The following is a 111,581-nucleotide window of genomic DNA, read 5'->3' as shown; positions in this document are numbered from 1 at the left end:
CCTGGGGGCCAGGCACGGCCCCTCTGCAGCCCCGGCCCCCGGTACAGACCCCGGAAGGCCCAGTGGGAGGCGCCTGGGGGGCAGGCGAGCGCGGGCGGAGCCAGGGAACAGGCAGACCCCAGAGCTCGGCCCAGGGCGATCTCGGGGCTGAGACGGGGTTCCCACTCTGCCGGCACCAGATCCGCAGCCACAGGCCCTGCGGGGCCCCAGTCGCCCGGATGCTAGCAGAGGTGGGAGCACCGGGTGTGCGGGCGCCTTGCAGGCTGTCAGAGGGAGGAGGCAGCGGGCAAATCCGCATTGAAACCTCTCCCCAGGTGCCTACAGAACAGCCGGGAGGGGCCGGCGCTGGGCGTAGCAGGGAAAGCCGCCACCTGCAGTGCTGGCATCCCATGGGGGCGCCGGTTTGAGTCCCGGCTGCCCCACTTCTGATCCAGCTCCCTGCTATGGTCTGGGGAAGTAGTGGAGGACGGCCCAAGTCCTTGGGCCCCTGCACCCGCGTGGGAGACCCCGAGGGAGCCCCTGGCCCAGCTCTGGCTGTTGCAGCCATTTGGGGAGTAGAGCAGCGGGTGCAAGACCTCTCGCTTGACGTCTGCCTCCAGGAGTTTGGAGGTGGACCTTGGTTCTCCCGGCGAGCACTCAGGGAGGAAGCGGCTCCGAGCCACACCCACTCGCCCTGTGGGAGCTCTGCCACTCGCGTGGGTCTGGCCGGGCTGTTTACAGTCAGCAGAGCTGTGCTCCTTCCTGGAGCTCGGGGCAAATCCGAGCCTTTGCCTTTTCCGGCTTTTAGGAGCTGCCTGCATCCTGGGGTCGTGGCCTGGGCGCCACCTCCAGTGCCTGCCAGAAAGGGGTGGGGGGGCTCTGGTGCCTCTGTGGGGGGATCGCTGTCTTCCTCTGCTGGCAACACCGGGACACCATCACCGAGCCGGCCCAGCTGGGGGGGCAGGCTGGTCTGCCCAGCTGGGAGAGCTTGGCCGGTGTGCAGTAACGAGACAACCAGGGCACACCCACGGCGCCGAGTCTCACAAGTCCAAGGGGCGAGGTCCCAGCGCCCCCCCAACAATGCCAGGAGCCAATCCCGCTCCCACCCCACACAGGGTCCCCACACAGGGTCCCCACTGCCACCACCAGGGGGCAGCAGAGGCACTGCCCGGCTTGTGTCCAGGACGGTCACTCAGATTCGACGTCCCAGCCCCCGCCGCCTGTGCCCCCGACCTTGCTCAGAGCAGGTCCCTGCAGCTCTGATCGGTTAAGGTGCAGCCCAGGGTGGCAGACAAGCAGCCGGGGCACCCATGCACCTCGGCAGCCAGCAGGCCACGGGCGCCGGGCAGGGGCTGGGACAGGGTCTCCCCCAGGGCCTCCGGAAGGAGCTGACCCCGCCACCACCCTGAGCGTGGGCTCGCGGGACATCGTGGCCGCCGGGGGGCGGCTCTGCACCCGGAGTTCACAGCTGGAAGCCTCCTGCCTCCACCCCTGCTGTGCCCGAAGTGGGCGCCTAAAGCAGGAGTCCGGGCTGTTGCCGCTCCCATGTTCCCTGGAGTAGGAAAGACACACGGCCCGGAGGCTCCGCCCGCACCCTCGGCCCCGGAGGGGGTCCCAGTCGCCACGCGGGAACCTCGGGCGCCCAGGAGAGCCCGGCGTGCTGATCGGCCGGGGAGCACCTGCAGGGGCCGTGGGGCTGCCCGCGCCGTCCGCCACCTCCACGCTGTGCGAGCAGCAGGGGCCAGCCCTGGCCCAGGAGCACAGGCCCGGGGTCCAGCAGCTTCCAGGAGTTGCCTGGGAACCGGCTGCCCAGACCCCGGGGCTTGGAGTGCGGGGGGAGTGCTGGCCCCTCTGCCGACACCCGGGATTCTTGGTTGGAATTCGGAAGCGGGGCCGGCAGTGCAGCCGGCAGACACAGCTGCAGGAAGAATCGGGGGCTCGGAGCGGCTCTGACGGCGTCACCAGCAACCGGAGAGGACCCAGCTCCCCGCTGTGGCCTGGGAAGGTGGAGGATGGCCCAGGCCTTTGGGCCCCCGCACCCGTGTGTGGGACCTGGAAGAAGCTCCTGGCTCCTGGCTCCGGGCTCCTGGCTCCGGGCTCCCGCTCTGGCCTCTGCGGCCATCTGGGGAGTGAACCAGCAGATGGAAGACCTCTCTCTCTCTCTCTCTCTCTCTCTCTGAAACTCTGACTCTCAAAAAAATAAATAAAATCTAAAAATAAATAAATAAATAAAAATAAAAGAAACAAGCTAAGGAAAAAAATTTTTTAAAAAATTCTCAGCCCAAGAAAGAGATGGCTTTGCTAAGTGATAAGTATGCTAATTGGCTTGATTGTGGTAGTTAGCGTGTGTACACGGATCAGACATGTATACATGATCAGACACGTGTACATAGATCAGACACATGCACGCGGATCAGACACAATGCACATGGATCAGACGTGTGTACATGGATCAGACACGTGTACATGATCAGACACGTGCACACGGATCAGACACGTGTACACAGATCAGACACGTGTACACAGATCAGACACGTGTATACAGATCAGATACGTGCACGCAGATCAGACACATGTACACGGATCAGACACCTGTACACAGATCAGACACGTGCACACGGATCAGACACGTGCACATGGATTAGACACGTGCACACGGATCAGACACGTGTACACAGATCAGACATGTGCACACGGATCAGACACGTGCACATGAATCAGACATGTGTACATGATCAGACACATGCACGCGGATCAGACATGTGTACATGATCAGACATGTGTACCTGGATCGGACATGTGTACACGGATCAGAAAGCTACGCCGTGCACAGGCAGCACCATATGTTCGTGCGTGTGATGTGTTTCTGTCAGCGGGAGGGCAGTCAGTGGCTGCCGTGGCATTGCGTGTGGGCGAGCTCACATCCTGCGTGGTCCACACCTCTCCGGTGCGGACGGCTCCTGCCGGCCTGGGCTGCACCCCCGTGTCTGGAGTTACTCTGTCATGACCTCGCTTCTCTCCTCACCATCGACTCACTTGGAAATCACAGCGAAGACACGGGGGCCTCCCCACGGCTGCAAACTGAGACGCAGCCGCCAAGTAGGACTGTCACGGACTGTCACGGGACTGTCACGGGACTGTCACAGGACTGTCACAGATTGTCATGGGACTGTCAGGGGACTGTCAGGACTGTCACGGGACTGTCACAGATTGTCATGGGACTGTCACAGGACTGTCACGGGACTGTCACAGATTGTCACGGGGCTGTCATGGGACTGTCACAGATTGTCATGGGACTGTCACAGGACTGTCACGGGACTGTCACAGGATTGTCACGGGACTTTCACAGGATTGTCACGGGACTGTCACGGGGTCAGAGCTGCCTGATTTCAGGCGCGAGGCCGCCCTGGCCGCCCCGGCCGCCCCGGCTGCCCCGGCACGGGGACCCCGGCACAGTCTCCTCTCTGACTTTGGCCGGGACAAAGTTGTTCCTCTGCTTTTCCAGGCAGTGTTGTCCGGAGCCCCTGTAAAAGGCGATTTTCCCCGGGCAGGAATCGCACGCGGCACCGCCTGGGGCGCCCGTCCATGCCAGGGCTCCTGGTTCGAGTCCTGGCTCCACCTCCCGTCCAGCTCCCTGCAGATGCACACCCTGGGCCTGGTGCCTGGGCCCCTGCCACCCGCATGGGAGACCCAGATGGAGCTCTGGGCTCCCAGCCCTGGCTGCCGTGAGCGTCTGGGTAGTGAACCGACACATAGATCTCTCCCTCTCTACCTTTCAAATAAAATGAAAATAACTATTTTTAAGAAAAAGATTTAGTTATTTATTTGAAAGAGTTACAGAGAGACAGGGAGACACACAGACACACACACTCACACGGGGCGGGGGGGAGAGAGAGAGGAGAGAGAGAGAGGAGAGAGACATCTTCCGTCCGCTGGTTCACTCCCCAGATGGCTGAAACGGTCAGAGCTGGGCCAGGCCAAAGCAGGAGCCTGGAGCGTCACCCAGGTCTCCCACATGGCCCTGGCCTCTCCCCCCTCCCCCTTTTTAATTGTTTTACATAAAAAGTCAGCTTCTCTTTTAATTCTACTTTTCACTGACTTTTTGAAGGTCCCTTGTGGGTGAGGCTCAAGGCCGGCTCCCTCGGAAGGCCGGGCCCACAAACCAGCTCCGGACAGCGCCGACTGCTCGCACAGCTGCTGGCCTTGGGCTGTAGCGCGCCAGCTATTGGCTGTTGGGGCAAGGAATGGCCAGCGCCCGGAGAGGGCCCCAGGACTGAGCAGGTCTGGATGTAGTACCCAGGAGTGACCACCAGGGGCAGCATTTCCTGCCAACCCTCCCTCTTCCAGGGTGGACCCACCACCTGCCAGAGGTGACCAGCGACCCTCACCTGAGCCCCCGGAGGGCACCAGATCCTACGCCCCAAAGACAGCACTGCCCGACCCCCTGCCCTCCGTGTGGCACTAGGCCACGGCTCCCTGGCTTCCCAGCTCGAGGCACTTGTCCCCCGGGGTGTGGTGTCCTGGTCAGCCGCACGCCGGCCCAGCTCCCAGAGGCCAGTAGGGGGTGTAAACGGGCGGGGTGGAGACCATGACCCACCGGACGCAGCCCCACTTTTCCAGGGAAGCTGGGAAGTCCCGTGGCTACAGACCGTCTGTGCCTGGCTGGGGCAGGGCTTCAGCCGGTCAGCGCTGACAGTGCCGGCGTCCACCTGCCTCTGTGCGTTGGCATCAGGCCAGGCGACGCCCACTGCTGCTCAGGAGGAACCAGTGCTGACCCAGCGGGCAGCTGGGGACGTGCACGTCCCATCTCCACCCAGCCAGGGAGCTACTGATGGCAGTGGGCCGACTTTTTAAAGTTCTTGTCCGGAGGGCTGGCGCTGTGGCGTGTGGGGTCAATCACCATGTGGGTCATGGTTCGAGTCCCGGCTGCTCCACCTCCCACCCAGCTCTCTGCTGTGGCCTGAGAAGGCAGTGGAAGATGCCCAAGTCCTTGGGCCCCTGCACCTGCGTGGGAGACCTGGAAGAAGCTCCTGGCTCCTGGCTTCAGATCGGCGCAGCTCCGGCCGTTGCAGCCATCTGGGGAGCGAACCAGCGGATGGAAGACCTCTCTCTCTGTCTTTTCCTCTGTGCAACTGTGCCTTTCAAATAAATAAAATAATTATTTTCTTAAAAGATTGACTTCTTATTGGGATGTAGAATCTTGGCAGTGTAAATTCAGCACCGGAGAATTTTCTGGAACTTCCCTGGCCTGCGAGTTGCTGGGGTCTGTGTCCTACCTCAGTTTTCTCATCTCTGCAATGGGCAGTAAGCGGTGTCCCCCGGCTCACCTGAGTGGACGCGTTATGTACAGAGCACAGTGCCTGCCCCCTGGTGCTCCCGCCCACTGCTCCCAGGACACCGGGGTCACTGGCCGGGTCACTGCAGTGCTGGGACTTGGTGTCCCCAGCACCTCTCTCTGCACGGCTGCCCGGGCAGAGGCCACCTGGGGACCCTCCATCCGCCCTGGACGCCTGGCCACTGGGTGGGTGTGGGTGCCTGGCCAGGCCTGCAGTAGGAGCCAGTCTGGGGCAGGGGCAGTGCCAGGCAGCCTCGGCGTGTCCTGGCCGTGAGCGCACAATGGCGGGTCCATCCCAGACCCTACTCGGCCGCAGGGGCCGGGGCTGGGGAGGGCTGGGGGCCTGCGGGCGGCCCCTCCCCCCAGAGCCTGGAGTGCCCGTGATTGCCACCTGCACCACGGGTTTCTTTCAAAGGCGAGCGCAGTGACACCCGAGGAATCTGCAGAGTTTCCGTGAAGCTGCCAGCCCCCACCACGCAGGTGGAGGAACTGATCCTTGCTGAGGGGGCGGCGCCGAGACCGGCCCGAGGCACTGCAGGTCGGCAGCTGCACTCCGCCCTGGCCTCCGTGGCCAGAGCCTGGCCGCCTCCTGGGCTGTGCCCCCCAGCACCCAGGGGGAGACAGCGCCCCACCTCTCGCAGGCCTGAGCAGGCGAACGCTAAGCCGCAGCCAGGCCGGCCCTGCAGCACCGCCCCCTGTCCAGAGTCCAGCGCCTGTGTGGAGCACGTGGCCGCAGCTGCTGCCTGTCCTGTCGCTCCAGCCCAGGAGAGGTTCGGGCTGCCCGGCCGCTGCCCAGGGGTTGCTGTGACCCCTGCGGCCCTCATCCATGCACCCCAGGGCTCGGGGGGGGGGGGAGAGGCCACGCCCCTTCCTGGACCTTTGTAACCCACTCCTCCTGCGCCAGCGGGTGCAGCCCAGTCTCAGGAGGCTGGACCAGGCCGCGTGGACCCCGTCTCTGCCCCTTCAGACCCCTGGAAGGCTGCAGTGGGTGGGGCCGGCCCAGCTCGGTGTGCGTGGCTGTCTCCCGGCTCCCCGGCCGGCAGGAGGGCGGCTCAGGGTTAGAGCCGGTGCCGACTCTGCAGATGGCCACAGGCACCAGTTGGCACCGTGTTCACTCCCTCTAGTTTCCTCCGGGCGTCTACTTCTTCCTGGGCTGGGCAAAGTGCCCTGGTGGGGGCCGGCAAAGCACACACCTGGTCTGACTGCTCCCTGCGCGCTGGGTGGCCCGAGGGGGGGCGGGTTCCCGCCGTGGACCTTGGTGTCCCCAGCAGTCCCTCCGGGAGAGGAATCCCTGTCCCTGGGGGTCGGGCGCTCACCTGGCTCGGAGGGCGGACAGCAGCCCAGCCCAGCGGCTGACAACAGGGGTGACTGCCAACAGGCCCTCATAGGGGCCAAGGTGCCGCGGCGGGGCTCTGGCCCAGGCTGCTGCCTCCCGGGCAGCTTCCGCCCACAGGGCCTGTGCTAAGCTTGTGGGGAGTCCCAGGCAGGTGTGGGCACGCGGGGGTGCACGGGTTCACCCCGGCAATCCTGGGACCCCTGTTTTAGAGATGAGGATGTGAGTTCAGAGCTGGGGGTGTCCCCTACCAGGTCCCCCGGGGGGGGGGGGCTCAGAGTTCACAGCCTGGCCCTGCCGCCCTGGGAGCTGCCCACTTGGCGGCTGGCGGGCTGGCCCTGAGCCTGTGGTGGTGGGCGGTGCCTCTCCGCCCTCACTCTGGGCGGAGATTCTGGCAGGGGCCTGGGCGGGGGCGGGGCGGGGTGGGGGCGGGGCAGGGCCGCCTGGTTCTGGTCCAGCGGCTGTTGCAGACCAACAGTGGGGGTGACTGCACCGTCCGACCGTCTGTCCGTCTGTCGGAGGGCCGCTGTTGCCGCAGGAGGTACGCACCCCCCCCTCCCAGAGAGGCAGGCCCGGGGCCTCCCCGGTGGGCGGGGTTGGGGCCTCCACTCTGCCCGTGGCTGCAGGAGCCATCTGGCTGGGTGGGCTGCACGGAGCGCCTTCCTGGCGCACCCCCCACATTTTCCCGCAGCCTGCAGAGGGGGCGCCCCTGCCCCCCCCCCCGCCCTGGAGGTGAGGTGGTTGCTCAAGGCCTGTCCTTGACCCAGCCCTGCCCCCCGCCCTCTGACCCTGCCCCCGGCCCCTGGGAGGCTGACGCAGAGCAGGCGGAGCTGCCGGCCAGGCCAGCAGGTAAATGTTGAGGCAGCTGCTTCTGGGTGCGGGGTGGCACCAGCTGCCCGTGGGCCCGGGCGGCGAAGGGGTGCGTGGCAGCTTCCGAGGCCGGCAGCACGGCCAGCGGCAGGCTGGGCCCTGGGCAGCTCCACGCGGTGGGGCGGGGGCAGGTCTGGGAGGACCTCCCTTGGTGACGTCGGGCCCACTCTCCTCCAACAGGACCCCATCTCTGCGGCTCCGGGGAGACTGAGGCCCTCAAGGACCCGCGGTACGCCCCTGGGGGTGGCGGGGGGCTCCTGCTGCCCCCTCCTGCCCCCTCCTCAGCGCCCCCCCGCCTCCCTAGCCAGCCTGAGAGCTGGGGCGCCCCCCATAGCCTCGGCGCCCAGGACAGACGTCTGTGCCCAGCAAGGGCTCGGCCGTGTCCACAGGTGCGGGTGGGGGGTTCAGCTGTGGGTCCCCATCTCCCCGCCCCCCAACACCAGCCCCGTGCTGTCTGCAGGCCGGGTGGCCGGGAGTCCTGTGACCCTGGCCGGCTCGAGGGACCTGTCCGTGTCTTGGTCCCCGCACCCCGAGTATAACCTGGAGACAATGGTCAGGCCTGCCCCCATGCAGCTGCGGGTGCTTAGCACACGGCGCTCACTGGGCCAGGCGGGGCACCTGGACTCCTTGCTAACCCCGAGCAGGCATCAGCATCTGGCCCCTGACAACCCCCAGGATCAGCTGCTGACCCCAGGATGCCTGAGAGGCGCCCTTCCCTCTCGTGGGGGGCGGAGGGCGCAGGAGGAGGTGGGCTCCTTGTCCGAGCCCCACCCCCGCCACAGGGCTCCTCTGCCCTGGATCCCAGGGGACCTTGGGGCCGCTGAGGGAGAGGGGTGGAGGGGGCAGCTCCCCGGAGGGCAGCCAGAGCCAGGCTTGAGGGTCGGGGGCACTGACCCAGGGCTGCCGCCCCCACCCTGGGGCTGTCACCCCTGTGCTCACTCCGCCACCCCCCGGCTCTCCTGTGTTCGCCCGTGAGTCCCCCCCTGGGCACGGCTCCTGTGCTGTGGCCGCTGCCCCCTGTCTTTCACCACCCAGCAACGCCAGGGCTCTCCCCTGCCCTGACCCCGCGTCACAGCTGCCTGGCCCCCACCCCGCCCAGGAAGCAGCCTGGACCCTGACGGGGTTGCCCCCGACACAGCCTGACTCCCTGCGAGACCCTTGGTCCTCTGTCCTCCCCGCTCTCCCTCCCCAGGTAACCCATGTCCTGGGCCTCCCTCCAGGCATCAGCCAGCCCTGCCATGTCCTCTTCTCCCCTGGCCCCTGGCCCCTGGCCCCAAGCCCCCTCCCGATGTGTGCGGGCAGTGGGCAGCAGCAGGGGAGGCCCGTTTTCTCCCTAACACCCACCCCAGCCCTGCTGTGCCCCCAGCTGCCCGTGGTGCTGAGGCCCGGAGCCCCCATGGCCACCCTGAGCAGAGCCTTGCGCGTGGCTGCCACGTGCCCTCGCCGGACCCTGACCGGTGCAGCCGGCCCCACGGCCGAGAAGAACGTGCCGTACCAGCGGACCCTGAAGGAGGCTCCCAGCCCCTCGGGGGAGGCGCGAGGCCCTAGCCGGCCCCTGCCCAGCACAGCCAATGTCGTGGTCATTGGCGGGGGCAGCCTGGGCTGCCAGACCCTGTACCACCTGGCCAAGCTGGGCGTGGGCGGGGCTGTGCTGTTGGAGCGAGACCGGCTGACGTCGGGGACCACCTGGCACACGGCAGGTAGGGGCCGGAGGCAGGCGGCGACTCGGGGGCTGGGAGCCCAGCCAGCTGTCGGCTCGGGGGCGGGCAGCCCTCCCCTGGCCAGAGCTGCCAGGGTCGGGGGCGTCCAAGGGGAGTGGAAGGAGGGGCTGTCCCGGGTGCTGCAGAGCTGTGGCCCCCGCTGGGGTGGGGGGCTGGCCTCCTGACCTCCTGTCCAGCTCAACCACAGCTGTGGTGCAAACCCTCCCCCAGCCTGGCGGCTCCCTAGCGAGCAGGGGGCTGTCCCTGGGTGTGGAGCTGGCTCCTGAGAGCTGGACGGAGCCGGCGCCTGCACACACGGCCTCTGCCTCCTCTGGCTCCCATGGCCTCTCGCTCAGTGTCACGCTGGCCACATCCCCACCCCCGGTCCCCAGTCTCTGCTGCCGACCAGGGAAGCATTTGAGAGCAGGAACGTGGACTAGGCTCCAGGCAGCCCTGGGTGGTGTCTAGCCCCAAGGTTCTGCCCTGTGGCCTTGACCACCGACTGTTTGGGGCACCCGTGCTCCGCCTGCAAACAACCCCGCCTGCCTCTCGGGGTTGGTCTGGGGGCCGGGCACCCACCGGGCTTGGCTCACAGCAGGGGGTGCTCCTAAGCCGTGGCTTTGGCACCGTTGCCCAAGCCGGGTCCACCCCGGGGTTTTCTGGCCGGGCGGGCTGACGGCGGGCGCCCCCTCGTGGCCAGGCCTGTTGTGGCAGCTGCGGCCCAGCGACGTGGAGGTGGAGCTGCTGGCGCACACGCGGCGAGTGGTCAGCCTAGAACTGCCCGAGGAGACCGGGCTGCACACGGGCTGGATCCAGAACGGGGGCCTCTTCATCGCGTCCAGCCGGCAGCGCCTGGACGAGTACAAGCGGCTCATGTCGGTGGGTGCGCCCCCTGCGATGGGTCTCACGGCGCTGGGGCGCCCCTGGCGGCGAGAGGGGAGAACAGCAAGGGCAGGGGAGGAGTCTGGCAGCCTGCCCCTTGTTGGCTGAGCAGCTCTTCACTCAGAGCCGCCGGAGAATCTGATTGGCTCTGCTCCTGGGTTAGCAGGCGGAGCCTGTCCTGGTGGGCCACGCCCAGGGGCACTTGATTGGCTGGCTGTGAGCCGATGACCGTGGAGGGGCGTGGCCTATCTGAGAGTTTGGCGGGTCACTCCCGGGGAGCAGGCCTGACAGCTGACCAGGGACCTGCGGGAACCAATTTTCGTTTCTCTGGGGCAGTGGGCACTGCTGGCCACTGGCCCTAGTCTTCACAGCTTCTGGCCCCGTGCTAGGCGAATCCCGGGGCTCCCCAGCCTGGAGGCTGCCGGGAGCAGGCAGGGGGTCAGTGTGTCCCCTCCCCCCCAGCTGGGCAAGGCCTACGGCGTGGAGTCCCACGTGCTGAGCCCCGCGGAGACCAAGGCCCTGTACCCACTCATGAACGTGGATGACATCTGCGGAACCCTGTACGTGCCCCATGACGGCACCATGGACCCAGCGGGCACCTGCACCACCCTCACCAGGGCGGCCACTGCCCGGGGAGCACAGGTACCTCCAGGGCTGGCCCCAGGGCGAGGCCGGTGAGCAGGTGCCACCCGTACCCCTCCCCTGCCGTGGGGCCTCTGGAGCCGCCCCACGCACTCCTGTCCGGCTACCTTCCCCCGTGTCTCACACCTAACTGTGACAGACAAGACCCAAATAAGCCAGAGTCGGGCGTCTCGCCGCGGTCTCCAGCGTCCGCCGCACGCCTGGCCCATCTGTCACCTGGCGTGCCCTGCTGGGCCCCTGCCCGCGGGCGGGACTCCAAGGTGGAGGGGCTGACGGCGGCAGGTGGCCCCCGGCTCGAGAAGCAGCTGCTGTTCTGCCCCAGGTCATCGAGAACTGCCCCGTGACGGGCATCCGTGTGCGGACGGATGACTTCGGGGTGCGGCGGGTTGCGGCCGTAGAGACGGAGCACGGTTCCATCCAGACGCCGTGCGTGGTCAACTGTGCAGGTGGGATGGTGGGGGGTCCTTGTGCTGCATGGTGGGGGGAGGACGGTGGGTGGGGTCCCTGTGCTGGGCAGTGGTGGGTGGGTAGGGGTCCCCATGGTGGACTGTGGGGGGCAGGGGTCCCCGTGGTGGACTGTGGGGGCAGTGGTGGGCGGGGGTCCCCGTGGTGGACTGTGGGGGCAGTGGTGGGTGGGGGTCCCCATGGTGGATTGTGGTAGGTGGGGGTCTTAATGGTGGACTGTGGTGGGTGGGGGTCCCCATGGTGGACTGTGGTGGGTGGGGTTCCCCATGGTGGACTGTGGGGGGCAGGGGTCCCCGTGGTGGACTGTGGGGGCAGTGGTGGGCGGGGGTCCCCGTGGTGGACTGTGGGGGCAGTGGTGGGTGGGGGTCCCCATGGTGGATTGTGGTAGGTGGGGGTCCCCATGGTGGACTGTGGTGGGTGGGGTTCCCCATGGTGGACTGTGGGGGCAGTGGTGGGCAGGGGTCCCCGTGGTGGACTGTGGTGGGCAGGGGTCCCCATGGTGGACTGTGGGGGGCAGGGGTCCCCGTGGTGGACTGTGGGGGCAGTGGTGGGCGGGGGTCCCCGTAGTGGACTGTGGGGGCAGTGGTGGGTGGGGGTCCCCATGGTGGATTGTGGTGGGTGGGGGTCCCCATGGTGGACTGTGGTGGGTGGGGTTCCCCATGGTGGACTGTGGGGGCAGTGGTGGGCAGGGGTCCCCGTGGTGGACTGTGGTGGGCAGGGGTCCCCATGGTGGACTGTGGGGGCAGTGGTGGGCGGGGGTCCCCGTGGTGGACTGTGGGGGCAGTGGTGGGCGGGGCTCCCCATAGTGGACTGTGGTGGGCGGGGGTCCCTGTGGTGGACTGTGGGGGCAGTGGTGGGTGGGGTTCCCCATGGTGGACTGTGGGGGCAGTGGTGGGCGGGGGTCCCAGTGGTGGACTGTGGTCGGTGGGGGTCCCCGTGGTGGACTGTGGGGGCAGTGGGGGGTGGGGGTCCCCGTGGTGGACTGTGGGGGCAGTGGTGGGCGGGGGTCCCAGTGGTGGACTGTGGTGGGCGGGGGTCCCCGTGGTGGACTGTGGTGGGCGGGGGTCCCAGTGGTGGACTGTGGTGGGTGGGGGTCCCCGTGGTGGACTGTGGTGGGCGGGGGTCCCCGTGGTGGACTGTGGTGGGCGGGGGTCCCCGCGGTGGACTCTGCAGAGGCACCGAGGCCCACCGGAGGTAGCTCCCAGGTGTGGCAGAGCTGAGCGGCCTGTGCTGTGCCCGCAGGGGTGTGGGCCAGCACCGTGGGCCGCATGGCGGGGGTCAAGGTCCCGCTGGTGGCCATGCAGCACGCCTATGTCGTCACGGAGCGCATCGAGGGCATCCAGGTGGGTGGGCAGCCTGGGTGGGCGGGGGAGGGCACAGCCTGGGCACGAGCAGGTGGGTTCCTGGGCTCCCCCGGTGCCCGAGCCTGTCACTGTGAGATGGGGACTAGGACACGCGGGGTTTGGTGGGCAGCCCGGGTGGGCGGGGGAGGGCAAGCCTGGGCACGAGCAGGTGGGTTCCTGGGCTCCCCCGGTGCCCGAGCCTGTCACTGTGAGATGGGGACCGGGACACGCGGGGTTTCTGGGTGCTGTGGGGACTCAGTGAGGTGGCTCAGGTTTCACCCCGCCCTGCGGTGCTGGCTGCCTTGGCTTCCGGGGCGTGGCTTCTCACCGATGCCCGGGCATGCAGATTCCGGGGGCTCTGCCAGGGGAGGCTGAGGGCCTGGTGCACCTGCTGGCGCCTGGGGGCCGGGCCTCCTGCCCCGCCCTACTCTGTTCCCCCATGTGGTGACTGGCAGCTCCATGATGCTCCCGTCCACCGTCCAGCTGTCCCCTGCTCACCCCTGCCCCCGGCTGGCCGCCCACCCACACATCTGTGCCCTGCCCTTCCACTCCTTCTCCATGCCCCCACCCCAGCCCTTCCCGTCTCTCCTGGGCATGGACCCCCCACACACTCACTTCCTCCACCCTCCCATCTTGCCCACTTCCTTCACCCTCCCTGCACCTGTGCCCGTCCTCACCTGTTTCTCCCCCTCCTGCCACCCACACACCCCTCTGCCCCCCCATCCAGTCCCCCTCCTCCGTCGGATGTGGAACCCGTTCTGGGGACCGGGGTGCAGTGGAGGAGACGTGGTGCTCGCCCACGTGGGCGTGGAGCTGGTGGGAGCATGGACGGCGGGCAGGCTGTCCCCCACAGGTGACGGCAGCACCGTTGGCTGCAGGGACCCCCAGCACAGGCATCTGGATCATGGTGGGGAGGGGCTTGCCCAGGGCACGGCGGGTCAGAGAGCCGAGTGCGAGACTCCCCTGACCGCCTTTGTTTAGGGTCCGGTCTCAGCAGAGAGGGTCTGGCGGCTTCTCTCCACCCCGCATGCACGTGGCTTCCCTTGGCCACTGCATGGGCCAGCGTGGCGGGAGCGGGGCAGGACTGGGCCTCTTCTGTGGACGCACGGTCTCCATCAGAGGAGAGTGCCGAGACTCACTCCCCCAGGTGGCCACCAGGGGTCGCCCTCCGGCCATAGTGGGCCCTAGGAGGCCGGGCAGGAGGGGCCAGTGGAACCGCTGGGAGGAGGGCGGCCTCTCTCTGCCAGGGCCCCCCACGCCTCCTGACCCTGAGGGGCCCTTCCAGGAAAGGGCAGTCGGCCCTGGCCCCTGCAGCTGGCCCTTGTGAATGTCCCCGTCAGACTGGGGGTGCTGTTTACAAAGCCAGTGGGGTCCCTGTGTGCCCCAGGTCCTGGAGCAGCAGGAAACAGCCACCAGCCCCAGGAACTGGGAGACAGGGTCTGGGGGCTGAGGACCAGGTCCCGGCAGCTCCCGGCCACCTGCTGGCCACGTGGGGCTCCAGGAAGCCGGCCCTTCCCGAGACAGAGGTCTGAGTGTGGGGGAGAGGCTCTGGCCCTGACCCACCCCTCCCCTGGCCGGACCCCTTGGCAGGCCAGCGAAGGAGCTACCCTGTGCCGGGGTGGGTCCCGAAGCCAGGGGGCCTGTCCCCAACACTCAGGAAGCTCCCTGCCTCAGGCTCGCCTTCGTGGGGGGCCCCGGGCTCCCCCCTCCCCCCCGGGGGCCTCAGTATCCGTGGAAGTGGTGGGTGGGGCGCTGCCCCATGCCTCACGTCCCGTGGCCTGCCCACCATTGCAGAGCTGGCCCCAAACCCGCTTTATTTTCCTGCACGACGGGCCATCACTGTCCACCACCCAGCGCTGGCCGAGAGGACAGCGTGAAGGCATTGGCACGCGTGGGTGCTGGGGACTCGATGGGCCAGCAGGCAGGAGACGCCCACGGCAGGCGTGGGCTGAGGTCAGGGGCAGAGACCTGGGCAGCCGGGCCCGCGTGCAGAGGGCAGCGAAGCTGGGCCTGGCCACCAGGGGTCCCCGCTGCCCCGCTCTGGGAGCCCTGCGTGGTCTTGGCTCAGGGCTCAGGAGAGGTGCCCTGGGCCCCGGCCGGACAAGCCCCCGGCGTCCACGCCAGGTCTGCAGACGGGGGCGCGGGGTCTCCTGCTCCCCGTGTGCTTCTCCCAGGGCAGGCGGGGGCACAGGGCCTGCCTCCCGCTCCAGTGCCTCCCTCTGTTCACCCACGGTAAATCCGGAGTCAGTGTTTGCCCTGCGGTGGCCGTGGCAACATTGTAACCTGAGCAGGGCCAGGACCGCTTCCGGCTTCCCGGAGTTGGTAACGGGTTCTCCCTCCTCCTTTCCGTTTCCTATGAAACTGCTGTGTGTGCACGTGTGTGCACGTGCGTGTGCGTGTGTGCACCCCATCACCTAATCCAGCCATCAGCTACGTGCCATCTACCGTCACCCATCGGCTGTCACATCCACCATGGCTACCCCTACAGCTGCCTGTAACTATCCATCTACCTACCCACCCGCCGCACAGCTACCCACTGCCCCGTCTACACCGCCATCTGTGTACGCTGCCCCGTCTACACAAGGCCACAGCAGTTCTGAAGGCCCCGGCCAGCCACCGCCCTCTCCCTGCACCCCCAGCCCCAGGCCCTCGGGGCTCTGTGCGCTGTGGACGCCTCCCGGGGCCAGGGGCCTCCCCGCCAGGCAGACTCCACGGCCCCGGGTCCATCTTCCACCCACGTCCCCTGAGCCGCTCCCTCTCCTTCGGGCGTCGCCAGCGCTGCCCCGGGCCCCTAGCACACGCCCCTGTGTGGACGCGTGTTACACGGCTGGCGGCGCACCTGCTGCGTCCAGCCCCCAGCCGCCCCGGTCCTCGGCCCCCAGCCGCCCCGGTCCTCGGCCCCAGCCGTCCCGGGGCCGGGGCGCGTTCCCCTGCCGACCGGCCGTGCCCAGCGTCTCTGCCCGAGCTCGGTGGCCGTGGGTCCGGCCGCTGTGGAGAAACGTCTGGCAGAGCCCGGCCTCTGCGGGTCCCCGGGGGTCTCACGCTCTGGACCGGGTCCTGGCCCCGGACACCCGCCGGTCAGCGTCTCCTCCCAGCCGCGGGCTCTGGGCTCACGTGGTCTGGGAACGGGGGCGGCTTGCGCCGAGAGAGAGAGAGAGAGAGAGAGAGAGAGAGAGAGAGAGAGAGAGAGGAGAGAGGCAAAGAGAGAGGGAGGGGGAGAGAGAGGAAGGGGGGCAGAGGGAGGGGGAGGGGGAGAGAGGCCTCGCGCCCCCTCCACCTGTCGCTGGGTCCGGCCTGCCACTTCCCTCCCAGAACATTCTTTCTCGGCTCCACCCCATTCTTCCGCCAGCGGACAGCCCCCCGCCACGCGCGGGATCGTCTCCGGGTCCAGAGGCGCCCGGGGGCTCCCTGGGCCCGGGGGCTCCTCGGCTGTGGCCCCCTGGCCGCCTCCTCCAGGCGGGCCCCGCTCTCCCGGGTCCCCTCGCATCCTCACGCCGACGGCCTGCCCAGCGCGACCTTCGGCCCAGGGACTCTAAATGGGCGACCCCTGGGGGTCGCGCTGGGCCTGACCCGCCCCTCTGTGGAGCGGCAGTTGCGGCAGCCACGCCACGCCACGCCACGCCACGCCACGCCACGCCACTTCCCAGTCCTCTCCGGGGCCGCGCGCCAGCCGTTTTCTGAGTGGGCTGCGGGGACCCCTGCGTCTGACCCGATGGGGCCCCCTCAGCTGTCCCCTCCGCAGAACGCGGTGCAGGGGACCGGAGAGCGCATGCGCGACAGCCCTCTCCGCGGCAAGGGGCCCAGGCTTCCCACGGAGCCCAGGCAACTTCCGGGGCGGGGCTGGGGGCGGGGCCCCGCACGACTCCGCCCCCGGCCGCTCCCCCACTGCGCGCCCTTCTTTCTCCCTGGCTCCTCTCTTTGTGGGGCGCCCCGGTTCTTCCTCCATCGCCCCGTTGCTGTTGTCTTAGGGGCCTCGGGGCCGGAGCCAGCTGTCCGCGTGCCGCCGAGGCCCAGGGCCCGCGATGAAGCGAGGGCGCCCTGGGGAGGGGGCTGCACCCTGGGGAGGGGGCCGCACCCTGGGGAGGGGGCACCCTGGGCAGAGGCCGCACCCTGGGCAGGGGGCCGCAGCCCTGGGCAGGGGGCCGCACCCTGGGGAGGGGGCCGCACCCTGGGGAGGGGGCCGCACCCTGGGCAGGGGGCCGCAGCCCTGGGGAGGGGGCCGCAGCCCTGGGCAGGGGCCGCACCCTGGGCAGGGGGCCGCACCCTGGGCAGGGGCCGCACCCTGGGGAGGGGGCCGCAGCCCTGGGGAGGGGGCCGCACCCTGGGCAGGGGCCGCACCCTGGGGAGGGGGCCGCACCCTGGGGAGGGGGCCGCAGCCCTGGGCAGGGGCCGCACCCTGGGCAGGGGGCCGCACCCTGGGCAGGGGCCGCACCCTGGGGAGGGGGCCGCAGCCCTGGGGAGGGGGCCGCACCCTGGGCAGGGGCCGCAGCCCTGGGGAGGGGGCCGCACCCTGGGCAGGGGCCGCAGCCCTGGCCGACCCCCAGGCCGCTCCGCCCTTTCTTGCAGAACATGCCCAACGTGCGTGACCACGACGCCTCCGTCTACCTCCGGCTCCAGGGCGATGCGCTGTCCGTGGGCGGCTACGAGACCAACCCCATCTTCTGCGAGCCGGTGCGACCGTGGGGCGGGGCTCGGGGGCTGGGCGCGGGGCCTCCCTCTCGAGCCCGCACTGGGGGGCCTCTGCCTGTGCAGGCGTGGACAGGGAGGCCGCGAGGGGCGGCTGTGGGGTCCCGCTGTGCCCAGTCTGCTGCTGGGAAGGTTCCAGAACGTTCGAGGAAAATGGAGCTAAAGCCAAGTTTGTTGTGGTGCTGGGGCTGTTCTGAAACGCACACGTACAGGGCGTCCTCAACAAGCCGTGGAAATGTGAAAGTTCTGCGGTTTCCCATGAGCCTTTGCAGGCCGGGCACTGGGTCCGCGGGTTGGGTGACCGGCTGGCTACCTTGGGCTTTGCTTTGGGGAGGCCGAGAATAGCAGGAGAGCCCCTGCCTGGTGCGGGTGTTTTTGTGGGGAGGTGAGGGACCCGGGGCTGTGACCAGGCTGGGAATCAGGCCAGGGTCTGGAGCCGGAGGGTGGACAGCATGGGCTGCGGCCCAGCGGGGTGGGCCTGGTGCACTCAGGCCGGAGGGCACGGGCAGCGGAACAGCAGGCGGGGGCGAGCCTGGGGCCGGGGAGGGCAGTAGGTGGGGCTGGGCCCGGCTCGGGGGGAGCAAAGAGGGTCTTCCGCTGGGCTGCACGGAGCCCCCCATGGCCACCCTGCACTCCGGCTCCTGTGACCTGGTCAGGGCCCCCACCACCTTGGGGTGGCTGGAGGACACACCCCGCCCCTCCCTGCTCTGCAGGTGTCGGACAAGTTTGCCTTCGGCCTCTTCGACCTGGACTGGGACGTGTTTGCCCAGCACATCGACGGCGCCGTGCGCCGGGTGCCCGTGCTGGAGAAGACGGGCATCAAGTCCACCGTGTGCGGCCCTGGTGAGTGCAGGGGCCGGAGGCTGCCCTGGGCGCCCCCGGCTCCTCGGCGGTGGGGCTGGCCTGTGCCGGCCCAGCCCGGGGCCCGGCCCTCAGCTCCCAGACACCTGGATGTACAACCCTGGGCGCTGGCAGTGGCCTCTCCCCCTCCCTGCAGTTTAGCTGGGGCGGGGCTGGCCCCAGGCCTGGGCTCCTCGCCGCCAGCTAGAGCCGTCCTCACGGCCCGGCCTGCACTCTTCACCCCTGCCCTGGCCCAGCCCTGCCAAGCCTTTCCCGATGCCGCCCTCGGGCGGGTGGAGCCCCCACTTCTGCCTGAGCCCCCACCCGCCGAGAGCCCTGCCTTAGCCAGGACCCCAGCCGCTGGCCTCGCCTGGCCTGTGGCCGTGGCACCCAGCACCCAGCACCCAGCCCTGGGCCACCTTGCTGGACTCCAGGAAAGATGAGCTGAGGGTGGGCTGCCCCCCGGGCCGCGCTGGCCGTGTCCCAGCGACGGTGCAGGGGCTGTCGGTGCAGCCGGGCGTTCCGCGCTGCCGGCTCAGCCTGAAGCCGCCTGCGTTGGCTCCCGCGTTAGCGGCTATCCACGCTGCTGCTTGGGGGCCAGCAGCTGCCCGCAGCCCCATGAGGAGGTGCTCAGGGAGGCCCGTGGCGGGCGGGCCCCCAGGACGCAGGGTCGAGCGGTGCTAGGCGGCGGGGCTGGGTGCGCGTGGTCGCGGGGGCCGGGGGCCACGCCTGTGGCATTTCCAGTAGAACCACGCGGGTCCCCTCACGTTAAGGCTCTCAAGTCCGGCTGCTGGTGGTCATGCCCGGGGCCCTCTCCCATGGAGCTCTGGCCGCCGTCTGAGGCGCACGGGCCGCCGAAGGAAGTGGAGGCCTCGTCCCCTCTGTGGAGGCTTCTGGTCATTCAGTCATTCGACAAACACTCGCCAGTAACTTACTTGTTTGTTAAGATTTCGTTATTTGAAAGGTAGAGTTACAGAGAGAGAGGGAGGGAAGAGACAGAGAGAGACAGAGAGAGAGGATGAATCTCTGACCTGATGGTTTGCTCCCCAAATGGCTGCAACAGCCAGAGCTGGGCCAGACGAAGCCAGGAGCTTCCTCCGGGTCTCCCACGTGGGTGCAGGGCCCCGGCACTTGGGCCGTCCTCCACTTTCCCAGGCACATTACAGGGAGCCGGGTCGGAAGTGGAGCAGCTGGGACTTGCGCCGGCGCCCACCCAGGACGCTGGCGCTGCAGGTGGCGGTTTAACCGGCTGCGCCGCAGCACCGGCCCCAGAACCTGTGTTTGCTGGGCTGTGTGCCGGGCCTGGGGGAGCGGGGGTGATCAAAACCCAGTGCCTGCCCTCTCCTGGCCCAGAGGGGACACAGCAGGTACTGTGGGGTCACGGACAGGCCCCTTGCTGCTGGGAAGACCGTGTGACCACGAAGGCAGACCTGGTTGGGCCATGCCGGGGTGGTTCTGGGAGTTCAGGGAGACGTGGGCAGGAGCAATCAGGGAGGGCTCCTTGGAGGAGGCGGCGTGGTGCTGGGACCTAGGATGGGCAGGGTCTGGGAGGCACGGACAGAGCCCACCCAGCACTGCTCCCCTGCCCTCAGAGTCCTTCACGCCAGACCACAAGCCCCTGATGGGGGAGGCCCCTGAGCTCCGCGGCTTCTTCCTGGGCTGCGGCTTCAACAGCGCAGGTGAGCACAGCTGTCGCCGGCAGCACCTCACGCCAGGCGCTCGGCCTCAGAGGTCTCGGGGTGGGGGCACGAGCCCGGGGGGCAGGGACGGGAGAGTCTGGGTGGGTGGGGAGGGCGCAGGTGACCTGCGGTTCCGCTCCTGCCAGGAATGATGCTGGGTGGCGGCTGTGGGCAGGAGCTGGCTCACTGGGTCGTCCACGGGCGCCCCGAGAAGGACATGTACGGCTACGACATCAGGCGAGTGCGCGCCGGCGCGGGCACGGGCGGGCAGGGGGCGGTCACGTAGGAAACAGCTTTCCCTGCCGCGGGGCAGGTCCCCGGCTGTGTCTGGGTTCCGGGGTCTCACGTCCCAGGGGGCCGCCCTCACCGTCCTGGGGGCAGTGATGAGGCTGTGTGCAGTGGCTCGGAGCCCGGCAGCCCTGGAATCTGTCCGGCCCGCTGCCCGGTGGTCTCCTGTCGCTCGGGGTCACGGTGGCCGTGCCCTGGAGCTCTGGGAGCAGTGAGTGGGCTTGTGGGTGACGCACTGGTGTAGAAACGCGGGCCACAGTGCCGGCAGCAGGGGCGGGGCGGGGGCGGGGCGGGGGCGCCCCGGTGCCCCCGTGGCCCTGGCACGCGCAGGCCAGGAGGGCGGCTCCCACCGGGCCCTAACCCAGGCGGATTCCGCAGGGTGAGTGGCTCTGGCCTCCGTGGACCTGAGCCAGGGGCAGAGACGTGACGGAGACCCCGCAGGAAGTAGCGGGCAGATGAGGGAGGGGCTCAGGGAGTCCCCGGAATACTGGGGGGCACCCGCGATGCGGCTCCCCTGAGCCGGTTTCCCTGGGTCTCTTGCCCTGTTAACTCCCAGAGCACCCGGTTAGACACGGGATGAGCTCGGGGCATGGCAGCTGCCTCCCCCGGCAGGGGTGGTGGGCTTGTCACCCCGCCCCCCGCTGTCAGCCGCGTGGCTCAGCCTCCGTTTATCCACTGTGCGCTGGGAGAGGTGACCCCCCCCCCCCCCCGCAGCGTGCACCTGAGGCCTCTGTGTGAGGACGCCTCCCCCAGCACCTGCAGGTCCCTGGGATCCAGATGAGCAGGGTGGCCCCAGCCCAGCCCTGGCTGCAGGCCCCTCGTCCGGGGGTCGCGGGCCAAACGGGCCTGCCCAGCCATGCACTGGAGCTGGGCGGGCCACCGTGTCCCCTTGGCTCCCGTGCTGAGGGGGGAGTCTGGCCTGGAAGTGGACCCACAGCCGGGGGCACCTCCCAGCCCCTTCCCTGCGCGGCTCGAGCCCTCCCTAGCTGGCCCTGCTTCCCACACTCCGCACCGGCACACACCGCTCCTGGCTCCTCCACGGCGGGCGCAGGGCTGCTCAGCCACACGGGACACCTGGCTCTGCCGTGGCCTCGCCGTGGGGCCCCGCCACGCCTGGGTTCCTTGCTGGGAGGTGGGCCCTGGGCACGAGGCGGCTCGGGGACTAACGGAGAGGGACTCTGCGGCCCCCGTGGCCCCTGGCCAGGACGGCTGCTGATCCCATGGCCATTAGGAGCCGCCTGGCGGCCAGATTCTCACCGGGCGCTCTGTGCCCCACCTGCCTGGAATTGAAGCCACGGTTGTGTGCTGACTGGGAACCAGCTAGAGCCGGTGACAGGTGTCACCGTGGCCACAGCCCGGGAGGAAGGAAGGGCGGGTGGGAGGTGGGCTTTGCGGGTGAGTGACACCCTGCAGGTGGAGGGGCGGGAGGGGCATACGGGGAGGCTGAGGCGGGGAGAGCCCAGGGCAGTGAGACCCCAGCCGGCATCTGCACGGCCCGGGTGCTGAGGCTGCTCTGAGGATAGATGGGCCGGGGAGGGGTGAGGGCAGGGGAGACGCTGGGCCGCTGGTGAGGCTGGGGGCCTCTTGTCCCGGCAGGGAATGGGGGGCCCCTGGGTTGGGGCTGTACCCACAGTGCACTGCAGTGGCTGCTTGACTGTATCCAGCCGGGCGTCCAGCCGGGCAGGAGCCCTGGGAGACCCTGTCCCTGATCGGCTGACGCCGCCCCTTCCCCCAGCCACGCCCTTTCTGGCCTGGGGGCTGGCTGGCAGCTGACCCACAGAGGCACACGCGGTGGGGGTCTGTCCCAGGGCCTTGGCTCAGCCCAGGCGGCAGCGCGACGGGAGGGAGCCCGAGCCCTGGGCTCGACCTGTGCCAGCGCTGCCCGCTCACGGCCCCTGACGGCCCCGGGGTGGGGGTGGCAAACGGGGAGAGCTGAGCTCCCCCAGGGTTGTGGTCCCAATCCGCTGACCCCGCCCCTCCGCCGCAGGCGCTTCCATCAAACGCTCACGGACCACGGCCGCTGGGTGCGCGAACGCAGCCACGAGTCCTACGCCAAGAACTACTCGGTCGTCTTCCCCCACGACGAGCCGCTGGCCGGCCGCAACATGAGGAGAGGCCCCCTGCACGAGGTGCAGCCCCGATGGCGCCTGCCCAGGGCCTCTGGGGCGGAGGGGCGGACGTGCAGGGAGCGTCCTGGGGGGGCGGACAAGGTGGAAACGGCTGGACATTCGCTCGCTCGGGGGGGCGGAGCCAGCCCTGCCCAGGCACACCTGCCGCTGAGGCCGGGTCCTGGGCGGTGGGTGCGCCGTGGAGGGGAGCGAGAGCTGCAGCAGAGCCTGTCTGGACCGGGGCCCTGGGACGTTGCTCTCTGGCCCTCATTTGCTCTCCCCTCTCCTTGGGTGTTCACCCAAGGGTGGCGTCGCCAGGGCTCCTGGGCTGCAGGGCCAGGGGACCACAGACTGGGCAGCTTCCTGGGGCTCTGGACACTGTGCCGGGCAAGTCGGGCCCTCCCGGCTTGTGGATGGCCGCCTTCGCGCCGTCCTCGCTCCGCGGGGGTGGCATCGCTGTCCCCTCTGCGTCCACGGGGAGGACAGCAGCCCTGGGTGAGCAGGAGCCCGCCCCTGTGGCTTTGCTGAACCCCTGTGTCCGATGTCCTCCCCGGGACATCACCCTGTGCACGGGGGGGGGGGGGGGGGCACGACGGAGCTCATAGCGGGGGGCCGATCTGCAGATGGGGAGCTGGGCAGCCTGGGTGAGCCGTCTGCCCTCTCGCCCCGTGTTGGGCTCCGGCTGCCTGTGAATTGTGCCCACTGTCCCTCCGCCCAGGAGCTCCTCGCCCAGGGCTGCGTGTTCCAGGAGCGGCATGGCTGGGAGCGGCCGGGATGGTTCAGCCCCCGAGGGGCAGCTCCAGTGAGTGGTCCCGCCCACGCTGCTCATGGGCCCAGCCCCCTGGCCACCCCAACATGCCCCCCCCCCAGCAGCCTCACCCCTGCGGTCCGCTCCCGCCCCCAGGTGCAGGCCAGATCTGGAGCCGATCTCGTGTCCTCTGCCTGTGTTTTCGGCAGCCCCGCCTGTCAGTTTGTCCGTGGGAGGTTGGTTTGTAGGAGGGTGTGTGTTTATTCAGCGAGATTCGCGGGACGCTCCCAGCGCTCCCTGCCCCTCCCAGGACCAGGGTTCCACCGTGCAGGCCGCAGCGGCCCTGGGGGCAGCAGGAGGCTTCGGGCCAAGCCAGGGTCACCTCTCCCAGCTTGCACAGAGGCTGTGCGCCCCAGTCTCCTCCAGTGCAGCCCTCTTCCGTCTCCATGGCAACCCGTATCCCGTGATGTGGTCCAGGGCCTCAGTACGGGAGCGGGGAGCCAGCGCGAGGAAACGGGGCCTCGGCTCTGGGCACAGCATCCCCAGAGCCGTGTCGGTCACCACCCCTCCTGCTGGCCCCTGTGGTCACAGCCTGTCGCGGCCGTCTGGGTCTGGCCCTAGAGCCCCTTCCCCCTGGAGGCCAGGGAGGAGACGACAGAGGGGCTCAGGAACACACCGTTGGTCCCAAGATGGACAGGCTTGGCCGCAAACCCCACCTGGGAGCCATCGGGGGCTCCAGGAGACTGGGAGACACGCGCCCCGGTCTGTGACACCACAGCTGGGCTGTGTGCTGTGCCTGGGGATCTCAGGGCCGGGGGAGCTGTGCCTGGCCCGGGCGGGGAGGAGGCTCCAGGCAGAGATGCTGGGAAGGCCCCTGGACCCCGGGCCGTGGGCTGTGGCCTCGGCTCTTACCTGTGAGAAGGCGGTGGGGTTCTGGTGGGTGGGGCTGGGGGCTCTGGGAGGTGACAGGTTTCTGTGCCCTGCTCAGACCTGCACTGCAGTTAGGAAAGTGGGGGCAGGGGTGTCAACAGGCGGAGAGGCCAGCCCTGGGAGCCACGCTGACGCTCACCGGGCTCTGTCCACTGTGGCCCGGGCAAGGTTTAAGCGCCTGTGCCCCAGTCTCTCTCTGAGGGAGGGGCACCCTCATTGGGAGTGTAGGTACTCCCAGCGGGGCTCCACTGGAGCAGGCACCGGGTCCCCGGTGGCCCCTCCTCGGGCCTTCATAGTGAGCCCCGTCCCGGGCTTCCTCCCCTGCCCTGGCTTTGAGCCTTGGCTCTGCCCCAGGCCCTCCGCAGCCCCACGTCACCCATTGGTCCTGGCGCTCGGCCCCAGCCGCGCTGTGAGGGAGGCGTCCGTGGTGCGTTACCTGCACCGCACCTGCTGGAGGCGGGGAGGGGGCAGCCCTGGCCTGGCCCGTTCCGCGTTGTCCCTGCCGGACCTGGCGTGGCACCTGCCATGAGCTCTCGTCGTCCCAGGTCCTCGACTATGACTACTATGGGGCCTACGGACACCAGGCGCACGGGGACCACGCCTACGGCAGGCTGCTGGCGCAAGAGTACACATTCGACTTCCCGCCCCACCATGACGTGGTAAGAGGCCCACCCGCCTTCCTCCGTCCACGGCCGTCCACGGGCACCGGCCCGGTGTGAGGAGGCACCGCCTTCTGCCAGGGCACTGCCTGCAGCTGGACCCCAGGGCCAGCGTGATGGCTTTAGGCTGCTGGGGAGGGGGCCGTGCAGGTGAGGCAGGTGGGCCTGGGTCTGCACCGCCCCGAGCCGCCCTCCTTTCTGCTCTCGGGTGCTTGTGGGAGCCCGTGTGGGGCTCGGCCGGGCACTGGGGGCTGCGGCCTGCAGTTCCAGGGGTCCAGGACGAGGTGAGCCCCGAAGCTGACCGCAGGGCCCAGGGAGTCAGGGGACTGCCCACTGCCCCTCTGCCTCCAACATGGGCCGGGGAGGCTGCTCCGGGCACAGTGCAGATGGCCCCCGGCGGGGTGTCGGCCTCGGAGGGGCTGAGGCCTCGGCATGCCCTGAGCAGGGCCAGGCCTGGCTGAGCCCAGGGTGGCATCGCGAGGGGCACCCGGTGCCCTGGGGTGGGCATCAAGGCTGACCTGGTGCTCCAGTGACGCTGGGGGAGTTTGTGTCTGGCAGTGGCGGCCACGATGTCTGTCTCCTTGCAAACCCGGCCACCGGCCCTGGGGAAGTTGCCGCCTCGTGCCCCTAAGCTCGCCCTGAGGCAAAGGGTCTGTCCCGGGCGATGGCCGAGGGGCTTCCAGGGCCCGCCTCGTGCCCCTGAGCTCACCCTGTGGCAAAGGGTCTGTCCCGGGCGATGGCCGAGGGGCTTCCAGGGCCCGCCTCGTGCCCCTAAGCTCGCCCTGTGGCAAAGGGTCTGTCCTGGGCGATGGCCGAGGGGCTTCCAGGGCCCACCTCGTGCCCCTAAGCTCGCCCTGAGGCAAAGGGTCTGTCCCCGGCGATGGCCGAGGGGCTTCCAGGGCCCACCTCGTGCCCCTGAGCTCGCCCTGTGGCAAAGGGTCTGTCCCGGGCGATGGCCGAGGGGCTTCCAGGGCCCGCCTCGTGCCCAAGTCCCCGGCGCTGCGCCCGGGCGTGCAGGGGCCCCGTCTGGCGCCTCCACCCCCACAGCTGCCGACGCCACGGCGCTCCTGGCCCTCGAGTGTGTGGCTGCTTGGGGGGAGATGCCAACTTGGCTTGAGCTTCCCGCTGCCCCCACAGCGCGCCGGAGACAGCCCTAAGGCGAGAACACGCTCGTGTTCCTGGTGTTGGCCACGTCCCAGCCGGGGAGGTGTGCGCCAGCCCAGGCTGTTTCGGGGTTGTCCGCGCGTGCAGTCATCAGCAAAGGTGCCCGGCGCCATGGGAGCGCCAGGGGGGAGGCGGTGTCTGGGGAGCGGCTGGAGGCTGCCCCGGGGTGAGGCAGGGTCACAGCTGGGGCCAGCGTCCCCGGTTAGGTGCTGTCACCATGGCTGACCGCACGTACCCCACCAGCCAGCAGTGCCGTGTGGGGCTGGGGCTCTGCACTATGGGCTGTCCTGACGGGCGCCCTGCTGGACGGCTGGGCGGAGCCCCCACCCAGCTGCTGCCCCCATGGCGTCTGCCCACCGTGTCCCCACTGAGCTGCCCCCTCGCTTCTGCCCAGGGCTGCCGTGGGTCTCCACGCAGGCAGGACAGGTTGGGAGGGAGGACAGGTCAGGAGGGGGGACAGGTCAGGAGGGGAGGGGGACAGGTCAGGAGGGGAGGGGAGGAGAGGTCAGGAAGTGAGGGGAAGGGGAGGTCAGGAGGGGAGGGGAGCGGAGGGGAGGACGGGGGAGGGGAGGAGGCTACAGCACACAGCAGCCGTTCCTTGGTGGTGGCGCCGCGTCGCGCTCTGTTGTCCGTGACGCCGTCGGGAGCTCCCTGCTCCGCAGCAGCTGCCCCACGTGAGCCTGCGTGGGAGTGGCCAGCAGGAGGCCCTGGGCACCCACGGGGAGGAGCCGAGAGGGGACAGGCGAGGCCGGCAGTCCCCGGTCGAGAGGCCTCAGGGCGGCCGTGGGGTGCGGGGCCCGTCCTCGGGCGAGGCCGTCCCCCTCCTGGCCTGGGCGTCTCTCCGACAGCTGGGTTTTAGTGACCGCTTGGCTCCATCTGTTTCACTCTTGTTTCTCCTCTCTTTTTGTGAGATCTGTTTGTTTATTTTAAAGGCGGGGGGGGGTGGTCTTCCATCCGCTGGTTCACTCCCTAAATGGCCACAACGGCCAGAGCTGCGCCGATCTGAAGCCAAGAGCCAGGTGCTTCTTCCGGGTCTCCCACGTGGGTGCAGGGGCCCAAGGACTTGGGCCATCTTCTACTGCTTTCCCAGGCCACAGCAGAGAGCTGGGGTGGAAGTGGAGCAGCCGGGACTCGAACTGGCGACCGTATGGGATGTCGGCACTGCAGGCGGTGGCTTTGCCCGCTGCGCTACAGCGCCGGCCCTTATTTCTCTTCTAACCATTGTTATTTCTTCTGCTCTTCTGTTGGGGTTTCACACGCTCCCCTGCGGTTGTCTCTGTGTGGAGTCCCAGGGCGTTGCTTGGTGGTGCTGGTGGCGCGGGCAGCTCGGGGTGGACCCCCAGGCGCTGCGCCTGCGGCCCCGTCCTGGTTTTGTCTTCAGGCCTTGGTCAGTGCCGTGCTGCTTCATTTCCCCTCCTGTCAGCTTCTCAATTTTTTTTTAAAGATTATTTATTTGAGAGTGTTACAGAACGGGGGTGGGGGGGGTCTTCTATCCGCTCGTTCATTCCCAGATGGCCCCAACGGCCAAGGCTGGACCAGGCTGAAGCCAGGAGCCAGGAGCTCCATCCGGGTCTCCCACGTGGGTGCAGGGGCCCAAGCACTTGGGCCGTCCTCTGCTGCTTTCCCAGGCCATTTGCAGGGAGCTGGGTTGGAAACAGAGCAGCTGGGGCTTGAACCTGCATCCATGTGGGATGCCGGCACCACGGGTGGTGGCTTTACCCGCTGTGCCACAGTGCCGGCCCCAAGTTTCCCTTTGCCACTGATCTCTGGTTGAGCCCCGCTGCGACTGGAGAGGGTCCTGGGTTTGACCTGTGCCCCTTGGGCCTCCCCGGGCCTCACTCATGAGAGCGCGGGGGCCGCCCTGGACAGCAGAGGCCTGTGCGTGCGCCTGGGCCGGGCAGGGTGTGGGGCAGGCGCAGGTGCGTGGGGCAGAGGGGGAGAGCCTCCCAGCCCCGCACGCCGGGACGTTTCAGATCAAGGAGGAGTGCCTGGCCTGCCGGGGCGCCGCCGCCGTGTTCGACATGTCCTACTTCGGCAAGTTCTTCCTGCTGGGGCCGGACGCCGCCAAGGCTGCCGACTGGCTCTTCTCTGCCGACGTCCGCCGGCCGCCAGGTACGGCCCGGGAAGTCTGGCCTGGCTCTGCTCGTGCTTCTGTGCCAGACGGGGCCCCAGCACGGCGCAGCCTGCGATGCGGGGAGGCCGGCCCTGACCCCGTGGGGGACGCGAGTGCCGCCCGCCCTCCCCAGCCCCCGGCCCCAGGGCCTTTCTCCTCCTCCTCCCTTCCCGCTGGCCTGTTGCAGGAGGGCTGTGTGGCGTGGCCTCCCTCCCGTCTCCTGGTGCCCGGCCCCGTGCTCTCCCCAGGTGGGGTTGCTGGGGTCAGTTAGAGGCAGGACTCGGGCTAAACAGGACGTGGCTTTCCCGTATCAGTTTGTCCCGAGCACCAGCTGGGACCTTTGTCTCCTGTTTGCCCCCCGCCCGCCTCCTGCTCACCCATCAGCCAGCCCTGCGCTGGGCGCCACACCCCACCCCCACCCCCACCCCCAGGGACCGGGTGGCTCAGAACAGCAGCGATGCACTGTCTTACAGTCCAGGGGCCAAGGTCCCAGCTCCCCCAGCCTTGGTCAGGGCTCTCCCTGCCTCGGGGGGCTCCTGGTGTCCCACGCTCCGGCCCCAGTCCCTGCCTCGGGCACCTGGCTGCTTCTGTTTCTCCTTCCCCGAGGATGGGGCCATACTGGGTGGGTGCCAGCCTAATGTCCTCATCCTGACCGGGTGACACACAGGGTCCCCAGGGAGGGCCGGGCACCAGGTCCCGGTGTCACACGGGGTCCCCAGGGAGGGCCGGGCACCAGGTCCCGGGCGTCACACGGGGTCCCCAGGGAGGGCCGGGCACCAGGTCCCGGGCGTCACACAGGGTCCCCAGGGAGGGCCGGGCACCAGGTCCCGGTGTCACACGGGGTCCCCAGGGAGGGCCGGGCACCAGGTCCCGGGTGTCACACGGGGTCCCCAGGGAGGGCCGGGCACCAGGTCCCGGTGTCACACGGGGTCCCCAGGGAGGGCCGGGCACCAGGTCCCGGGCGTCACACGGGGTCCCCAGGGAGGGCCGGGCACCAGGTCCCGGTGTCACACAGGGTCCCCAGGGAGGGCTGGGCACCGGGTCCATGGTTGGGGCCTCATGTGTCCTTTGGGGAGACCCCCGTGGCACTGTCCACCCTGCCAGGCAGCCTGTGAGCCCCCACCTTGCTCAGGTGCCCGCCAGTCCCCTCCAGCCAATGAGGTCATCTGCCCCTCCCACGCCTGGGGAGCCTCCTGCCTGACCCGCGCGGTGCTGCGGGCCCCAGAGGGAGCAAGGACGAAGCTCTGGACCCTTCCCAGGGTGGGGGGGGCCCGAGCAAGGCATTGCAGTGTCCCTCCCCCCGTGACCACCGAGGGACGACCTGCCCATCACTGCCTGCGCTGGGCCCCTGGCCAAGGTCACCTCCCGCTGGGGCTGCCCCGGACCCCGGGGCCAGCACAGACGGAGCCACCCCCCCCCCCCCCCCAGGCTCCACTGTGTACACCTGCATGCTGAACGCCCGCGGTGGCACCGAGAGCGACCTGACTGTCAGCTGCCTGGCCCCCGGCTCCGAGGCCTCCCCGCTGGCCCCGGCCTTTGAAGGTAAGAGGTGCTGTTGCGGGCGGGGGCCCTGGCCTGGGGCTGATGGCGGCTGGGCCCGGCGGAGTGCCACGGCGGCCCTGTCACTGCCTGCCCTGCTCAGTGGCTGGGAGGCCGGGGCTCGTCCGGCTACGCGCAGGCTTTGTGTATGCTGCGGCACCGGCTCGCCAAGCACGCGGGGATTGTGTCTGTGTACCGTGGGCGTGCGCGGGCCAGGGAGAGCCAGGAGTCAGGCCGAGCCTCCCACCCGGGAGTCCTCGCCTCCCGTGGGACGCCGGTGTCAGCTGGACCCCTGCCGGCCCTCTGCGCCCTTCCCTCCTGTTCGCATTCCGCCGGTGCCGGGGAGTTCAGCACCGCCGCCGCTGGCACAGGAGCCAGGCCTCCCTGGTCCCATTCCTCCGCTCATGCAGGAGCCATCCCATCCCTGCTGCTGTGGCCCGCCTCCCCCGGGGGTGGGGGGAGAGGTGGCGAGTGCCGGGCAGGTCTCCAGGAAGGGGCCGATCGCCACCTCTGAGGGCTGGGTCCTCAGGTTCGCTCCCTGTGCCGCCGGGGGCAGGGCTCTCCGCAGGAGGAGGGTGCGGGCCGTTCAGGAACCCGGTGGGCCTCAGTGGGCTCGGGCAGGACGAGGCTTGGGAGTGGGTTCTTGTGCACCTGCTGTGTGCCGGCCCGGTGTGAGGCACTGGGGTGCGGGGAGGAGCCCCGCAGGGCAGGCCCTGGCCCGTGGGGACCGTGTTCTTGGTGTGAGGGAGCAAACCAGCCGCGGGGCTGAGGGGGTGAGGGGTGCATAGGAGGGGTGGCGGAGGCCGGCGGGCGGTGTCGGGTCACAGCAGCGGGGCCACGGGCTTGCCCGGTGCTCCCGGGTCCTGTGGGCACAAGGCGGTCAGTGTGGCTGAGGGCTCTCCCGTGCGTGCTGGGGCCCCTTCCCTCCTGCCCTGTGACCTGGAGGCTGAGGAAGGCGGGGCTAGCGGAGCACGGACTGCACTCATTGGTGCTTTGTTCCTTCCTTCATCCCACAATGGTTTCCTGGGCCTTCCCCCAGCAGGCAGACCTGGGCGGGGACCGAGGCGGGCTGGCGGGCTGGCGGGCTGGGACACGGGGCTGGCGGGTGCGGCAGGAGACCCTTCACCCGGGCTGAACGGGGCAGGTGACGGTGAACAGGGCATTGTGGGAGGCCGTAGGAAGCCGCTGACCCGGGATGAGGAAGGCTTCCTGGAGGAGGCGCTGTCTCAGCCTTGGGGGCTGAGTGGACACCACCAGCGTGTGGGGTCGGCGTCCATAAGGGCCTGGGAGGCCGGGGACAGTGGGAGAAGGGCTGCTCCAGCCTTCAGCCCCCAGGGTTGGGGGGAGCAGGTGCAGGCCCAGCCCACAGCCGCAGGCCTGGAGAGCAAGTCCGGCTGGGGGCACAGAACGAGGGGCCCCAGTGGGGACGCCGGCCCCTGAGCCCTGACCCAGGGCGGGTCACTGCCAGGCGTGGTGACCTGTGGGTGCTGCAGGGAACGGGTGCCGGGGGGCCCTGCCGTGTGCTGCGCCCCTCTTGGTCACGCCGGGGAATCCTGGAGCCGAGGTCTGGGGAGCAGCTGAGCGCGTGGTGGGGGTGGGCTCTGGGGGTCCTGGGACGCCCTCGGCGAGGGGAGGCAGCGGCCGGCTGCTTCCTCTCCAAGCCGTGTCGTTCCTGTGACAAGTCTGCTTTCCATGAAGTGTGCGCGTGCAGGCGGCACACGCATGTCACGTGTTCGTTACCTGTGCTGCACGCGTGACACTGGGCACGCGCCTGTGTTGCCACTCGTGTCCATCACACCTGTCACACGCACTGCCCCAGGTCGTCGGTGGGTGCACATCTGTAGTTACTACACACATGTATGTTACGTGTCTGTTACACACGTGCCCATTACACATGTGTTGCACTGCACTCTGTTTGCTACATGTGTGTGTGCTACGCATGTTATCCAGTTGCCGTTGGGTCGAGACCGTGTGGCGACCTGTGGTCAAGGTCATGCACACGGCAGTGTCAGTGTTGTTGTTTTAAGTGGTCCTCGTTTTGCATACAAGGGACATACGTGTTCCTAGGAGACATTGGACGCACTGGACATTCAGCACACGGTCCCCAGCCCGCAGCTCCCACTCCACGCTGGGCAGCGAGGGAGCTGGGTCCTAGGGCCCCTCCCCTGACCGCGCTCTGCGGGCCGGACCAGGGCTGACCTCCGGCCTCGGGCCCTGGGGCTTTGCTTTCAGGGAGCTGACCAGAGGCGGCCGCGTGGAGGCCGCAGGTCAGGGACTCAGCCCCACCCGCCAGGCGCTGAGGGCCGGGCTGCACGAGCCGTGTGTGTGTGTGTGGGGGGGCGTGCATACGTGGTGTAAGTGCACATGTGTGCAGTATACGTGGGTGTGGGCACACTGGTGTGTGTTCACACGTGTATACGTGATGTGTGTGCACACACGTGTGCATGGGTGTGTGTGTGTGCCTGTGTAGTGTGCTATGTTGTGCATGTCGTGGTTCTGCCCATTTTACGGATGGAAAGACAGCTGCAGAGAAGTAAGGCCCAGCTGGCCAGGGCCCGCGTGGACGGGGCATCAGGCCCTCCTGCCGACCCCCGGGGTCCAGAGCAGGCCCATGCCGGGGGCCACCCTGGCCGCAGGGAGACTGGAGGGGGAACAGATGCGGTTCCCGGGCACCGTCGAGGGCACGGGCCTCTGAGCTGCTGTGTGGAGTTGGGGTGGGGCGGGAGGACTTCCTGGAGGAGGTGGTGTTCGTGCTGGGTCGTGGGGGGTCAGCTCAGGTTCTGCAGAGGCAGCCGTGAGGGTGAGGGTCCCCAGGGGCCGAGCTAAGAGGGCAGGGCCCTTGGGCAGCTGCGAGGGGCGGCAGGGCCGATGGGGATGGTCTTGACGGGCAGTTGAGGGCCGGGCGGAGGGGTTGGGGCGTGACGGGGGAGGCTGGGGCAGCAAGGGCACAGGCGGAACTTCCCAGCCTGGGAGGCTGTGGCTGGGCTGGGGCCACAGTGGGAGGGGGAGGCGGGGCGCAGCCTGAGTGACCAGGGCTGGGAGCTGTGGACTTCGGGCTGTGTGTGCAGGGATGGGCCTGGGGGAGCAGAGAGCACACGGGACGTGTGACAAGGGCAGGAGGCCCCAGGGCCCGTCTGGACAGGGGGTGTAAGGTGGTGAAGACGGAGACCCACTGCGGGGGTGAGGCAGAGTGAGGCAGGGCCCAGCCCCGTCTGCCCCCACCCGCCCGGCCTCCTGGTGTGTGTGGGGGGTGCCCAGGCAGGTGTCCGGCTGCCCCTCCTGCAGCCCCCGTCTGGGGCGGGGGAGGGTCCGAGTGTTGAGGGTCCCGACTGCGGTCCCATTGCACAGATGGAGAAGCTGAGGCCCAGGGACTTGCCCAGGGATCGGAGCTGCCAGGTGGGAGCCCTGTGGGAATTCACGAGAGAGGGCGGCGGTCGGGGAGAGGAGGTCTAAGCAGCCCCACCCCCGCCCCCCACTCCCCGGAGGGATTCAGTGGGTTCCCGGCCCACCCCAGGCACGGGTCAGTGACAGTCACCGCGCCTCCATGGGTTCATTGAGCCCTGAAGGACTCACAGCAGTGGGAAGGTAGACGGCCGGGGCCTGTGTGCAGGGCAGAGGCGGGCTTCAGGCGCGGGTCCTGGGCAGGCGGTGTGGCCCACTGGGCACCTCACAGCCCTGGAGCCAGCGGATGGGGTCCCTCTCCCAACCCGTGGCACCGCCTGCACCTCGGTCCCCATTTCTGAGCCCCGCGGTGAGGATGGGTCAGCATCCAGGGAGGGGTTGCAGGGCTGTTGCCCGAGACCGGACACAGAGCCTGGCCCGGCCGGTCCTGTGTGGCCAGGGAAGGACGCATGGACAGCTGTGGCTGGGGACACATGGGGCCAGGTGAGGGCCGGTGGGGCCATCAAGGTTGTCGGCGAAGAGCGGTCGTCCAGGGCCACCCCCTCGGGCTGTGGAGGCAGTGCCCGCTCCTCCCGGGACACCCATCTCCGGCACGGGCAGCCCTCGGGGACCCCCAGCTGTCCCCCGGTGCCTGGATGGGAGTCCAGCGCTCACTTCCAAAGAGAGGTCCTTCCTTTTCTCAGCCGGAGGCCCCTGGGGTTCTGGGCTGAGGCCGGGTGCGTGTCTTCCAGGGCATGGCTACTACCTGGCCGTGGGCGGGGCCGTGGCCCAGCACAACTGGTCCCACATCACCACGGTGCTGCAGGACCAGAAGCTCCGCTGCCAGCTCGTCGACAGCTCCGCGGACCTGGGCCTGCTCAGCATCCAGGGCCCAGCCAGGTGAGGAGAGGGGGCCCCGGCACCTGGGCGCACCTGGGCACACCTGGACCCCAGCGGGAGCCCGGGGCAGAGCCACTTCCTGACCTGGGTAGGACATCCCACATCAGTGGCTGTTGAGAACCCCGAGATGCCGCACAGGGAAACACGGGCGCCCTCTGCACCCGCGGGGAATGGGCTCCAGGCCCCCTCCCCAGGTGCTCGGGTCCCCTGGGGGGAGGGGCAGTGTCTGCCCGGAGCCCTCACCCCTGCACCGGGCACGGGGGTCGTCTCTGGGTTTGCGGCTGCTTCGGGAGCGGCGTCGGGAAGGGACGCCCGCCCGTGCTCCTTACAGACTGGTGTCTTCCGTCTGCGATGCTGAGCCCTGGTGTGGACCCCGTGGGTGGGGGCGCCTGTGGACCAGACGGAGCGTCACGGGGAAGCCCCGGCAGGACTCCCGGGTCAGGGGAGAGGCCCTGGGGTCTCCGGGTCATCTCTGGGCCGGGGTCTCTCAGTGGTCACTGGCTCCTCCTGCAGTGATGGGTGTGTGGGCGTGGCAGCCACCCATCATCCCACCCCTAAGTAGCTGCTGAGCCCTGCTCCCCACCCCTGAGGCATCGGGGCCCTGCGAACACCCTCGGGAGCTCAGAAGCGAGTGAGGCTCCGGGCCCCCGGGCAGGTGTGCACTTCGGAAGGTCCCGCTGGCCATGCTTTGGGGCGTGGGCGGCGACGGGAGGCCCAGCCCTGGCCGGGGCCTCCCGTCCTGGGGATGCCCTCTGGGCTGCTCTTGGCTGTTGGTTGTCCATGAAGAAATGGAGGCCCAGAGAGGCAGAGGCCGTTGCCCAAGGTCTCACAGCCAGCAGGTGCCGGAGCCGAAGGGGACATGGCCCAGCCTTGCCTCCGCCCCGGAACCCCCACGGAAACTCCATCTGGTCCTGGTTTTCACACCTGACCATGGCCCTGGGCCCTGCAGCTCATCTCAGGGTGCCCCGGGTAGGGACTGTAGGATGGGGGGGGGGGTTGGGGAGAAGGCGCTGCTCTCAGGGCAAGGGGGCGCCGCAGTCCTGGGAGGCGGCAGCTGGGCGCCAGGGGAGGCCTGGGAGCGGGTCGGGCTCTGCTCCTGGAACCGCCTGTAGCACGCGCTCCATCCGGGTGCAGCGTGTCTGGTGGCGGCCCGGCAGCCGGGGGGCCTGCCGAGACCCCTAGCCCCTGTGCGCTGACCCTGCTGTGGGCCCGTTCTCCTGGGCGCCTCGCAGCTGGCCAAAGCAATGGCTTCCAGCTGAGCCCCGGACCCGAGGGCGCCGGCCCAGGCTGAGTGACATGGCTCTGTCTTTGCGCATCACTTGATCCTGATCGCCGAGGACCACCTGCTGGCTGTGTGGTGACCAGGGCGGGCGCGGCTCGAGAGCTCTGACATTGGGGGCTTCTGCCGAAGGCTTGGCTTGGGGCTGCCCACGGGTGCCGACTGCTGAGGAGCCAATGAGGGGTGGAGCCTGGGGCTCTCTGGGGGCACAGGGATGCCGCCAGAGGAGGCAGCAGGTGCAGAGGCCCCAGGGCAGGCGTGAGCCTGGCGTGTCCAAGGCAAAGCTTTGAGGCCAGTATGGAGCAGGGCAGAGCTGCGTGCTCGGAGCTCCTGTGGGCCCAAAGGCCACTCCCTCAGGGGACAGGCCGGGGTCGGGAGGCGGCTCCGAGGCCAGGTACAGCAGGGGTTCCCTAGGGGAGCCACGGCTGCGTCCCTGTGGTCTGGGGGTTGTATGGCTGCGGCAGCTTGGAGTGGTTCTGGGGAAGAGGGGTGCGTGTGTGTGGGAAGGGGCAGGGAGAGAGGAGCTGCAGTGCGGGGGGCGGGGAGCCGGCACTCGGGGCCCTCATGCGGGGACCCTGCCCGGTCTCGGTTCCCACTTTTCCCCTGGGGCAACAGAAAGGGGGCTCGGGCCCGGGGACCCGGCCGGGACTGGGGCTGTTGAGTGGGGGTGGGAGGGTGCTGGGCAGAGGACGGCACTGCCCGGGAACAGCGGCCTCCCCGGCCTGGTTAGGTGACAGCTGCCAGGCCCAGGGCCGGGGGGCAGCTCAGCGCTCCTGCTGATCCTCAGTGCCGCCCCGGTGTGGGTGCCCAGGTTGGGTCCGGGGCTCGTGTGGGAAGTGCTGGCAGCCCCGGCACGAGCCGCTGTCTGATAGCAGTTTCTGGCACTGTTCCCAGCCAGGACCGGGGGTGGGGTGTGTGTGTGTGTGTGTGTGTGTGTCCCGTACGGCAGCCGCTAAGCTGAGCGTGGCTTTCGGGCCTCTGAAAGGTGGCTCGTGTGGCTGCGTTTTTAATTGAAAAAGTTGTTTTAAAATTTGTTCACTTATTTGAAAGGCAGAGTGAGAGAGAGAGAGTTGAGGGAGGAGTGAGAGAGAGAGCTCCCACCGGCTGGTTCACTTGGCATACGGCTGCAGCAGCCAGGGTCTGGCAAAGCCAGGAGCCAGGAGCCCCCTCTGGGTCTCCCTCGGGGGTGGCAGGGACCCAGGTTCTTGGGCGTCGCCTGCTGCCTCCCAGGAGCATTTGCAGGAAGCTGGACCCGAGGGGGAGGCAGGACTTGAACCCAGACGTGGGCATCGCATGCGGCTCAACTGCTGCCCGTGTTTCACTGTATGAACTTGGGGTTGCACTGCCTGGCATGGCAGACGGAGACCGGGTGGGTGCACGGCACAGGGCAGACGGAGACCTGGTGGGTGCACGGCACAGAGCAGGCGGAGCCCGGGTGGGTGCACGGCACAGGGCAGGCGGAGCCCGGGTGGGTGCACGGCACAGGGCAGGCGGAGACCTGGTGGGTGCACGGCACAGAGCAGGCGGAGCCCGGGTGGGTGCACGGCACAGGGCAGGCGGAGCCTGGGTGGGTGCACGGCACAGGGCAGGCGGAGACCTGGTGGGTGCACGGCACAGAGCAGGCGGAGCCCGGGTGGGTGCACGGCACAGAGCTGGCGGCCGCGGTCCAGCGACTACCAGTGGGTGTTCTGTGTTCTCCGGCACACACAGCCCGGTGAGCCTGGACCCTGGGTGGCTCAGCAGAAGGAAGCTGAGGGGACAGAGGCCTGGGGCCCCGACCCTCCGGCTGCCCGCTCTTCCCGTGGGCAGGGGCGGCCTCTCGCAGCCCCAGCCAGGCCCTGTAAACCGGGCGCCTGGGTCTAGGGTCAGCCTGGGTCAGAGCCCCTCAAAGGCTTGGCCCCGGGCGGCGGCCCCAGGCTCGTCCCACCGTGGGGAGGCCTGGGGCTCCCTTCCCGGGCCGCCCCCCTCCCCGGCTGCAGAGAGCAGGTGTGGAAACCACGCGTGCTCTCCAGGGGCTGCGTGCGTGGGCACGGGGGGTTATGTAAGGCGCCTGGCAGGCTGCCCAGCGCCGAGCACCACAGGCTGGCGTGGGTGGCAGCTCCCAGCACGGTGGGGGTGGGGACGGGGTTGGCAGCCCTTGTGAGCCAAGGCCACCCTGCAGCCCTGGAGCCACCGGGGCCCCAAGCTGCGGAAGGGGGTGCTGGCTCCCGCTGCTGCGCCAAGTCCTTCTTACCGAGTGTCCCTCTGTGCCAGGCGTGCGGGGTGGGGGCAGGGTGCCCACCAGCCGGACAGCTGCCCTGGCCAGACGCGCTGCAGCCCTAACCAGGGTGCCTGGTCCGGAATCGGGGAGTCTGGGAGGGCTTCCTGGAGGAATGACTGCTGAGCCAAGGGCTTAGGGGTGACGAAGGCTCAGGTGCGGGCAGACGGTGTGAGAGTGGAGGGAGGGCAGCAGGCACACAGCCAGGTCTCCGGTAACTCAGCAGGGCCAGAGGCTGCCGGGCGCCGCGGACAGGGCTCAGAGTGCGTCCTGTGCTGGAGCAGCCGGGCCCTGGGCTGGCCCTGCCCTCGGGCGTCTGGCATCCACTGGGAGGGGAGCATGTGGGGGCGGGAGCAGAGCCAGCATCAGCCCCCAGCCCCACTGGGAGGGGGATGCGAGGCCGGGGAGGGGGGCAGAGAGGGGCGAGGTCAGAGCAGGAGGAGCTGCTTGCGCTGGGGGCTGGGGGCGGCCAGGATCTGCCCCGACCCAGCGACCCAGCGTCACCCTCACAAGTCACTTTGTGGCCCTGGGCCCGGCTGCTCTCGCTGGCTGGTGGTGACCCCGTTGGAGGCCAGAGCTCCATGTGGGTTGTGAGCGTCTCTGGGTAGTGGGAATCAGGGGTGTCCAATGGCTGGTTAGCTGCCCTGCCTCAGTTTACCCATCAGAGGCGGGACCCTGGCCGAGCCTGTGCCGGCTCTGCTGGTCCCCGGCGTGGCCCTGTGGACAGGCGCTGCCTCACCTGGCAGCACCGGGCACGGGCTCCCCGTGGTGTGGACACCGAGTTTATCAGGAGCCGCCCCGCCCTGCAGGCGTGCCGGGAGTGCCACCGGCCACCCCTGACCCGGTGCTCTTTCCCACAGCCGGGCCATTCTTCAGGAGGTGCTGGACACGGACCTGAGCAACGAGGCCTTCCCCTTCTCCACCCACAAGCTGGTGAGAGCTGCCGGGCACCTGGTAGGTACCACAGCCGCTGCCCTCTGGGCCCGACGCCGCGTGGCCTTGGGAAAGTCCCTTTGCCTCCCTGGGCCTTGTCCCCAGCTATGAGGTGCAGACAGGGGAGGCCAGAGAGCCCTGCCCACAGACTGCTGGGGGCTGGGAGGGGACCTTGAAGCGTTTCAGCCCTCCCCATGCAGGGCGCGTGCTGGAGACCCCGCCCCTCGCATGGCATGCCCCTCCTCCCAGGAGCAGTGTGCCCGCCCAGTGTGTGTGGGTGTGGTCATCTTTCCCTCTGCCTCCCTGCTGCTTTGGGCAGCTGAGCTGGCCCCCCCCCCCCGCCCACCCACAGGCGGAGCCCGGCCAGTCCCTGCAGTGCACCTGCGCACCAGGGTCAGATCCCCTTGTGAGGCTGTGGGCGGGGCTGGCCCCAGGCCGGGGGGTAGGGTCCTGGGCCAACTCCAGTCCCTCTTCCAGCCTCAGTTTCCCTGTTGGGAAAGAGGCTGCGATGTCAAGTGACGCCCAGCCCTGCCTCTCCATCGAGGGCTTCCCCGGGGTCTCCGGCACGTCTCAGCCCCGGGCTCGTCCGCGTCGCCCCACAGTGGTGGTGGTGGGGTCTCCTGTTGGGGGTCTCAGCCCCAGCTCAGTGGACACGGGTTGAGCAGGTCGAGGGCCCGCGTTTGGCATCCTGGGGTCAGCAGCTCCCTGGCCTCTGCCCACCACGCACAGGCTGCGCCCGCTCTTGGCACAGAGGACCAGTGTCCAGACAGGTCCCCGCGGGGCAGTGATGGCAGCAGCTGGGCCAGGCTGAGTTCAGAGGCGCAGGCCACTGGCTGAGGTGACAAGTCCGGTCAGGAAGCCGAGGGGGCTGTAAGGAGGGCTGGGGGGCGCTGGGGGTTGGCCAGGAATGCGGGGAGGAATGTCAGGAGCGGGTCCTGGCGCCCTGGGGCCTGGGGAGGAATCTGTGGCTGTTGGTAAATAATAAACCAAGTGGTGATGCTGGGGCGGCCTCTGCAGGAGGGAGATAAAGGCGGCCCAGGCCCAGGCCCAGGCCCAGGCCCAGCGCTCCGCCCTCCGCGGCTGCGCTGTCTAGCTTGCTTCCTGCCGCCTGCAGGGACCAGAGAGGGCTGGCGCGCTGAGCGTTGCACAGCCAGAGCTGGGGTGGCCGCACCCCATTCCGTGGGGGCTGGGTTCTGAGTTGTGGAAGGTGGGGCTTCAAGGAGGCCGGGGGGGGCCCAGCAGCTGCCCTGCACCAGCTGCCTCCCCCACCCTGGGCCAGCCCACTCAGCCCTGGCTGCTTCCTGAGCCGGGCTGGTGCCTTCCGGGCAGCCCCTTCACCTGTGCAGGGGCCAGGCCGGGCTCCGAGGAGCTGACATGGGGGCGCACTTGCAGGCTGCGTGTCCCCAGGGTCCCCGAGAGGGCCGCACTGGGGACGGGGGGGGGGGGGGGGCGCTGCTTCTGCCTGGCTTGCCGGCCTGGACAGAGTTCTGTCGCTGCAGTCAGTCCCAGCGCGAGGCCCGGCTCCGGCCTGCCATGGTCTTTTGCGGGTGTTCCTGTCCCTCCTCTGGAGAGCTCTCTGTGTGCCTGGTGCTGACCCAGCTCTCCGGGGGGGCAGAGCTGACCAGGGCCTGCAGGTGGGAGGTCACTCTCAGACACGGGGAGGACTTCCGGCGTCCACATCAGCCATGCTGTCCTGGTGAGGCTGTCGGGGGGTCTGCACCGGAGGCCAGCCCACCGGGAGAGCAGCGGCGCCCGATCAGGGCTGCCGACCGGCCACCTCCCCCGCCCACAGCTCCCCCAGCCATTCTGGACCTGGGGGTGGGCAGTGCTCACACCTTCTCCTCTGAACGTCAGGGTCGGCCCCCAGCGCGGGGCGTCCTTGCCCGGCTCTAGAACTGGTTCTGGACCCGCTGGCTGGGGGCCCGTGGGTGCCAGGCTCGGGCTGGGTTTGGACGACGCAGCCTCGTCCCTGCAGACGCTTACCTGCTGGGGTTGGAGCCCAGGAAGGGGCCAGAGCAGCCCAGCCTGCAGGGGCGGGGGCCCTGCTCGCCGGCTCAGGAGCCTGCACGGATGTGAGGCCCGCGGGGGTGTCCCGGGAGGGAGACGGAGCCCTGGCCAGAGACAGATGTGCTTAGGCCGCTCGAACAGGAGCAGCGTGGCCCCTGTCGGGGGCGGGACTGGGCGGCTGGCCCCACGCTTGCCCGGGGGGGCCCCTGTGTGCGTCTCCTGGCCCCTCGGCAGGACACGAGGGACACACGGCTGTCATGGTGAGGGGAGCTCCTCCCCGCCCCAGCCAAGCTCAGCCGTGGCCCCTGCTGACAGCAGCGCCCCTGCGCAGCCCCCAGGAAGAGCAGCGGTCTGGGAGCTGGCTCTGCAGGCTCTGTGCTGCGGCCCTGCACACCGTGGGACCGAAACCCCACACTTGGCGGGAATGCGGCGGCAGCAGCTGCTCCGCCCTCTGCCGCTGGCCCAGCTGCCACGTGTTGGAAGGACCCTGCTCCCCGGGACGTGGGGGAGTGGGGCGCAGCTGGGGTCCTGTGGGACAGTGGCCGGCCAGGGAGCCCTGCCGTCGGCAGCCACCATCCCACTCAGGGCACAGGGGCCAGGGCTTGGTCCCGGAGAGCGCTGTGCTTTTTGCCGGCCCCCGGGTCATCTCTCAGGCCCAGGTCACATTCCTGGGCGGTCCGAGCCCGGGACACGAGGGCTTCCGGCTCTCCGGCTGGCCGTGCTCGGGCTGGAAGCTGGGCTGGCTGCTGCCCCGGTCCCATGAGGCCTCACTGGCTGGGGCGGGGGGGGGGGGGTGAGGAGGGAGGGGAGGCGAGTCAGCCACAGGCCCTGGGGCCCTCGGGGACAGAGCCTGCCCCTGGGCAGCGTGTGGTTCCTCGGTGCCCCCCACCCCACCCCGAGGCTGCCGGGTCCGGCTCCCTCCTGGGCTGACCACCGGTTCTCCGCGAATCAGAGAGCGTTTCACAGTCTCTAACACCAGTGTCTCTGATGACTTAAACCACGTGCAGTGCAGAGAACCCTGGGCCAGAGCGTGGGGCCGGCCAAGTATTTATAGAAGACGGGCTGGGCTCCCGCCAGCCAGCTGCGGGGTGGAATGTGTGCCTGTGCCGGCACCGTCGGCACGGCCAGAGGCCGAGAGGCAGCGTGGGGACACCGGGCCGGGAGCCAAGGGCTGCGGCCGGATGGACGACCCGCGCCCCCGGCGTGCGTGGCTGCTGTTTTACCGTAATTGTTCTCCACGTCGCTTGGATCTGCCCCAGGCTCCCAGGATCCTCGGGTTCCTAGAGGAGAGTGGGGGGATGGGAGGGGCCTGCAGCCAGCGCACCAGCTGTCCCTGCTGCTCCCGGCCTCCAGGCCCGCGAGGCTGCGGTGGGGGGGGGCTCTCCCGGAGGCCAGACGCGGGCCCCCGGCGCCTCGGCCCGGGACGGGCCCTTCCGGTGGAGCAGCGGGCACCAGGGCCAGAGGCGCGGCGATAAAGGGGTTGTCTTCTGAAAATTAATTGAGGCCAGGAGGAAATTGAGTGTCTGCTCCTGCTGTGAGCGGTGCGTGCTGTGGTGCCGCGGGGGCTGCTGGGCCCGGGCCGCCCGGGTAGGCGCAGGGGGCGCGTCCTGCTGGCCGAGTGTGTGCCCGCCCGCCCGCGCAGCCACTGCCGGGAGACGCGCTTTGCTAAGGCCCGAGATGGCCAGACGTGAGCAGCGTGTTCTGACAGCAGGACAGGCGTGCTGGTGACCACAGGGCCCTGCCCACAGGCTGCTGGGGGCTCGGAGGGGAGCGAGGAGGCATTTCCCGCCCTCCCCGAGCCAGGCACATGTGTTCCCTGCTCTGGTCAGGTTGTCGGCGCTGGGGTCGCGGCCGTGTGGTCAGCAAGGCAGGCGGCCACGAGGCCGAGTGAACTGGGGCATGGGCTCCAGGGTTCCCACGTGCCTTGAGGGCCATCCAGGTCCTTTCTCCCCTGTCTCCGTCTGTGGGTGCACGTGGTTCCTCCTGGGGGGACCCAAGGCTCTCACCATCGGCTTGAAACCCCGGGCACCAGGGGCAGGGTGGCCACCAAGAGGGTGCCTTCCGCGGGCGCCTGGGTGGTCTTTGCCAGATGCAGCATCCCTGCGGGCTGGGAGACAGGCCCCGAGGGTGGGCCAGCTCCCGGGAAGCCGCTCCGATCCTCAGGGAGGTTGATGAGCTGGAGGTGTGGTTAGAACAGTGCTCGCTCCCTTTCTTCTTACACTTGGAGAATTAGTTCCCTGTCACTCTCCCCACCATCACCAAGATCACCACCCCTACCACGGCTGGCATGGCCACCGCCAATACCACATCACCACCACAGCCACCACCACGGCTGGCACCCTCACCACGGCTGGCATGGCCACCGCCACCCAAGATCACCACCCTCACCACGGCTGGCATGGCCACCACCAATACCACATCACCACCAAACCAGTCCCATCGTCAGATCCACAGCCATCACTTGCCACCCCCACTGACTGCCGACCCTGAGCGATGGGGAGCGTGGGCCCCGCCTCCCAGTGGGGCGTGTTGAGAGCAGGGAGACCTTGAGTGTCTCCAGTGGGCTTGACAGACGAAGCCCCTCCGCTCCTGCCACTCGCTTCTGTCTCCTGGGGGCTGGGACCCCCTGCCCTACAGGAAGCCACACCTGCTCTGATCACCCCTGTGTGCCCGGCACCCCGGGACCCCCACTGCTCTAAGGGTGGCTGTGGGGGTGCACCTGCTCTGATCACTCCTGTGTGCCCGGCACTCCGGGACCCCCACTGCTCTAAGGGTGGCTGTAGGGGTGCACCTGCTCTGATCACTCCTGTGTGCCCGGCACCCCGGCACCCCCACTGCTCTAAGGGTGGCTGTGGGGGTGCACCTGCTCTGATCACCCCTGTGTGCCCGGCACCCCGGCACCCCCACTGCTCTAAGGGTGGCTGTGGGGGTGCACCTGCTCTGATCACCCCTGTGTGCCCGGCACCCCGGGACCCCACTGCTCTAAGGGTGGCTGTGGGGGTGCACCTGCTCTGATCACCCCTGTGTGCCTGGCACCCCGGGACCCCCACTGCTCTAAGGGTGGCTGTGGGGGTGCACCTGCTCTGATCACCCCTGTGTGCCCGGCACCCCGGGACCCCACTGCTCTAAGGGTGGCTGTGGGGGTGCACCTGCTCTGATCACCCCTGTGTGCCCGGCACCCCGGGACCCCCACTGCTCTAAGGGTGGCTGTGGGGGTGCACCTGCTCTGATCACCCCTGTGTGCCCGGCACCCCGGGACCCCACTGCTCTAAGGGTGGCTGTGGGGGGTGCACCTGCTCTGATCACCCCTGTGTGCCCGGCACCCCGGCACCCCCACTGCTCTAAGGGTGGCTGTGGGGGTGCACCTGCTCTGATCACCCCTGTGTGCCCGGCACCCCGGGACCCCCACTGCTCTAAGGGTGGCTGTGGGGGTGCACCTGCTCTGATCACCCCTGTGTGCCCGGCACCCCGGGACCCCACTGCTCTAAGGGTGGCTGTGGGGGTGCACCTGCTCTGATCACCCCTGTGTGCCCGGCACCCTGGGACCCCACTGCTCTAAGGGTGGCTGTGGGGGGTGCACCTGCTCTGATCACCCCTGTGTGCCCGGCACCCCGGGACCCCACTGCTCTAAGGGTGGCTGTGGGGGTGCACCTGCTCTGATCACCCCTGTGTGCCCCGGCACCCCGGGACCCCACTGCTCTAAGGGTGGCTGTGGGGGTGCACCTGCTCTGATCACCCCTGTGTGCCCGGCACCCCGGGACCCCCACTGCTCTAAGGGTGGCTGTGGGGGTGCACCTGCTCTGATCACCCCTGTGTGCCCGGCACCCCGGGACCCCCACTGCTCTAAGGGTGGCTGTGGGGGTGCACCTGCTCTGATCACCCCTGTGTGCCCGGCACCCCGGGACCCCACTGCTCTAAGGGTGGCTGTGGGGGGTGCACCTGCTCTGATCACCCTGTGTGCCCGGCACCCCGGGACCCCCACTGCTCTAAGGGTGGCTGTGGGGGTGCACCTGCTCTGATCACCCCTGTGTGCCCGGCACCCCGGGACCCCACTGCTCTAAGGGTGGCTCTGGGGGTGCACCTGCTCTGATCACCCCTGTGTGCCCGGCACCCCGGGACCCCACTGCTCTAAGGGTGGCTCTGGGGGTGCACCTGCTCTGATCACCCCTGTGTGCCCGGCACCCCGGGACCCCACTGCTCTAAGGGTGGCTGTGGGGGTGCACCTGCTCTGATCACCCCTGTGTGCCCGGCACCCCGGGACCCCACTGCTCTAAGGGTGGCTGAGGGGGTGCACCTGCTCTGATCACCCCTGTGTGCCCGGCACCCCGGGACCCCACTGCTCTAAGGGTGGCTGTGGGGGTGCACCTGCTCTGATCACCCCTGTGTGCCCAGCACCCCGGGACCCCCACTGCTCTAAGGGTGGCTGTGGGGGGTGCACCTGCTCTGATCACCCCTGTGTGCCCAGCACCCCGGGACCCCACTGCTCTAAGGGTGGCTGTGGGGGGTGCACCTGCTCTGATCACTCCTGCGTGCCCGGCACCCCGGGACCCCCACTGCTCTAAGGGTGGCTGTGGGGGTGCACCTGCTCTGATCACCCCTGTGTGCCTGGCACCCCGGGACCCCCACTGCTCTAAGGGTGGCTGTGGGGGTGCACCTGCTCTGATCACCCCTGTGTGCCCGGCACCCCGGGACCCCACTGCTCTAAGGGTGGCTGTGGGGGGTGCACCTGCTCTGATCACTCCTGCGTGCCCGGCACCCCGGGACCCCCACTGCTCTAAGGGTGGCTGTGGGGGTGCACCTGCTCTGATCACCCCTGTGTGCCTGGCACCCCGGGACCCCACTGCTCTAAGGGTGGCTGTGGGGGTGCACCTGCTCTGATCACCCCTGTGTGCCCGGGACCCCACTGCTCTAAGGGTGGCTGTGGGGGTGCACCTGCTCTGATCACCCCTGTGTGCCCGGGACCCCACTGCTCTAAGGGTGGCTGTGGGGGTGCACCTGCTCTGATCACCCCTGTGTGCCCGGGACCCCACTGCTCTAAGGGTGGCTGTGGGGGTGCACCTGCTCTGATCACCCCTGTGTGCCCGGGACCCCACTGCTCTAAGGGTGGCTGTGGGGGGTGCACCTGGAGTGTTGGGTGTTGGAAACTTGTGACACCACCATGTGCCGACGTCTAGAGATGGCGTGGGGGCCTGTGTCTGTGGGCATGCCTGCCACGGCCCCTGTGTGACACTTACCTAGACAGATGCACTCGGGGCTGGCTCTGGTGACGTGTCCAGAGCACCCCCCAGGGTGTCCCTGGAGGTGGAACTGGGGTGGGAGTCCCAGAGAGCTGGCCCAGAGAGGGGTGATGTGCCAGGCACTGACGATGTCTGAGCGTAGCCTCTCCCCGGCCACCAAAGATGAGCAGAGGCGGGGGGAGTATGTGACAGTGTGGGGCTTAGGGGCCCGAGCTGGAAGCACCTGGCCAAACCCGCCTCTACCAGCCCCCACTGTGTGCTGGAATTGGCTCACGCCAGCTTGTGCCAGCTGATAGCTCAACTGGTAGGAAAACTCACCAGCAGGTTGTGAAGTCCTGGGTGCCCTGCAGCGGCCGTGGCGGGGGTGTTCACACCGTGGCAGCTGCGGCTCCGTCCCAGCGCCGGCTGCGGCTGAGACCCTGCTCCGGGCTCGCCCAGCCCGCGTTCCGGCCGCCGACCTGGCTGCGGCGGCGCACCTGCCGGCCTCTTGTAGTGATTACCTTGTTGGGCCCTGTGAGCTCCCCAGGAGCCCTGTGTCATCCCGACTTTGTGGGGGGGGGGCAGAGGCTCAGATTTAACCCTGGTGGGTTTGCTTCGACCTCCGGCGCCTGCCACTCATGTGGCCTGAGTGAAGCCGGTGGCACCCAGGTGACAGGAGCACCCGGGCACTCCCTCCAGGTCTGTGAGGACCCGACGTCCAGCACCTTCCCGAAGGGGGGGTCCTCGGGCCCATGCGGACGAGGGAAGGGCTGTGATGGTGTAGTGACGTAGGGGCCCCTGGGTGGTGCGCGGTGCCCGGGCCGCCCGTGACCCGTGGGAGGGGCCCCTGGGTGGTGCGCGGTGCCCGGGCCGCCCGTGACCCGTGGGAGGGGCCTCTGGGTGGTGCGCGGTACCCAGGCCGCCTGTGACCCGTGGAGGGGCCCCTGGGTGTCTTTTGGAGCAGTGGGCTGCGGTCATCTGGGTCAGGGGCCGGGTGGTGAGCCCCGGCACAGAGGCTACCCCGAGGTGTTGGCCGGGGGGTCCGCGTCTCAGGATCCGGCCCCTGGCCTCTCTTGTGTCGCCCCTTTGTCCAGGGAACTCCTGACAGCGGAGCTGCGAGCTGGGCCTGAGCGCTCTGTGTCCGAGGCCCGGGCTGGGGCTCGGCTGCCCCCGCTGTCTTCAGAAAGGTGCTCCTCGGGCCTCCCTCTCCTCCCTCTCGACGGGAGGGTGTCTCCAGGCTCACGGCCGGGCTTGAAGCTCTGTGCGTCAGACGCCCCCGCAGTCAGATCCGGGTGCGGTTCGTGTAGTTCTGTCCCCGAGTTGGTCCTGCGTCCCTGTGTCCCTGCGTCTGTGTGTCCATCCCCCATCCCATGTCCCCCACTGTCCCTGTCCCTCTGTCCCTGCGTCTCCGTCCCCCGCCCCGGGGTCCCGCTGTCCCTGTCCCTGTGTCTCCATCCCCCACCCCGGGGCCCCGCTGTCCCTGTGTCTGTGTCTCCGTCCCCCGCCCCGGGGCCCCGCTGTCCCTGTCCCTGTCCCTGTGTCTCCATCCCCCACCCCGGGGCCCCGCTGTCCCTGTGTCTGTGTCTCCGTCCCCCGCCCCGGGGTCCCGCTGTCCCTGTGTCTGTGTCTCTGTCCCCCACCCCGGGGCCCCGCTGTCCCTGTGTCTGTGTCTCCGTCCCCCGCCCCGGGGTCCCGCTGTCCCTGTCCCTGTGTCTCCATCCCCCACCCCGGGGCCCCGCTGTCCCTGTGTCTTGTGTCTCCATCCCCCTGCTGTGTCCCTGCGTCTGTGTGTCCATCCCCCATCCCATGTCCCCACTGTCCCTGTCCCTCTGTCCCTGCGTCTCCGTCCCCCGCCCCGGGGCCCCACTGTCCCTGTCCCTGTGTCTGAGTCTCCGTCCCCCGCCCCGGGGCCCCGCTGTCCCTGTCCCTGCGTCTGCGTCTCTGTCCCCCCCCCCGGGGCCCCGCTGTCCCTGTGTCTGCGTCCCCCCCCCCGGGGCCCCACTGTCCCTGCGTCTGCGTCTCCGTCCCCCCCCCCGGGGCCCCGCTGTCCCTGTCCCTGTGTCTGCGTCTCCGTCCCCCGCCCCGGTCCCTGCTGTCCCTGTCCCTGCGTCTCCGTCCCCCCCCACCCGGGGCCCCGCTGTCCCTGTCCCTGTGTCTGCGTCCCCCCCCCCGGGGCCCCGCTGTCCCTGTGTCTGTGTCTGCGTCCCCCCCCCGGGGCCCCGCTGTCCCTGTCCCTGTGTCTGCGTCTCCATCCCCCGCCCCGGGGCCCCGCTGTCCCTGTCCCTGCGTCTCCATCCCCCCCCCCCCCCGGGGCCCCGCTGTCCCTGTGTCTGCGTCTCCGTCCCCCGCCCGGGGCCCCGCTGTTCCTGTGTCTGTGTCTCCGTCCCCCGCCCCGGGGCTCTGCTGTCCCCACACCCTCCGGGCAGATCCCTGTTGCTCGTGCCGGCCCTCCCCCGGCCTCTGCAGCCTGAGAGCCTCTGCCTCACGGCCTGCCGGCGGTGGGGGTCGTCTGACCTTGTCACTGTCACCTCGGGCACCTCAGTGTCTCCTCTGTGACCCTGTGAGGACACAGGGTCGGCCCTGGTGCTGCCGGCCCCGCCTGTGCCGCTGCCTCTCCTCTGTGCCTGACCCCAGGGACCCGGGACGTGCCCATCGCCCGGCCCTTGCGCGTGGATCTGAAGCGTGGCGTTCCGTGGTGTGGAGCCCGTCCACGCGGCCGGGAGGCAGATTTGCAGCGCAACTCCGTGCCCGCCCTAGGAGCTTGCTGTGGCTCCCGCCCGCCCGGGCCACTCCCCGTCCGCTGCTCCGGGGCCTCGTGTGAGTGGACTGCTACACGCTGTACCCTCTGCGTCTGGCTTAGTGCCCGGGCCCGCCCACGTCGTAGCCGGTGTCGGAGTTTCCCTCCTGCCCGCACCGTGGACTCCAGCAGACACGGAGAGCCGCCATGGCAGGCAGCGGCCACGGGGCATTTGCTGCTCTGCCGGCTGCCGTGGACAGCCGTGGACAGCCGTGGACAGCCGTGGACAGGTTCCTCCCGGAAACCCTGCTCACGGTGTCTGGGTTTAGCCAGAGGGAGATTGCTGGCTCCTCTGGTGATTTTATTTTAAGAAATGGTGTATGTCTTCCTGATCTTTCTTTGCGAGCGACCCCCCAGCTGCTGGTTGACTCCCCAGATCTGCAATGGCTGGTGCTGGGCCAGGCTGACGTCAGGGGCCGGGAGCACCGTCAGGATTGCCACACGGTGCCATCATCCGCTGGCCCCTGGGCATGAGCAGGACGCTGGATGGGCAGCAGATGGGGGACCTGGGCCCAGGCACTCTGCTCTGGGCTGCGGATGGCCCAGCGCTGGCCAGCCTGCTGTGCCACACGGCTGTCCCCGGAGGGTTTTATCAGTCCCCTCCTGGCTTGCTCACGGTCAGTGCGTACAGGTGCTGCTGGTCTGTGTGTGGACTCCGCGTCCTGCCGCTTTGCTGGGTTTGTCTCTTGGTCCTAACGGTTTTGTGTGGAACATTGAGGCTGAGTGAGGAGTTGGCACAGACCCCGTGCCGGGCCCTTCTCTGGCTCTCACGGTTCTGTGACTCCATCCACTGCTGGGAGCTCACGGGGCCAATGCTTCCACTAGAGGCGCAACTTAAACAATATCATGTGTTTATTTGAAAGGCAGAGCGACTGACAGAGAGGAAAAGATTTTCCATTTGCCGGCCCACTCCCCCAAATGACCTCAGTGACCAGGCTGGGCCAGGCCAAAGCCAGGAGCCTGGAACCCATCCGCCACGTGGGTGCAGGGGCCCGAGCACTGGCCCGTCCTCCACTGAACTTCCCAGGCCATAGCAGGGAGCTGGATCGGAAGTGGAGCAGCCGGGACTTGAGCCGGTGCTCCTCTGGGATGCTGGCGTCACAGACAGAGGCTTACCTCTCTCTTCCTCCACTGGAGTGTTTTTTTTTTTTTAAATAAAGATTTATTTTATTTATTTGAAAGGGTTATAGAGATAGGTAGAGACAGAAAGAGAGAGAGGTCTTCCATCCACTGGTTCCCTCCCCAAATGACTGCAGTGGCTGGAGCTGAGCTGGTCAGGAGCCAGAGCTTCTGCTGGGTCTCCCACGTGGGTGCAGGGGTCCAAGCACTTGGGTCGTCTTCCACTGCTTCCCCAGGTCATAGCAGGGAGCTGGATCGGAAGTGGAGCAGCCGAGGCTTGAACCGGCGCCCATATGGGGTGCCGGTGCTGCAAGCTGGGGCTTTAACCCTCTGTGCCACAGCGCCGGCCCCTGGAGGCTCTCAAAGCCCACCTGAGCCACCTGTGCTAGCTGGCGATGGCACTTGCCATCCCCTGGTGCTCAAAGCTGTCGTCAGCCCACTCCTTGGGTGGGGGCACTGAGGCTGAGCGAGGCTGACCCTGGGGTGGCTGGGAGGTGCTGCCCCTACCCAGCCCTGCTTAACCCGGAGCCCAAGTTCTGATGTCCCTGTTCCCAGCCTGTCCCCTCCGTGGGTCCCTGGTGGGAAGAAATGGGGACTTCCTGCACCCACTGCCTCCCGTGTCCCTGTCACAGAGCGCAGCCCCAGGGCTCCTGCCGAGGGCTCTGCCCTGCCTTGGGGGATCAGTTCTTGCTCTGGGCCGTGCACCTCTGCGGGTCGGGCTGTGCCCAGGGGCGCCCTGGAGACCTGGTGGCCCCTGGACTGCTCGACCCGCCCCCCACTTAGTGAGTGAGGAGTGGACGTGTGCCCAGGGGCCTGCAGTCGGCGGATGTACTTAGGGATGATTTCAGAATGAGGTTGGCTCTGAGCCCCAGGCTGCCGCGTGGGCTGCCTGGAGCGAGCGCCGCGCTGATGTCAGTGTCGGGGACACCAGGGCTGCCCACAGCGTGCATTTCCCGCGTCTCCTCTGAGCTTTCGGAGGGGCCTGGGCAAATGGCAACGCGGAGTGAATCTGTGTGGCTTCAGAAGCCTTAGGAACCCAGCCCTGGCGGCAGGTGCGCGGAGCCGCAGCAGGTGCGCGGAGCCGCGGCAGGTGCGCAGAGCCGTGGCAGGTGCGCGGGGCAGGGGTGGAGCCTGGCAAGGCAGCGCCCTCCCATGTCCCCTGCCCTCAAGTCCTGTCCGTGGGTTGGGGCACCCGGCTGTCACCACCGTGGCTCGCGTGGTTGGGGATCGGCAGCTGGGGCCAGGCCCCTCTCCTGCCTGCACGCCGCCCACTGCTGCCGCCCGGCCTCCACCTTCCAGCGGGCTCCGCGGCCCCGGGCAGGCCCTTGCCCACCTGCAGTGCCTGTGCTTCTGGGCGGTGACTGAACCCCAGTTGTAGCGCCCGAGGCTGTCTTCAGGTCCCAGCCGTGGCCCAGGCTCAGCCGACCGAGGGACCGTGGACGCGGGGGGCTCAGAGCTCAGGCGCCGCCCCTCCCTGCACGTGCGTCGCTGTCGGGGCGATTCCCCCCCACACCCACTGCCTGGGCAGACCCCACCTCCCGGGGCTGACCTGGGTGGGGCTTAGAGCCTCGGGAAGCGGAGCCGGCCTCCTGACCCCGGCGCACAGGCGGGGGACGGGCCAGGTAGAGCTCAGAGATTCCCCGTGGCCACTGCAGGGTCCCCAGCGGCCTGCCACGTCCTGATTCGGGGCCCTGTGCCTGAGTTACCAGGAAGCAGGGTCTGGACAGGCGTCTCTGGGGACAGCAGACTGTCCAGGGTCAGCAGGGGGCCTCGTGGGGGACCCTGAGGGAGGCAGACACGGGACAGGCCCGTGAGGCTGGAGGCAGGGCTGGGGTCCCCGGGCGGGCAGGGGATGGCAGGGTGGGACGCGGCCTTCCGGAGCCTCCCGAGGGAGCCTGCCCCGGAGAGAGGGCTCCTTGGTGCCGCCCAAGGCGGCCGTGCTGTGGTCACTGTGAGTCACTTCACTGTCGCGTCCACGAGCAGCACTGAGGGCCGTGAGCCCGCCGTCCCCTCCCCACACCGCTGCGCCTTCCCTCACCCCGGCGGCGTCCAGAGCGGCTCTCGGGAAGCCCCTGTCCTGGTGGCGACTCCGCTGACGGCGGGTGGTGGGGTGGTGGGGTGGCCGGGGCCCGGAAGCCGCCGTCCGGCCACCTGACCCCCGCTGCGTGTCCTGCAGGTCCGGGCCGTGCGCCTGTCCTTTGTGGGGGAGTTGGGCTGGGAGCTGCACGTCCCCCAGGCCTCCTGCGTGCCCGTGTACCGGGCCGTGATGGCGGCGGGAGCCAAGCGCGGCCTGGTCAACGCCGGGTACCGCGCCATCGACTCCCTGAGCGCCGAGAAAGGTGAGTGGGGGTGCGCACGGCAGCGGGTGCCCGAGCTGCCCGGAGGCAGAACTGTGGCCCCGCAGCCGCCCGCCCCGGCTGCCTGCCCCTCACCCCGTGGCTCCCTCCTCGCTGCCCACCATGGGAGCTCCCTGCAGGGTCTGGAGGTGGCAGTGGGACCCCTGCCCCTGCACACACGTGGACTTGGGTGCTAGGGAGCAGCTCGGTGTCACTGCTGCCACTTCTACATGGCTCGACAGCCTCGCCCCTGCAGGAGGTGGAGGCCCTGGTGGGGGCGGCTCCCTAGGCCCCCTTCTTCACAAGCCCAGCCCCCACCTTGGCGCCCCCAGTGTCGGTGCTGATGGCCTCAGCCCATTGCTGCCCCCCCCCCCGCCCCGGGAGAACATTCTGGAGTCGCCCAGGCCACTCAGCAGCTCTGGGCGAGGACTTGGGGCTGGGCTGCACCCACCCTTGCCTTTGGCTGGCACTGACCCCCGGCCTCCCGGTCCCGCAGGCTACCGGCACTGGCACGCGGACCTGCGGACGGATGACACCCCCCTGGAAGCCGGCCTGGCCTTCACCTGCAAGCTCAAGTCGCCCGTGGGCTTCCTGGGCCGTGAGGCCCTGCAGGAGCAGCGGGCCGCAGGCCTGCGCCGGCGCCTGGTGTGCTTCACCGTGGAGGAGTGAGTGTCGGGGAGCTCGCTTCTCACAGAACAGCGCCCTCTCCTGGCTACAGAGGGGGAAACAGGCCCCCGGGCCAGAGCCAGGTGCGGGCATCCGAGGGGGCACGCCCCTGCCCAGCCAGCCTGCCTCCCTGGGACCTGAGCCCGGCCTGAGGCTGGACTCTGCATCACCCGATGCCCCTGTGTCCTGCTCCGGCTTCATCCTCTCCGTGGCCCTCTGATGACTGAGAGGGGCCTGGCTGGGGCCCCCAGGGGTCAAAGGCCGAGGGGACTCATACCAGGTCCCGCGGCAGAGAGGGAAGAGTGACCCTAGCCCAGCTTCTCCCTGTCCCGGCCGTGGGGTGGACCCCTGGGAGAGAGTGGGCCCCGGGCCCAGGGTCTGCGGGCGCCATCTGTAGCTCCTAACAGCAGAGCCTGGTTAATGAAACCCGCGTTGCACGTGGGAAGGGGCGCACCCCATGGGGCAGGACAAGCCGTGGTGGAGCTCAGGCCCACAGAGGGGCTCCTCCCCGTGGGGGCTCGCCCGTGGAAGCGCCGCAGCCAGAGTGGGCTGTTTCCAGCGCGAGGGCCCTGGGTCCCCGCGGCCACTGCTGCTTCTTCCAGGAAGGTGCCGCTGTTCGGCCTGGAGGCCATCTGGAGGAGCGGCCGGGTGGTGGGCCACGTCCGGAGGGCCGACTTTGGGTTCGCCATCGACAAGACCATCGCCTATGGCTACATCCGCGAGCCCGGCGGCGGCCCCGTGAGTCCTGTTTGCTGGCCCTGCGTGGGGGCCACAGCCCCTCCCAGGCCCCACGCCGCACCTGTGCCGCACCTGGGCACCTGGGGAGAGGGAGCACAGCCCCGGGCACAGCTGCCCAGGCCAGGGCTCGGCACAGGCACGGCTGCTTCTCTTTCCGGAAGATGCTGACTTGGGCAGCAGCGGGCTTCCCTCCATGAGAAGGGGGCGCGGGCCTTGGCTCCTAGACAAGCTGGGGCCTTGGTTCCGTTTTTGCTGGGTCGGGCGATGGTTGCAGGGTGACCAGGGGCCTAGCTTCTCCCCAATCCTTGTTATTCCCCTGCTCACCCCAGAGCTGCTGGTCCGCGTGGCTCAATGTCCCCCACACGTCCAGGCCCCAGGCCGTGGGAGGCTGGAGTGGACAAAGCAGGCCCCTGGGCGCTGGTCACGGGGCCAGGACAGCCCTGGAAGGCGGGAGGCAGGCCCTGGGCTGGCAGCGGCGGGACCTGGGGGAGCCACTGGCCTGGCTCCAGAGCCTTCCTGCCTGAGCCCCCAGCCCCTGGGGGATCCTGGGCTGCAGGTCACCCCCGGACTCAGGAGGGGGCATGGGAGGGGCTGGCCGGAGTCGGCCGGGCCCTGGGAGCTGCCCAGGAGGCCGGGTCTGTCCGCCGCGGGGGGAGGAGACTCAGCAGGTCTGAGCTGGCCAGGCCGCGGCCCTGCAGGGGGCATCATCAGCCCAGGTCCTGTCGCACCTGCAAGTGCACGGCCAGGAGCCCCCGTGCTGCCTGCCCGGCCGGGGCTCCCACGCCACACACTGAAGCCACGCACAGCGCCCGTGTGTCTGGTTTTCTTCCTTGCTTCCAGTCCTGAGTGGGAGGGATGAGAGGGGCTGTGTTCCCTGCCTGCCCCGGCCCTGAGTTCAAGTGCTGGACAGGGAGAACAGGTTCCTGGGGCCCGCGCCGTCCTCCACAGCCCCCAGCCCGGGCAGCATCTGCTGCGGGGCGACCGGCTCCCGAGGGCCTGCTGGAGGGCAGGTGGAGGCCAGGCCGTCCCAGCCACCCGCCCCGCACCCCTGCTCTGCTGCAGCCGCTGGGCTTGCGGGGTGGGGGGGCGGTCAGCAGGGCAGCTGTCCCAGGGGTCTGGATGACGGGCCAGTGGCATATGGCCCATGGGAGGTGTGTGGCCTGTGGGAGGCATGTGGGAGGTGTGTGGGAGGCGTGTGCCCTGTGGGAGGCGTGTGGGAGGTGTGTGCTGTGTGGGAGGCGTGTGCCCTGTGGGAGGTGTGGGAGGCGTGTGCCCTGTGGGAGGTGTGGGAGGCGTGTGCCCTGTGGGAGGTGTGGGAGGCGTGTGCCCTGTGGGAGGTGTGTGCTGTGTGGGAGGTGTGTACCCTGTGGGAGGCGTGTGCCCTGTGGGAGGTGTGGGAGGTGTGTGCTGTGTGGGAGGTGTGTGCTGTGTGGGAGGCGTGTGCCCTGTGGGAGGTGTGGGAGGCGTGTGCCCTGTGGGAGGCGTGTGGGAGGTGTGTGCTGTGTGGGAGGCGTGTGCCCTGTGGGAGGAGCCACACTGGCTGCCAGAGTTGGCCTTGATGCACGGTGTGTGGATGTGGGGTCGGCCGGCTTGGGCTGGGGGCTGGGGGCTGGCCCCGGGTGGGCTGGCCCACGGGGGTTGAAGCGAGGCTAGGACCCCTCCCCGGAGAAGCAGGTGCAGACCCAGCCCCCCCCCAGTAACAGGTGCTCTCCCACCGCCCGGTCGCAGGTCTCGCTGGACTTCGTGAAGAGTGGAGACTACGCCCTGGAGAGGATGGGGGTCTCCTACGCCGCCCAGGCCCACCTGAAATCCCCCTTCGACCCCGACAACAAGCGGGTGAAAGGCATCTACTGAGGGTGCCCGTGGGGCCCAGCTGCCCGTCCCGTCTCATGGAGCCCACGCAGGCCTGGCTCCCGGGATGGGATCCGGGCCTGTGGGTGTCTTGGGGCCCGGCCCCCTTCTTGGAAGGTGCTCAGTAAACCTTGTATGCCCGCAGGGGCACAGGGCCCGCCTGGCTCCTCCTTTATCCCGAGCTCTGCCCGGGGCACCGAGCGCAGGGCTGAGTGGGGGCGGGGCGCGCGTGCGGGGTCAAGGCTGCCCTGCCAGGGTTCCTCTCCCAGTCTCGCAGCCCGGGAAGCTGCTCTTGCCTTGGGCTCCGCGTTCTCCAGCCGGGAAAGGCCTCTGAGAGCCTCCAGCCTGCACAGCAGGGAGCAGACGCGGGGCTGGGAGCCCTCCCTTGTCCCTGCCTCAGTTTCCCCCAGACCTTGCTGCTGGGGCCTGGCAGCGCCCCTCTGGCCGCTGTGCACGAGGGCACAGCTCCTGCCCCTGGGCAGACCCTGCCCTGCTGTGCTGTGTGGCAGGGCCCCAGGCCTGCCCCCCCATGCCCCTGAGGACCCTGGCACCTGCTCTGAGTCGGGAGTGGCCCTGCCTGTCCTGCCCGGGTGGGCGAGCCCCGCTGACCCCCTGCGCCCGGCCGCCTCCCTCTCCACCCCGCGCCCTGGCTCAGGTCAGGGTTCTGAGACCTTGTGGAGCTGGGGGTCGAGCCGGCCCCGACAAAGCTGGCCCGCGCTCTGGCCAGGCTGCCCCGCAGTCCGGGGTGCCGGTGGCGCGTGCTGGGGGGACGTGGGAGTCGGGGCGGCGGCTGAGTGGGTGCAGGCAGTGGCTGGGGGCCTGGCCTAGAAGGGACTGAAGCCTTGGGGAGATGTTCGGGTTACAGGCAGCCTTGGATGGGCCCATGCTCCCAGGACGCGGCCGGCCGAGCACCTGCAGCCTTCCCCGCTCGCAGGCAGGCCTGGCTTGGGATGAGAGGGCGCTGGGGGGGCCGGACGACGGGGCCGGCTTCCCAGATGGCCGGCCCGCCTCCCCCAGCTCTGCGGTCTGGCCCCAGGCCCCTGGCTCAGGGCGACCACATTCATCTCGGCCTGTCCTTGGGGGAAGGGTGGGGGAGGCGAGTCCCAGTTCCCACCCCGTGCATTCCTCCCAGCTGCAGCTGGGCCCCCACCCCCCACCACCGCCTTGCACCTCTCCCCTCAGCCCCTCTGAAGCACGTCCTTGGGTCACGGGGTGGGAGTGGCTCTCCCCAGTCGCCCCCAGGCCACCCGCCCCAGCCAGCAAGGTCCCAGCCCGGCGAGCCGCCCTGGGCCGACTTGGGCAGACCTCTAACCCCGTGTGCCGTCCGGTCCCCTGTCTAGGAGCAGCCAGGAGCCTTGGAAGTGCCCGGAGCATGGAGGGCAGAGCCTGGCGGGCGGTGGGGAGAATGGCGTCGCCCGGCTGTGGGGTGGCGGTGGACAGGGCCCTTCCTACCCGGTCTCCGGCTCCCTCCTGCCCGGCTCGGCTGGAGCGCGTGCCCAGGCTGCCCAGGGGCTGTTGGAGGTGCCCGGTGGCACCCGGCAAGCGTTTGCCTCAGAGTGAGGCCGGCACCCAGCGCTGCCCCCTTCCCGCGGGCAGGGGACAGAGTCCCCCGGCAGGGTCGAGGTGCCCCTCTCCCCGGGCGGCTCGCAGCCTCGCCCCTTCCCGAGCTCGCAGACGGCTCACGTGCAGGGAGTTGGCTTGGGGCCTGGCTGCCTCCTGTGCAGCCGATAAAAGTGGCTGAAGAGAAGCCCCGGGGCCTGGCTCCGTGGTGGTGCACGGTGAGCCATCTTGTGCTAAGGTCCTGGGGTGACCCTGACCCACCGATGAACCGGATGGGGTCGTATCCCTTGTAGGCTTCGGCCACCACACCAGCAAAGGGGTGGGGAGGGGGCTCAGCGCTCTGCGCCTTCGCTCTGCCCGGGACCAGCCTCCCCACAGCGGCCCAAGGGCTCAACCACCTGCAGCCCGCCCAGCCCACGGGCGATGAACAGAGGCCAGAGGGCGTGCCGCGGCAGCAGGCAGGACCCACCCGGGTTACCGTCCTCCGGGAGGTGGCGAGCGGGCTTGGAGAGGCCCCCGGGGGGAAGGGGCCCTGGCTGTGCGAGCGGGTGGGCGGGGGGAGCTTGCCTGGCCCCTGTCACTGTCCCCCCCGTCCTAGAATCTGCTGGCAGCCCAGACGAGCCGGCCTCCCGAGCACCCCCAGGCCTGTCTGTCGGCTCCGCTCCACCTCCCGGTCTGTGTCCCCCACTCCCCGCAGGCCCCGTCACGGCCCCTCTCACCTCTGATTCTCCCAGTCGTGCCCCAGCCCGGCGTCAGCCCCGCGGGGCCCTCAGACTCCTCACCCAGATGCCTCCCCAGACACCGGGGCCCCGCTTCCCCCTCCTCACCACGCTTGTCCCGTGGCAGCCCACGCGGGCGCCCGTCTCCCTCTCCTGCTCTGCTTGCCCGGCCTCTCCCCGCTCACCACGCTCACGCCCACGGCCCCGCCCGGGGCGGCACTGCTGCGCCTGTGCTGGGCCTGGAGGGCCAGCACTTGGTCAGGCTGGGCGAGGGCAGGGGCTGGGCTCACAGGGGGTCTCCAGCCTCAGGAGCAAAAGGGGCTGGGGTGGCTGCAGAGGGCGGGGCCCCGGGCTCCGGGGCGTGTGCAGCCGGTTACCTGGGTTTGTTGGAGCAGGGAGCAGGGTGGCCCTGGGGCTCCGCGTCCCCCTGCCCTGCGGGCTGGAGCTCTCGACAGCTGGGGAGGTGGGCAGAGTCTGCCCCAAGCCCGTTCTCCGCTGCGCCACTTGGGACCGGGGGGGCTTTGGGGGTGGCTGGGAGAGGGCTGCAGGCCACACACAGGCTGAGGGATGATCCCGGCCTACCCTGCCTGGAAGTCGCCTGCCCACAGTGCCCCCGGCGATGTCGCTGCACACCGCCGTGGTGGGACCTGCTGCAGCCCCGCGGCAGGGGGCTTCTCCGGGTGGGGCGGGGGCGGCCTGCCTGCACCTGCTGTGGGGGCCGTGAAGACCACGGAGGGCCCGAGCCGCGCCCGGGCTCCCTGGGGCCTGGCATTTCCCAGCGATCGTGCCCGGTGACTTATGGGCCTATAGGAGCCATGATTTACAGAGCGCGGCGCCGAGCGCCTGGGCCGGGTCCCCGCGCCGTAATGAAGAGCCCGGCGGAGGCAGAAGCGGCCTTGTGGCCTGGGGGGGGCACTGAAGGCCCATCCATCACCCTCCCCCCGGACGCCGTGTACCGTTTTGCTGACCTGGCTGGACGCAGGCGCGTCCGTCACTCCCCCCAGACAGCGTCCAGCGAGGAGGAACGTGTGGGAGGGGCAAGGAGCCGCTGTTCTCGTGTGTGCGGGGGGAGGGGCCCTGCGGACGCCTGCGGACGGCGCGGCAAAGCACACAGAACACAGGTCTGGCTGCGGAGAGCCATCTATTTGCCACTGTGCCCCCTGGGAGAGCTGTCCGGCGCCCTCACCCCACTCCCCGGCTTCCTCGGCCGGCTCTCGGTGGCTGGTAGGGTTCCCCTGTAGGTGGGCGACAGCATCTGTCCCGGCCACAGCCGGAGCAGCCGCGGGCAGCCTGCAGCCGCTGAACACCTAGCCTGCCTTTGTGGAGGCCGCCACCCGAGCCTCGCACCCAGAGCACCCGGCACGAGTGCCCACGCCCGTCGGCAGGGCGGCTGTCCCAGGAGGCGTGCGGGCGCCGGCCCCCAGGCAGGTACCCTTGCACTAAGTCACGGGGTACAGACGAGGCCTGGTCTGCCCAGCTAGCGCAGGTCAGCCAGGTCCCCTCAGCCATGCAGGGGTCGCTGGGGTGGGTGGGTGGGAGAAGGCGGGAGCAGGCATGGCGGAGGGGACACAGAGCTGTCCCACGGGGGCCCGGGCAGAGCCACGCGAGGCCACCCCGTCAGCCTTTGCCTCCACTGATGCTGACCACGGTGGGGCCGGCGGGGCTCTGAGCCTGGCTGGCCGGGCACTGCGGGGTGGGCTCCCGCAGCGTGGACGTGATCTCGGGCAGGGGCTGCAGGTCCCATTCGCCCTGCGAGGAAGGGACCCAGGGTCAACAGGCCGCAGGGGTGAGGTCAGGAGCCACCTGCTGGTACCTGCAGAACACCTCTGGGGCTCTCACCCCCGGCCCTCCCGGTGCCCCTCGGGCAAACGCCCCTCCATCTCCCGGGCACTTGGTCTCTCAGCCCAGAGCCAGGCACAGCCGTCCCAGCCCCGGTGCAGGGGCTCGGGTCACAGCCGGTTCCCATCGAAGGCTTCCGGGCCCTGCCATTGGGGCTTAGTGACCGCAAGGAAGTCCGCCCACCCCGCCCCTCCCCGCCACGAGTGACAGCACAGGCCCTGGCCCGGACAGGTGCTCCTCCCCAGGGAGAAAACGGGGCCTCCAGGTGCCGTGGCACTGAGACGCAGCTCGAGAAACCAGCCCGCACCTCGTCCAGCTGTCGGCTGTCGCCCCTCCCTGGCCCCTGCACTCTCTCTGTCCCCAAGGCTGGGGCTGGGCCCTGCTCACACTGGGGCCCCATCAGTGCCCCAGGAGCAGGCCCCAGGGGAGGGGCCACCTGCAGCCTCTCCCCTGTGCTGGGCTGTCTGCTGCCACCTGGTCACACTCCGAGGGCCCAGTGCCCGCCCCGCGCCCCTGGGGCAGGCGGACCTGGAAGCGGACAGCCGAGGACTTGTTGCAGTGCATGGCTATGGGGGCGAAGCCGTACAGGGCCCTGAGCACGTCGCGGGTGAAGGAGTTCCAGGGCACGGAGGCAAACTGCCGAGGGACGGAGGCCTGGGGGCAGGTGCACACGTCCTCGCTGTTGAACCTGGGGAACAGGAGCAGCCGTCGTGCCGGCAGGGACAGCCGGTGGCCTGCAGACGGGGGCATCCCGGGGCGGCCCCCACGCACTGGGCATCCTAAGAGGCTGCCGGGCCCAGTCTCCACACCAACAGTGGGCTCATGTCTCCTGCACCTTGGAAGGGTTAGTGACAGCCGCGTTGTCAGTTGGGGATTGACTAGTGATGCCTGCCGAGGGCGCCTCCGGGGTGGTGGGTGCCGGGTGACCACAGCCAGCCCTGCTCTAGGAACTGCACCTGCTGCCTCCCGTGGGCTCGGGCAGCCGGCAAGGTCCGAGGGTTTCCGTCCGTGGGAAGGGCCCGGGCCACAGCACGGCGGGCTGCTCACCTGTTCACGAGGTGGAAATACTTCTGCAGGGAGCCGGCGTCCACGGCGCTCTTGCACAGCTCCAGCTGCGTCTGGGGGTAGTAGTGCACGTAGTTGACGCACATCTCCTCCAGGATCCCGAAGCCGCCCTGCAAGCCGGAGGACGGCGTCAGACACGGCCACAGCGGCGCTCGCCCCGCCAGCTGCCCAGCGCCCGGCGCCAGGCTCCCTCCCCACTCGTCGGCCAGCGCCGGCATCCCGTGTGGGCGCTGGTTCGCATCCTGGCTGCTCTGCTTCCCAGCCAGCTCCCTGCTATGGCCTGGGAGAGCAGAGGAAGATGGCCCAGGTCCTTGGGCCCCTGCACCCACGTGGGAGACCTGGAGAAGCTATAGGCTCCTGTGGCAGCCATCTGGGGAGTGAACCAGCAGGTGGAAGAGCAATCTCTCTCTCTTGCTCTCTCCCTGTCTCTACCTCTCTAACTCTTCCTTTCAAATAAATAACTAAATCAAAAAAACAAAAAGAAAAAAATAAATCCATTCCTTGCATGGATGGGGGAATGTTGTGTCCATTTTATGGGCACAGAAACTGAGTCTCAGAGCAAGGGGCAAGCCCTGAGGTGGCGGCAAAGCCAGAAGCTTGGCTTGAGTGGACACAGCCTCCAGTGCTGGCCCAGGAGCTACCCCCCGGTCCCCACTGAGAGCTTGGAGCCCAGGACAGCAAGGGAGACCCCTTGACACCGTGGATCCACAGGGCCACCGGTCAGGGCCACCGGTCACTGCTGGGGAGGAACAGGGCTGCAGCAGCAGCGGCCATCACAATAGCCTCCAGCCTCCCAGGGGCACCCACAACCGCGTCCCAGCACGGGCACGTTAGGTCCCAGGGTGAGCCCTGCTCTGGGGCTGCCGACTGTGGAAGCCTGGGAGGGGGAGGGGAGGAGAGGAGAGCGCGGAAGGAGGGGGAGGGGAGGAGGAGGAAGAGGAGTGACGCTGGCAGCTTGGAGGAGCCAGGGTGGAGCAAGCAGAGAGCCCAGGCCCAGCCACCCCTGCCTGGCTCCGGGCCCTGGGGCTTTGCGATCCCTGGTGTGGGTCTGGGGGCTGCTACGGCTGGGAAGCGGGGCACTCTGCTCACGGCAGACCTGGTGCCGGCGGGTCGGGTGGGTTACGCGGACGGCACCTGCCCGCAACAAGTGCTCTACACTGGCTGCCGTCTTCACGTCCCAGGCCCCCTCCCCAAGGCACGACGCAGGGTGAGCAGGGGTCTGTGGCCGCGTCACAAGGGGCAGACCCCCAGGGACAGAAGGTGGATTTCTGGTTGCCAGGGGCTGGGGAAGGGGGGGACCACTGATGGGCATGGGGTCACTTTTGGGGGGCTGGGCACGTTCTAAACTTGGCTGAGAATGTTCTAGAAGTCGGGGAGGAGTGAGGTGCGCAGGACTGCACTCCCGGGGCGAGGGCTGGCAGGGGTGTTCACACGTGGCTCCCAGGGGCTCCCCGTGAACGAGGGCTGACCAGGCGGCCAGCGGGGAGCTGTGGGCGGGGGAGCCGCTTGCCGGGACGGCCGTGGTTTGTGCCCTGGCCTGGCCTTGTGTCAGCAGCAGAGCCCTTGCGCCGATGCCGCCTGCGAACCCACCTGGCCTTGAAAGGGGCTCCCCCCTCTCCTCTCCCTCCTTGGGATGTCCACAGAACCCTCGTCGATGCCCGCAGTGGACCCCTGCCACGGCTGCACCCCCGCATGCCCATTCCCATCCCTCCGGAATGTTCTCTGTGCCCTGGGCTGCCTGCACGCTGCCCCTGCCCGAGCCTCTGTCCGCGTCCCCGCTGCGAGGCCGGGCCTGCTCGCTGCTGCCCTGTGCCTGTGTCTGCTCGCTCACGTCCCCCGTAACTCGGGTGGTGCCTGTGGCCCACGCTCCTGGCGTCTCCCCCTGCGCCAGGCTCACGGCACCGACGCTCCCTGAGCGGGCGCCGGAGGGACAGACGGCTCCGCGGGCCCGAGCTGCTCGCAAGCTCCCGGGTCCTGGCACGGTGCACCAGGCTGCACATGGGCTGAGTACAGCAGGGGCACGCTCGCCCTCGGGCAGCCCGCGCGCCAGGTGGGGGGTCGCGAGGGGAGCTCAGGAGAGTTAGAAATCCTGAGCCAGGCCGGCGCTGTGACGCAGCACGAGCCGAGCCTCCGTGGGGACGCCTGCACCTGTGTCTGGTTCCAGTCCAGTCGCCTGCTCACACGCACCCTGGAGGCAGCAGCGATGGCCCAAGGACTTAGTCCCGGCCGGCCACGTGGGAGACCCGGATGGAGTCCCGGGCTCCTGGCTTCGGCCTGGCCCAGCCCTGGGAGCAAACCAGGGGAGGGAAGACCTCTCCGTGTCCTCCCTCTGACTTTCAATCACATAAATATTTTACCAAAAATAAAGACAGAAACCCCGGAGCAGGTGCCCTGGCCAGAGCCGCCCCTCTGCGGTGACTTACCACGGTGGCCAGCGTCCTGTCTTCCGTGTTGTAGGTGCAGGAGGTGATGAGCACGTCCCCCTGGGGAGCAAAGACCCCCAGGCCATGAGCACCTGCCCGCCTGGGGCTGCCCGTCCCTGCAGGTGCCGAGGCAATGCCCCGGAGCACAGGGTGGCCCTGCGGCCACACCCCCACAACGGCAGTCCACCAGCACAGGGGGCTGTGTGGGCCGCTTGCCAGAGTCACCGCTCAGGGCAAACCTCCTGTGTGACGGGGGCCCCACTTCACCCCCCGCCGTCTCTCCCTCCAGGCTGGAGGGCGCAGTCACGTGTCCGTCTGGCTGCTGGTCCCCCCACGCCGTGCTCTCCCCTGCACCCCTCCCGTGTCCTGCTGGGATGGGGTCCCCAGGTGCCCCGCCCCCTGCCCTGCTGGCCACTCACCGGGTACACGGTCACCTCCTTCTTCAGCATGCGGATCTCCTGGGGGGGCGTGGAGAGGAGGAGAGCTCAGTGACCCGCAGACTGGCAGACCCCAGCCCTCGCTGCCTGGCCTCCCCTCCCACCCTGCCCCTACTGGGGAAGGCCAGGGCTGCCTACGGGGGGGGGGGGGCAGCGCTGGCCAGGAGGGGGCTCGCCAGCAGCAGGAGGAGGGCGTGGCCACAGCTGCCTCGATCGGGGTCGGTGGCCGGGCAGGGCCACTGTCAGGTGCGTGGGCCTGGCCCCACAGCACCTGAGCCCAGGGCTCTCTGGCCGGAGGGAGACAGACCCAGGTGGCCCACCTGGAAGTGGGGGCTGTAGTGGTTGTCCCTGTTCACGATCTCCCTCTCCCGGCCGTCCCGGGCCAGCACCGTGAGCACCTTCCTCCCGGTCAGGTGTGTGTGCAGCTGTGAGGCAAAGATGCGGATGCCGGAGGGTGGCAGCGCCTGTGGGGGGGGGGGGCGGTGATGCCAGGCTCACGTGCTCCTCTGGGGCGTTTGCATCCTCCAGATCCTTCTCCCAGATCGGTTGGATGCCCCACCATGCACGGAGCCGCGACCAGATCCCATGGCCAGTGGGCGGGTAGAAATGGGCACGTGGGGGTGGCCGGGGGCCCGGTGCACACAGGGGCTCTGAGCAGGAGGGCGCCCCTGAATACAGAGGGAAGCTTCTGGTCGGGAGCCCGAGCTGTGCACCTGCCCTCCCTGGGCTCGCCCTGCCCCGGGCCCCACTCACCAGCTGGGTGCACTTGTCCGTGCAGTAGCCGGTGAGGACGAAGGCTGTCTCCCTGGGCGGGATGGCCATCACGGGCGTGTACACCAGGCCCAGCTCCATGATGCCCGCGTCGAAGCGCCGCAGCGTGGCCGTGTAGTGCAGCCGGATGCCCGAGGAGTCATGACGGCCTGTGGGGAGGGGGCGGGGGCTGGTGAGCCCCTCCCAAGGGACAGCCCTGGTCCCCGAGCCCCCAACCCCCAGCCAGGATCCAGAGCCAGGTGCCTTTGTTGCCACACCTGGGGACGCCAGGTATCCCACCTGTCACACATCGTGTGACCCTCATGTGGGACCAAGCTGGTGTGGCCAGGGAGCCCATGGGAGAGACGCAGCACGGGTGAGGGAGGGCGAGAGGCCGGTGGCGGGCGTGGAGGCTCCTGGGCGGCACAGACACCTGCCCCGATGCCTTGGCCGGCGCTTTGCCCACCCCCCCACCCCACCCCCACTGTGCTCTATACCAGCGGCAGGAGCAGAGCTCTGTGTGGCTCGGGCAGAGAAGGCACGGACCCCTGGGTGTGACCACGGTCCAGGGGAGGGCACGTAAGTGTGTGTTTGTGCGTGGACGTCCATGGGAGATGGGCTAGGAGCACCGGCTTCCTGGAGACCCTGGCCGTTCCCTCTCTGACCGCTGTGTTGCTGGACAGAGGCGGGCCGAGGGCAGCGGCTACAGCAGCGTGGACCCCGGGGGCAGGGCCGGCGCTGAGCTATGGCCCCGGGTCCTGCACACTCCAGGCTGCGCTCGGTCGGCCTTGCACTGTGCATGCTCAGGCCACTGGGCATCTCCCTTGGGGCCCCGGCCCACAGTCAAGGGCCTCTTCCAAAGTCCGCCGGAGCCTGTGGCTGTCTCCTGGCTCTGGTCCAGCCACACTTCTGGGTTTGCCTCCAGGTTGCTGGCTGAAGCCCTTGAAGCAGCCTGGGCAGACCCGCGGGCCCGGGTCACGTCAGACACTGGCACCCACGGGAGCAGCCATGCACCTGCAGCCTGGGCAGACCTGCGGGCCCAGGAGGCAGACGCTGGCACCCACGGGAGCAGCCATGCACCTGCAGCCTGGGCAGACCCGCGGGCCCGGGTCACGTCAGACGCTGGCACCCACGGGAGCAGCCATGCACCTGCAGCCTGGACAGACCCGCGGGCCCGGGAGGCAGACGCTGGCACCCACGGGAGCAGCCATGCACCTGCAGCCTGGACAGACCCGCGGGCCCGGGAGGCAGACGCTGGCACCCATGGGAGCAGCCATGCACCTGCAGGGAGCCCTTCCCCTCCTGTGTCCATCTGTGACTGGGCCTGGAGCTCTGGGCTGAGCCCATGGCAGGGTCTACAGGCCTGGCCACGGGGCCGGGACCCCACCTGAGCACTGGAGAAGGGAGGGGGCAGCTGTGGCCGTGGGACTGGGTGAGGAGAGCCAGGGAGAAAGTTCTGGTCACAGGAAAGAGGTGACGCAGCCGCGGGGCAGATGGACTGGTGGCCCGTGTTCAGCTCGGCCGCCTCCTTTGACGGACCAAGTCACAGGCGAGCAGAGCGGGGCACGGTTTTGTCCCTGGGCGCCGGGAATCGTTCAGCTGTTCACCGGCACCGGGGTTTGCCTGGGGTAAGAGTCCCTGTGCCCAATTCTCTGATGCCGGAGCTGAAGACTGAGACTGGTTGAAGACCGTGCTTGAATCTGGGGGTGCAGGTGGGGTGGGCACTGGGGGGGGGGCCTGGCTGTCTCCCGCCCGTCTGCTCTAAGATGAGGCCAAGACCACCTCCCCCTGCCTCTGTCTCCTCCCCACCCCACCCCTGCTCCCCTCCCGCGCCCAGACCCCCGCGTCCCTGCCGATTGCCTGAGAGGAGAGCACAGAGGGCGCGGCCACGGCCGCACTGGAGACGGGGATTAAGAGATGAGACATTGTGGGATCGGGCTGCTCATCGAAGAGCAGCCGTCTGGAGGCTTACGAAGTGACAGGCGCGTCCCCGGTTTGGCAGGGAGCCATAAATACATCCAGATAAGCGGGCTAGCCTGCCGCTTAAGGAGTTTTCGAAAATCCATTTGCTGCCGGGTTTAAATGAGCCATAAATCCCGCGGCCGGCCGCGGCCCTGGCTGACTCACATCTCTGCTCCCCGCAGATAGCTCCCTGGGGACAGGAGGGCGGGGCGGGAGAATCGCACAGCAGGGGCAGGGGCGGCATCGCCACCCGGGGCCCCCAGCCCAGGCCCCGACACACTCCTCGCTCGGGCTCTCTCCCTGCTTCTCCCGTGCACCAAGGAGAAGCCGGTCGCTCCCTCCACCCCTCCCCGAGCCTGCAGGTGCCCGGCGGTGGGCAGACAGGGGGAACTCAGACAACACAGCAAGGGCTCGGAGCACGGACAGGCTTCCCCGCGTGTCGCTGCTCCCCAAGCAATGCGGCATCGTGGCCATTCCCGTGGCGTGTACCCCGCCACGGTGCTGGCAGCCACGCCGAGATGAGTCAGCCGTGGGAGGGCGTGTGCGGGCCCGGTGCACGCTCCTCGGGCGTGGGCGTCTGCGGAGGGTCCTGGAGCCGTGGCCCGTGGTCTGTGGCCACTGGGTGCGACCGAGGCAGGCAGGAGGGGGCGCGGTGGGCGATGCTGGAGCGCCAGGCAGGGGCCGTCTCCTGTCTCCGACGCCAGGTCAGCGGGTGTCTCCACCCCCGGGACCGACCCTGGTTGATGCACCTCGGGCCCCGGGCCGTCCAGCAACCCCTGCTCCCTTCCCAAGCTCGTGCTAGAGCCAGGCCGGACCCTGTGCGCTCCCCTGTGCCACTCCGCACCCCGTCCTGGCTTGGAGCTGCCACCCAGGCCGGGGCCCCGGGCAGCCTCCTGCCCTCCAGGATGGAGTCCAGCGCCTCCTGTCCACAACGTGGACTCTCGCCCTTACTTCCATCTCCCCCTGCCAGGAACCCCTGGGGGCACGGGTCTGTCCTGCTCGCCCCAACCCCGCCCCCCGAGCCTGGAACGTGGGCTGGAACGCTGCGGGAGAAAGCCCCTGCCTGCACCTCCTGCCGTGGCCCCCGCAGAGAGAGGAGGCAGGAGGGAGGGGGGGCGGGGCTCTAGATGGGGGCCGGGTGGGCTCAGGCAGACTCAGCCATGGCAAGGCGCCACGGCAAAGGTGCCGGCGCTCCTGGCTTGCCGTCCCTGCTCGCGGCCTGGCCCCTGGGCGTCCCCTCGACGTGGGGCCTCCTTTCCCCATGCGCAAGAGGGACACCTCTGCCTGTCCTTTCCCGGGTGGGCGGCACGAAGGCCAGCGCGTGTCACAGGGCCAGGAGCGGGGGTGCCATGATGAACAGGGAGCCCGCGGGGGTGGGGGCGGGGGGCGCGGGGCGGGCGGGCAGCGGGGGGCGCGGGTGGGCGGCGGGGGCGCGGGCGGGCAGCGCGGGGCGCGGGCCCCACGAGGGGCGAGGGGCAGGCGGCGGGGGGCGCGGGTGGGCGGCGGGGGCGCGGGGCGGGCAGCGGGGGCGCAGGGCGGCGGCGGGGGCGTGGGCGGGCAGCGGGGGGCGCGGGCCCCACGAGGGGTGAGGGGCAGGCAGCGGGGGGCGCGGGGCGGGCGGCAGGGGCGCAGGGCGGGCGGCGGGGGTGGGCCCTACCTTCCATCCTGAGTGGGTTGTGGTAGTGCACTTCCAGACGCAGGAAGCGGGAGGAGCCGGGGCCCCCGAAGGCGAGGCCGGCTTCCTCCGGGTAGTAGAAGGCCTGTGAGGAGCGGCAGAGGCAGTGGCGTTGTGGGACGGGAGCGCACGGGAGGGGCCCGGGACCGCCATGCTGCGGCCCCCAGGGTGGCTGGGCGGGTGCGAGGCCGGGGCCGCAGGGTGGCTGGGCAGGTGTGAGGCTGGAGGCCGGGGCCACAGGGTGGCTGGGCCGCAGGGTGGCTGGGCGGGTGGGAGGTCGGGGCCACAGGGTGGCTGGGTGGGTGCGAGGCTGGGGGCTGAGGCCGAAGGGTGGCTGGGCGGGTGGGAGGCTGTGGGCCGGGGCCACAGGGTGGCTGGGCGGGTGGGAGGTCGGGGCCGCAGGGTGGCTGGGCGGGTGCGAGGCTGGGGGCCAGGGCCGCAGGGTGGCTGGGCGGGTGGGAGGCTGGGGCTGCAGGGTGGCTGGGCGGGTGCGAGGCTGGGGGCCAGGGCCGCAGGGTGGCTGGGCAGGTGGGAGGCCGGGACTGCAGGGTGGCTGGGCGGGTGGGAGGCCGGGGCCGCAGGGTGGCTGGGCGGGTGGGAGGTCGGGGCCGCAGGGTGGCTGGGCGGGTGCGAGGCTGGGGGCCAGGGCCGCAGGGTGGCTGGGCGGGTGGGAGGCTGGGGCTGCAGGGTGGCTGGGCGGGTGGGAGGCCGGGGCTGCAGGGTGGCTGGGCGGGTGGGAGGCCGGGGCCGCAGGGTGGCTGGGCGGGTGGGAGGCCGGGACTGCAGGGTGGCTGGGCGGGTGCGAGGCTGGGGGCCGGGGCTGCAGGGTGGCTGGGCGGGTGCGAGCTGGGGGCCGGGGCCGCACACCTTGGCGCCCAGGGCCCAGGCGGCCAGCACGTGGCGGCAGTAGTTGAGGCGGTGCGGCTTCATCTTGGAGTCGCAGGGCCCGCTGAAGTGGGGGAAGCTCTCGAACTCGGCGCTGCACTGGAAGACCTCCATGTGGTGCACCAGGGCCTCATTGCCCTCGCTGACGACCGGCTCGTACTGCAAGGGGGCGCCGCTGAGCCCCGGGGCCCCACGGCCGCCCCGGCCCTGCACCCCGGGGCTGCGGGCTCTGGGGGTGGCGCTGCCAATCCAGACCCTGAGTCCGGGAGGGCTCCGGAGGGCAGGGCGAGGAGGACCCCCGGGGGCCAGCAAGGCAGCTGTCCTTGTGCGAGGGCGCAGGGCTCCTGCAGCCCCACCAGGAGGCAGGGTAGTCTGGGGCACAGCTCCAGGCTGGCCCGCTCCCTGCTGGGTGGCCTCGGGTGCTCCCGTCGGCTCCCTGGGCGGTCCTTCCTCCACTGGACACAGCGCCGGGGGACGGGAGTCCCTGCCCCTGTGTTCTGCGCTGAGCTGCCGGCTCGCCAGGGGAGGGGGCCTGACACAGGACAGCAGCGGCTCCACCCCCAGGGGCCCCGCCTCCGTCCAGGATGGGAAGCCGGAGCTCACAGGTGCTCAGGGTGTGGATCTTGGGGAGCCCCCGGGGCAGGGGCCGAGGAGACCCCTCCGTTCCCCCCGCCATACCATGACGATGTGGTGCCGGCCGAAGCCCTGGGGAAGCTCTGCGATGTGGCACCAGTACGTGGTCTCCTGGCCGGGGATCAGCACGTCGGGGGCCCGCACCTCCAGCGTCCGCGTGTCGGGGGGCATGGCCGGCTCGGGGACCTCGGGCTTGAGCAGCTGCACCCGCTGCAGCCCGCCCCGCAGGCCCGAGGCGTTGATGGCCTCCGGCGACCGGAACGGCTCCTCCAGGAAGGCGTAGACCAGGTGGACGGTGCCGTCCTGCAGCCAGCACGGGGCCCAGCGGCTCATCCCCTGACCCGCCCCGAGCCGACCGCGGGCCACCAGGAGGGGTGCCGGGTCCCCACCCCCGCCTGCGCCTCCTCTCTGCGGGTGAGTGGACCTCTGCGTGGCCCTGGCTGGACCAGAGCACCTTGCTCGTGCCACCCACGACACCCTTCCCCCACAGGCCTAGTCCACTCAACCTGCGACCCCTGGGCCGCTGTGCCCCCTCCTCCAGCCCCAAGGCCACTGGGGTCGGGTGTGGGTCAGTGCTCTCGGTGAGGTCAGGACGTCCACCTGGGGCCCCCTGGCCGTGAGGCTGAAGGTGTGGGGCCGCACCGTTGGCTATGGTCCCAGCAGCACCCCTGGGTTGGACAGGGCAGACCCGAGAGGGCCGTGGGGCAGCGCCGCGGCACTGAAGGCCGGCGGGCGGCTGGGCTGGCTTTCTGACGCCGTGCTGCCATGCACGGAGGCCTGTGTCCAGGTTCCTGGGCACCAGCAGACGGGGCCTGCGTGCCTCCCGAGTGCATGGGAACCGGAGCTGCTTCCTGCCGGCTTCCGGCAGAGCCCCACCCCCACCCCAGGCTGAGCCACGGGGCGTCGGCCTCCCCAGAGCTGCTCTTCCAGGGGATTCTCTGCCCTTGTACCCACCCCATTTCACAGCTAGGCAAACGGAGGCCTGGAAGAGGCTAGGACCTGCCCCGGACCCACAGCAAGGTGACAGGGCCCGTTCCGGAATTCCACCTGATGGCGCCAGGAGGAAGCACCCAGGGGCCAGATCCAGACCGGGGTCGGAAACCATGGCAGCCACACATCAACAAAGAGCCGTAGCTTCAAGGGCTGGGACAGAGCTGGTCCCGCCCGAACTGCCTGCGGCCACCCCACCCCCCACCCTGCCCTGCACTGTCCAGCCCACGCGGGCCCCACCGACCTCAATGAGGTAGTCCTTGGGGTCGCAGGTGCTGAAAGGCCTCTTGAAGAGCAGGACCAGGCCGTCCGGCGTGCTCTGTGCCCGCAGCAGCTGGTAATCCTGCCGGCCGTCCAGGTGGACCCGCCCCTGTCCATCGCTCCAGGCGTCCTGTGGAGGCAGGCCAGCCCTCAGCAGGCAGCAGTGGGGGGGGGGAGCACAGCGGGTGCCCCCTCCCCCCTGCAGAGCTCGTGGTCCGCGGCCAGCACCCAGCCGAGCTGGGTCCCCGGGGGCTGGGCCTGGGGTCGAGGGTTCACACCCACTTCCTATGTTGCTACAGGAGCCGTGACCTTGAGCCCCAGACTCTCTCACTTCCTCTGTGAGCACCCTGGTAGCCGCGCGGATCCCTGGACCTGGCGTGGGGCCCGCGGACTGGTGCTGTCCAGAAGCTCTGGGCCAGTACTGCTCCCACGGCCCAGGGAGGGAGGGCTCTGGGGGCAGGCGAGAGAGAGAGACCGGGTGCAGCATTTAAGGTGGTCCCTGCCCCAGGCAGGCATCCTGCACTTGCACAACCCGGAGAGTGAGCTCTGCCTTAAACCCCGCACTCTTCGCTCTCAGCTCACCCCTCCCAAGGCCCAGGGGGGAGACCGACACCCCCAGGGCTGGGGACAGCTGGACAGAGGACCCCTGGAGGCCAGGCCCAGCTGTGCTGGGGGTGGTATTTCTGTTTGATCCTGCATCGGGGGCTAACACACGTCGTCATGGCTGCCAGAGGCTCTGCGAGTTGGCCCTGGGGGCGGCGGCACCTGGAGCACCCGCCGGCGCCCCTGTGGGGTGTGAGGAGCTCGCCAGAGCGCAGCCCAGCCGGGAGCCCAGACCCCATCTTCGGCGCGGGGACATGGCGCCGGATGCCCGTTCTCAGGGAACCTGTCGTGTGGAAGGCAGCAGGGCCCCCGATCCTCCTTGGCTGGGACCCCTGAGCCCCGTGCCATCCACTGGGCCTGGGCAGGGCCCTGACCAGGCTGCTCTGCCCCACGCTGCCCAAGCACAGCTCCCAGGCTCAGCGCCTCCCCTGGGAACTGGCCCCCTGTGTGCCTGGCGGGACAGCAGGGCTCGGCTCCGTCACCACGCCGGCACAGGTGAACTTGAAACCACCCAGGAAGGCCGGCAGGGACTGCCCTCTGCGCCTTCCAGCTGGGGAGGCCAGGCCGGCTCCCTGCACCCCTGGCTCCTGCAGCCCGAGACCACCTTCCGCCCGCCTATGCCTGTGGCCGTGGGTGGAGCTGGGCTCCTGTGCCGGTCCCAAGGGAGGAAGGCAGGCAGGTGACTCAGGGCAGCGGGGCCGGGCCTCCTCCTGTGCCGCTGCCGCTGGTGCAGCGTGAAGGGGCGCATTCTCCCTTCCCCTCCCCTGGAGCACCCAGGGACGTTCTGAGAACGGGGTCAGGACCCCTGTCTGGGCTCCGCTCTGTGGGTTTGTTCCATGCCCGGGGAGGGGTGCACTGGGTGTGTGCACCAGTTCTGCTCGTGGCACGGCAGTCTGTGTGTGCTGCGCCCTGGCATGGGGGGTGCTGCCGTGCCCTGGGGCTGGCCTGTGTCGGGGAGCGCGTGGCGTGGAGCCTTGTTTGCAAAAGTGGGGGACACGGGCTCTGCACCCGGGTGGCGGGGAGTGGGAGAGCGAGCTTCTGGGACGCGTGAGGCCTCCAAATGCAGTCACCCTCCTGGGGGGTCACTGGGCCCCGATATTTGAGGGGTGCAGCCAAGGACCAGGGCAGGGGTCTGGTTCCCATCGGCGTCCCTGGGGCGTCCAAGCTGGGCTCGGGTCAGAGTGAACTCACAGCTCCGCTTGCCGGGTCAGGGGGCTGAGGCCGGACGAGGAGGGAGGACTCACGGCAAAGTAGGCGCTGTCGCCGTCGGTCCAGAGCACCACCAGGTCTGCGTTCTCCAGCTCCCCGCGGTCGGACATCCCGAACAGGACGCCGGCCTGGAGCGCCCGCACCAGCAGCCGGAAGTGGACGACCTCCTGCGCGTAGCTGACATTCCAGGACAGCTCCAGGGTGCCCTGGGGGTCCAGGGGGACGCGGTAGGGGAGGGGGCTCTCTGGGGGCGCCGAGCCCTGCAGCGCGGCTACCAGGATGACCAGGAAGACGGCCACCGCCGTGCCGTACATGGAGGCCGCCTCGCGCACGTTGGGGCTGGGGAGGCTGGCCCAGCGGCCCGGGCGGCGGGGGGCCTGCATGGCTGGGGTGAGCGTGCCGGCCCCACCTGCCCCTTTATGCCCTGGTCCTGCACGGGGGTGGGTCCAGGATGCTCCGGTAATCACATTTGTCTGGTGGCGAATTCGATTGTCTGGGTGGACCTCCCAGCAGCCCGTGCCCCGGGGCCAAACACTTAGCCTTCCGCCCTGCCTAATTGGCGCTAATGACACATGGCCATCATCAGCGGCAATCGAAGCCGATCACGATGTCCTCCTGGTCCCCGAGAGCAGCCCCTCTGCAGCCCAGGCCTCAGGGGGCCGAGGGGCTGCCTTCGACGGGAGCCGGGCGGCCCCGTCCTCAGCTGCTGGGGCATGGAGAGCTTCCAGCTAAAAATACCAGACAGGCCCAGGTAGTGCCGGTGTTTAGCTGTGCTGCGCGCGGCCCGCTGTTCCACGCCGTCTCCCCGACGTCCCCACGGGCTCCAGCTGGCGCCTCGGCTGCCCCAGACAGAGCGAGTACCTCTTGGGGGGGGGTGCCAGCGTGGGTGAGGGCCCCTCTCTAGGCGTCGTGGGGGCAGGCGGGGATAGAGGCATGGGTATGGCAGAGGCTGTGGGGGGCTGTGGGGGGCTGTGGGGGCAGCCTTGAAGGAAGGGTGGGAGCCGGGCCGGTCTGCCCCAGGCTGAGACCTCCCCTTTGCTAAGGCGGACCTGGCCAGGGCTCGAAGCCTCCTAGGCCAGTGCCCCCTGCCCGGAGCTCCCTGGGAGCCCCTGCGTCAGCCTGGCTGCAGTGCCAGGACGCTCTGCCTGGCCTCCTCAGCTCTGAGCCCCCGCCCCGCCCCCTTCTGGGTTGACAGCCCCCAGCCGGGCCTCGCTCCCTCCGGTCCAGGCCTGGGCCCCAGTACTGAGCCCTCAAGTACCCACGAGGGCGGGGCGGGGCTGCAGGTTCTGCTCCGAGCTCGAGCTCGGCGCTCTCCCCGCATGGCCGTGACTGTGTCTGTGCGAGGTCTGAAACCTGGAGAAGGTTCCTGTGTCCCTGGGGCGGCTGTGCAGCCCCTGGTGACAGGTGGGGCTCCCCCGGGACAGGCAGGCAGCAGAGGCGGGGGGCTGGAGTGGGGTCTCTGGCAGAGCATCCTGGGATGCATTGCGTCCAGCCCAGAGCCCCCATCTCACCCCCCTCCCTTCCCCCAGGAGGCCTCGGCCCAGGGGCCCGGGGGGGGGGGTCCCCCGCCCTGGGAGGGGGCGTGGCCTCTCCTGCCTTCCTCTCTGGGAGGGGGCAGGACCCACAGTTGGTCTGCGCCAGCGCTGGGGGGGCGGGCGCAGCTCTTAGTAAGCAGCAGAGAGCTTGGCACCCGTGTTTATTTTTAGCAGGACCAGGAGACGCGCGCGGCTGCCACGCCAGCCTTCCTCCTGCCTCTGACACCCGGCGATGCCTTGTGCTGGCGCTCACCGCGGCTGGAGCCGGGGCTGCCCTGTGTCTCCACAGCCATGGGGGCGGACACGCCCCAGCCCCAGCCCAGGTCCCCTGAAGGTGCTTGTACCAGGTGGGGGTGGGGGGCCGCACCTCTGGCAGTCAGGGACGTCTCCTGGCCCCCAGGGAAGCAGGAGCCGGGGTGGGCGGGGCGGAGCTGGTCCCCGGGACGCTGCTGTGGCCGTGGACCTGGTAAGGACACAGCACAGCTGTCCTGCGCCCTCACGCCCTCGCAGGTGACACCTTGAGAGGGGCACAGGTGCTGAGCGGGCCTGGAGCCCGGCGCCCTTCCCCACTGTTCCCAGGGACGGGCGCTGGGCTGGCACTGGGCAGAGAGAAGCCCTGTTTGCTGCTGCGCAGGGCCGGTTTCCCACCGGGGGCGTCCGTGCTGACCTCATTTAGAACCAATTTCAGCATTAACGAGCCGTTCGCATTCCCGCCGACACCCTCGGCTGTAATCCCCCATCGGCTCCGCCACGTGAGGCGGCTCGGCTGACTCCCCAGCCGTGGGCAGGGGCGCCGATCGGGCGGGGGCTGGGGACTGAGCCAGACAGGCCCGGCCAGGCTGCTCCTGGCGAAGGCGGCCCCCGCCGTGCGGGTGAGGGCGGACCAGCAGCCGGCACCTGCTCACAGAGCAGGAGGCAGAGGCACAGACTTCTGACACGGCCAGGTCGGGGGCCCAGGCAGTGCAGGGAGGGTCAGAGCCCCCGGAAGACCTCCCTCCGCTGCCGGACCAGAGAGGCCGAGCAGAGGGGCTCTGTGCTGAGGCCAAGGCCAGGGGTTGTGGTCCTGCCCTCGTGACTTCCCGGTGGGAGCTCACGGCAGGAGCCAGGCAAGGCCACTGCTCACTGCTGACCGGCAGGAGGCGTGGGTCCGGTGTGGCCTCCTCTGGCCAAAGTCGCCTCTCGGAACAGGAGAATCCTCAAGACATCGGGGGAGGCCAGGCCTAAACCCTGCACAGCTGCCCTCTGCAGCCACACACACACACTCACACGCACACGCACGTGCACATGCACAAGCTCACACAAGCTTGTGCACAGGACTGCACACATGCATGACTCACACACTCGCGTGTGCACACACAAGCTCACACTCACAGGGCTTGCACACTTACACACTCACATCCACTGGAAGAAGCTGGGGGCTGACGACTCGAGCAGGTGCACCTCCTTCCCGGCCCCGCCCCCGGCTCCCCTGGGAGGAGCCTCTGTCCTGGCTCTGGGCAGCCTGGGGGCAGGGCCTGCCTTGGCTTCTGGCTTCTCTGAAGGGGCCGGGCGGAGGCTCCAGACCAGCTGCGTCAGCTCCGAGTGCTCTGGCCTCACTCTCCTCACCTTCACAAGGGGCCCTGGCCACTGCTGGCTCAGCACACGGGGGGCTCGGGGCTGCCAGCACTGCCCGGGCTGCCTTCCTTCGTTCTGTCTGCCAGGCTCCCAGCGGGCAGCAGGTGCACATGGGTCGGGTGGCGACGCTGACGAGGCTGTCCCAAGGGAGAGGCCAGAACACACCCCAAAGCTCTGCACCCAGCGTGGAGGCCGGGCCGCGAGATGGGGCTCTGTCCCAGGAAGCTGTGGGGTACGGGTGACCTGGGGGCGGGCCCTGGGAGGCTACCAGGCTGCAAGGGGACCATGCCCAGCGGGCCGCAGGAGCTCAGCACAACAGCGGGCAGTGTCTCTGTGCCCCAAGTCCCACCCGGCCTCTCTGCCCAGGTGCACAGGCTAAGCCGGGTCCCAGGGACCATCACAGCCGCCTGCTGCCCCGACAATGTGATGCCCCGCGTGTTAGGGCACCCGACCCCCGGCGTCTCTCATGGCACACACGGCCGAGCCTCAGCACTGCCAAGGAGGCGCCGACCCCAGGAACAGCAGCAGAGCGGGGCAGCCTGGGCGGGTGGGGGTCTGGCCCCGTGGTGTGGAGGGGCAGGCTCTCCTGAGCTCTGGCCTCCGTGCAGGCCCTGCCAGCTCCCACCATGGAGGCCACCGCTGGCCCCAGGGTGCTGGGAGCTGGGCAGCGCTTGTGTGGGCTGCCTGACCCGCGTTACGCCTGCAGCCCCAGGCCCTGCTCGGAGCTTCCTGGCCACTGCACCAGCTGCTGCAGGGCGAGGCCGCATGGGTGCCCCCCAGCCCAGGACCCCAGACTCGCCCGACGCCGTTGCCTTGGCCGGGGAAAGGCCACTGGGGCCCCAAGGTCCCAGCGGTCATCAGTCCTCACCCCACCCCTATGGCCTCTCTGGGGCCGAGTGGATTCGGAAAGCTGATCCCGACGGAGACACAGCAAAGGGCAGCGTCTCGTGTCCTCAGCACCACGGGCGGACGAGGCCGCTCCGCGCTGAGCCCTGATCCCCGGTGCCGGGGAAGGGACAGCGGGCGGAGGCACCCATGCACCTGCGTCCAGGGCAGTGCGGCCGGGGTCGCGGGCCTGCAGTGCCCCAGCTGTGTGACCCAGACGGGGGAGTTCCCGGGTAACCTCCCGTTAAACCACCCGTCGCCTGGGTGCAGTGCAGCCAGCACCTCACAGCTGCCCCCCGCCCACCCCGAGCCCCGCCTCCCGCCCCTCCCCCACTCCCGGGAGCACCAGGAGGCGCCCCAGGCTGGTCCTGCTGTGACCTCCAGAAGTGCCCGCGGGGCAGCAGGTGGCACAGTCGCACCCTTCGTGGGGAAGGACCGCAGGTGTCGCTCCCCCGTGGGCTGCTGGGAGCAGGACCCCAGCACCTCTTCCAGCCCTCGTTTTCCCTTCTCTTGGGTTGATGCCCAGAGGGGAATTGTGGGGCCGGGGAGTGACTCTGGGTTTTTACAAAATAAATAATTTATTTATCTGAGAGGCAGATCAGCACAGACAGAGCTCCCAGCTGCTGGTCCCCCCCCCCCCCGCCCCCACAAATGCCTGAAACGGCCTGGACTTGGCCGAGGAAAAGCCTGGGACTGGAGGCTGCAGCCGGGTCTCCCTCGTGGGTGGCCGGGTCTCCCTCATGGGCGGCCGGGACTCAAGTACCGGATTCTCCCAGGTGCTGCTTCCCAGGGGCAGGGCCGGGGCGGGGCCGGGGTGGGAGCCCAGGCCCTCCCGTGGGCGGTGCGGGGAGCCTGAGCGGCAGCCGCCTGCTGTAATTCTGCTGCTTTGAGGCCCCCGGTGCTGTTTCCCCGGCTGCTGTGCGGCCGGCTCTCTGCAGGGGGGCGTGGCCTCGCCCCTGACAGTGCCAGGGGCTCCTTGCGCCCATGGAGTGTGGCTAATAAATGTGGCAGGGAGATTTGCTTAAAAAAAAAAAAAAAGATTTATTTATTTGAGAGTCAGAGTTGAAGAGAGGGAGGGAGAGACAGAGAGAGAGGTCTTCCATCCGCTGGTTTGCTCCCCAGATGGCTGCAACGGCCGGAGCTGGGCCAGCCTGGAGCCAGGAGCCGAGGGCTCCTCCAGGTCTCCCACGCGGGTGCAGGGGCCCAAGCACTTGGCCACCACTGCTGCTTTCCAAGGTGCTAAGTTAGCAGGGAGCTGGACTGGAGGTGGAGCAGCTGGGACAGGGAGGGGCAGCCACACGGGTGCCGGCGTCGCAGGTGGCGGCTTTGCCTGCTCTGCCACAGCGCTGGTTCCCTGTTTGGTTTTTCATTTAAACTGTTAGTGACACCGTGTGACAAGCCGGCCCCGGGCGCCTGGGGCCACGAATCCTCAGGAGAAGTCAGCTCTGGGTTCCCGAGTGGAGGAGGCTGTGTGGCGCCGTCCCAGGCCGAGAGGTTTCCCTGGGACAAGTTGTTTCTAGGGCCAGTGATGTCCTCCGCCAGGCAGCTGCCCTCCGGCCACAGGCAAGCGCCCGCACACACGCACGCAAACCCAATAAAGACGACAGGCGCGCCATCTGCCTGTCAGAGACAGAGTCTGAAGCTGGCGGGGCTCGGTGCCCCGGGGCCTCTGACATTCACGCGTCCAGAACCAGCCGGACCTGCCCGCCGTGATCCAATTTCCCCACCGCTGATCGAGTTAGGGGAGATGCGGCCCCACCAGGACCCGGACGCTGGGTTGGCCCCGCGGGAGCCACGTGCAGACCCTGCGGAGGCTGGGGCAGGGTGCTCAGCCCCGGGGGCGCGGCTCTGCCCGGGCAGTGCCTCAGCACGGGGCAGCCGAGGCCACTGGGCCCTCACTGCTCAGCGTCCCTGGCTCGCCCCAGGGCCCTCTGGGCTACGCACGTCACAAACTCCCCATGTCCCCAGAATGACGTGCGTCGGAGGTCGGGGAAGAGCCCGGGAGGGAGCGGGAGGCCTCCACAGGGGGCCGGGAGGGCGGGAGGAGGTGGGGGGCGGCAGCCGGTCAGTCGGGGTGGCCCTTCAGAGGCCTCATCGGAACCGTCTGCTCCTTCCTGAGCCCAGAGACCCCAGGCTGGCGCAGCGTGGCCACCCCAGCAAGCCGCTGACCTCTGTGAGGGACAGGGTCCCCCACCCAGGAGGACGGGGCCCCTGTCCCCAGTCCACACACGTGGCTGCACCTTGTCCACAGGGGTGCACCCCAGGGCCCCCAGTAGAAGCCCGAATCCCCGGGTAGAGCTGAGCCTGACACAGCGCCGGCTGCCTTGGTTTTCCTGCGCGTGCACACTGAGGGTATAGTTTAATTTATAAATCAGGCACGGTGAGAGAGGAACAAGGGTAAAACACCATAATTGTAGCGCTGTGGTGTCATAGAAGTTGCTGGGCTGCCTGGGTTGCTCCTTCTGGAATTTTCCATGGAATCATCCCGCGACACGGTTGACCCCCGTAACTGAAGCCACAGCCCACAGCAGGGTGGACTGGGGTCGGGGGCAGTGAACTGGAACCCCCAGCTCCTGTCAAAGGGCAGGCACTGACACAGCAGGCAGAACAGGGAGAGGCCGGCGCTGTGGCGCAGCGGGTTAACGCCCTGGCCTGCAGCGCTGGCATCCCGTGTGGCCACCGGTTTGAGACCCAGCTGCTCCACTTCTGACCAGCTCTCTGCTGTGGCCTGGGAAAGCAGTGGAAGATGCCCAAGTCCTTAGGCCCCTGCACCCACATGGGAGACCAGGAGGAAGCTCCTGGCTCCTGGCTTTGGATCGGCACAGCTCCGGCCGTTGTGGCCATCTGGGGAGTGAGCCAGCAGGTGGAAACTCTCTCTCTCTCTCTCTCTGGCTCTACCTCTCTCTGTAACTCTGCCTTTCAAATAAATAAAATAAATCCTTTTAAAAAAAAAAAGAACAGGGACCCTGAAATGCTAAGCAGGTGCACTGGCCACGTGACCAGACACGTGAGGAAAACCAGCACACAGGAAAAACCAGGGAACAGGGCAGGAGCTCCGGTGCCAGCCAAGCCCCAGCCCTGGAACCCGCAGAGGGAGACTTTGTAATCAGCCTAATGGCTACCCTTGGGGAGGTAAGACGTTATCTTTTTCATGAAGCAAGAACGGGCTTTTATATAAAAGAACTGATCAGACATTGCGGGAACCCAGCACAGAGGGGCTGAAAGGCACAGGGAGCCATCGAAGGGGCAAATTAGCGATCTGGGAGCCCGGCAGGTGCTGTGGGGGGCAGAGTGGGAGACCTGGGGGTGGCTGTGGGGCCCACCCCCCTGCCAGGGGCCTTCCCCAAGGGGAAGGAGGCGGCCACAGGAGGACCCTGTCCTGAGTCTGTGAAAGCAGGCCCATGCCGGACACACTGTGGCCAGCGTCCAGTAAACCAAATCAGAGTGAGGATTCTGAGGCTTCCACAGAGAGCGAGGGGGCACGAGTGCGCGAGCCCGTGGAGCCGCAGAGGGGGCAGGAGTGGGGATGAGCGGGAGACAGGAGAGACCCCCACACTCACTCACCACGGACCCTCACCGCCTGCCTCCTGACAACACTGAGCCTGTGTCTGCGAGAACCCACCGGGCAAAATCCGCAGAATCCATCATCCCAAACCCAGGCGCCAGGCGAGGGTGTCACGGAAGCAGTCCCAGGCACGGGCACGCTCCTTTCTGAGAGAGCTACTCAAGGGTGCACTCTGACAACCACACTCCTAACACGAGAAGAGGAGAGGAGGGGTGGAAGGAACGGGGTTGGGGGGTGGAAATTCACGGAAATGCTGCTCCCAGCAATGAGATATGCTGCCTTCTCTGGCCTAAGAAAATGCAGATTTCGGATTCGCACATTCTCACACCAGCTCTTCCTCGTGTGTTACATTGTATTTGCTTTATTTACAAAATAAACCTCAGAGTTGCGAGCCAGGTGCTTCTCCTGGTCTCCCATGCGGGTGCAGGGCCCAAGCACCTGGGCCATCCTCCACTGCCTTCCTGGGCCACAGCAGAGAGCTGGCCTGGAAGAGGGGCAACCGGGACAGAATCCGGTGCCCCGACCGGGACTAGAACCCAGTCTGCCGGCGCCGCTAGACAGAGGATTAGCCTAGTGAGCTGCGGCGCCGGCCAAGTCTCCCTTGTTCTTACATGGACTCAGTTTTTCATCCCCCACCTAACTGGGTTACAGTAATGGGGACAAGAACATTGATTTTTTTTTTTTTTTTTTTTTTTGGTAAATGTTTATTTTGAATCTGGTCGACTTGCTAAACGTGATTGTCCTAACCCATCCTCATCGGTTATCTTGAGTTTGCCAAGCAGAATTTTCCAGAACTGCCTCTTCTGGTCCTTTCTGCACCGCTGGTGTCTCGCAGACTCGGTCGGCGTTCCCGCCTCGGGGGGTGCTATCAGAGTCCCCCCCCCTCCCCGGCTCACGCTCCCCTGGCTGCTCGCTCAGCCCGGAACGCTGCACGCAAGGCTCCTCGGCTGTGTCCACCACGCTCGTGCTCGGCAGCCTTTCTTCTTCTTTTTTTTTTAAGATTTATTTTATTTATTTGAAAGACAGAGTTGCAGATGGCTGTCGCTGCGGCTCAATAGGCTAATCCTCCGCCTTGCGGCGCCGGCACTCCAGGTTCTAGTCCCGGTCGGGGCACCGATCCTGTCCCAGTTGCCCCTCTTCCAGGCCAGCTCTCTGCTGTGGCCCGGGAGGGCAGTGGAGGATGGCCCAGGTGCTTGGGCCCTGCACCCCATGGGAGACCAGGAGAAGCACCTGGCTCCTGGCTTCGGATCAGCGCGATGCGCCAGCCGCAGCGGCCATTGGAGGGTGAACCAATGGAAAAGGGAAGACCTTTCTCTCTGTCTCTCTCTCACTGTCCACTCTGCCTGTCAAAAAAAAAAGAGTTGCAGAGAGAGGTAGAGACAGAGAGAGAGAGAGAGAAAGAGAGAGAGAGAAAGATCTTCTATCCGCTCATTCACTCCTCAGATGGCCACAATGGCCAGAAATGAGTCGATCCAAAGCCAGGGCCAGGAGCTTCTTCCAGGTCTCCCACGTGGGTGCAGGGGCCCAAGGACCTGGGCCATCCTCCACTGCTTTCCCAGGCCACAGCAGAGAGCTGGATCAGAAGAGGAGCAGCTGGGACTCAAACTGCCGCCCATATGATATGCATGGGGCCAGGCCTTTAACCTGCTGGGCCACAGCGTTGGCTCGGCAGCCTTTGCCCCAGCGTCGGTGGAGACTGCGAACCTAGACGAGGGACACAGAGCCGACACCGCTCGGAAGTCCCCGGCGCCCTCGGCGCTGCTGCGTGGACTCTAGAGCACAGCCCTCGCACGCTTGCCCGTCTCTGGAACGGAGACGCCGCGCACGGCCGGGGGCGTTCCGTACCCTCGCTGGCGGCATCTGTTCCCCATCCGTGTAGTAAATACAACATTGGCTTCTCTTGAAGGAAATGATGTCTTTTTTAAAAATATTATTTTTAGGAGCCGGTGCTGTGGCCTAGCAGGTAAAGCCGCCGCCTGAAGCGCCGGCATCCCATATGGGCACCAGTTAGAGTCCCGGCTGCTCCTCTTCCGATCCAGCTCCCTGCTGTGGCCTGGGAAAGCAGCAGAAGACAACTCGGTCCTTGGGCCCCTGCACCCGCGTGGGAGACCTGGATGGAGCTCCAGGCTCCTGGCTTCCCGTGGCCCAGCCCTGGCTGCTGCAGCCCTCAGGGGAGTGAACCAGCGGATGGGAGATCGCCCTTTCTCTCTCTCCCTCTCTCTCTCTCCCTTTCTCTCTCTCCCTCTCTCTCTCTCTAACTCTGCCTTTCAAATAAAAATAATAAACCTTTTTTAACATTTTATTTTAAAAGGCTTGTCTGTAACTGACACACAACGCGTGCCCGTCCACGGGTGCAGTGCCGTCGGCGCACACGTGCACACTGCGTGGGTCTGACTTGATCCTCCACCTCCTCAAACCTCTGGCCTTTCCTTGTGCCAACATCCCGAGTCCCGGCTCTGGAGAAATGACGTCGCTGCCTCCGGCCGCCTCCCTGGCAGCGGAGCCCGGGGCCGCGCCGGTGTGGCCGGAGGCTGATCCGACGGTGGCTTCACGGGGCCCAGCCGTTAGCTTCCTACGCAAACCCCACAGGTGGCATCGGAGTTGCTGTTCCTGCATTTACAGGGGAAAACAGTTAGAGCACAGGGCGCTCACGCCTGGCCCAGGACCCCCGGCCGGGAGAGGCGCTGGGCTGCACCGCGGGCCGGCCCCAGCGTCTCTGCCGCGCCGCTCCACCCCTCGAGGGGCTGCGTTTCCCCAGATGAGGCTAGAATTCAGTGCAGGCTCAGAAGCGGGCTGGCCCCAGAGGTTTCTGGTCACTCAGGAAAACAGAGACATCGGAGAACCCTGGCCGTGGGAACCCGGCCACCGGGGAGCAGCAGCTCCACGGAGCTGGGGCAGACCCCGCAGAGAGCGGGTGCAGTGAGAGCCGGCCACAACCACGGGGCGGGCGCCGCGGGGCAGAGGGAGGGGTGCCAAGCTGTCACTCAGGGTGCGCAGGGACACACAGAGTTGGACAACTGCAGACAAGGCCCCTGGAGGTGTGACCGAAGCGCAGTGGGGGCCGTGTCCCTGCTGGGGTCCTGGAGGCTGCGGCACCAGAGCTGACCTTGCGGGCTGGGGGTGACCGGCGTCCGACGGGGCCGTGACAGGTGGGCGTCTCTGCAGAGAACAGCAGGGGCGCTCCCCTTGGGCGAGCGTAGGACGACACAGTGGGAGAGGGAGGGAGGGAGGCGGCCGGCCGCCCGCCCAGGGGCTGCTTCCGGGTCCAGACAACCCTACCCTGGGCCAGGCCGGCTGGGTTGGCCAGGCCGATGGTGCCGGGGAGGAGGCCCTGGGGCAGCTGTCACTGCCAGACCGCTCGTGTCCCTGGACGCTGGCCAGTGGTTACCCCGGGGCTACCTGTTTCCTTGGAAGACCCACTGGAAGAAACCGGACAGCGCTGGCCTCCGAGTGGGGTGCCGGGAGCAGGGGCCGCCCTGCCGCCCATCACCCCTTCCCTGTGTCTGACTCCGAGGGCCCAGGCTGTCCTACACAAACATCTTTTATTCACTCAACAAGCGACTGCTGAGCCTGGTGCCGGAGCACAGCAAAGAACAGGTGAGAGGAAGCCGCTGCCCCCACCGCCTGCCGTTCCGGTACAGAGAGGCCAAGACCAGGGCGCAGCTGCCGACATGGTGCCGGGGAGCCCCAGGGCCATGAGGACAGTGCGGGGAGAGGCGGGGCAGCGGGCGGCGGTTGGCGGGGTGGCAGGCGGCGGGTGGCGGGCGGTGGGCGGCGGGCGGCCGGCGAGCGGTGGCCGGCGGCGCTCCGCCCAGTGGTTAAGACCCCAGCTGGGGCGCCTGCGCCCCCTAGTGAGCTCGCTGGGCTTCAGTCCTGGCTCGGCTTCTGGCTCCAGCTTCCGGCCGGTGCGCAGCCTGGGAGGCAGCAGAGGCGGTTGGAGGAGCTGGGTGCCCGCCACCCACGTGGGAGACCTGGATGGAGCTCTGGGCTCAGAACTGCAGTGTCTGGGGAGTGTGCCGGCAGCTGGGAGATCTCCCCCCACACTCCTGCCTACCCCCCCCCCCCAACTTCACAATTGACTAAGTAAGGAGGGGGACGCGGGCTTGGGAAGCCAGCGTGAGGTCCACCCTCCGGGCCCCATCGGGGAGTTTCTTTCCTGGGGGGTTCTGAAAGGCCCCCCACCTCCCCTTCCACAGTGTGGGGCGCGAGCTCTGCAGGGGTCACCTCTCGCACAGACCGAGCTGCCCAGGGGGCCAGAGAGGCAGCGTCCGCGGCCAGGCGGGAGGCAGCCCACGGCGGCCCCTGCGCCCTCGGCCCTGTAATGCTGGGCTCTCCTCCTGGGCCCGCCTGGCTCCTCCCTGCCTTCCCCGCACCCCTGCTCCCTGCTCCCAGGCCCCCCTCCTCCGCGCCCGCGAATCCAGTCTGCCACCCTGGGCAGGACGTCAGGGCGGTGGCTGTGATCGGCTGTGACAGGAGAGCCTCAGTGAGGGCAGCGCAAGGGCCAAGGTTCAGGGCGAGGCCGCTGCGCCCGTGTCCAGCTCCGCGGGCTCCAGCACCCTGACCGTCCGCCTCCGAGCCCCCAGATGCTGGGGCTGTCCCCACAGTGCGTGACCAATGCACGCGCCGCCTGGGTTTGCTGCCGCTTCGGAGCGACCATCCGGCCGGGAAGTCAGAGCAGTGAGAGGTGTTCTCTGGGGAGAAAGGAGGCCGTTCTGACACAGGGGGCCCGCGCGTGCCTGGGGCGTCCCTCGTCCCTCACCCACAGGGACAAGCTCGCTGGGACAATGCTGCTCCGTGACCGCGGGCGGTTTCTTCTCCAAGAGCCAAGGGTGTCTTCCCAAACCTGGGCAGTGCAACCCCGCCATGCCCCGCACGTGGGCGCCCACGCCGCCCCGCGCCCCCACGAGCTTGTCTGACCCTCTGGCTGTCTCTTGCACACGTCCACACTGTCTCATTGTCCTGGCCGTGTCGGCCTCGGAGCCCGTGAGCCGGCACGTGGGGCACACACCCTGCCTAGCCAGGATCACAACACCGTCGCGATTTCAGGCTGTGGTCCTGTTTCAATGTCGTTTTCTTTAAAACCCAGCAGTTCGCTAGGTGGAGCTGGCCCGGGGCGGGAGAGCCAAGCCTGGGACACTCACCCTGGAGCCCTCCGGGGCCGGGTCCCCCCAGCAGCTCAACAGGAGGCCGGGGAGGTAGAGCACCCATGCCGCCCAGCGCGGCCTCTGAGTCCCACGAACATGGCTCCCTGCGCCAGCCCTGTGGGGACACGATTAGGGGTGCCAAGCTCACGTCTTCCTGAGGATCCCACCCAGAGGCCCGGGAGTGCTCGTGGCGGGAGCCTGTGGGTGGGCACCAGCAGCCGGCCCCTGGCCCTTCGCTCCCCAGGCCCGCCCCCACCCTGAGCGCGTGTGTGACCTCGCACGTCTCCACCGTCTCCTGCTGTCTGCACGGTGCTCAGGCGCTCCCAGGGCTCGGGTTCCTGCAGAGCCCCAGGGAGCAGCAGAGCTGGAGCCTCCCCGCCCGGAGCCGGCAGTCGTCCCTCCGGGAGGCTGCCCACGCCCACCTCCGCCTCCCGAGGCGGGCACAGGGTCCTGCTGTCCCGGCGTCAGGCCCAGCCCACAAAATCTCGCTGCTCCGCGTGGAAACCGAAGCCTCGGAACGCGCCCGCCATGCTCCAGCGTGCTGGGGTTCTTCAGCGACTTGGCCATCTGTTGGATTTGAGCTCCATCCACGAGGCTCTGCCGTGGAAAGACGCTGGTGATGGGGACAGGGAGGCTGCGGTCGCCTGAGGCTGCCAGGCAGCTCGGCAGCAGGGTGGCTGGCGGGGGTGCCGCTCCGCCCGCCCCCAGGCCGCAGGGGAACCTGACTGACAGTGAATCAGACCACAGGCTCCTCCTCATCCCCTGCCCCGCTTTTATTTTTGGAGACGGGCTTCTGCTCAGAATCCAGACGCGCCTTCTGCACGAGTCTGGTAGTCGCCCCTGGGCACCGTGAGCCCCGGGAGACCCGTGCGGGGCGGCCAGCAACCGTGGGAGGTCACGCCCCTCTCCGTCCCCACGGGACAAAGGCCTCGACCCCACACACGCTGGGCAGCGCTCAGTCCTGGCGCCGTGTGAAACACAGCCGGGTGATTACAGGCACCAGGGCCACGCTCTCTGCACGGCGCAGGGGTCGGCGGCTCAGACCCACAGGGCACAGCTCTGCGGAGTTGGAGCGGAAAGTTACCGTGGAGAGAAGCAGGGGGCGTTGCGGCGGCTTGGGGGGAGGAGGGTTTGGCAGGGACATGCCTTTAACATGCTTGGCACACGTCTGCCCGGATCCGAGCAGACTCGAGGCAGTTGCTCCGTTGTTGTCGTGGGGATTTGTGACTGAGAACGCTGGTTTACAGGGTCCCCTGCTGGCTCCCGGGGCACCGATTGGCTGGCTGGGCTGTATTTTCCCCCAGGGGCTCCGTCTGCCTCCCCCCTCCCCACCTCGTATGGATTTCCTATGAGTGTCTGCCTCCCTTTTTTCCTGGGTGGGGGTAGTCGGGGAAAGCACGGACAATGTGGAAGAAGGGAGCCAGGAGCACGTGGCCGGGAGTGGGTGGGGCCTGACTCCACCTGCTGCCGCCGAGCTGCCCGTCAAGGCAGCGGGAACACCCACCCTGCACGATCGGAGCGGGAGCAGAGAGGCCACGCACGGAGTGCTGGGCCCCGTGTCTGCCGCGTGTTAAGCACATGAGTGACGCTCATCGTGCTCAGCGCCTGGTGGCAGCGGGCACTGCGCGCAGTTGATTAAGGAACCAGACGCAGCCCCGGGTCCCTGGGGAAATGAGGCAGGTGCTGTTTGATGAGCCCGCCTGCAACCCACAGGGATTCCCACGGGGCAGGTGCAAGTCACGGCGCTAGCCAAGAGGAAGGAGGGGCCGGCGCTCGGTGCCCCCGGCAGCTCTGGGAAGTTCAGCAGGGGCCCGGCCGGGGAGGCTGCGGGCTGGACGCTGGCACCGAGCTCCTGCCCCTGTGTGTGACCCCAAGCCCGCTGCCTGCTCCTGTGTGAGAGAGAGGTGGACCCCACCATTCTCTGTCCTTGGCGTTCTCATCTGTAGAATGGGCTGAAGTAGGTCCTAGGACACCTGACCATGCTTTCAGCGTCCCGGATGTGGCCTCTGGTGCTTGGCAGGTTCTTTCTAAAAATGATTTATTTGAGAGCGAGTGAGAGAGAGATGCCCTACCCCCTGGCTCACTCCTCAAATGCCTGCGACAGCCAGGACTGGGCCAGATCAAAGCCGGGGACCTGGAATTCACCCCAGGTCTCCAGCATGAGTGGCAGCGACCGACTGCTTGAGCTGGCTCTAGGGTGTGCATTAGCAGGACGCTGGGCCCAGGAGGGGAGCCAGGACTTGAACCCAGGTACTTGGATACTAAGTGCCCGCCCCACTTCTCGGTTAGGATCCCCATGTCACGTGCAGGGACAGAGCCCACCGTCTCTGGGCAGCCCCCTGAGTTGCAAGGACCTCACATCCCCTGGACACATCTCCCACCTCTGACGCCCACACAGGGCAGGCAGAGGTCTGCTCCATTCTCTGCCCAGGCCAGAGGGTTTGGAAGGCAGCCGGCGGGTCGCCCAAACACCTGCCGCCCGGAGCAAACACTGCCCTGCTTGCGATGGCTCTGGGCTCGCTAACCCCGAGAGTGGACACACATAAAAGCAAAGGCGGCATTTATGTCAAGCACCTATGGCCGGCCGGTTCTCTGGACTTCGTGGAGGCTCACTGGGAGCAGCATCAAAGGTCCGGCTGCTGGCCCTGCGGCAAAGCCGAGCGCCGGGCGCTCAGGGCGGGCCAGGGGCTTGCCCCAAGGTCGCGCTGTCCACAGCAGCAGCTTTGGTCTGATTCCAGATCCTGACGCCGTGGAAATCGGAAATCAGAGCTCCCGGGAAAACTGCGGCAGAGAGCAAGGGGAGCCCGCGGGGCGCAGGCAGGGGGTCCGGGCGCCCCAGGCCCGCGGGAGCCACCGGGCCGTCAGCACCAGGGACAGCTCCCCCGGGCCGCTCCCCGCAGCCCCCGACGGCGGCGAGCGCGCGCGCATGCGGGGCCCGCGGCGCGCGCTCCCCTCCCGGCTCGGGCGCGCGCCCTCCCCGCCAGCTCGCGCCCTGCGCCCGGGACTGGCTGGAGCCGCGCGCGCGCCAGCTCGCAGGGAGCCAGCCCAGCGTCCGGACCGCGGCCGCAGCGCAGAGCTGACAGGGGCGCCCGCCTGGGCACGCAGTCGCCTCCCCGGGGGCCTCCCCGGGCAGCTCAGCGCCCTCCTCGGCCGCCCGGCGCCAGTAGGCGCCACAGCCGCGGCCTGGGCACGAGCGGCCGCCGCGGGCTGCGCCCTGCCTCGGACGGACGCCCGCCCGCCCGCCCCGTCACGTGCGCCCAAGTCCTCGGCCGGCCGGGACAGCGCGGTTCCCATGGTTCAAGGTAAGGGCCGAGGGGGCGCGCGCGGGGCGCTGGGTGCGGAGGCGGACGACGCGGGCCGGGGAGCCCCGGTTCAGTGCCCACCGTGCCTGGAGCGCCCACTGCAGCCTGCCTGGGGCTGCGTGCGCCAGTTCCTGCCCCGAGCGGCTGCGAGGCCGGGGTCACCTGTCTCACCACGACCGGCACCCTCAGAGTGCGCCCCTGCGCGGGGGGCTGAGGACTGTGGCCAGGTGGGCAGCAGGGGCCTGAGGGAGACTCCAGGGACCCAGGGCGGGAGGCGCTGCCGCTCGGTTCCCCTCCAGCAGTGGCGTGGGGGTGGGGGTTTTGGGGAGGGAAAGTTTCCTGGAAGGGACAGGAGGCACCTGGCCCCAGGCGCTGGGGAAACCCGGCTTTCCGTTTCCTAGAGGCTCACCTGCCAGACACCTGGCTGGGTGCTTGACCTGCCGACCCGCCCGTCCCGGCCCGGTGAGAAAGGGGGCATTGGCCCCAATAGGCAGATGGGGAGTGAGGCTCAGAGGCGTTGGTCACTTGCCCAAGGTCACACGGCAGGGAAGCGGGAGAGCTGGCCAGGCTCTGTCGCCCACCTCACCGCTGCCTTAGTCAGCGTGAGGTCTCGGCTTACACGGCCAGGGAAGGGGGGGCTTGGCATCTGGGGTCCCCAGCGAGGTGTGGAGAGCTGCAAACATCAGAAATCCCGAGAGCACTTTCACATCGCTCTCCTCAGTGTCCGGGCCAAGCGGCCAGGCTGCCGCCGTGACCCCAACGCCGGACGCTGGGGTCAAGTTCACGGGTCCTTCTCCAGGGCGAGGGGAGTGCTTTGGAGGCCCGAGCCCCAGCGTGCCCTCCGTGCACCTGCTGGAGGGAATCCGGAGCTCCTGTGTGCCCAAGGGGCACAGTCACCCCCTGCCTCTGTGCCAGCCCAGGTTCTGGGACTCACAGGGACAGCAAGACCTCCCAGCCCCTCGAAGGTTCCGGCTGGGAGAGCACACACACCCATCTTCCCCGGGTCACACAAAATAGAGAGTGGAGTCCGGGCGACCAGGACCCACTGCTGGGGGACCAGGACCCGTGCTACGCTCTCGGCAGATGGGTGCAGGTAGCTCCCGGGCTGGGCAGGGATCAGCCTTTCGCTCCGTGCGCTGACTGCAAGTGTCCGGGAGGTCCGGGTGCTGGGAGCTCGAGAGAAACCCCTCTGTGCCCGGGGGCAAGCGTGGGGTTGTGTCGGCTCTCTCTTGCCCTTGGTGGCGGTGTGTGGCGCTCCCGCACAAGGCCAGAAGGCAGACAGGGCGGTCTTTTGCCCTGGGTCCTGCTGGGTTTCGGTCTCCCATCACCTGGCGCGTCCTGACTGGCCTGGAAGCTGGGGAGCGGCCACCCCGAAGGTTTCGAGGTTGAGAAGAACCCAGGGACTCTCCTGCCTCGGTGCCGGGATGCGTGGGGCCGGGGTGGAGGCGCTCGGGGGAGCAGCGCGGGCTTCCGTGGGGCGTGTTGGCACGAGGGCACGGGGGACGGTCTCAGCTTGCCCTCCCCGGCAGGTGGGGAGAGGGAGGCCACGGGCACTGCCAAAGGCTGCAGGCACAGAGCAGGGCACTCGGCGGGGCGGTGGGCACGGATGGAGGCGTCCAGACTTAGCTTCCTGGGCGGCCTTGGACACGCCACGCTCCCTCTCTGGTCTGCGGTCTCCCCTCTGTAAAATGAGAGTGCCTCACTTTGTGTCTGCCACGGGCCATTGCTGCTCCATTCCGCTGAGCCCAGCTGGAGTGGGCGGGCCTGGGAGGAGCCACGGTCCTTCCCCTTGGCCCTGCCCTTGAGGGGTGCCGAGCTGCCCCAGGCCCAGCGTACCCACCGCACTCCTACACGGTGGCCAGCCCCGGCTTGCACCTGCAGGGCCGGCTCGGGGTGAGGCTGCCCTGCAGGCAGACCCATCCCACGGCAGGCGCCCGGGCCTGCTCCACAGAGTGAGGGCAGAGCTCTGGGGAGGAGCGGTGTGTGTTACACCTCCGTCCGGCACCGCTCTGCCACCCTCCAGCCCCACCGCCCTTCCCTGTCCGGAGCAGCGAGTCCAGACCTGAGCGTCCGGAACGAGGCGGTGTGCGTGGCCTCCCGGACTGGGACCTTGGGCAAACCGCTCAGCCCCTGGTCTGCAAAAGCAGGGGGCTCTTCCCTCCCACACAGCGGGCGCCTGCAGGCCCTGGGGTCCATCCTCACCAGGCCGGGGGTGGGGGGGAGTGGGGGCCTCCCTGCGAGGCAGTGCTGCTGTCCTGAGCGCTGTGTCCCCTTAAAGTGTCTCAGTGCCTCTGGACTCACTGCAGAGAGGAAGGGACAGGTCCCGAGTCTCTGCCATTGCCAGCTGCTCTGTCCGTCCCCTGGGAAGCGAGGAGGCTGCTACCAATCAGGGTGGGGGTGGGGGCGCACCTGTCTCCTCTCAGAGCCCTTGCTTGGAATTCCGGCCCCTGAGCCTTGGTCTTCTTCCCCCAACACGCACACTCCCCTGGCTGGGTGGGGGGCAGCCCTGCCGCTCCGGGGCGAAGCAGCTGCCCGAGAACCAGGGTTTCCCGGCCCACCGGTGCGGCCTCCTGGCTGTGAGCCCCTGGGCTATGAGATGGGCCCGTGCCCCTGCCGCCCTGGGTCGGGCAGGGCTCACATCCGTCAGGCTGGCCATTAGACAAAGAATACTGTGGGCTGCAGGAAGGTGGCTTGGCGAGGGGAGGCCGGGGAGGAGGCAGTCATGTCCGTCCCGAAGGGAAACGGTGCAGGCCTGGGCCTGGAGGGCTCGAGGGGAGTGGCCGCAGGGGCGCTGGGCTTGCAAGCGGGGGCAGCGGGAGACGTCCAGGACCGGACAGCTTCACTTCCCCAGCGCCGCTCATGCGGGCCCCCGGCAGCTGCCCCTGCAGCCAGAGACGGATGGAGCAGGTGCTTGGGTGGGCAGAGGTGGGCAGTGAAGCTGGGGTCTTGAGGTCTCTGTTGCAGCCCGTGTGCACCTGCCCTGGCTGGTGTTGATGCCCATCGTGTTGGGATGCCCCCAGGAAGGGGTTCGGGGATGAGGGGCCCTGGTGGGGCTGAGCCGGCCACCTGTGCCCTTTGCTCTGCTGGAGCCCCGAGGAGACCTGGGTGCAGGCTGAGCGGGGCCCCCAGAGCAAGGTGGACGCCCAGGGCTGCAGCCGTGTCTGCCACTGGCCCCTGGCTGCTGAGGGTGACAGTGTGGCCTGGTGGGCAGGAGCCCAGCTGACCAGAGCCCCAGGTTTACGTCCAAGCCGTGTGAGCCTCGGGAAGTCCCGCAGACTCCCTCGGCCGCAGGTCCTCCATTCATAAACAGTAGTAGTCACACCTGCCAACCGGGAGGGGGTCTGAGCACAGCCCGGCCCTGGACGCCGGGCAGCCCCCCGTGCGCTCACTGCCTGCTAGCCGTGAGGTGAGACGGCTGTCCCTGACAAGCCCCTGGGGGCCGGCGCTGGCTCCTGACTGTGGTGTTACGCCAGGCAGAGCCTGGCCACCTGCATCTCCGCTCTTCCCGGTCGGGTCCGGCGCTCCTGCAGGCAGGGGCCGCGTCGGGGCACGCCTGGGCTGGTGGCTGGGGCTGCCGGTGGTGGCTGGGGCAGTCCTGAGTCCCCTGTTGCCATCGCGTGTGTCAGCTGTGTCCAGCTGTACCCTGCTGACTCTGGTGATGTGGCCCGGGGGTCTGTGGCATCCTGTGCTCCCAGGAGAAATGGAGATGCCCCGGCCCCTTCCCCGCGATCCCTGTGCTCCGTGACAGAGACGTGGTGTTCTAGAAGGTACAGCAGCGAGACGGCTCTGTTTTCCTGGAGCTGTCCCAGGCGACCGTGTCTACTCGCCGTGTACGGAGCTCTCGGAGGCGCTGGGGAACGCAGCTGCTAAACACACATCAGGTGACCCGGACTGTCCGGTGGCTGTGCACACGTCCCCAGGTTCAGCTCTGCCAATGGTCTGTGCATCGGCCACACGGGCGTCGCCCAGAGGGCATCTCTGAGTGTCCCTTCCTGGCCCCGAGACTCAACAGATGTCGGCGGGGTTTGCGGACGCCGCGGTCCCTGGATCCACACTGCAGGCCGTCTCCTGGGCTTTGACTACTGTGTGCTTTACGAGACGTGTTCAGTGAACATCACAGGGAAGGGCCTCACGGTGGGACGGGGGACGGCACCTGGGGAGAGGCTGACACGGGCGGCGAGAGCGGGGCTGTGTGGATTCTGCCGTGGGTGTGAGGTGGCAGGTGCCACGGGTTCAAAGGAAGGGGCTGGGGCAGCCGGGAAGGCTTCCTGGAGGTGGAGCCGGAGCCGAGCCCTGAATGAGTGTGGGGCGGGAGGGGCAGGCGTGACGCGGGCCGGGGGCGGGGGTGCTCCTGCCGTCGCTGGAGGCGGTCTCCACCTGTTGACTTTGACCATCGACGGCCCCCAAAGACGCCCCTGACTTTGCTCCACTCTCTCAAAGGTGGGAAGGAGCCTGCCGGCCACTTCTCTGTCCACTCATTGGCTCTGAGCTCTCAAGGCCAGTGTGACCAGGGTCAGTGTCCCCACGCGCCGGCCCCTCTCATACCTCCCATCTGGTGTCAGCCTCCCCTGTGGCCCTGCCTGCACCCCCTCGCCAGCCACACCACCCCGGCACTGGTGCCGACCGCGTTGCCCGCCTGGCATGGCCTTGCCTGGCCGCCTCGGGAGCCTTGCTGAGCTGGGCGCGGCAGGTGCAGTCACACACACACGGGAGCTTTCCTCGGGCCACGTCAAGACGCCCGTTTGTCCATTCGTCCTGGGTTCCTGGCGTGGCTCCTCGCCCTTGTCGAGGCTGGCGGTGGCAAAGTCTCACCCTCAGCCACGGAGGAGCTCAGACCCGTGGCAGGGACGTGGCAGGTGGCAGCTGGCCTCAGGCCCTGGGGAGCTGGCGTGGTGGGGCTGCCGCCTGTGGCCATGCGCCATGGAGCCGAGAGCCCTGCAGGCAGTAGACCCCCGCCGCAGCTTTCTGCTCGCCTCTGCCCCTCCCCCCCAGCACCCCTACTCCTGGCTTCCCCGGGGAGGTGGGGAGCCCGTGATGAAGTTCCACAGGAAGTCGAGCGACAGGAACCGGCCGTGGAGCTGAGTGCTGGACCGCGGCGCTGTGCTCCCGCCCCTCCCCTCACTGGGCTGGGCTGGGCTTCCCATCCTGGTGGAGCACAGGTCACCGAAATCGCGGAGGAGGGAGATGGCGGCGCTTCCCGTCACTGGTGCGCTCGGAGACCCTTCCTGCCCCCGGGGTCCTCCCAGATGCCCCTCCCTGCAGGGAGGCCTCCCTGACCCCGCGCCGCCGCCCCCAGACAGCCCGTGCCCCCGGCAGCCCCGGCTCTGTCTCTGCTTATCCCTGCCCCACTGCCTGACCACACCCAGACCGGGTAGTATGGAGGCGGCACACGGTGGACACTCAGTGGGCGATGGTGCCCTTTGTCGGCACTGCCGTCCCAGGGCCCAGTCTGCACGCAGCCCAAGTGAGGAGGGAGTGTCCAGTGAGGGTGGGGGAGAACAGCCTCCGTCCAGTAGAGCCCCCAGCACGGGAGCACAAGCCCCCCGGGAGGTGCAGGTCTCACCGTGTCCTGCTTGGGACCAAAGTGGCTCCGGCCTCAGCTGAGCCCCTGTGCAGTGTGATGCGGGGGAGGCACGGGGGCCGGGGGTGTCAGGGAAGCTTCTGGAAGTTGTTTGAGAATAGGATCCAGGCAGAAGGACGGGAGGGGTCTGTGCTGGCCCCTCCTCCTGCTCTGGCTCTGTGCTGGGCAGGAGACCTGGGCCTGTGTCCATGCTGAGCTGCCCAAGACGGGGCACGGACTGAGGTCCTGGGGCGTGGACGAGGCAAGCAGCAGCCCACGGTTTCTTGCACCCACCTGGCGTGTCCCCGGCCCCTGTCCTCGGCACCCTACCTGTGCAACCTGGCAAGGACTCCCAGGGCTGCCCTGCCTCGGGAAGTGCTGTCGCCAGGCTCAGCCGCAGGCGCTGAGTTCATGAACCATTGACGTCAACATCCTGGGGCCCCCGGGCCTCCCCGCTCCCGCGCAGCAGCCAGGTGTCTGCTCCCAGGGCCCCAGCGAGCAGGGCCAAGGAGAGCCCAGCTCCTCACCTCAGCACCCAGTGTACAGCTGTAGCCATGGAAACCGGCTGCAGCCCTCTGAGCCATGGGTTTCAGAGTTTGGTCTTGTAACTACGAGGAAGGCTCTTGTCACACCTGTGCTCACAGGTGAGGCTGTGCAGAGGCTCACCCTGCACCCCCGCAGGCTCACTCTGGGGACCTGGGCCCCGGCAGGGAGAGCCCCCCCAGCCTGAGCCTCCCCAAGGCGAGCAGACTCTCCCCAGTGCCGCCCCACCGGCTCCCTGGGGAGGACACGAGGCTGGGTCTTGTGAGGTCAAGGGCCCTGCAGGAAGCCCAGGTCACTGCTCCCCAGGAGGGGCTGCTGGGGACCCAAACCCCAGTGAGGATAAGAGCCCCCCAGTGATGGCTCGGAAGCAGCGACCCTGCCCAGCCGTGGGCGGTAGCGCTGGTCCTGCTCTGTGCGTCAGCTCCATTTGGGGATAATCTCTCTTTTTCTGGACAGAAAATTCCAGGCCAGGCCCTTCTCTGTTTGGTTCTTGGAAGGTGTTGCTCCATCGTCTCCTGCTTCCATCATCTCCAAGGGGAAGTCGGCCGTCCCTGTCATCCTGTCTCTCTCTCTCTCTCTCTCTCTCTCTCTCTCTCTCTCTCTCCCTGCCTCCGTCTCTCTCTCTCCCTGCCTCTGTCTCTCTCTCTCTCCCTCTCTCTCTCTCTCTCTCCCTGCCTCCATCTCCCCCCCTTTCTCTCCCCCCCCGCCTCTGTCTCTCTCTCTCTCCCTCTCTCTCTCTCTCTCTCCCTGCCTCCATCTCCCCCCCTTTCTCTCCCCCCTCTCTCTCTCCCTGCCTCCCTCTCCCTCTCCCTCTCCCTCTCCCTCTCCCTCTCCCTCTCCCTCTCCCTCTCCCTCTCCCTCTCCCTCTCTCCCTCTGGACTCTCTATTGTTGCTATTAAGGAATTTGGTTGTCTCAGGTTTGTGGGAGCTGTGAGGATCTCTGGTTTGTAATCATCACCCGGCCTGGAAACGGCTCAGCCAGCGTTTCCCGTCTGTGGGATTCCGGTGAGAGTTGGGCTGCGCGGCGTTGCCCACTGAGCTCGGGCGGCTTTGCCTTTCTTCTCCCTGTGTTTCATTTTGCATCATTTCTGCTGCTGTCTGCAAGCTTACCCTTCTTTTAAAAAAAGATTTATATATTTTATTTGAAAGGCAGAGGTACAGAGAGGCAGAGAGAGAGAGAGAGAGAGAGAGAGGAGAGAGAGGAGAGAGAGGAGAGACATCTTCCGTCTGCTGGTTCACTTCCCAGATGGCCACAACAGCCAGGGCTGGGCCAGGCTGAAGCCAGGAGTTTCTTCCCGGTCTCCCACGTGGGTGCAGGAGCCCAAGGACCTGGGCCATCTTCTCCTGCTTTCCCAGGCCACAGCAGAGAGCTGGATGGGAAGTGGAGCAGCCGGGACTTGAAGCAGCACCCATGTGGGATGCCGGCGCTGCAGGCTGCGACTTTACCCGCTGCGCCACGGCGCTGGCCCCCACCCTCCTTTTTTTCTACAGTTTCTAAGCAGAAGCTAACCCTGCTCGTTGTGTTTCTCAGCTTAGTCTCTAGCGTCTGGGTTTGTTATTGTTATTCTTTCATTGAGCAGTACAGAGAGAGAGAGAGAGGAGGAGAGAGAGAGAGAGAGAGAGAGAGAGAGAGAGAGAGAGAGAGAGAAAGATGGAGGCAGGGAGGGGGGGAGAGACGGAGAGAGAGAGATGGAGAGAGAGAGAGAGAGGGAGAGAGAGAGAGAGATGGAGAGAGAGAGGGAGGCAGGGAGAGAGAGAGAGAGAGGGAGAGAGAGAGAGAGGCAGGGAGAGAGAGAGACGGAGAGAGAGAGAGCAGGGAGAGGAGGGAGAGCGCCCACCCTCAGGCTGGTTCACTCCCCAAGCGCTCACAACAGCCAGGGCTGGGCCGGGGTCAGAGCCAGGAGCCAGGAGCCAGGAGGTCCATGCTGGTCTCCCACGTGGGTGGCCGGAACCCAATCACTCGAGCCTTCAGCACGGCCTCCCAGGGTCTGCATCGGCGGGAGGCTGGCGTCAGGAGCCAGAGCCGGTGTCCAGCCCAGGCACTTGACACCGGACGTGGGCGTCCCGACGGCGGCTAAGGCACAGGGCTGAACCCCCTGCTGGGTCTGTTTGGTGTCTTCGCCTCCGCCTGGCGTGCTGGGTTCCCGCTGGCTGCAGCCAGCAGCCGTTTCGGTCCCTGTCAGCGCTGTTTCCGGGCGGTTTCGGATGCTGGGTTTTCTCCCCGCTGCAGGTTCGTGTCCTGCTTCTCTGGACGCCAAGCGATTTTTCCCCGGGCGCCAGACGCTGCGACTGCTCCCCGTGGGGTGCGAGGCGTTCTGTCTCCTGTGCGTACTCCTGGCGCGGTTCTGGGTGCAGCTCACTCAGGGGAGGCCGCGTGAGTGTTTCGGATCTTGCCTTTTAAGCTCTGCTGGGCGAGACCGGAGCAGCTTCCGGTCCAACCCTTCCTGAGGGCCCAGTGCCTGGCGAGTGGGGAGGTTTCCCTGCGTGGCAGACAGGCGGCAACGGGAGCTTTGGCGCGACCGTCGTGGGCTGTGAGTGTTGCTCCCTCGGAGCCTTGCAGGGGGCTCTTCCTCGGGGCTCACGCACGTGCTGATCTGTGTCCGACCCTGCAGAGCCCGGGGGACCCCCACACCCTGGCCCGTGGCCTCCTGGGTCGGGCAGCCCTCTCCCCCCCGATGCAGGCCCCCTCCCCGCACCACAGCCTGGAGGCGCTAAGCAGGCAGGAAGCTGGGGCGGCGATGACTCCCCGGCTCCTTTCTCGCCTCCTGAACATCGCCCCCTCCTCGCCGGTGTCAGAGGCCCCCGTCCTGGGTGCCCCTTGTGCCGCCTCTCATCTTGGGGTCGGTCCTCCTGACTGTGGGGTGGGTCCTGCTTCACCCCATGTTGGCACAGCGTGGACGGAGACCGGGTGCAGTAGGAGGCTCACCCAGGTGTGCAGAGGCCAGATGCAAGCCCAGGCCTGGTCCCACGGCCTCACCGACGGGAGAGGGGCCGACCGGGGGCCTCCTTGTTTGCTGCCTCGCAGGCCAGAAGCCTCAGGTCCCCTGGGGCTCCTCCTGTCCCCTGTCCCCCGACACTTTCTCTCCAACCCACCTGACACCCGCAGCAGCCTCGGGACCACCCCCCCAAACACACACACACTGTGCCCGCCCCCACCCTGCCCCGTGGAGCTGTTTCCACAGGTGCCCTGCTGCTCTCCCAGCTGGCACTGGCCAGTGCCCTCCCCCCGGCACTCAGTCCTCCATGTCAGGGCCGCCAGTCCAGGCGTTGGAGCAAACAGCGGCGCCCCCGCCCTCCGTAGCTCCAGAGGGGGAACCACAGTGAACACATGTGGCCCACGTGAAGCTGGAGGCTCTTGACACGAGGAGGTGTGGCGATGGGGAGGGCCGGCAAGGCGACGGAAGGCCTGGCCCCGAGGGAGGAGGAGGCCGAGCGCTGTCCAGCGGCTGAGCGTCCGGGGCACCGGCAGCCCCAGGCTGGGAATGTGCGGCGGCAGCTCCCCAGGCGACTCAGAGCAGGGAGTGCCTCGGGGAGCAGGGCTCTGCCGACCTCTGCCCTGGCTCACGGCCAGGCTCCACACCTGAACCCTCCTCGCTCTGCCGGCCCCTGGGCCTCTGCACCTGCCTACTCCCTGTTGTCCCTCTGTCCCCCCCGCAGGTCTCAGCGTCCAGGTCCCCCTCGGGCCCAGCTCTGCTGGCCGACCATGCCCCCTGCACACCTCCTTGTCCTCCCCACACGAGACTGAGAAGCAGGCAAAGGCCGGAAGCCAGAGCCAGGCCGGGGATGCAGTGGGAGCTCCGTGAGCGGGCGCTGCTGGAGCCCAGGGGAGGGAGCCACGTGCAGGGGTGGGGAGCAGGGAGAGGCTTGTTCAGGGAGCTCGCTAATGGGTGACCCGCAGCCTCCGTGGGCAGGGCTGGAGACAGAACAGCGCTGGCAAAGGCTCGGAGGCCAGTGCTCGGGATGCTGGGGGAGCCGCCTCGCCCAGACGAGTTGAAGGAGAATCGGGGGAGTAGTGAGCGCCAGCATCCGAGGAGCAGGCCAGGGGCAACCTCGGGGGGCCAGGGACGCCAGCTGCGTGGGACCTGGACCGGAGGAGCCGTGCTCAGAGAGCTCGAGGGAGACCCCGGGCTTGGGTGATGGGGTCACCGTGGAGGAGGCAGGTATGGGACTGCCACCCTGGGACGCGTGGCCCTGAATGCGCCGACAGGAGCTGGGAATCGGCAGCAGCGCTGGCTCCAGAGAGGCTGCCTGGCGTAGCGGGTAAAGCTGCCGCCTGCAGCGCCGGCGTCCCACGTGGGAGCCGGTTCGGGTCCCGGCTGCTCCACTTCCGATCCAGCTCCCCGCTGATGCACCTGGGAGGCAGGCACCAGGAGGAAGAACTGGCACCAGCAGGTGCGAACATGGCTGCCTGGGGGAGGAGACGGATCTGGCCCTCGGGCGGCAGGAACCGGCTGGGGCTGGGGTGGGAAACGGTGTGCAGGGATGGCTGCCGGGCCAGCGAGGCAGACGGCGGCTAGGGCTGGGGTTGACGCGGCCGATTCTGGACACTGGCGCCATCCGGGAAAGACGCTCTTCGGGAGTGGACGCGGGGAGACGGAGCTGGGGAGGGGCTGGGGGCCTGGTGAAAGCCCCCGCACACCAGTGCTCGTCCACCCGGTGGGGACAGCGGTGCAGGGCCCGGGCCTCGCTCAGGTCCCAGCACCGCCGGGCCCGTTCTGTTTCCCGCACACCCCCGTGGCGTGGCCGCAGACTGGGCACACGGGCACTCAGCCGGGCTGTGTGGGGCCTCGGTGGGGCCACACAGGCCTGGGACTCGGCGTTTGATGAGCTCCAGTTGGCATAGATGATGGTGTAAGTGAAGAGGTCGCAGGCCTGGGGCAGCTTGGGCATGGGGTGACCCACTGGGCTTCCGGATGGGGGCAGAGCCGAGAGCAGGCAGAAGGTGCCCATGGGGCCAGAGAGGGAGGTGGCCCACGGGCTGTCCTCCCGTGGAGCTGGGTGGCTTGGGACTCAAGTTGCTCCCACTGCTGCCCCAGGCCGCCTGCCTCCTGCCTCCCCCAGAGCCTGCCGTGGCTCCCCGAAGGGCCCCAGCTCCTGCCACTGTGGTCTGTGGTCTGGGACCCCTGGCTGTCTCCACAGCACCCTCCACGGTCCCTGGAGCTGGACCTTGCACCTGCCCAGTACACAGCTCTCAGTGGCCAGATGCTGCCCAAAGGATGGAGCCAGGCAGGCAGGTGCCAGGGCAGCTGGCCCCACTCTCCCCTCACTGCTGTGTGCCCTGGCAGGTGCCTCTGAGCGCCTGAGCCTCCCTTGTCTGTCACACGGGCTCGGGGGTTCCTTCTCCAGGGATGGCGGCGAGGCCTGGCCGAGGGGCGGCGTGTGCCCTCCCCACGGCACCAGAGGGCAGGCATTCGTGCCATCCCCAATTCAAAGATGGGTAAGCTGAGGCGTGGGCGCAGTGCGCATCAGGGCTGTCCCAGAATCTCCCCGACCTGGAACATGGCCTGGGAGCTGGTGGGTGCCCCGCCCTAAATGCTTGCAGAGCCTGCCTGGGAGGGGCCCAGGACAGAGGCGGGGTGGGGGCCGGCACTGTCAGGCTGCTGCTGAAGAGGGGCCCGGCCCCACAATGCAGCCAGCAAACAGGGCTGTGGGTGCAGATGGGCAGGTGGCCAGCACGGCGGGGGGAGTGAGACCCAAAGCAGGCGGCTGCTCGCGGGGAGTCTGGGCCGGGCTCAGCCAGGTCAGGGCCCTTGAGCAGGCCCTGGACGGGAGACCCTGATGAGACTGGAGCCGGCCCTGCCCAGCCTGCTGTCGGCGAGGCACCGGCTTCCAGGTTTCTCCCATGGCAGGAGGCACTGCCGTGTGTGGCAGAGCCGGCGTCTCTCGGGTCCTGGACACTGACTGGAAGTCCCCGTGGTGTCCAGCCTCCTCCCCACCTGGCCCACAGTCACGCTGCAGGGTCTGGGGGGTCCTCCACGTGCTTGCAGGCCCCAGGGCCTCCTCCCTGGTCTCGAGGGTGCAGCCGGCATGAGATCAGACCCCCCGCCGCTCCTCCTCTGCCAGCCCCTCCTCCTAGGTTGGGGCTGGGGGTCCTGGCCCAGCTGAGAGTCTGGTTGAGCTGTGGCCATGGGGAAGGGGGCAGGGGGCGGGGCTGGGGACCCTCCTTGGGGGGCAGAGTCTGAGAGGACTCACATCTGCTTCCTGGGCCGGGAACCCGCAGGGATGGGCAGGGTCCTCGCCTGCCTGTTGACACCGCGCCCTCAGTAAACTTGAACTTGAGGCTCTGAGCCTGCGGCGGGCAGAGGCCTGGCCGTGGATCCCGGCCGTGGAGCCTCGTGTTTGCGCGAGGGCGTCCGGGCACCTAGGCTGGACGTGCCGGGTCCCTCCTGGGCGCTGAGCTGGAACCAGGAGCTGCAGCCGGTTCTTGGGAGAAGAAGTTGAAAATCTGAAAACAAGACAGACAGCGGCTTCGGTCCAGCACAGAGTTTTAAACCGCAGCTTCTGCACGGTGTTATTTTAAGGGAAGAAGCAGCCAGCGCCGCCCGTGGCTGAGCTGGGACCCGAGCCCCACCCGCCGTGTCCTGACTCACTGCAGCCGGAAGGTTCTTGAATGGCGTGGGCTGCTCAGGAAGACCCCCTCCCGCACCAAATGAACGCCGCTCCCACACTCGGGGCCGGGCGGCCCCAGCTTATCGGATGGACCCCAGCCCCTTGCTCGCCGGCGTGTCTGTAGCCCCGATGGGCCGCTTGTGCCGGCCTGAGCCCTGGTGGCCGCACGGCCGTGGACAGGTGTAAAGCCAGGGGCTCGGGTCTCCGGGGCGTCAGAGGCAGCCCGACCAGGGTGCCGCGTCCCAAGAGGCCATCGTACATTTGACGCCTGACCTCCCGCACGGCCAGCCACACAGGCCTGGGGGAGTCTCGGCCGTTTGCCCCGAAGCCGCCGGGGGCTCCCTGGCAGCTGTGCTCCTGCCGCTGCCCGGGGACACACGGCCCGGCGCCAGCCAGGGTGGGCTCTGTCGACGGCGTTATTGATTACTGAGGACAGTCTGTCCCCAGGTCCCTCCCACCACGGGCCGGCAGGGGAGAGGAGACCTGGGCCCAGGCCGCCCCCGTCCGAGGAGCGGGTGATGAGGACCCTTGCCCGCACTGTCTCGGCAGTCACACAGGTGCTGTTGAAGGGCCGTGCGTCCTCCGGGCACAGAGGCTCCGCCCGGGCGCCGTGCTCCTTGTCGACAGGCACTGGGGAGCCATCGGGGTGTCGGAGGGAGGCAGTGACCTGCGCAGCTGTGGGGTTCAGGAGCCCCAGGGGGGCCTCACAGGACACCCAGCCCCATGATATCTCTTGATGCACAGCAGGTGGCTCGATGGTGTCACACGACACAGGGTGCGCTGGACTGGAAGCCTGGGTTCCGTGCGCCAGGCCACGGGGAGCCTGGACCGGGGTGGCTGGCCGGGGGCTTTGGGGAGAGGCTGCGGGGTGTTGCCCCCGGAAACCTGGCTCCCTGCCCACCTCTCCCACCCCCCAGCCCCTGCCCCCACCCTGGGGCCTGTGTACAGCCCTCACGCACAGCAGGTGTGTGTGACCCTAGGCAAGGCTGCCCAGCGAGGGGACTGGCAGCGTTCTGGACCCCGGGATCCAGCCTCGCTGACCCACGTGTGTCGGCTGGCGTTCCTGGTGGGGGGTACCAGGATGGCTGCTCTGGGTGGACAGTGGCTGTGCCCAGGCCTGGAGGAGCGGGGTCACCCACCCCAGGAAGAAGGGTCCCCCACACTCGGCCTCCCCAGCAGGATCCAGGCCTGGCTGTCAGCAGAGGGAGGGGTGCTGAGGGTACCGCATCCCCCGTGGCCAGCCTGACCGCGGAGGGCGTCTCGGGGGTCCCCTACCCCCTTCACTCTCTCTCCACTCTTCCTCCATCACCCTCTCCTCCCCTGAGGAGGCGGTCGGGACGGGCAGGATCCAGGGTTCTGGGTACTGTCGGAGTGCGCAGGGCACAGCTGCCCGCCTCCTCCAGGCAGGCAGCAAAGGTCCCGGCCAGTGCGAGGCGGGCAGTGGCTGCTCCCTCTAGGAGGCCAGGAGCTGGAGCCACAGGCAGCGCCCGCCTTGGCTCTCCCCTCCCCCGCCCCTGCCTGGCACGGACTCTCAGCCCTGCCCGACCCTGCTCTCCTCCTGCACCCCGGCCCTGAACTGGGCAACCCTTGCGGCTCTGCACAGCCCACGACGGAGGCCAGCAGGGGCTGCCCCCGCCTGCCCCATCCCAAAGTTCCTGGGGCTGGTTATTCCAGGCGGGAAGGGACAGCCGCAGAGCTGGGGCACCGTCTCCCCCTGGGGGACCCCAGGGGCCCTCAGTTTCCCGTTCCTGCCCTTTGCCCCCAGTCTCCCTCCTGAGCCGTGTCGGTGCAGAGCAGCCACCGTCCCGCCCTGAGCCAGCCACAGCTCGTCCCCAGCGTGGTGTCTGCCGGGCGTTGGGCTCCCCGAGGCTCTGCGGGCCGCAGGGACGGCTGTGGGCCGGCCGGCAGGTGCTCCTCCTGCTCCACAGACGGCTTCCCTCTGCCCAGGTCCCGGCCAGATCACGCGGCCCAGGCACCTCCGGAAAAGACAGCCTTGGGTCCCTGGCTTCCCAGACGGCCTGGGGAGTGTGTCTCAGTCCAGCTTCACGCCTGTCACCTCCGTTCACTCTGTCACACGGACAAGTCACCGACCGCGGGGGAGGCCAGGGTGGAGTGACAGCAGCGGGCCACGTGCCCAGGGCCCTGAGGCACCAAGAGCACCGTGGCCAGCTGTGCCCGCTGCCACACGTGCAGGCCCCAGCACAGCTGAACCGCGGCCCCGGCGGGAAAGGAAGGAACTCAAGTCCCCGATGCCCCAGCCCCCGGCCCCCCGCCGCGGCCTGGCCCCCCTGGCTGAGGACATCTGCTGACACGCGGGTGGACCCTCCGTGGCACCAGCTCGGCCAAGCTCCCTGGGGTCGCTCCTGAGCGGGGATGTGGCTCAGCCGTCACAGGAGCGCAAGGCGCCTCCCACCAGCCACCCAGCCCGGCGCGGAGCGACGCCTCCGAGATGCACGGGGCGCGAGCTGTTCTCCGTCCGAGATGCACGGGGCGCGAGCTGTTCTCCGTCTGTTATTGCCGGCATCTGGGAGCCCGCGGAGCGAGAAATCAGGAACAGATGTGCCAAGGGTCTAGACAGGGACGCGGCGGCTGTGCTGCGGGCCTCGGGCCGCCAGGTGTGAGTGTGCGGGGCTGCGAGCCCCACCCCCCAGGCAGCCTCGGTTTCCCTGGAAGGGCGTCTGGTCCGTTTTGCAGGCTCGTGGGCCCCCCAGCTGCCCGGTGGGTTTGGAAGTCTCCAGGCTGCGTGAGGAAGGGCCCTGCTCCGGGCGCCCAGCCAGCGCCGCCACGCGGGGCTGGGCATCTCGGCGCCTGCGAGGCAGCCAGGTGGACCAGGCAGACAGAAGCCGCTTGACGCTACTGCATGCCCTGCACCAGGGGCACAGGTGCGGCTGTGGGTGCCTGAAGCCGGACACTGAATAGGAGGGGCTGAGGCCGGCACAGGCCACATGGCCCGGAGGCAGCGGCGACGCACACAGGGGTCTCCTGCCGGGGAAGGAGGTGTGGGGAGGGGTTCGGGGGGCAGGCAGGTGGGGCCGGCTGCGTCTGGCTCGGCTGCCAGGTGCTTCCTGCCCCCCCCCCCCCCGGCTCCGGAGCGTGCAAGCGGGGCTGGCCCTCCTCCCGGCAGCCCGGAGGAGCCGGGGCTGCGGGCAGGGGACAGCTCCCCGCCGTGCTCTAGTGGTGGGGGTGCACACAGCACACGGAGGGCCTGAGGTGGGGGCTGGGGACTGGGAAGCAAAGCTGTTTATAAAGCTTTAAACCGTTTATGGTCCCGGGGCAGATTAGCTGTGCAGCGAGCTCCCCGCCAGCCGCGCTGGCTCGAAGCCGCTCTCACTGGGCCTGGCTCTCCTCCGCTCTGGTCTTCTCCATGCTGTTCCCAGCACCCTTCCTCCTCCCGCGGCCCCGCCAGTGCAGATGGCCGTCTTCCAAGACCCCGCTGGGACATCTCTTCCTCCAGGGAGCGTGCCCTGGCTCCCGCCGCCCAGCATCACCCAGCCCTGAACCCCAAAGCCATCCGTTGTTCCCGGAACCCAAGTGTCCCAGCGCCCAGCAGGTGCGCCTTGGAGCCTCCGCTGCCCCTCCCCTCCCCCGCCCACCTTGGGGTGCTTGCTGGCCTCTGGCTGTGGACTGCTCAGCGGGGGTGCTCAGACGTGCCCGTGCACCTGAACACGCTGGCCGCCCTGCTCGTCTTAGACCTGGGAGCCCATTGGGGCCCTAGTCTTCCCCGTCACCTGGCGGGGTGGAATGCGCTCCCCGCTGGCCCCGGCGGCATCAGAAGCCCTCAGGAAGGCTCCCTGGAGGAGGAAGGCCTGCTGGGCTTTGCTACATCAGGAGGGGTCCCAGAGGAATGGGAGGGGGGCCGAGGAGGCCGGGCCGCTCTGCTCTTGGGGATCGTCTGGAGCCGACGGTGGATGGATGTCAGGCCGGGGCCCAGCCTGGCCCGGGGACCTGGCGCCTGCCGTGGGCGTGCTGGTATCTGCGTGGAGCGCCGAGCGGCTCCAGCTGGCCAGGCCCGGGTGTCAGAGCAGTGGCTGCTGACAGCCCTGGGCACCCGGCCCGAGCCGGCACCCTCCCCGTCACGCCGCCAGGCTGCCTGCCGCTGGGGGGACCCAGGCCCACAGCCCGAGAGACAGGCGGGGCTGGGGCCATCTGTGTCTCGGGCCCAGGAGGGGGAATGGGTGCGGCCAGCTCCCCTGGGGGCCCAGGGAGGGACGCAGCCGTAATGGGGGCCACTGGATCACCGGGCTGTGCCGTTTGTCTGCCGACTTGATGCCGGCTCATTTTACAGAGGGGGAAACCAAGGCACGGAGCAGCCAAGACACCCAGGAAGTAGGACCCGGCCCAGCTGGGTGCACAACGCAGAGCTCCCCCTGCTGGCCTGGGCACCTGCAGACTCTGTCTCCCTCCAATCAGCTTGGGGTCCCTGGGGAAACCCCGGACCAGGGCACCGGCTCCATGGTGCTCCAGCGAGCACCAACTGTGCACCCCTGACTGTGGCCGTTGCTGGGGGTTGGTGGCCCGAGGTGGGCCCTGATCCGATCCCCACGTAGCTGTCACAGCTCCTGGGCAGGTGCCTCCACCCCTGACCTCCTGCAGGGTCCCTCAGTGATGAAGGAGGGGCCGCGGTGACCTGCTCTGACCGCAGGGGGTTGAGTCCCACTCCTGGTGTCAGCACAGGAGTCGCTGTGCAGATTCGGGGCCCTGCAGGGCCCTGGGAGCCGACGTCGTGGTCCGCGTTTCCAGAATCCGTGTTCTCTGTCTCCCTGGACCAGCTGCCCCTGGCTGTCCACGCACGTACGGCACTCGTGAGCCTTCCCAAGGTCAAGTGACCGCAAGGAGGGGCCCGAGTGTCAGATCACAGCTCAGTGTCTTAGGAGAGAAGCCAACCCGGCCCCCACAGGAGGCAGCAGGGCTGCAGGTGTGGCCGGCGGCCCCTTCGTTCAGGAAGCCTGGCCCGGCACCCCAGAACCATGGGCTGCCGCGTTCACTCCCCGCAGATGCCGGGGGTCAGGGGCATTCACGCACGGCCAGCTGAGGCTCAGCAGTGGCCTCGTCCGTGGTGCTGGGCAGGTCACTGCCCCCAGCAGGTGCGCTCTGCTCATCGGCAGAAGTGGCTGCCACAGAGCCGGCCTGGCTAGCGCCGAGTGTGGTGACAGGGACAGGGTTGGCTTCCCCGCCTACCTGGGGGGTCCCGGGCTCCTGCGGAGACAGCAGGCACGGGTCCCTGTTGTCCTGGCTTTGGGCTGGGAGTGGCCCATTTGCTGAAGTGAAACTCCGACAGCCTGGCCCCTGCCTGAGGCCCCGGCCGTGCCCAGGCTGTGTTCCCTCCGCCACTGCTGTCCTGCAGCTCCCAGCGAGCTGAGGCCGGTTGGGGGCGGGGGGCTGAGCCCCATGCCGACAGCGGGGGTGTGGAACATGAAACGCAGCCGGGCTGGGGCCCCGGCGGCCGCCTCCGCCACACGCCGGCTCCCTGGGTCCCGCCTCGGGGCGGCCGGCTCACTCAGCGGGACCAGGCCGCCAGCTGGCCTCAGCTGCCCCGGGAGGACGAGGTGGGTGGGGGCTGCCAGGCAGGGTGCCCAGGAACGCCTGTCTGTCTGTCTGTCTGCGCCCCGCCGTCTGGCGGCCCCGGCTTCCTCCGGACCTGCCTGTCTGCACCTTGTCTGTGTTTGGAGCTGTCCGTGTGTCTGCTCTGTCGTCTCGTGGCTCTGGCTGTGTCTGGGTCCGCCTTTCCGTCCGTCCGTCGGGGGTCTGCGTTCCAGCCCCCAGCCCCCCTGCCTGTCGGCACGGGCTTCCCTCTGCGCGTCCTGCCTGGCCAGGAACCCCCACGTCCGGCCGCAGCGTCTGCAGGGGACAGCACAGCGCCCCCACCCCCAGGCCGCGGGCGGGGAGGAGGGGCCGAGACCCCAGGGACATCCTGCTGTCACAGAGGCGGGGCCGCCATGGGGGCGCAGGCCGTGTGTGCAGTGCTGGGAGCAGTGAGCGGGGCCAAGCCCGTGGTCCGGGGCAGGAGGGCAGGCGCACGGCCTCTGGGAACGCACTTGGCCCTGGGACCCAGTGTTCCCCACCCTGAGAGAGGAAGCCAGGGGCAGGTGCTCGGCCTGGAAGTGAGGGTGCCTGTGCCCCACAGGGGAGTGCCCGTGCCCACTACCCGCTCAGCCCCGACCCCGGCTCCTGCTAACCTAGACCTGGGAGGCAGCAGGATTGGCTCCTGGGTCCTGGCTGCCCACAGGGGAGCCCCGGACGGAGTTTCTGGCTCCGGCTTTGGCTTAGCCTGGCTGCATTGGAGGCATCTGGGGAGTGAACTGGCGGATAGGAGCAATCCCTCCCCTCCCCCTCCCCCTCCCCCTCCCCCTCCTCCTCTCTCTCCATCTGTCTGTTTCTCTCTCAATTTGTAAAAATGTAAAGCAGAATTAAATTTTAAACCAAAAGCAAACTGCAAAAAGAACCGAGCATCGCGTTGACAGAAACCCACGCGGCGACAGCCCCGTCCCCCGCCGGGAGCCACCACCGGCTGCTGCGAGTGGCGGGGGAGCAGAGCGCCGGGGCCGAGCCTGGGCGCCCGGCAGCAGCCTCCCCGCGCGCCGTGGAGAGGGGCCAACGCGTGGACGGTGTTGGCAAACACGGTTTGCACCGCCAAGTCCAATCGGCGTCAAATTTTAATCGGTGAAATCCCCGCCGCCTGCGGTTTAAGGGAGGCTGTGGGCGTGGCCTCCTCCTGAGACATAGGACGTCTTCCCCCCCCAGCTGGCTCGCTGGGGGTGCGGGCGCCCAGGCCAGGCCGGCTCCGGGCGCGGCGCAAGGTGTGTGGGCACGCGGGGAAGCAGGGCGCCCTCTAGAGGTCGGCGCGAGGGAGGGCGCGGAGAGAGGCCGTGAGCAAATCTGGAGGGCGGTGTCCAGGCGGGAATAATTGGATGTTCAAAGAGGGAGGGGTTTGGGGCGGGGTTTGTGCCACCCATCTCCGTGGCCTTTGTCACGGTCAGGTGCATGATGGGAGTGGGAGTGGGAGTGCCGGCCATGGTAACCTCACTGTTCTGGCCCCGGGGTCATGCCAGGGACGCGGCCCACAGCCTCACTGGGCACGTCCAGCCGGGCTGGTTTGGGGCCTACAGCATGGCAGAACGGGCAGTTTCTGCGACACGGGAGGGGGCGGGGCTGATGGTGCAGGCGGGGCCCTGGCTGCTGCAGGGGCCATCGGGGGGCTGTCAGACCCCAGCTGCTCCCCGCCAGCTGCCCACCTTCGCCCACCTGCCCACAGCACGAGCGGCAGCCCGTGTTGCCCGCAGGCCACTTCACGGTGAGCAGAGCTCCGGTGAGGACATCGGGACGCCCCAGGGGCCCCCTTGGCAGCACACAGAAGCCCACGGTCCCAATGGGGAAATCTGTAGATCCAACAGAACGAGGCACAGGCTCAGTGGTCAGGATGTCGCTCGGGACGCCCACACCCCACATCAGAGCCCGGGGTTCGAGTCGTGGCGCTGCCACCTGCTGTGCGCCCTGGGAGGCAGCAGGGGCTGGGTCCCTGTCACTCACGCGGGAGTCCCGGCTCCAGGCTTTGGCCCGGCCAAACCCCCAGTTGTGTGGGCACTGGGGGAGTCAACCAGCAGACGGAAGATCTGTGTTTCGCTCTCTGTCCTTCAAACAAATCAATTACGTTTTACAAGAACCGTGACTGCAATGGCTTGAAACACGTGAAACACGAAGGGAGTTCTAAAAGCTTTGGAAAAGTGAAGTTTCAAATAGGAGGCTTTTTTTATGCACGGAGAGTTTTTTCGGGACTGGCATGCAGTGTTGGCATCCCACACGGGCACTGGTTCCTGTCCCGGCTGCTCCACTTCCAATCCAGCTCCCTGCTGACGCACCTTGTTGAGCAGTGGAAGATGCCCAAGTCCTTGGGTCCCTGCCACACACATGGGAGACCTGAAAGAAGCTCCTGGCTCCTGGCTGTTTTTGTAAAATTTAAAAAGAGAAACCCACGCACAGATTTCACACTTGGTGTTCTGCAGGAGACGCACACTTCCCGGACTTTTGAGGGCCCCACGTGGATGTGGGAAAGCGTCGTGAGGTCGCGGCGGGGAGCAGGACAGCTCAGGCTGACGCCGCCAAGTGATAAAGATGAGCCTGGCGCTGCGCCATCGCCAGGGTCTAGCCAGGCACAGGCCCCGGACCTGCCCGGAGCAGCCTGAGGGACCCCCGTGTGAGCAGTGCCTGAGCACCTGCAGAGCCGTCAGTTAAATCCGCTCACCTCCCCCCGAGGCTTCCGGAAATAGACCCTTTCCTCTTACCCCCCCGAAAATCCTACAGACTGTCTGCTAGGATCCCGCCCGCAGCCGGCTCAGCCGCAGCAGGTTTTTGTTTCTTTGTTTCAGAGGAGCCAGAACTGCTCTGTGTGGGGCTATGGCGCCGTTTGGAAAGTCACAAGTTCTCCAGCCCCCGGTGAAGTCAGGGCGGAGGCTGATGGGGAACCTAACAGTGGCAGAGCTGGGCTGAGCCCCACCGATCCCAGCAGCCAACCGCACAGGGGGGACACTCAGACCTCAGCCAGGAAGGGGGTGGTAGGAAGCCGTGCAGGGGAGAAGGGAACCCAGGTGCCACGCCAAGAGACCCAGCCTGCCCCAGGTCACCGGGCACTCTATAAGAGCAATGATCTCGGGGCTGGCACTGTGGCGTAGTGGGTAAAGCCCCCACCTGCAGCGCCGGCATCCCATATGGGCACCGGTTCAAGTCCTGGCTGCTCCTCTTCCGATCCAGCTCTCTGCTGTGGCCTGGGAAAGCAGTAGAAAATGGCCCAAGTGCTTGGGCCCCTGCACCTGCGTGGGAGACGCGGAAGAAACTTCTGGCTCCTGGCTTTGGATCGGCGCAGCTCCAGCCATTGCGGCCAATAGGGGAGTGAACCAGCAGATGGAAGACCTCTCTCTCTCTCTCTCTCTCTGCCTCTCCTCTCTGTGTGTTACTCTGACAGTCAAAGAAATAAATAAATCTTTAAAAACAAATCAATGATCTCGAGGCGTCTGTAAGCCAGGAGGGGAGGAGGAGAAGGAATGGGGCCTGAGCCGAAGGCACCTGCTGTAGCCAATCCTGGGTGAACCAACCGACCATGGACGCTGGGGCTGTCAGGAGGGTGCCAGACCCAGGCTCACGGCCTGGCCACGTCCTCAGCTGCCGGACGTCGCCCTGAGGGGTTTATGAGCGACCTGCTGGACGCAGGGATTCCGTGTACAGGGCTCCGGTCACTCCCTCCACCCCAGCTCGGGAAATCGAGGGAACTGTGTGAGCATCTTGCTAAGCCTCGCTGGCCAACACGGGCCGGGCTGAGCCCCTGCCAAGGCCGCAAGACAGGGCATGTTGCTGTCCCCCGAGGGGCCGGGCTGGGCCAGGCGGGAGGGGACCCGCAGACAGCACCGGCCGCATTGACAAGCTCACGAGGAGCGTGGCCTGGGCCGACAATCGCGCTCCTGAGCGGGAGCCCAGGGGCCGTCAGAGCGGTCCCTGTAATTCGGGCAGCTCCCGTTACTTGGCCGGAGACGTGGTTTTTAAGAGAGATAACGGGCAGGCATTCGGCCTCATCCGCAGCAGGGGCCGGGGCCGACGCACGCCTCTGGCTGGCGCAGCCCTGGGAGGGGCAGGCGATGGTGCCATTGGGCCCTGGATTGGGTTCCCTGCTTCCGACTTGGGCGCGGCCCAGCCCCCGCTGTCCACGGCAGCTGGGAAGGGAGACAGTGCGTGGGCGCTCCCTTTGTCTCTACCTCTCAAAACATGCTTAATAAAACTGTTTTTAAAGATTTATTTATTTGAGAGGTAGAGTTACAGAGAGAGAGACAAAGAAAGACAAAGAGAGAGGTCTTCCATCCGCTGGTTCACCCCCCAAATGGCCGCAACGGCCGGAGCTGTGCCGATCTGAAGCCAGGAGCCAGGAGCTTCTTCTGGGTCTCCCATGGGTGTGCTGGGACGTGTGTTGCAGGGCGGGGGCTGTGGGGTGTGCCCGGACGCCCGGACGCCCGTGACACAAGCCTGTGTTGCAGGGCGGGGGCTGTGGGATGCGCCCGACGCCCGTGACCCGAGCCTGTGTTGCAGGGCGGGAGCTGTGGGGTGCGCCCAGACGCCCGGACGCCCGTGACACGAGCCTGTGTTGCAGGGGGGGGCTGTGGGGTGCGCCCGGATGCCCGACGCCCGTGACCCGAGCCTGTGTTGCAGGGCGGGGCTGTGGGGTGCGCCCAGACGCCCGGACGCCCGTGACCCAAGCCTGTGTTGCAGGGGGGGGGGGCTGTGGGGTGCGCCCGACGCCCGGACGCCCGTGACCTGAGCCTGTGTTGCAGGGGGGGCTGTGGGGTGCGTCTGGACGCCTGGACGCCCGTGACACGAGCCTGTGTTGCAGGGGGGGGGGCTGTGGGGTGCGCCCGGACGCCCGGACACCTGTGACACAAGCCTGTGTTGCAGGGCGGGGGCTGTGGAGTGTGCCCGGACGCCCGTGACCCGAGCCTGTGTTGCAGGGGGGGGCTGTGGGGTGCGCCCGGATGCCCGACGCCCGTGACCCGAGCCTGTGTTGCAGGGCGGGAGCTGTGGGGTGCACCCGGACGCCCGGACGCCCGTGACACGAGCCTGTGTTGCAGGGGGGGGCTGTGGGGTGCGCCCGGATGCCCGACGCCCGTGACCCAAGCCTGTGTTGCGGGGGGGGGGGGGGCTGTGGGGTGCGCCTGACGCCCGGACACCCGTGACACGAGCCTGTGTTGCAGGGCGGGGGCTGTGGAGTGTGCCCGGACGCCCGTGACCCGAGCCTGTGTTGCAGGGGGGGCTGTGGGGTGCGCCTGGACGCCCGTGACACGAGCCTGTGTTGCAGGGGGGGGCTGTGGGGTGCGCCCGGATGCCCGACGCCTGTGACCCAAGCCTGTGTTGCAGGGGGGGGCTGTGGGGTGCGCCTGGACGCCCGTGACACGAGCCTGTGTTGCAGGGGGGGGGGCTGTGGGGTGCGCCCGGACGCCCGGACACCTGTGACACAAGCCTGTGTTGCAGGGCGGGGGCTGTGGAGTGTGCCCGGA

The 111,581-nt window shown here is 68.5% G+C and overlaps 2 protein-coding genes across 11 annotated transcripts; one reads left to right on the top strand and one right to left on the bottom strand.

The window, feature by feature from the left end:
* Window positions 1-7,111: 7,111 nt before the first annotated feature.
* On the top strand, window positions 7,112-54,940 carry SARDH (sarcosine dehydrogenase). Of its 10 annotated transcripts, none has more exons than XM_062207276.1 (23): window positions 7,112-7,188; window positions 7,698-7,746; window positions 8,617-8,709; window positions 8,884-9,217; window positions 9,918-10,096; window positions 10,562-10,741; window positions 11,064-11,187; window positions 12,449-12,549; window positions 17,116-17,220; window positions 17,949-18,078; window positions 19,668-19,754; window positions 19,901-19,991; window positions 22,030-22,171; window positions 22,869-22,952; window positions 24,374-24,487; window positions 27,625-27,763; window positions 29,193-29,306; window positions 33,437-33,584; window positions 37,981-38,074; window positions 51,369-51,531; window positions 52,025-52,193; window positions 52,797-52,932; window positions 54,661-54,940. In XM_062207276.1, exons 4-23 carry the CDS (start codon window positions 8,914-8,916, stop codon window positions 54,784-54,786), a joined length of 2,730 nt encoding a protein of 909 aa, XP_062063260.1. In that variant the 5' UTR covers window positions 7,112-7,188; window positions 7,698-7,746; window positions 8,617-8,709; window positions 8,884-8,913; the 3' UTR covers window positions 54,787-54,940. The 10 variants fall into 10 exon arrangements, with proteins under 10 accessions (XP_062063260.1, XP_062063257.1, XP_062063263.1 ...); XM_062207277.1 differs by lacking the exon at window positions 7,112-7,188 and adding an exon at window positions 7,426-7,496; XM_062207274.1 differs by lacking the exon at window positions 7,112-7,188 and adding an exon at window positions 7,503-7,566.
* Window positions 54,941-58,624: 3,684 nt separating this feature from the next.
* Window positions 58,625-72,177, bottom strand: DBH (dopamine beta-hydroxylase). Its single transcript, XM_062206863.1, has 12 exons — window positions 71,830-72,177; window positions 69,966-70,112; window positions 68,777-69,034; window positions 68,081-68,257; window positions 67,196-67,298; window positions 63,580-63,746; window positions 63,147-63,290; window positions 62,809-62,847; window positions 62,390-62,449; window positions 59,949-60,076; window positions 59,430-59,589; window positions 58,625-58,811 (listed from the first exon to the last, which is right to left on the bottom strand). Exons 1-12 carry the CDS (start codon window positions 72,175-72,177, stop codon window positions 58,680-58,682), a joined length of 1,863 nt encoding a protein of 620 aa, XP_062062847.1. The 3' UTR covers window positions 58,625-58,679.
* Window positions 72,178-111,581: the final 39,404 nt, after the last annotated feature.

Source organism: Lepus europaeus, chromosome 12 (genome assembly GCF_033115175.1).
Source record: "Lepus europaeus isolate LE1 chromosome 12, mLepTim1.pri, whole genome shotgun sequence".
In the NCBI taxonomy this organism is placed as follows: Eukaryota; Metazoa; Chordata; class Mammalia; order Lagomorpha; family Leporidae; genus Lepus; species Lepus europaeus.
The sequence above is the reverse complement of the archived record's forward strand: the minus strand, read 5'-3'. Positions and strand labels throughout refer to the sequence as shown.

Excerpts from the sequence above, each read along its gene's own strand:
- SARDH (XM_062207273.1), top strand. The coding sequence starts at position 8,914 with ATGGCCACCCTGAGCAGAGCCTTGCGCGTGGCTGCCACGTGCCCTCGC. Across the intron at positions 24,488-27,624 it reads TCCCGCCCCACCATGACGTG|ATCAAGGAGGAGTGCCTGGC; the intron begins GTAAGAGGCCCA and ends GGGACGTTTCAG. Across the intron at positions 51,532-52,024 it reads CTCCCTGAGCGCCGAGAAAG|GCTACCGGCACTGGCACGCG; the intron begins GTGAGTGGGGGT and ends CCGGTCCCGCAG.
- DBH (XM_062206863.1), bottom strand. The coding sequence starts at position 72,177 with ATGCAGGCCCCCCGCCGCCCGGGCCGCTGGGCCAGCCTCCCCAGCCCC. Across the intron at positions 69,035-69,965 it reads CCAAGGACTACCTCATTGAG|GACGGCACCGTCCACCTGGT; the intron begins GTCGGTGGGGCC and ends TGCTGGCTGCAG. Across the intron at positions 63,747-67,195 it reads CAACCCACTCAGGATGGAAG|GCCGTCATGACTCCTCGGGC; the intron begins GTAGGGCCCACC and ends CCCTCCCCACAG.